Below are 144179 nucleotides of genomic sequence, written 5' to 3' on the forward strand. Positions count from 1 at the left end.
CAAATGTAAAGCTATTTGCTAGCTTGAAGCTGAATGCTTTCTGGTTTGAGGCACTAGTAAGATGTCATGTACTTTGTACACAGCTTGTATGCCTTTTTATGTTCTTTGTATCTTGCTGTAGGGGATAGCACACACAATCCATGACAATTATTCAGAGTTTCACCGTAGCTATTCTACTCTTGTGGCACAGTGCCCACACTTTTAAATTAAAATGCAGAAGATTTGGGGGTGAGAGAGGAGATCATGGAAATCAGCAGTCCCTTTTCTGCTCATTCAGTAAGATTAATAGATGCCACTTTTGGATTCCTTGGAGTTGCATGCATACAGTTTAGTTGTTGCTAAATTCCCCACAGTGTCTGAAGATGCGGGATCTGTTCCCTAATCTATAAAGCCTTCAAATGTTAGCACTTAGTGCCTAGGAATTGTTTTTCAGTACATTTTGGCACACATGGCCACAAGTAGGAACAAGGAAAAATCTTTTCACTTCCTTCCTCTGGCCCCCACAAATCTGTGCAAAAAGAAGATAAATAATTTAAATGATCTCATTTTAATGCTCAGCCAAGCTTAATCAAAGATTCAAATTATCTTGTGGGATATCACTAGTTGCACTGTTGGAATTCAACTTTTTTTGGAATCTGTCAGCCACATAAACATGCCTTTAATCCTATTTTTAAGTACAGCAGCAAGCATCTCAGTGATGTGAATAACTAGGGGAGCATTTGATACAAAATTAAATTAGTTACATGTGCAAAACTTGCAGCCTTAGTCATACAGGACACTTCCAAATAAATCAATGGAACATCAAGTCCCACTTGGCAAGTGCATTATCTGGATACATCTGATACGACTACCAGTAACATGAAAATAACTAACTCAAAGGGAAAGAGACTTCATATTTTACATTAAAAAAAAAAAAAAGGCACAAAGCCTAAACTCTTCCTCCCCTCCCCCACCAGCAAAGATCTTTGGGAATAAAATAGGCATCTAAATACTAAGATGCCTTGAATGCCTGATATTAAGTGAGGATATTTATATAATAGGCACCACAGAAACTTGGTGGAATGATGATAATAAATAGGACATGGTATAAAATATATAGGAATGATAGAGTAAGGTCTTGCTGCTGGGGAGGGGCACCACAGCACTATATGTGAAAGAAAGCATAGAGTCAAATATTTTAAAAATCTTAAATGAATCAGACTGTACTCTAGAATCTCTCTGGATAGACATTCCATGCTTGAATAATACGAGTATAACAGTAGGAATATACTACCAATCACCTGATCAGGATGGTAATGGTGATTGTGTAATGCTCAGGAATATTAGAGAGACTACAAAAACAGACAACCCAATAATGGGGATTTCAACTATTCCCCTATTAACTGGGAACATGTCATCTCCGGATGGGATGCAGAGATAAAATATCTAGACAGCATTAATGACTGCTTCTTGAATCAGCTAGTCCTGCAACTCATGAGAGGAGAGGCAATTCTTGATTTAATTTTAAATGGAGCACAGGATCTGGTCCAAGAGGTGAATATAGTTGAACTAGTCAGTAAGAGTGACTATTGCAGAATTAAATTTAACATCCTTGTAGGATGGAAAATACCAAAGAAACCCACCACAGTAGCATTAACTACACAAAAATGAGGAAGCTAGTTAAATGGAAATTAAAAGGAACAGTCACAACTGTGAAATGCCTGCAAGCTGCATGGAAACTATTTAAAAACACCATTAACAGAGGCTCAAACGAAATGTATATCACAATTAAAAAAAAGAATGTAAGAGGACCAAAAAAACCACCACCACAGCTAAACAACAGAGTAGAAAAAGCAGAGACAAAATGATATCCTTTAAAAATTGGAAGTCAAATCTTACTGGGGCAAATAGGAAGGAAAATAAACTCTGGCAAGTCAAGTGTAAAAGTGTAATAAGGCAGGCCAGAAGAGAATTTGAAGAGCAACTACCAAAAGGCACAAAAATTAGCAGCAAAAAAAAGTTTAAGTACATCCAAAGCATGAAGCATGGAACGATAGAGGTGCAAAAGGAACACTCAAGAAGACCAGCTGTTGGGGAGAAGCTAAATGAATTACTTTCAGAAAACCTTTGAGAGGTCCCACACCAAAGGCTCTTCAGCAAAATAAGCAGTCATGGGATCAGAGTGAAGGTCTGCTCATGGATCAGTAACTGGTTAAATTATAGGAAACAAATGGTTGGAATAAATAGTCAGTTTTCACAGTGGAGAGAGGTAAATAATGGGGTCCCCCAAGGATCAGTACTGGGGCCAGTACTGTTCAACATATGATCTGGAAAAGGGGGTAAAAAGTTAGGTGGCGAACTTTGCAGATGATACAAAATTACTCAAGATAGTTAAGTTCAAAGCAGACTGTGAAGAGCTACAAAGGGACCTCACAAACCTGGGTGACTATGCAACAAAATGGCAGATGAAATTCAGTGTTGATAAATGCAAAGTAATGCACACTGGAAAACACAATCCCAGCTATACATACTAAGTATTGGTGTCTAAAGTCGCTGTTACTCCTCAAAAAAGAATCTTGAAGTCATTGTGGACAGTTCTCTAAAAACGTCCACTCAATGTGCAGCTGTAGTGAGAAAAAGGTAACAGAATGTTAGGCAGCATTGGGAAATGGATAGATAATAATAAACTTTGAAGGGCACCTTGTTGCCTTTTTCCATACTTAATATAATTCTAATATATATATATATATATATATATATATATATATATATATATATTTTTATATGGGTCCCTAAATGGCTATTAGCCAAGACAGTCTTCTTTCTCTCTGTGTCCCATAACCTCTGACTGCCAGAAGCTAGGACTGGATGACTGGGGATGGATCACTTGATAAATTCCCTGTTCTGTTCATTTCCTTTGAAGTATCTGTCACTAGCCATTGCTGGAAGACAGAATACTGGGCTAGCTGGCCCATTGGTCTGACCCAGTATGGCTGTTCTTGTCTTCTTATCCTAATTTCTGAATTAGTCGATATTTGTATAGTGCTATGAATAGGTTGAAGTGACGATTCAGAAACTGTGGTTTTTACACAATTATAGATGTTATTGTCCTAGGTAAAGATGAAACATTCTTTTACCTTACAAGTTCAGAAAACAAATGCATATGCAAAACAGAAACATCCTTTTTTTCCCCTCCATCTACATTAGAAGCAGCATTCATACAGTGATTAACTCAGAGGTCTGGGAGTCAAGCAAGCTTAGTTGTATTCCTGATGCTGCCATTGACTTGCTGTGTGACCCAGTGCAAGTCACAAACACTCCATGCTTTAGTTTCCCCATCAATAAAATGGGGATAAGAATTTTATAAAAGCACATTGAGATCTCTGGAGGAAAAGGTGACTATAGAAGCAAATTTATATGTCACAGGTTAAAAGATTTGTATAATTACAGAGCATATATGTTAGGATTTTGAAATGCTTGAGAATTCTCAGAAAACAAATCACAGGATTTGATATTAATTCCATTGTTTAGGTATTTTAATTTAAGGGGCTCTTATGACAGCATTTAGTTTCATATCATATAAAGGGAGTTAATTTCTCTGAGCCTGGCTAGATTTGTTGCTGCTTATCCTGATTCGGTTTACATGGTAGCCAGTTCATATTGATATCATTCCTATTACATACATTGGAGGATAATCACAGCTGAGAACCAGTGCTTCATGCTTTCATTCAAGCCTCCCAAAGCACTTGGAATGCACTATTGCTGTATCCGGCCAAGTGTGCTCTCCTGTTTGTCACCAGCCATTGTTGGTTGGTGTTAAGTGCAGCCCTGCCTCTCTTGTAATGGTGGCCCTTAGGAGAGTACAAGGAAAATGTTTATAGCCTGGAGGACAGCTCCTTGTCTCCTGTCTCTGAATTACAAACTTGAACCTTTTTGTTGTGGACTGGCTTCAGGCTTGCTTTCATCACTTTTTAAAGATCAACTACTTGCCCCTCTGCAGGAAAGCATGAAGTTGCTTAGCAGTTGTCAGAGACTATGTCACCTTGTTTTGGTTGTTTGCTGTCACAGAAACACTTAGCTGGAAAAATATGTCAATGGTTAGACAGTGGAATCAAAGCACAGTGGGGAAATTAGCTCAGTGCACTTATAACTGATAAAGAGTAAAAAAACATGGCCCTATATTAGGAATACATCTAATTGCCTGCTTCATAGTCTCTGCAAAAAAATAAGATTCATAGTTGGTGTTACTGAACACCAGAGAGAATATCTGATAAGAAATATTAGAGGAGTCTGTCCTTAATGCATAGACTTTTTTCTGTATCATACAGTGTGAAGATATTTTTGGAATGATGCTTAAAAAAGCCTGGTTCTAGCTTTCAAAAGCCTTTCCCTTGCCCCATTCATTAAACTGTATATTCTTTGTCTCCTGGATTCTAGCCTCCATCTCACTTCATTTGCCTCAAAGTGGTTCTTTACTGCTTTCACTATATCCAAGAGGATTATACTGAGAAAATGGTAAAGTATAGCTTGCCCAGCACTTGCAGAGTGGCTCTGTGGAACGGCTAACACTTCATTAGGAGAAGCTTCCCTACTGTGGTATAAAAATAGGAAAATGGAGACTAAAATGTGTTGTTTCTATAGCAAAGTAATTTGTAAGTATGATGTGTAGTTCCCCCGCATATAGCTAATAATTGACTACTAACCTCCAGAATATTGTAATGCAATTTTAAAGCTGCACAATTACAATTTAAAAAGACTAATTCTGAAGTCTCAATTACAGTGAAATTTGGCTTGAGTCAAATTCACCCCTAGTGTCGGTCTCTGGAGGATTATGAATTAAGTGTGGGTTTTGTTTTTTTTAAATGAGGCGTTCACAATTTCCTTCATGCAAATTGTCCAGTAGCAGTTTGAGCACAGCAGTCCTCGGGTCAGGCCAAACAGAGAGACTATGTATTGTGATGTGACAAATGGGGATGAGCTTTATTAGGTATTGCTAAAAATGTCTGGATGTTATTGAGAATGCTCAGAAGTGACTTCAGTCACTTAACTGTATTATCTCTTTTGATACTGTGATGTTTAGGGTGTTTGTTTTAAATAAAACAAAACCTCAAACACAAAGCAGCAACTCCAACAGAATACTTTGGGGACAAGTAACAATGAGTAAGAAGCTGCCTGTGGAAGATATGACAAAGTTTCCCAACATTCCTGCTCAGACTGAAAATCTGACAGCTGTAAAAAGGGATCTAGGTAGCACATATGCGGTGGGGGAGATGTCAATAATAAGTATGGCTGCAGACTACTACTATGTGACTGTGGCAGTGTTGAGAATGAAGTAGTGTCTCCTTTTCTTCCACATACTGGAGCAGTTTACTGCACGAAGACTGTAAACATAGCCTACTAGTGGATGCAACAACAAATTGAACAGATCGGTGATCTTTGATACCAGCCACGCAGCCTTGTTCAGTTAATTGGAAAGTCTCTTGCAGTGTGGGAATTGTGGCCTATGAAAGCAAAGGCAGCTCATTTGCTGAATGCAAATTGGAGTGTCCCTAGCAAAGTTTTTAGATCTACTCTGAATTTAAAGAAGTCTAGAGAGAGAAGTCTGAGAGCAGACTGCTTCCCTTCCACATATCCAGGGCTCACATAGTATGTTGGCAAGACTGTAATAAGTATTGTACAGATCCATTGACAAATCTTATGATGGATGTGAACATGGAGAAGACAACAGTCTGTCTCGTTATTTTGATTAAGAATCTGTGGATGGTCATGATTTGGAGGAGGAGTTTAAATAAAGGTAATAGAAGGGAACTGTGTTGGAAGACATTGGATGTCTGATCCAAAATCCATTGAAGTAAATGGATATCAGATTGTTCAAAGAGTTAATTTGTATACGTAACTCTACCCAAATATAGGGCTGCCTTTCTGTCACTTCTAGGGTGTTGTTACGAATAAAACACTTACTTTTGTAATCATATATGCATCTCTGTGCTCCTTGCTCCTCCTTTCACCGCAATACAACATTACATGTATACATATAGTGTACACACAATATAAATAATGTATAGGAACTGGCACAGAAGAGCTCAATCTCTACTGTGCTATTCAAACATCTCATTGATTTAAGTGCTAGTCTTGGCTGTGCAAAGAATATTTGATTGGGAAATGTATCAGGGGACTTACTGTTTAGATGTAGATATTTCTTCGGAGTAGTCTAGTCTACTCACGGTATGACACTCTGTGCTGCTTTCCAGTATTGCTTAAATTCTAGTTAGGTAGTCCAGTTTCCTCTGAATCACTGTGAAACTACAGTCTGAGAACGTGTGCTTTATATGCAGTTTTATGTTATGGATTTCCTTTAAACATGCTAAGCACAGTTCCCTTGCTTGTCATCGAACGTTGTTTGTATAGAGGGCTAACAGTTGAATGTTTTGAATTTTTTTTTTTCTGTTTTGAATTGTTAATTTGCTAGATAGAAGCTGAATTAAGGAAGAAAAAGGAAGTGGGAGATAGGTACTTGACTTAAATATTTAAAAGATGTATATAAAAATAAATTCCTTATGCTTAGTTCAGGGGACATTTGCTCTAAGAAATTTATTTCTGGTTTTTTTATGTACATGTTACATCACAAGTGATACCACATGTGATTTCATGTAGGGGGAAAGTTGCAAAAAATGTATAAACCCTATCTGAAAAACAAAACTATAGACCAGTGTTGCCCAAACTCTTCCTCTGATGCCCCCCACTTACCATTAATGGAATCTGTCTGTGCCCACCCCACCCCCATTACGGCAAAGCCCTTCCTTAGCAGCGGAGCTTGGGCTTAAGGCAGAGCTGGAGGTGGGGGAAGAAGGGATCTGGGGATGGAGGAAGAGCTGGGACTAAAGACAGAGCTGGCCTGGGGGCAAAGAGGGAATGAGGGCAGAGCTGGCCTGGGGGTGGAGTAGGGCTGGAAGCATGGCACTCCCTTCCCACTCCCTCCCCCCCCTGCCATGGGGGCTGGCCCAGGCTCTGCTGCGCATCCCCCCAAAAAAAAAGTTCCTCCACAACCCCTGGCAGGGCATGCCTCACCGTTTGGGGACCACTGCAGGAGACAATCTCATAGTGAGGTTAAAATCAATAAGACATCAATACAATGTAAAAACACAAATAACGGTTAATCTCCTGTAATTCTCAGTAACTCTGGTTTTCAAAAGAGCCAAAGGGAGTTAGGTCCCCAAATCTCATTGATCTTTGATGGGAATTGGGGTCCTCATTCACTTCAGCATCCTTGAAAAGCCCACCCAGTGACTGAGATATGATTGTTGAAGTCTGTCTTTGGTCTTTGTGTTTATATTTGTATATTTCATAGTATTTATTTTCATTCACTCCTTTTGTATGGCCAGATCTCAAACCCTGTGTCTTCTGGCTAGCAAAACCCTGCAGGGCTGTGTGTCATGTCTAAGTTCTGTAGCCATGGAAGCAATTAGGGGCCTAAGGGAGGGTGATAAACTCCCCTTCTGAGGTGGCTACTTTCTGGTCCCAGATGTTGTGAATCTGCCCTTGAATGCCATATAACTCATTCAAGTTGAATGATAGCCAGAGCTTGAATGATTTGCTGACAGACACAGGAGCAGTCTGACTCCCCTCTTGGCATCACTGTGGGGGGACAGGGATGGGATGACAGGAATTTAGGAACAGTGGAGGACTGTAATTGCATTTTTCCTTTCCTAAGCACCTACATCTAACTTGCTTGGAGAATGGGATCAGGTTCCCTCTGTCCTCCTTATGCTTTGGGTCAGAACATCCTCAGGATCATTCAGACTGGTGAGCAACTGGCATACATAGCCACTTGGGCTAGTGCATCCCTAATATCTATTGGACCGTGGATGCAGAGCCAGCCTATAATCCTGCTGGAGTTAACTCTAAAACACTTTTGTTTTAGAGTATGGTGTTTTAGAGTTGGGTATAATAAGCATGTTTTGAATTTCAACTCATTTTAAGGGCATTCCTACTTATAATGACTGCCAAGGATAGCCCAGCATGGCTATGCAGAATGGTACGGGTAAATTCTCTTGTTTATATTGGTTCTCATATTTGTAGTTTATTTTTCTCTGTGCAAACATAAACAGTTCTTCCATCATTGTAAAGCTTTCCATGCTATCCAAGTAGCTACAGTAATGCCAACAAAGTAAAGAACTTGCCCTTTGCAACTGACCTTGGTATGCCTCTACCTGGTGTAACTGCTTTCATTAAGTCAATGGGAGAAGTTCTTATTTTATTTTTTTCTTCCAAAAGTAGTTTTCATTCAACTTGAGAACATTAAATGAAGTGTTGACCTAGGTAGCTCAACTATAGAATATAGTGTAGTCACCCTTAGAAATATTGTTTACAAATTAACACAGCCTACCTGCTGTCCCCAGTTTTGCAGCTGTTATTTCCCCCAGTTCCTTTCTGTTGCTAATTGAATGTTCTAAGAATGGTTATAAAAAAAGCAACAATGTAGTTTCATGAGACCTTATCTGTAAGTATATTGACCATTGACTTTTTTCTTTTCTCATTTTAAACAGACTACTGAGATTATCTGACCTGAGATTATGGATTTTTAGAATATATGTTTGTTTATACCACACACTGTTAGTGGTTTTAGGTTTTTAAATAATCAGTGTGAGAGACATTACATGTGTAAATGTTGCTATTGTAGAAATGTCTTTATATACAGTATTGTTTTAGGATAATTAAAATAAAGTGGGACACCTCTACTTGGTTTATAGAAATTGCAATAAAACGTAATACGAATGAGCATCATTCTTTTGCTTCCCGTCCCATGACAATTCCTTATTTTACAAAATTAGGTTCTCCTTAGTTTGGGCTTGATCTGATGCCTACTGCAGTCAAATGGGAATCTTTCCACTGACTTCAATGAGCTTTAGACATGACCTGTATGTTACAAATATACTCTCCATAGACTAAATTTATGCACATGCCTACGCAAGGGCCATAATCAACTTAAAAGGGATTGCAAGATGGTTAGCAGAAAAAGGTTCTTTCTACCATCTTCTTTTGAGCTTTATTGCTCCCAAGATACTGCCAGAGTTAAATGTAGGACAGAATGCACCAGATACATAGGCAGTGATATTTATGAGGCAGCTGCGTGGCAATCTTATTTAGAATAGTTTTTTAAAGGGCAGAGTTAAAATATCCCAACAACTGAAGTTGAATAGCAGCATACCCACTACCGTTGCCAATCCCAGGAAGAAGAAATAAACTTTTAAGACCATGGTTAATAAACCTAGATCTCTTATATTGTGAACTAAAATCTAGAGACTCTAAAACAAGCCTGATTTATGCTCAGCTGTTTTAGGAAGTCTGCATTATCAAAGCAGAGCATAAATCCTAGCTAAGATAGGAGACCCTCACATTGTAGATTTGGTGTCAGAAATAGAAAAGAGCACATGGTAATGTTGTTAGGCTTTTTCAGTGGGTTTCTTCTTTAAAACAAGTTTAAACAGAACAGCTGTGTATATAAAAATGCAAAGGTCACAGTGTAACTATTCTATTGTTTTGCTGCTTTTAAAGGCATAGGCAGTTGTAGGCAGACAAATTGTTTCTTGGACGTAAATAGTATGAGGGGTAACAGTTCAAGGCTTATTCTGGAGAACATAACAATTGTGAAAAATTCCCCTCTCTATTTTAACCTTTTGGGTGGTATTGTTTTTGCTGGAAGATTTCAGATGCTGATTTTTTACCAATTGAAAATTTATTGCTTCAGATATTATAAGAAGGTATATCCTTGTGAACTACCTAAAGAGCAGTTCTGTTGTGTCAAATTTTTTAAAAACAGACTTTAGCTTTGGATATAAGGAATGCTTAGTGTGTGTAGCAGGACATTTTAGTGAATGGTAATACAGTTACACTAATATTATTTACTAGTTTGGAATTCCCAAATTAGTTGTGACCCTTTTTACAGCTTTTAAACGTTTTACCCTTTTAAATGCTGCGTTTCAGTTCTGTTTTCTGCAGTTTATTTTAAATCAAGAAGTTAATATTTTATCAATAATTAGATACGAAAATGTGTATTTAGATCATCAGTTGGCATAAACTGGTTTCACTCTATGGACTTCCATGGAGCTATGCCAATTTACACCAGCTGAAGCTCTGGACCTGTATTCAGGGTACCGTTGATCAGAAAGATAAAGTACGCTTGTCAGTAGTTTCCAAAACTTGTTCCTACATACCTCACAGAACTGCTCCTTAGGTAGCTCCATAGGTTTTTTTTTTTTTTTTTTTTTTTTTGTGGTAACCCTAAAGCAGTGGAGACCTAATTATAATATCAGTCTTCATGCCTTTCCTTAGAACATAGTTTCTCAACCTGTGGTACATGTACTCTGGGGGTACGCGACACAAAGGCAGAGGGTGCCTGGGTGGAAAAAAGGAGTGAAGGGGAGGTGGGCGGCAGCTGCTGACTTCTGGGGAAGGCGAGCAGCAGCAGCCCGCTTCCCACCTGGTCCCAGCTGGGAGGTATGTGGCAGCCCCTGGCTTCTGGGGAAGGTGGGCACTTCCCGCCCAGTTACAGCTCTCAACTGGGAGGCAGGCGGCAGCCACCACAGTCCCGGGAAGCCGTCCTGCAGCCGCCTGCTTCCTGTCCAGTCTCAGCTGGGAGGCAGGAGGCAGCCGCCGGCTTTTTGGGAAAGGCACGTGGCAGCCGCTTGCTTCCTGCCAGGTCCCAGCTCCCAGGTGGGAGCCCGGTGGCAGCCTCCTGTGTCTTGTGAACTGGACTTGCAGCTGGGTGGCAGCCACCTGTGCCCCAGCTCCGAGTTGAGGGCCAGCCTCTTGCAGCCTGGCTTGAAGATGGGCAGCAGCCACCTGCCCACATCCCTGGGTCCCAGCCGGTGCAGAAGCCTCCTCTGCCCCAGCTCGGATTGGGTGGCAGTTGCCCACCACCAGGGCTGGCAGCCAGGCAGCAGCCACCTGCAACTTGCCCAGGTGGCAGCCCCCTTCCTGGCTCAAAGCCCAGTGCCCAGAAAACTTGTCAATTTCACTGCTCTCCCTGATCAGTGAAATTGACAACTATGACAACCCCAGACTTCACCAGTTATCCTCTTTTTCTGTCTCTCTCTCTCTCTCTCTCTCTCTCATCCTCCTTCCCTGTCTCTCTCTCACTCCTTCCTCCTCTCAAATCTATGGCAAAAAATTTGGCGAGGCACTTTATATTCCCCAGCATTGGCATGCCGCTCAAAGCCTCCTAGCTTTGGCCAACATCACCTCTACGCCAGGTACATACTTGAGTTGTGCACCCCTGGCGTAAAGATGGTAAACCCTCCCCACACTAGATCTGACATCTTTCATATATATATTCAGCTCTTCTTCCAACATATGGCTCACATTAGTCTGTAAATATAAAATCCCATGGAAAATTGAGTGTTGGGGTACTTATTAAAATTTTCAGAAGTTAGGGGGTACTTTCTACTTAAAAGGTTGAGAAAACCCTGCCTTAGAAGACCGACCTTGATTCAAAAGATGCGAAAACCTCACCTGAAACTGCCCAATTGTGAGCTAAATGTGCCGTGGCATGTCCCTTAAGCCATAGGCACAGGAAGCACTGCTGTCACCATTTTCCAGATTGTAAATCCTACACTTAACACACATGATGGATGCACACACTTGGCTGGTTACATTTTTGCCTGCTCATAAGGTGGCATGTAAAAGATTCATTAGGACACACGTGGCAACAAAATAAGGTTTTAGATGGTCAGTCTTTATAGCATTGCAATGCCAGGGAGAAGCTTCCCTCTTTCCCCCAATGCACACTCCTGACAGTGTCACACTGATGTCACTTTCCCTTTCACAGTGGAGCATATCTGTTGACCCAAAAATACAGTGCTTGAATAGGCAAGCAGCAAGACATGAGGGTTCACGTGTGTTGGGAGAACTTTTTAATAATTCATGGGGTGTCTAAACATATATGATATGCCCACAAGCACTCTGCAATAATGAATTTGTGTGCGGACATAACTAGGGGACACTCTTCAGGACAAAGTGAGTAGAAGAGAGCCCAAAACGCAAATTGCCCACTATCCTGAGAAGTGAACTAACAGCTAAAAACACACCGCTAGGATCTGTTCGAAGTCCTTTTGCATGGGATGATCTCAGGAAAGGCATTTGCCCATGATTCTTAGCTTTTCCAATGCCAAGATTGTCTAATGTACAAAGTAAAAGGTGGAATCAGATATTCCTTAGTCTGTCAGGAAAATGCATAGAAGATGGGTATCAGTTGGGGAGATAAAATGATATGGTACTTCACTCATAATCCATATTTCTATAATATTTTAGAATAGCAGGATAGTTCTGCTACAATGATCAGCTGGGAAATAGTTACCCATGTTTGCATTTAAATTGTCATCACTGGGCTTCAGAGGCAGTAATCCTTTGTTTACAAAGGGGGTAAGTTCTCACCTTTCTCAGAGCTAATAAACCTCACTGTGGTGTCATTTGCAAATACCAAGTAGGTGCATCAAAGTCAGTGGAGTTACCACAGTGTGAAACTGGTGAGAATGAGATCAGAATCAGGTCATCTTTGTGCCTGCTGATTTACAGTCATCACTATATTGGTTCACATTCAGAACATATTCTGTGCATGTATGGAATGTACCTTTTGTTTTTAAATCAGGGATTGCATTTGACTAGCAGAGAAACAATGATATGGTATTTTATGTTAGTCCAACCTTTGTATTGAAGTAGTTTTGCCATGATGGAAGATGTATTTTGACTGATGGCCTAGACAATTCTTGACTCCAATCACGTATTTACAACAAACATTGGATTTTGTTCCTTTAAAAACAATCGACTAGTCACTATTCTCTGAGATGATGCTTGCTATTTTGCTGTTTATCCATGAGCACCTCTTTCTATATGTAGCTATAAGATAATAGGTGTATTAGTCACAATATTCCATACATAGAATCCAAAGACAAAGACAGAAATCTGAGCCTTTAAGCAAGAAAATGAGACGATTCAGTTTCAGAATTAGGATTAGCAGAGCTACAGAACTCCTTGACTTTGTTTAATGTTAGCCATTCCTTGCAACTACACTAAAACATGCTATGGTAATTTGGGATATTCAAGGTGTATCAGGCTCAAGTCTTTTTAACATGTAATTACAATTCATGGTCTTATGACTATAAGGCTACATACTGTATTTCTCTCTTTACTTGGTTATAGGAAGGAATGATAGTTCTTAAAAGCCATGCTTTGAAATGAATCCTAGCTGCAAACATGCCCAGATTTTAGAAAAGTTTAGATCTGAGTCTGAACTTTCAATTTGGCTGCTCTAAGATGAACTGATTGGGAAAAACCTGGGATCTGCATACGTCTTACTTTGGTTCCAAACCTCGAAGCTGTTGCTCATTTCTAGTTTTCAGCAAATATAAAATGGATTTGTCTCCCACTGCCAACGTTGCTTGTACTTCTACAAAACCACAGGGTGAATTTCAACCTATATGTTTAAAGTCAATCTGTCAGTTCACTTATTTCTGTTCTAAGGTACTCTCTGTGGGGTACTGACTGTAGCATCCTTGTGAATGGCTTTTGAGACTCATTGTATTTGTTCCTTTTCAGAAGTTTGAGATTTTCTTTTCAAGATGTTGTTTAATCTGATTCATATAGCCTCCCTCCCGATTAATCAATTTTCACTCATTCTCCCCTACAGAGATTAGCCTTGATGTAAATTCTAGACATCACAGAATATATTTTGACTTTCTATTTTCATATGTTAAAGAATAAAATGTTTATGCTCAAAGGAAGAGACTGAAGCCCAAACATTGCATGGTACCAAGGGAAGCCATATTTAGGGGGAATCACAGAAATTAGGTTAGGAATCAGATGGAGGAGGCTGTGTGGTGTCTTCTTTTTCTTCCTAACGTGTATCTGCCTTTAGTCCATCAACAGCTATTCATGTAATAGGAGGATGTGGCCACGTGGAAGGGGGATGAGTTAAGGAAACCGCTACTACATTTGCATGCCCCCTCAGGACAGTGTAATTTACAGTACACTTTGCATCATATGATGTTGTGTGTTGATCTGATGAGCAATAACTACTCAGAATTTACCCACAATAGAAGGAATATGATAGTTCAGTAAATGGAGGCCTAGCCAATGGCAGCAAGGCACCACCTGTACTAGCCATGTTGCCATAGCTAGGATGCAGCTCAGGACAAACAAAGAAAACAGAGGACTCCATATGAGGTTGTAGATCTACAGCCTGTGCTAATATTTCCAGCCGTCTCCAGCCTACAAGAGAATTTGTTGGCTCTACTGCCTTCTCTGCTTCTAGTCCTAAGATTGTTATCTGGTCCCCTCTGTCTTCTTTTCTCAAGACTAAACCTGTCCAGTTTTTAACCCTTCCTCATAGGTCAGGTTTTTTAAATCTTTGATTGTTTTTTGTTGCTCTCCTCTGGACTTTCCATTTTATCCGCAAGTTCCCTAGTGTGTGGTGCCCAGAGGCCTCACCCATGCTGAGTGGAGCAGGACAATTATCTCCTGTTCTTTACATATGACACTCCTGTTGATACACCCCCAGAATGATATTAGGCAATTTTGCAACTGCATCATGTTGTTGACTTTAATTTGGTTGAAGAATTATCACAGTCCTTGTAAAATGAGTTGGCATAATTCCATTCAAGCTCTAAGATAAGACATTCAAAGTAGTATTTTTCTCCTAAAAATTTGTTTGATGTAGAATGAACGTGATTGCTGAGTTATAGAAAGGGAGTGGAGATGTCACTATCAGCTTACATATCCAAACGATATCTATGAAAAAAGTGACCCTGAAAATGTACTGCTCTCTTTAATATAACACACATTCCCTCCAGGGAAAATTCAAGGCAGTATTTATTTTAAACATTAATGGAAAAAATAGTTTTGTGATTTATTTGTGATTTATTTATTTTTTTAAACAAGGATAAAATATTACATGAATAATACATTGAGCCTGATCAAACTCCCACTGAAGTCAACTGGAGTCTTTCCATTGACTTCAGTGAAACTTGATCAAGCCCTAAATACAAGAATCTATTAATCTCAAAGCTGCACTGCTAAAACCATAATGTCAATTAAAACAAAAGCTGATTTCCTACAGTGAAATTAACTTCGCTCTGTTAGCCTTAAAATAATGGTCTACATTTTTACAACAGAAAACGGTAATATGTTACATTATGCATTTAACCAGAAAAACAGAAAGGGAGAATGCTGCATATGTTCAATATGGCTGCATGAATGGATGCTGTTTTACAACTTTAACTTTGTCAGGTACTAACAAGGCAGTCTCTATAATACCCAATTAGGCAATCCATGGAACAAATTCCCCCTACACATGCAATTTCTATAGAAGAGTGAGAAATTGCAGAGTTCCTTTGTAGTTCTTTGACTATGGGAGGGGGATGAGGACATCGGAAGAATGAGGAATTCGCCCTCAATGGAAAAGAGTGTCTCTGGGTCTTCTGGGTTCTACTAGTCAGGCCTTCTTTACTGCTTCCCAACTATTCTGGCTTCCTGTTGCCTCTATATACCCTGCTCTTGCAACCTCTCTTGGGGAAAACAAAGGTTCCATGCTGAAGCTGGCACTCCCACAGTCAGGAACTGCAGGCTCGGCGTTCCCTGTCCTTGCAGAAACAAAGGAGAGTGTACTTGCAACATTATACTTCTAGCTTTGTATGTAACAAAGTCAAAATATTTTACTCAACCATTAAAAGAGCTGACCTGTACTGTCACTTCTCCTTTGCCACTGAACGTGAATGCCATTTAACACCATTAACTTCAGTCCAGCAGCAGCAACAACAGCAACAAAAAAGTGTGTCGGCATTACATGAGTTTTAAAATGAAGATGTATTTATACATGAAGCTAAAATTAAGCTGTTATGAGATTCTGTTGTCAGTGTTGTCTATAAACTGCCAGATGTATTTAGTAAATCTATATATAACTAAGTGATGTCTTCACAAGTCAGTGGGAATTGCATGAACATATTCAAAGGCACAACTTGGCCCTTTTACACATACATCTGCACATTTAGGGTGGGATTTAAACCAATGCAGAGTCTTGCTGTGAATCCCACTCTAAGTGCTCATATCAGGTACAAGCTGACAGCAGTAAAAATGAACATTCTGTATGCACAGAACAAGTTTGAAACAACTATAAGGCCAAGTTTCCCAAACTGCCTTACCATAGATATTGACTGGGAGTAGATGAGATCTGTCCATTCTGTCTTTGACTTCTGTATTCAGATTAGTCTCCAACAAATGTCAGTTATATTGAGGGTTTTAAAATGTTATCACCTGTTTGTCACCACTATGCAGATAAAACCATCTCGTTTCACATAAGCTATCAACAGATTTATGTTGGCTGTGATTCTGAGACAGATTCACACCAGTAACCTATAGGTTAAAGGTTCTATAGCAAATTAGCATATCCCTGAGATACCCTGGTCCCCAAACTTGTATTTTTAAAGAGCCACGACACACAACTGCATTTTGTGAACTAAGTCTCAAGGCTGGATAATAGTCTATTGTATTTAGTGTATTTCTGTTCCCCGCACCTGCCCCATGTTTGATAATGACAAACTGATGTTTTTCAAACCTCTGAAGACTATTAAGTTTTGGTTGGATGGGATAAAATTGCTGAAGAAATGCTTCATTTGTATAACAAATAACTTGAGCACAATATTCATAGTTATTCACGAGTGACATTATTAACTGAAAAGCTAGGGATGCTATTTTTTTTTTTTAAATACATAATTGATTTTTCCCTAGGTAGTGTTTCTTTTCATTGCCAAAATGCAAAATTAGACCTCGTCTTGAGTTTTTTAAAATAACAAGTCTTGTGTGCTTCCAACAAAACCCTACAAGCTGTACTTGCTTACCTGGGGAGTCAGTATAGGTGAACTAGGAAACCCACAGGACGTCTGTTTACATGCTCATTGTAATTCAGGTAGGCAGAGAGGAAGACCATTTTTGTATGTTTCTGAGGCCTCTCAAGATTACAGAATAAAATTTAGGTTTGATAGTATTAAAAAAAAAAAATTATATTGAAATGCTGAAAATGCAGGATGGTGACAAACCAACATCTCAGTCCTGTGGGAAGTCAAAAGGCATTGATATCAGAGAGTCTATGCTCAGTATCCAGCACTACTCCTAGTAGTAAATGCCTGCATAACGTGGGCCCCATGCAACTATCTAATTAGTAGCTTGGACCCAGGCTGAGGGCCATATCTTCATTTCTGCAAGTAAATTGTAGCATGTAGGAAAACTAGATGGGGGGCTGTGATGATTAGAATCGCCACCCCAATATGGCAAAGGGAATGATGTGAAGAACTTGCACAGCACCCAACCCCTCCCTAGTCAGTCTAGTATCCTTGATTTTTCAAACGTTTAAATGCAATTTTAAATGTTAAAATTTGGAGTTGTTAGCTGTAGGGAACAAGTAGAGTTACACATCCTGGGACATCTGTACTTGAGAGAGGAAGAGCAAAAGCGTAAATAGGTCCACCAGCACTGCTACACCCAGAGACACAAAAATGGAGTTCACAAGGGGTGTGTGTTTGGGAGATGGTGGGAACAGTTCATGATGCTTGTCCTAAAAAGTGCCAGGGACACCAGACAGGCATTAGTGGTGACAGGGGCATGCACAAAGGGGCGGGCAAGCAGTGGCATGAGCTGCCCCAATAATCATCTCTGCCACCACCCCCAGCTTCTGTCCCTCACCACAGGATTCCCCACTCTCCCCAGCCTGTGCCTCCCACCACTAGATGGTGCATGGAGCAGGGAAGCAGCTGGGCTGGCAGTACAGCTCTGCCAGAGGGGTCTGGGGAAGCCTGCTGAATCCCGTCCCTTTCTTGCCCACAGCCTCAAGTAAGTGTTTAGAGCCTGCTTGGGGTACACAGAAGGGAGCTCGGGATAATGTGTGTGTGTGTGTGGGGGGGGGGTGAAGTGGAACCCAGAGGTGCGGGGGGGGGGATGAATGGGGAACCCGGGGTGGCAGTGGGCCCCAGAGGCACTGCGTGGGGAGAGTGATTTTTAAAGAGCCCCTCCAAAAGTAGTCACATTTAAATCCCTGCATACGCCCCTGAGTGGTGGCATAAAATAAACTCAGCCCTTTGGAGTTCCAAACATAGTCACTGCCTGTTACACTTGCACATAGTTTAAACTGCGTTTGGTATCATCTTAGAGTAAGGTCCCATGTCAGCTATCACAGCCACCCTGTTTAACAGATCTCTGAGCTAAAGCATGTTTTTTAAACATGTTTACAACACGATTTAGTTCTGTCCATGCTGGCTGACCAAACCATATGATACCTTGTGTCAGCCTCAGCTGTCTTTAAACCATTCTAGAACAACTTTGTCAAATGCAGTTGCCTTGATGGTGAAAACAGCCTATGTTAAAGAAATGGCTGTGTTTGGGGGAAGCTTTCAGGGAGGGGAATGTATGGCGGGAGATAGACTAAAAACATTTAAAAAAAAGTAATTCTTCCAAATTTGGGGGAGGGGATGTGGGGGACACTATTTTTATTGTACGTCTATGTTCTTCAAGTCTACTAAATATGCCACTCTTCTTGTAAAAATCTTGTTCTTTGCAGCATGTACTCTAGCTTCCTCCTTTTTGCTAATTTCCTTGCAGTATGTGGCATATTGAAGTCAAGGTAGGTTCTCTAATGTATGTTAAATATGAAAAAACTGGATACAAGCATTACTCATGAAAAAATAATTAAAATTTGTCCTGAACTGTACTAAATTACTTCAGTCTTCTAGAAAGCTACACAGTTAAAAATATGCCCTCTTTGAACTCCAGTTGAAAGTAGGTATTACTTGGGACATCTAAAACTAGGCTGGAGAAAGCAGTAGAATCTATACTATAAGGAGCAATCTTGCACTAACAGGACAGGAGATAGAAAAGACTTAGGTTATCTCTAACTTATATGACCATTAGTGTTGAAACCATGATAGGTATGTTTGAAAATGAAAATTTTTGATGGGCTGAGTACAGTAGAGTCTCATTTACCATTTACAAGTCAATATTATTTCATATTATGCTCATAAATCCTAAAACTTTTGAAACTTGAAATATAATGTGGCTAAATGATGCATTTTTATTTCTTAGGGTCAGATTCTGACACCTTTACTCCAGTTTGTAGCACCTTAGTCAACAAGTAGTCAACTTGTTGACTTCATTGTTACCACTTATGGAGTAAGGACCATTGAATATGAAGACTCATAGACTCTAAGGTCAGAAGGGACCAATATGATCATCTAGTCTAACCTCCTGCACAACGCAGGCTACAGAACCTCGCCCATTCACTCCTGTAATAGACCCTTGTGTAGGATGTTGGCTGTCCCTCCCTGTCTGTTTCGGAGGGAGGCCACACCCACTCCCTACCCTGCTCCGGAAGGGGTTGGCCCAGCCCAGGCCAGGGGAACAGTCTCCAGGCTTGGGCCCGGCCGCCCAAAGGCAACAACCCAAGTTCCAACAGGGCAGCACACAGTTCAGAGGCCACCAGGGTGGTCAGGAAAGGAGGGGGGGGGGTGCAGGCCCACCAGACTCCACTGCATCCCAGCCCAGGCCCCTAGTCGTGGCAGAGGGGTATGCCACAGAGTCTGCGGGGTTCCAACTGCAACACGCTGACTCACTGTCTGGTTCTCCAGTCCCCAGACCGGGTGGCCCCTCCCCTGGGCTACTTCCTTCCCCCTTTTCCTTGGGTACCTGGTGTGCCACTGTCCAGGCTACCTCACCGGGGTAGGTGTCCAGGGGCAGGTTGCAGAACCCCTCGATATCGTCGGGTCAGGCAGCTCATTGGGAAGGTTGGCGGGGGCCAGTTCCTCCACCGGCCCTGTCAGGGTCTGTGCCTTGTCATCGTCCTCTGGAGCCTCCAAGGGCAACTCCTCCAAGTCTGGCCCCGATATGTCCACCTCCTCCTTGTCTGCATCTGGCAGCTCCTCCAGGTCTTGGACCTTCTGGATCACCGGGTCCGGTGGGGTGGTTGGATTCGGGGGTACCTCTGGGCCCCAGGCCGCACGCTGCTCATTCGCTGGATACCAGGCCCTGACCCAGGCCCTGGTCTGCTCACCTGGGTACCAGGCAGCTCTGGAGGATGGGGAGGGACGTCCTTCATCTCCGGGAGCTGGCCACCAACTGAGCTCCTGGGCCTCTCTTTTATACCTCCTGTCCTGCCCCCTCGCTTCCGGGAGGGCGGACAGGCAGTCTCTGGCTCTGTCCCCACAGGCCCGGCCTGTTTCTCCATGTCAGTTTCTGAGGGAGACCACACTCACTCACTACATCTGACTTATGACTGAATTATTAAAGACCTCAAATCATGGTTTAAAGACTTTAAGGTACAGAGAATACACTAGCAAGTGAGCCGTGTCCCATGCTACAGAGGAAGGCGAAAAATCCCTAGAGCCTTTGCCAAACTGCCCTGGGGGGAAATTCCTTCCTGATCCCAAATATGGTGATCAGTTAAACCCTGAGCATTTAACAAGACTCACAAGCCAGACATCCATGAAAGAATTCTCTGTAATAACTCAGAACTCACCCCATCTGACATTCCTCCACAGGCCATTGGCATATCTACAACCAATAGTCAAAGATAAGTCAATTGCCAAACTAGGCTGTCCTATCATGCCTTCCATAAATTTATCAAGCTCAGTTTTGAAGCCATCTTGGTTTTTTGCCTCCACTGCTCCCCTTGGTTGTATTCCAGAACTTCATTCCTCTGATGGTTAGAAACCTGCGTCTAATTTCAAGTCTAAACTTCCTGATGGTCAGTTTATATCCATTTGTTCTCATATTCGCATTTGTGCTGGACTTAAATAATTCCTCTCGCTCCCTGGTATTTATCCCTCTGATGTATTTATAGGGAGCAATCATATCTCCCCTCAACCTTCTTTTGGTTAGGCTAAACAAGCCCAGCTCTTTGAGTCTCCTCTCATAAGGCAGGTTTTCCATTCCACGGATCATCCTACTAGTCCTTCTCTGCACCTGTTCCAGTTTGAATTCATCTTTCTTAAACATGGGGGACCAGAACTGCACACAGTATTCCAGATGAGGTCTCACTAGCGCCTTGTATAATGGAACTAACACCTGTCTGTCTCTACTGGATATACCTCGTCTGATGCATCCAAGGACCACATTCGCTTTTTTCATGGCCACATCTATTGGCGGTTCATAGAAGGGCATCAGAATCTGTCCCAAAGTAATTTCCTTCTTAAAACTGAGTTTTGTTTTGTTTTTGTGGAAGGTGTGACCCTTTCCTGTCTTTTTTGCCTTTTTAGTCTATTTCTAATGAATAAGAAAGTGCTTTGAGTTTTTTTAAAACAAGACTTTACAATGGCAAGAAATAGACCTCCCTGTTGAGAGCCCTGAAGGGAAAATGTGTTTTTAAAAAAATATGAATAGTCTCCTTTTATCAGCAAGAAATCTGAGTGCAGATCATATATTATATATATATATTTGGACAGGGCTAAACACAGTACATGTGTATCCAGCTATCTTTGTGACAGAAGTCATGATAACATTTCCAAGCATCTCTTATGGACACACTACATATACCCATGCGTTGTAGGGAATTTCTAGTGATGGCCCTAATTCTGGGTTTATTTCTGTGCATACATGTTTTCAGGATTGGGCTCAAACTTGTGCATTTATATATCTATGGGGAGAAGATTTTTCACAATTTTTAAAAACAAATTTAGAAAATAATTTGTGTGGAAATATTCTGGTGTTGAGCTAATCTAAAATAAAGGGACATTTGTACTGGGCAAATGAACAAGAGTTTTTAAATTTTAAATGACAATATTGTATGCCATTATTCCATAGTATGTGTGGATTATTTACTTTGTGTATTTTGGGGGAAATGCCAGACATTAGATTTGAAGTTTAGAAATTAATTACTCTGAACACCGAGTAAGCAACATTTCAAGCAGGCAGACTTGGTGTACATACATGGCGCCAGTTTGATATGCTTGACTGGCACATCTCCCAGACCTCACTTGTTGAACAGAAATGTGTGGATTTTCACACGCTATAACAATTTTGAATGTGAAAAGCTGATAGGCAAAATGTGTGTGAATATACATACATTTTGCCTAGTGTAAGTTTCATATCTGACATATTTGGAACATACAATTTAGTCAGAAAGTAGGATCTTCAATTTTATTTATCTTCAATTTATTTATTTATCTTCAATTTACACAGTGTAGATCAATTTTATTTTTTATTTAAAGTTCTTTTTTTAATCAGATGGACTTTGTGATTTAATATGTGCCAGATTCTGATCACCTTAATCATATTGACTAGTCCCTTTTTCTGCAGCTGGTCTCGTTGAAATCAGTGGGACCTTTTGTGGAGGAAAGTGCTGCGAAAGTGGAGTAAAGGTATCAAATCTAGCCCTAGATTTGTAAAGCAACAACACTGTGTGTGTATTGTACAAGACACAGGTCCAAGATTCTGCAAGGCAGTATGTTTCAGTTTTGGGACAAATCCTGTCTAGGTGGAAATCAGGCATCTATAAGCCCCATGCTACCTTGTAAGCTGACTGCACTAGGGTCAACTGATCCTCAACAGGTCAGGTCTGGTGGAGAAAGGGACCTGATGCAGCTTTATATCTCCATGAGTGAGAGCTAAGGAAATGTTCATGAAGGAGGGAGATCATCCCCACCATCCAAGTGGGTCTCCACATATCCTGCTCTTCATTCTTCCCCTTGCAGAGGCTGCAACATGCAGTGACTCCTGCAAAGCTGCCATAGGTAAAAGAGAGGAACAGGAGACAGGACCTAGTATTAATTCTGGCCAGATACAAAGTCAGGCAATTATGTTGCAGTGACCTACATTTCTCTGTATAGTTTAAATCCGTGACATTTATTTTCCACTTCCATTACAAGCTGGCCTGCATTCGGCAGTTCTGATCCCTTTGCTTCACCTATTGCTCATGCTTTCTCTTCCTACCTCTCACTAGTTCTGGGTTGCTCCACAGTAGCAGAAAAACCAGTCTACCTCTTCTGTAGTTTCCTTTGCTCCCAGGCTCTTTTTCTAAAATATGTGCCACTGCTTTTCTCTGATCAGAAATTCCTTCCCTTCATTAAGAGGGAGACCATATTCTCTTAATATTTGCTTGCCAGATGTTATGTGCTACCAGGCCATTTCTGTGGATGCTGTTACTTTGTGCATCCTGTTGAAAACCAACCAACCAACACACACTCACTGATATTGAACCAGAGGCATCTGATTAATCTAACTTCTGTAGTTCTTGTGAATGGCCCTAGTAATGCTTAAATTTCCTTGCACCAACACGTGACTGGCAATATTCAAGTGAATACATTTATATTAACTATTCTTGATCCTGGTGCTTTATTAAAGCAAACATGATAGAGGTGCCTTGATTTTTGACTAGTGTGAGGCACAGTGTTTATCTTGCACTATATCCTGTAAGTAGCTTCCCCAACCTCGTAACTGCTTGTCCCAGAGGGTTTAGTTATGGTTTTCAGGGACTCCAGCTGGTAGATGCTTCTCTGTTTTGCTTTTATTTTTCCCCTCATGCTTTCTTATTATCTGGACAACTTTTCCTTAAAGTCATACCTTGGAGAATTTCACTGTCACCAAATCAAATAGCGTTTTCTGAACACTGATGTGGATAATGTAATGGAACCACTGGCAGATGTGCTGGCATTGCTGTTCTATTGTAGTTTTCCAGTAGCCTGAGGTGTACTACAGATGTTTTTCTTTTCTTTTCCCCCCCCAGACTATTTTTTCACTTAAGTTATTTTAATTGAAATTGAGTTCTTGACTACAACTACTGGATATCCTGGAACTGCTGATTTTCTTTTTTGTTGGAAATGTAACAGAAGCACAAATGTCTTCTTTCCACCCTATTTAAGAAATATGAGGGTGGAAGAACCTGTTATACAAAAATGCTTTCTGACTGACATATGAGTTCATATTCTAGGATATAGATTATGGCCATAATTTGTATAATTACAGCAAGAGGAGAAGAGGGCATAAATAGCTTTCTCCCACCACTTGTGTCTGCCTCCTGTCTAGGGGCACCATTCTAGTCCTTGCGGTCAAGACATGCTTGAGGCTATAACAGTAGTTCTAACCTGTCCAAAAGGGTCTTTTGTTCCCTCTGCAGCATCTGGCAAAACTGGCTCATTTGAGAGTGTGGAGGTGCCCCTGTTGCTCCTGTAAAAGGGTTTAACAGGAATGGCACTGGTTTGTGGTACTACAGAGCTCCTGGAGGAATTGTGCTTGTCTCAGGATGCTACTTGTAGGGTTGTACACCTCTGTGCCTGCTCTTGAGCTGTACCCGAAAGGGACAAGCTAGCTCCATGTTCAGCAAAGGAGAGCTCTATGGATTTGCTTATATGGCATCATAACAATCCACTGATGATGCAGCTCCTTACAAATTATAGCCTTGTCGTGTGAGACAAGGAAGGAGTGGTAAATAGACTGCCACATTTGTTTCTTTCCCTAACTTGTGTATGAAGTTCCCTATAGTGTATTCAGCCCAAGATTTTGCCTCTGACTTCCTTCGTTTCCCCCCCATGTACAAATTACATAGTGGTGGCAGTTTTGTTTGTTTGCTCCATGTTACAAACATTCCAACATCAAAGTAATGGGTTTATTCTCTTAGCTCTGATGCGATATTTGCCCTTTCCTCAGACTAAATTGCACTATGAGTGAAGATTACAAACGTCATTTACAAACAAACTCTATGATACAAATTATTGTTTGTTCTTGTTCACATATATTGACACAAAGCACAAGTACCTATCTTCCATTTCTGTATTATGTCTTTACAATTTGGACAGTACAATAAGCTGTAGAATCTAGTATGACAGGGCCCTAATCAGAGATTGGGGCTTATTTGTATTACAATATGCCTAAAATGATACAAAATTGCAAATATGATTTTTGTTACTATCCTTGAATTCAACTAAAAAACCCTGGCCTTCAGTAAAAAACCCTTCATTCTGTAGTGACTTATGAGGAGGGAAGGAAGAACCCAGTTTTTAGACTAGTCCTACTTAATTGCATCGTTGGACTATTATTTTTTTCCAGTGCAACAAAATACGCTTAGTATATATTGCATGTTATGCTTAATGATCCATCTCTCGCTCAGGCAGTGGGCGGCAGACCCATCCTGGCTTATAGACAGCCCCACAACCTGAAGCAAATACTCACCAGCAACCATACACCCTACAGGAAGTCCAATCCAGGAACCTATCCCTGCAACAAACCCCGTTGCCAGCTCTGCACACACATCGACTCTAGTGACAGCATCACTGGTCCTAACCACATCAATCACACCATAAAGGGCTCATTCACCTGCACATCCACTAATGTTATATATGCCATCATGTGCCAGCAATGCCCCTCCGCCATGTACATTGGCCAAACTGGACTATCACTACGCAAAAGGATAAATGGACACAAATCAGACATAAAAAATAATAACATCCTTAAACCAGTCTCAGAACACTTCAATCTCCCAGGACATTCTGTCTCTGACCTGAAAGTTGCTATACTTCTACAAAAAAAACTTCAAAAACAGATTTAAAAGAGAAACTGGTGAATTAAAAATTATCTGCAAACTTGACACATTCAAACTGGGTTTAAACAGGGATTTGGAATAGCTCTCTTATTACAAGAACTAATTTGATCTGATCACCCATTTTCACCTCCTACTCAATGGTTGTCATTAGGTCTCAAGTACCTGGCTTTCATCCACCTACCCCATTGTTGTCTATACCCTTGGATATTTATATGTTGCCTCCTATATATGTTGCCATTATTTGCTGTATTATTTCTACCAACTGCATCTGAGGAAGTGGGCTGAAGCTCACGAAAGCTTATGCCTGCTGAAATTAAATGTGTTAGTCTTTAAAGTGCTATAGAACTCTCGTTGTTTTTGCTGTATACAGACTAACACCGCTACCCCTCTGGAACTCTTCTTAATGGAACTTGTTTCTTAGGGCTGAGAGCTTTATGGTTACCTTAATTCTCTCTCTGAAGAATTTCAGCTTTTCAGGGGCATTTTCTTAAAGGGACACCGTCAACTTGGAAATCACATTTGTATGGCATTTTTTCACCTCATATTTTTATAAGTAGCACCTAAAGTTACAATAGCTGAAATAAGTTTATGAGGAATTTTTCTCTCTGTTCTTCCAGGTTGTTTATTATATATATTTGTGTATAGCCAGTTACATTAGCTGGTTAATTGTCACTTTCACTTCCTTTCTCATATACTAGCATGATTATATTACAATGTAGGCTGCTCTGAGAAGTGTTTGCACGCGGGATCTTCCTTAGGCCCTGTGTTCACCTGTAACAAAGTGGCAAACTAACTGCCATTTTTCTGAATTTGGAAAGTTTGCCATCCAGGTCCTCCCCTGTTTGGAACTGAAACACAACAAGAGACAGGGCAAGGGGGAAACTTCAAGCTAATTAGCATTCAGAGGTGGGCAGGATTTTGGGAACGATCATGGCCCAGGAATGGGTCATAGCAATACTCTTCCCTACCCACATAGTTCAGGCAATGGCATCCATATAAATGCTTTTATTCACATAGCGCCAAACTGAGTGAATAGGCTTTATGGCCATGGCAAAGTGCAGAAGCATTTTGGAGCTGAGGGATGGAATATTCAGTTATGTGATGCAGTAGTCATCCTGCAGTTGGAAAATGGGGTAGAAAGCTTTGCAAAAATTTTAGCTGTGTTTTTGGTCAGTTGTCCTGACATTCCAGTGTGTCGCTGAGATGCATCTGTTATGGCAGAGTATGGAATGTGCAGTGCATGGGTGCAGCTCCCCTTCTCCCACCATGGTGTTTTGACCCACCAGATCCAATTCATGGAGATATTTACTCGCTAGAGATGGCCTACCTGCATTTCTTCTCCCTTCCCCTTGCAATGCTAAATGTAGAGGGCACAATTTTAGATCATAAGCTTTTGTGGGAATTACATGTTTGTACAGTGGGCCTCAATCTAATTAGGTCCTTTAGGTGCTACTACAATAAAAATGTTAAATAATAATAAATTATTTCTCCTGCATGGATTTTCCATTGCCTTGCTCCTCCGTGCAGCAGAAGTACAGCATATAACTCTATGGTTGGGGTGCTGTCTGATTGTGGAGCTATTTTCCCCATAGCACTCATCCCACTATATTGGTGCTATACAAATGTCCAGATGCAGCTGCTCTTAAAACAGAAGTGAATGAGTAAAAGAAAACAAAGAGAAAAAGTGAATAGGAAATTTAAAAAAAATTCAGTATATACCTATTGGTTCTTGTCCCCTCCTTTTCTGTTTGCTTAGCTTTTCTGAGCTTAGCCTTTCTGATTAATATAGAGTATATTAGGCCAAATAGCTGTGGGCTTAGACATAAAGATTTAAAAACAAAACTGCCCCATATGATATTTGTATGCATATTTCATATTTTCATGCATATGGAACATATAAAGTAATTCATGTGGAACTTGGGCCTGATTGCAATGGAATTTAAGAACTGACATTGAGAGATTTTATATTTTTGGAATAATTAGAAAAGGTTTGTTTGGTTTGGTTTTAATCTGTTCCTTTCATTTTGGATTAAGAATGAATTAACAGACAATCTGTTTTATATAAAAAAATAATTTCTCCGCTTTTAACTATTATTGATTTTTCTCACTAATGGAATGGATGTTCTCTCTCTCTCTTCCTGTTCTCTTGAGATTCCTGTGGTCACATGGGTAACTTAATAAAATCAAACACATAGGTTATTTGTTAAATTACACACCATGAATAGAGAATAAGGTTAGAAATGACTCTTTGGCCTTTTAAAAAATACTGCTGACTTTGTTCTTGTTTTGCTTTTTAAACATAATAACATGGTAATGTGGAAAAAGCAATAAGCAATCAGAAGCTGGGGCTAATATGAAATGACCACACCACTTTCTCAGGGGTACATTGGTGGGGGAAAAACTTAAACATAATTTAATTAGCTGTATTGATAGCTTAATCTAAATGCCAAAATGATTTCCCTATCCTTTTTATCCCTCTGATTATGTCCCTTTGTGAAAGGAAGCATTGAGGGTAATATCCCAGTGAGAAAGAAAGGAGCCTAAAGCTTGAATGTGAGCTGTTCTAAAAATATTTTTTAAATAAAAAAATTCATAAAAAAGAGAGTGTGGGAGCATTCTAGCCATGAGGCAGACGACAGGTTTCCTTAGTTATAAGAGCTGTCACACAGCATAGGAGAAAGCTTTATCTTTTTTTTAAATCTTCATAGGCACAAAATTAAATCAATCCTTATTTTTAATAATTTAATACACTTTTTTCAACCTGACTGATTTTTTTCCTTTGAAAATATGCCTGGTATAACATAATTTTTTTAAAATAAAATGTGTCTTTTTAACATGGAATTATCTATTCTCTTCACATAATACATGAACCAGGGATCATCCAATTAAATTAATAGGCAGCAGGTTTAAAATAATTATAAGGAAGTATTTCTTCACACATTGCACAGTCAATCTGTGGAACTCATTGCCAGGAGACATTGTGAAGGCCAAAAGGATAACTCTATTCAAAAGAGAATTAGATACGTTCATGGAGGATAGGTCCATCAGTGGGTATTAGCCAAGATGATCAGGGATGCAACACAATGGTCTGGGTGTCCCTAAACCTCTGACTGCCAGAAGCTGGGACTGGAGGACAGGTGATAGATCACTTGAAAAAGTGCCCTGTCTTGTTCATTCCCTCTGAAGCATCTGGCACTGGCCAGCTGTCAGAAGACAGGATCCTGGGTTAGACTGGCCATTGATCCGACCCTGAGTGGCCATTCTTACGTTCTTATCTTTTTAGTGCCACAAAATGATGTTTGTTTTCCTGAAAGAGTCCCTTTAAAAGAGACTTTCAGTGTAATTCAACATGAACAGAATGTGTCAATCTTAAATTATAGCCCATATTACCTGCCACTCTTACCCTCTTCTTGCCTGCCCTGTCCTCTTTCATCCTCCTTCCATTCAGTGTCTCCTCTCCCTTTTCTTTTCATTTAGTTTTTCCTGACTATCTACCTTTCCCTTCCCACCCCCGCAAAATTTGGAACTATCATGATGTTTGCTGGCATCACACAGTTCACTTTGCTTGTGTGTTATATCCCTTCCCCCCACCCTGTGTCTGTCTTGCCTGTTTAGACTGTAAACTCTTCAGAGCAGGGACTGTCCACTTCTCTCTTTGTACAGCACTTAGCATAATGGGGCCTATTCTTCATTGGTTCCTAGCCACTACTGTAATAAACATTAATAATAATAATTCATTGTTTGTTCTTTTCACAGTTCATTTCTTAGGTGTATACAGAGGCAGTGTGGTAAGTTATGCACAGCATGGAAATATAGGATGCAATCAGTGAATAAGGTCCTTCTTCTGCAAAGACTTAGGCCTTGTCTACTTGAGTAAATATACTTCATTCTGATATTCAAAGAAGCTTTTATCATTGGCTGGGTTACAGAACCAGTTGCATGTGAGTGGAAATAGAACATTCAGTTAGTGAACATCTGCAGGTTGAATATTTAACTGGAATTGACTCATTCTCGCACCTTGTCTACACTACAACTTACTTATGTTGCTCAGGGGCATGAAAAATCCTGAGCAATGTAAATTATATGGACTTAGCCCCTTGTGTAGACAGCACTAGGTCATTGGAAGTATTGTTCCATTGACCTAGCTACTGCCTCTCATGGAGGTGGGTTACCTGCGTGGATGGGAAAACCCATCTGTCAGTGTAGGTAGCGTCTACACTGAAGTGCTACAGCTGCTCAGCTGCAGCCTTTCAAGTGCAGAAAAGCCCTTTTTAAAGTGCCTAGTTTTCTATGCCCTATATCAGGTATGTATTCCAGAAATAATTGTGTGAAAGATCATACACTGGGATGTATAAATTTGACTCTGTACTGTGTAGGATTTGGAGCTATGAATGAAATACTGTGTGGGTGTTGTCTCTAAAAAACAAGCTTTGCCATGTATTTTTTTCATATCATTGTCTTTTATATTCTAAAAATTTAGGTGGTTGCCTACTCCAGGGGCAGTCTGTGGTTGGCATGACCTACTCATGGGCCGCTTTCTTCAGTGTAGTGGGTATAATCTGGCATGTTTCTATACCAGCATCTTACCTTGATAGTCCTTTTTTCCTTTTTAACTATGCAAATATACCCAGTGTGGGCCACATAAGGAAGTTGCCTCTTTCCATTTCTTTTTGTTTCCTTAATAACTCTTTCAAAGTATTGCATAAAAGTGCATTTTTCACTAATTTCCATAATCTATAAAATTCAACGTTGATCTAGTTTAATCTGTGGTGCATAGGTGAGCTTGTGAATCTCCTCCATTGAAATATAAATGTAAATAAGCAAAGGAACAAACAACGCTATCTCTCATAAACATCCAGAAGTACCAACAGGAACTAAAACCCTAACAGTTGAAGTTTTTGTTAATTGAGAGTTGTTTGAGTTCAAATTTCCTAACCCAGTCTAGTCAGTCTTACATGAGGTAATGCAATGCTTGTCCTGTTATTATTTTCAAAAAATTTAATCCCTGTGTTGAAATAGAGAGCCTGAAGAAATTCATTTTTTCAATGAAAAAAATGTAATGTAATTTTTTTTATAGCTCTTAAAAGTAATGACTGAATTAAGCTTCTGGGGATGTACTATGGGATGCTATCCTACACCTGCAATTTTTGACATTGTGAAAAGCCTTGTTTAATGTCATGGTGCTTCACTGCCATTTTAAAAAACTTAGGTAACAACTGCAGTCTTAAAGGGTATTGATTATAGACATTAAAAAAAGCAAGTAAAAGTTAAGACTCCAATTTGGATTTTTTAGGATTTCTCATTCTAATTCATTTTTCTCCTCTTCTTTTCACTGAACTGATGGAGCTCACTCCTCCACTCCCCAATAACCCAGTCATTTGCAAGTGTGGTTATTAGCATTCCTCCCTGAAACAAGATCATGGGGTGACCATGAAAGACTTTTTTAATTTTATCACTAGCAAATGAAACACTCATAAAAATAAATAGTATTTCTGATCTTGTGAAATAGTGTAGACTATCAGTGCTCAACTGTGATAGGAGAAAAATAATTGGCAGGTAGCATAAAGGAACAATTAATTCTATTAAGGACAAATTGATACCTTTTAATTTTGAACTGGATAATGCTATATTATCTCTGCTGTGTCAGTAGCACAGCAGGCTTCTCTTATTGCTCCCAAAAGATTATTGATACAATCTGATATGCCTAAATAACCCTGTGCTTTGAGTTCTTTGACCTTTTGGATGATGTATTGATCAAAGAATGACTTTGTCATGACCTGATCAAAGGAAGTGGAAGAACACAACACAAGAAGAAGTTAAAAATCCCCCAGCCAATCTGTATTATTTGTAAAGACAGCAAAACTTCAATCATACTTTCAGACACACACAAAGAAAAATATTTTTCCACCAGGGATAGAAGGATTGCCAAGTTTAGATTGATATGGGGACTTTAGATAATATTCATGTACAAGAATTTCATTTTAATAACACCATGATAACTCAGGAAAGCAAGGAAATACACTAATTGGAACATAGCATATCCTCAGCAAAACATAGTAAATCAAGGTTTTGAAGTGGAGGTCTATTATGATCCAAGTTTCATTGGGTCTCTGATGTGTGCATGTATCTACGTGCATTGAATTTGAGTAACTGGGAATTGGTTGCAACCCCGCCCTGCTCAAACCCAACCAATGCAGAGCTACTAGTTCTGCTAGTAGTGCTATCTGCCTCCTTTCCCAGATTGTCCCTAGTCATGCAGTTTAATTATAGCTGTCCCTAAGTGGGTGTGCTGAAGGAGGGATGGGAAAAAGGCTCTGTGCACTTTGCTTTCCCAGCATAGCTATGTTGCTGTAATTTGGCCAGATATGTCAATTCACATAATCAAACATTTTAAAATATCAAAAGCAGTCCAAATTTGGCAAAATTGGCTAATTTGGGAGGCGTTTTGTAGAAAATCTGTATTTTAATTTTTGCTGAGAAATGGGGGGCGGGGTGGGGGGATGGAATCATCTGAACCTACTAAATGCATTCAATCTCTTACCTAAGTATGTAGACCATTTTAACTTAGGAACCTAAGTCTACCGACTTTCACTGAGACTTAGGCTCCTAAGACTGCTACCTTGTAACTGCTACCCAATATTTTAAATTTGTCGGTGCTGACACAAAAGCTGCCCTTCCCACTCTGAGAACACACTTGTGCAGTTTCGACCTAGAACAATTTTCTTTCCAGAAGTAAAGACATCTGAATATATGCTATATAATAGGTGCACTGGGGCAACTTACTGTCTAACATTATAAACACAATGTCGCACTCAAAGTCATGAAATTGAATCTCCTCAAATACAACTTGGTCTTATTTATCCTGCCTGTTCTGGGATCACATAACCCTACATAGATGTGCACAGCAGATGTATCAGATAAATGCCTCCAATCAAATGAGTCTTTTCCCTGCAGAAGCTAAATATAAATTATTGCTAACTTTTTTATAGTGTGTGTAACATTAAGTAAATTGAAATTGGACAGAAAGCTTTTTAACCAATTCATCAGTGGAAGTAACTTATTTTTAAGAGCTAGAAATGAGTTCTTGCAGTGATAATAGCTATAGTAGGAGAAAAGTGTAATGATATTCTTCTGCTTCCAAATTATATGTAAAATCAGTTACTGGCTTTCCTCTACTAAATCTAATGTATTCTGCTATAATTTATGCTACATCGTCAAATCAGTGTTGTTGTTGGCAGTCTTTTTTCCCCTCAACACAGACTATTGTGTACGGGTCCCAGGAAAGGGGTTAAAATGTTAATTTAAATCTTGATTTTTTTTTTTTTTAGACTGTAGTGTCTTATGTACAAAACTAGAGTCTACATTGTCTGGCCCTGATGCTGCAATCTGATCCTCATGGGCAGACCCCTGTGCTGTGTGGAGCCACACATAGTTCAGTGGAATTCTGAAAGGGCATAAGGTCCTGTCTGTGTTGATCAGATTGTAGAATCAGGGCCTGAATATGTGTACACACCAGACATGAGTCTCCATTTTCAGAACTAGCATTTAGTATCTATTCTCTTGAACTCTGAACTGAGGAGACTACCTTGTGAATAGCAAGGATCATCTATTTCCAGTGCTCATTCATATTAAAGATTCTTAAATGTACAATCTATCAAATGTGTCCAGTCGTGGTAGTTTGTAATAGATTGGAACCCAGCCAACATTAACAAATCCAAGTAATTTTAGACCTTGTAAACTAATTCAGCTTCTTTACAATTCTAGACTATGCTGCTTCTCAACTAATATCTGTGTGACTGCCTTGAGTTTTATTTTCTTTGGAGGGGAGAGTGTGTAAGGTAGGCATAGTTAACGCTTTAGGGAGCTCTGCTAGCACATCCCTCTCCTGTCTTGCATGACTGCTGTTTTTTTTAGCCCTGGATCTTTCTTGAAAATAGCCTATTTGTTGTTGATTTGTGGTGGTGTTGTAATATCATAATCTCCATTGGAGTAATCTTAGAATTGCATAATCCTTTCATTTGTGTCTTGTGTGAACCTATTGTCCTATGTACCATTTATGAAGATATTCGTTTTCATTCAGTGTGTTGATGTACACTTAATGTTTGCTGTGTGCTTAAAATGGACTCTGTGACATAAGGCTGGCAGCAGGGCCTTGGGTAGAGCATGGAGGCAGAGCTTAGTCATAATGGCACAGGGAAGTGCATTCAGCAAGAACAGTGCTGGGGCAACAGCACAATGATAGCCAGATAAGATGATGATAAGAGGCCTTAGGGTGGGTATCCAGCTGATGAGAGAGAAATCCGTGGTTATAGAGCTGATGTCCAAAGTCTCACCAGGTCTGTCTGTCTAGAAAGTCCAGTAGAGCTGAAAGGAAATGGAAAACAGCTATACCTGTAATGTTGCCTCTTTTTAATGTATATAAAAGGAGAGCAGCTTGTGTATCTAAATGAGCTGCCCCTCAGTACCACAGCCTGTCATGCTCACCAATATTATCTCATTATTTCCTTATGCTCCCCATCTGTCCGTATGAATCTGTTCTCCCTTGTTTTGTATTTGTAAGCTCTTTGGGACAGGGACTGTCTTTTTGTTCAGTGTTTGAACAGTGCGTAGCACAATGAACTCCTGGTCCATGATTAAGGCTCCTAGGTTTTACAGTAATACAAATAATAATTCTTTAAACTTCAGCCTGATATGTAACATACACAGTATGTTAGATTTTAATAATCTGAAATACTTTCTTCTCTTCTGTTACAGAAGTATATGAAGACTCTCTACTATTTACCTATTTTATTTAAACACATTTAAGAACAGTGCTGTGAACACTTACAAATGGTATCAATGTCTTATTGCTTGTTTTTAATGCTGTTATAAACACTTTAGTTATTCATGCCATTTTCTATTACCAAAGCTTAAAAAAATAAGCATTGAAATACTTTGCATATGACAGGGACAAAAGATGTTTCCTTTTTTGTAAGCAGTATAATAGCTATATCTATCTGAGGATGCAATGGCAATAGCAGGGAATGATTTGGCAAGAGAAATGAGTGTAGTAATGGAACATATTGATATTTTCCTATGTTTTCTTTGTCACACTTAGCGGTAGAATGGGCTTGGCAATTTCTGGTTGAATGACAGAGGTGATTGTCTTGCCGCAAAGGCATGTTAAATATGACATGTTTTACTCTATTTTGCTAACTGTGCCATGTGTAGTATTTCTGTTAGTTGTTAAGTTAACTCTTTCTTTTTTTGTCTCGGAGAGGAAATGAAGTATCCTCATCCAAACTTACACGCATAAAAGAAACGGGATGCCTTCAGCAGGAGAGGCAAGCTTTTTGACCTCTACAGCCAACTGAAGAGACTTCTCAGAATGATGGCTTCACTAGCTGAGCAGCATGAACCTCAGTTCGGTTGGAAAAGATACAACTAGTTCTGTGATCCCCAGAGAAGGGCAGGGAGAACATGTAGAAACAGTAGAATGTAGATAACTCTGATCACTCCATCAAAAAGGATCAACTTTCCTTTGGAAGGAAGAGCTTTGCAACCCAAATAACCCATTCTGAAACATTGCAGCATATTGTAAAGACACAAGCATTGGATTCCTGCTTGTTTTTCAAGAAGTAGTTCGTGAATAATGTTGCTTAATTAAGCAAAGTTCGACTGTTAATTCTTCAGAGAAGAAGTAAGAATCCTACACTGAGCCATCAGTCAGTTTGCTGCTTTGGTAGAAAAACTGTCAATCATTGGTCAGGCTATGGCCTTCCTTCTGCAGAGCCTGCCAGCTGAAATGACTTGCAGGGCTATCATGAAAACTATATCCTTCTAAATGAATAAAATTTTATTATGATTAAATCACTAACTTAAACTATGAAAATACCTACTAGAATGGACTGAGTGCAGGAGAAGCCAAACACTTTACCTTATACTTCATGTCTTGTTTGTATACCATCTGATCAATCTAGATATTAAAGGCTTTTTAGACTTTTTGTCCCTTACATAGAGAACAAATAATGAGCTTGATTTCCTGAATGCTTTTATTTTGGGCTAGATATACTTGATCTTTCGGCAGATGGCCAACATGTGCCATAGCTTTCGTGTTGCGTTTGATGGTTTGGGACAGAAAAAGCGCATGGCTCTTTTGTGATTTAGGGGATATGAGGGCATCTTCATGGAAGACAGCTGAATTGGTCATGAAAGCTACTTTGTCAGCCTAAAAAACATTGTACTAGGGCTCGATGGACAGAGCTCCTAATTCCAGTATTCATCATTTCACTGTATCTAATTATGTCCTGATAATTATTTTATATAGTATGTGCATGTCCCTTTCACCTTACTGATGACACAAAAGCAAAGACCCCAGAAGTTTCTTTGATACCATGAACTAAGTGCATCTTCTTAGTTCTGATCTACACTATGCTGTTAGGTCAATGTAAGGCAGTTTACATCAACCTAATTACGTCAGTGTCTACACTACAGCCTTGTCCTGCTGATATAAGTGCCCTACAACACCGACATAATAATTCCACTTCCACGAGACACATAATGTAATTAGGGCGACACAGTGTCTGTATAGACACTGTTACTTACTTTGGCTGTTTTAGCTCTCCTTATGTAGGTTGACTTAGGTTTTTAGTGTAGACATACCCTTCCTGTCTTATAGTTAGTGATCGCTTACTTAAACCGTTTAATTAAAAAACGAGTTCTTATGAACTGTTTGTGTTACCTACTTAATATAATTCGGTGGCAGTGGTAATGTCAAAAAATAACAACTGAATTCCCAATTCATTATATATAGGATACTTGATATCCTAGATGAGTACAAGGTGCTAATTCACTTTAGGGGCTTTGCCATGTCCTTGTATTTCGTGTACAGCAGAACAGCCTACCCAGGGGAATAATCCTTGTATTCACTCAAGGGGCCATATGTTTTTACAGGACATATTTTTAATTTGAACCTTTCAACTTTTTATTTGAAAGCTGTTACTTTGGAATGGAATGGAAACTTTAAAACTGTTATTTTAACATTTTACAATTTCACTCTTTTCTTTAAAAAATATCAAGAAAAAAATGTTGCCTCTCAAAGTCAAGCCAGTGAAAGAACATTATCAATTAGTTATCTTCAACAGTAACCTGAACAGAAATAAAATCAAAAGTAATTTTTTAAATGGTGAATTTAATTCTTGGGAAAGGTGATAGATTATCAGTGCTAGATGTTGAATTCTTTCTAGCCATACAAAAAAAAATGCAGTGACAGCTATGCAGACACCCTCATTTCCTGGTCAGTGTGTTTCATGCTTCTTCAGGAGAATCCATCTTCAGATGCTGATTCAGTCCTTAATCTCTCTGCCAAAACTGCTAACTAGGTAACAAAGGAACAAGTGGTGACCTGTCACTGGCAAGATAAATAAGTCATTTCACAGAGGCTGCTGAACGGCCATCAGCTGATAATAACTTTCTACCACTACTGAGCTGCGTCAGACTTGAACCAGTTACCTAGAGCTGAAGGTCTTTTATCCTATTACCTGCCTCCTGAGCCTTTCTCCTAAAAGCATTTCAGTAATCTTTTTTTTACATACAACTGCCAAGTTATTATGAGAGTTCACCCTTGATTCTGTCTGTGCCATATAATGTTTATGTTTTGCAGTTCTATAGCACTTTGCATCTGAGAATCTTAAAGCTCTTTCCAAATACTGGTAAAGATTGTTTCACGGTATCTTTGGGAAGAAATATTACTATTTTACATTAGGGGAAACTGAGGCACAGAAGTTCAGTTAGGGCCTGGTTTTCACAAGTACTCAGCACCCAGTTCTCCAGGGCCTTGTCCTGAGCAAGATGTAAAGGTGTAATGTTAGCTGGTTGAATTTATGCCTGGGCTTTAACCTGACTGATTTAGCACATGTTAAAAGCAGTGTGCCTTTTCTATACTAGACCATTACAGTGTCTTAGCCAGCATGTGATAACTTACACCTTTAAATCCTACCCTAGGCCAGGCCCAGCTGAAGTCAGTGGCAGCTCTGGATGCTCAGTACTTTTGAAAATCAGGCCCATAGTGACACTCTTCAGGCCCTACAGAGGGTTTGTCTAGATTAGGAAAAGAGTTAGCTAATCCTGCCCCAGTCATTATCTGTTTTCCCAGTCTAGACAGGTTAATCCTTCTTGCTTTTCGATTTAGTTCATTGAGGTAGAACCTAGTGGGAGACCAGGGTCAAGTTTGACTAGCTAAATTGAAATAAAAAGTATTCACCTGCATCTACATTACGGAAAAGCTTGTGATTTGGTTGGAGTTAGCTAATTCAATCTCTTTTCCTGATGTAGGCAAACCCAGAATGAGCTCTTTTGGCCTCCTCTGCAATGGGCAGTGCAAACTACATTCCCTTGCACTACCAGGATATAATGATGCACCCGTGGAGGCAGAGGTTGGGCAAGCAGTTTTAGTACTGCTGCTGTTTCCTAGGGCTTTCACTGTACATTGCCACAGAAATGTTGCCGGAATGTGCTTCAAGAAAGCTTGCTGTGTCCCAATGGGGGAATCCCAGACATAGGATCCATATTTCCAGATAGGAAATTGCCTCTTTTTTAAAAATATCAGATGAGTGATATTTAACACTGTTATAAGAATGTGTGGCTGTAGAGCTGCAGTTAAGTATAACATTAAAGAAAAGATGATCTTTTAAATTTAACTGATGATTTTGATGCTTCATTAATCACTTCAACCTATCTGCCTATCTAAATGACATTTTTTTTAAATGTTCTATGCATTTTGCGTCAGCACATCAAGGTTTTTAACTTCCAGGACTTATTACTTTTACATAATGAAAGACTTAACAGAGGTGAAAAGATTAATGTTCACTGCAAAAAAATTTTTATTAGCAATCATATGATGGAAAAAATTTGTCTTTTTCATAATGTTATCCATACCTAAGGAGTTTAGTTAATCTCAAGTGTCCTCTCCTCTCATTAGGAATTTTTTTGAAATTTAATGTAGAAGTGTGTATTGAGTATAATCATTTGATATTCCTGTGAATGTGCTGTGAAGAAGCATAGCACTTCCATTGTAATTCACCATTAAACATGAGGGCCCTATTCATGAAGGATTTACTACATGCCCTGCGTGCCCTGGAAAGGCATTTTTCCTGTATTAAAATGTCAGCAGCCCTCCTGTAAAACTCTCGCAAGCTTGGGATACTTTCTAGTCACCAGGAAAATTGTTGGAAGACAGGAGGAATATGGAAACTAGAAAGTAGGGTGAAGAATGGGTCCTAGTACCACAATAAAAATCTTAGCAACAAATTCAGATGCCTGAGAAGCCAACTTACTTCGTCCTGGTAAGAGAAGCTTTACACCAGTCTGCCCAATCTGGAGTATGGTGGTGTCTGTGTGCAAGGGGCTGTCTGATTGATTGTTCATTGCCCTATGGTCAGGTCTTACAGAGGCCCAGAGGAGGATAGGAGCTCACCTCTTTTCCCCATTGCAGGGCCACAGGAACTAATCCCTGAAGAAAAATTTCCATGCGGCAGAGAAATGGAACGCTTTTGATACAGGAGACTAAACCAGGGCTACTCTAAACATTAGATGATGTGAGGGGAGAGAGACATATACCCAGGATGAGGTGGCAGACTCGTTAGAATGTGACCTACTGTATGGTGGCTTGGACAAAGAAAATCAGAGTTTCCAATTATGTTTGTATTTCCCGATGTTCCAATGTTCGTATTCTAGGGTGATAAGCGTGTGACAATATTTTTCAAACTCAGATTACATATTGACATTTCCTAGCGAGACTCCTGGGCTCCTCATATCACTTTGATCAGATATCCATGATTACCTTCTACATTTTTTAAATGTTAAAACTGATTACTTTTGTACAAACCTAGAGTGTATCCTTATTACTTTGCCAGATTCTGATAGCTATACCCATATAGAATAGCTCCTTACGCAGTGAGTAGCCTTACTGAAATTATTGCAATAGCTTGAGGAGTAAAGGCCCTTCACATTGTGAGCAAGGGTATCAGAATCAGGCCCTAAATAATCAGTGTGTGTGCAGTGATACCAACAGCAATGGTTATGAGGGCAACACCTTCTAAGGCTGCCTTCCAAAATGATAAGTCATGAGGAGTCTGTACTGAATAGTATATTATGGGAAGTATTTACTCATTTAGGTCCTGTGGCCAATGAGCCAATCCTATTGCCATGGAAATCAGTGGGAATCTTTCCATTAACTTCAGTAGCAGTTGGATCAGGCCCTACGTACTGATGGAAGATACTTCTGTACTGATGTACTATCTAAACTGTTTCCCATCTTTGCTTGAGTTGTGTTCAGTTGTTAAAAAGCTCAGAAGATAAGGGAACATTTGTGGACACAAGATCTTTCAAATCTCTACACAAGTAAATTGAATAACTCTGTTGGAAATATGTTTCTATGTACTTGGGATGAGTTCATTGATTATAAAGTCGCCAATGTGCCAATTTTGCCGTGTGGAAAACTGCACCCATTTAATAAATGAAAGTTGCTAAATGAAACACTTGTGACTAGAGCAGATTCACATTGGTTTTTGTTTGTTTTTATTTTACCCATAGATTTGCCATCCTTTGAAAAGTCCTTTAAACTTTTAAAATAGTTAGTTTTAAATGCTAAAGAAATGTATACCTAGGTTCCTATTACTCTGGTTTTCTTCTTTTGCTAATGGAACACCAGACATTAATGAAATGTCAATGACTACTCCTGCCAGTTCAATTCTCTGGCTCCATCTAATTAGAATTAAATGGTTAGAGTGGTTAGAGAGACTAAATAAAAGGAAAAAAAGAGTTCATTCTTCCAAACTCTGTTCTCGCATTTGCCAAATCAATTTTAATTAGCTTCATAAAGATGTCCTGGGTCTTCTCTGAAGTATAGTATTGAGTCTTTTGCAGCTCAGCAAGAAGCTATGCAATTTTGCTAGGCTTTATTTTATCACTATACAGGAATAGCCAAATGATACCTACTTCTGTAATTAACTACCTCAGATATTTTCAAATACAAAAATAGCCCCTCAATGGATAATTCAGTGGGCAGAAATATGCAGATTTGTTGTTGTGCTGTAAAATGTTTAGATTTTTTTTGGTAGTCCCCTACATTGTAATTAACTGGACTGATTTCAGATTGTTCAATTTTTTTTTCTGGGTCTTGTTAATTGTTATGCAGAATAATTAGTAGTTCTAAAACATTAAAGTTTAAAATGTTTGCATTTTTAAGTTACTGAAGGTTAAAAAGATTGCTGGCTGCTAACCTTAATTAAAAACCCTGGTATTAAAAAGTGGTTTCTTGTTGTCAGTGAACTGAACCCATGAAATGATTAACAGAAAAAGTCAGGAAGATTTAAAGGAGTAGGTTTGTAGTGAGCCTGTGATGGAGTTTCTGTGCAGCCATAGAATTTTGTAACCTATGTATTATTCCAAAAAGCTGCAACAGCAGGGTGTTGGTTGAATTGTTTGAAGGCAGAGCCAGTTTAGGAAGTATTTGGTTAATTTACAGCTCAAGGGATTAAGGTGAAATTGTCTTTTGGGACCTGGAACTCACTGGGTCCTTTATGTCTGACCTACTGGTACATATAGGCTAAACAGCAGCTACCTAGAGCCCCTCACAGAATGGAAGCCTTTTGTGGGAGCTGCAGAGCTGGCTCTTTGCCCCCATTTCATGCAAGAGACCTTGGAGCAGGGGAAATATAGAAGGAGCCTAGGGCATATTTGCAGGAGATGTGGCTGCAGCATCTCTGTCTCTCATGTTGCAAGGTTCATGGGGCCATGGGCAAGTTAAGGCAACATTCAGATTTGTCCTAACCTTCCACATGATTGGGGTGAGGAGTACAAACTTGTCATCCTCCAACATCCTTGAGCTGATACTGGGGTCCGTGCAGGACTGGATTTGTTCCAGAGAGAGCCTCTTGCAGAGGGTGAAGTTCTAAAAACACCATTAAAACCCAGAGATAGTAGAATTGGGAAATTCTCTTTAAAACAAAGACTGGAAGGGAAGGCCTGAGTGAATAATCAGGGCTCAAAGAACCAGGCTTCACTGTGGTACATGGCATTTTGTAAGCATTGAAGAAATGAAGGGAGTGAGTTCACTTCATCCCTGAGTTTTTAGGTAGTGTTAGGGTTCTATGTGTTCATATAACTGTTGCTGATTTTCATGATTCTCCTGTATGTAAGTTCCTCCCTCCCCCCTTTTCTTTTGATAGGCCCAAGCAGCACTAGCCAAAAATATGCCTTACGTCTTATATTTCCAGCCAGCTGCTTCTATGGCTTTCAGAGGTGTCTTGTGATATAGACTTTACAAAAGCTGATGTTTTTTGATTGCCATGTTTCCATGATCTGCAAGGTTCAGTGTCTGTTTCCAACTGTAGGACATAAAACTTCATGAATGGAAAATGACATCATCGATGTCATTAGGTTTGCCTTAGGACATGGTTTCACTCTGACACTGTGGTTGGGCCTTAATCAGAAAAAGATAGGGAATAATGGACTAGCTTCATTACTTCATTTGGACTGAGCAGACTGCTTGGCTCCCCTGCTGCTTCGTTACCTGAATGAATAAAGGCATTTCTTTATTCTTTCATAGATTTCAAGGCCAGAAGAGACTATTGTGATCATCTTGTCTGACTGCCTGTGTAATACAGGCCAAAGAACTCCCTTTCACCCCACAAATTCCTAGCATACACTCTTTAGAAAAACTTCCAGTCTTGATTTAAAAATTGTAAGTGGTGGAGAATCCACCATGACCCTAGGAAATTGTTCCAATGGCTAATTATTCTCACTGTTTAAAAATTTACTCCTTCTTCACCAAGGTCGACTTTCAATATAGTCTGGTGATGCCATCGGATAGGGAAAATTTCAGTCTGTTTTGCCCCTAACCTTTCCTACTTGAACCCCAGTAAGAGGCTATGTTCGGCATTCTAATGGGTCTTTAAAAACATACTCCTTTGCTCAAGTCCCCTGCTGTTTTAGAAAACAGCTGAACATAGATCTCTAGATCTTTGCTAAATGCTACATTGGAATTCCATTAATATGATTTAAGAGGTCTCAAATCCTGTTTCATTTAACCTTGTGACCATAAAGTAATGATGTGGTTGTTTTACTCCAACTGTGGTTCTTGCCAATCTCTTGCTGAATATGATATCTAGGGACATTCAAAAAACTAATCTAATGATTTCTATAGTGGCCTGAGCTTCTGTATTATTTATCCTAGTAGTCTAATTACACAGCAACTACATTTAAAGATAAGCGGTTCCCAACCTTTTTGAGTATGCAGACCCCTTTTCAACTTCCAAACATTTCGTGGACTACCACATGTTACGAGTTGTTTTTTAAACTCCATTTTTTATGGAAATCTAATGTAAAAACAAAGAAATAATATGCACTCAGTAATAATCTGTAATGTACACACCTTAAACTATGTGAAATTCGTATTCATTACCTCAACAAATACATTTGCAGAGCATAGTAGTTAGTGTGAGAGAACATATTTATATTGAATAACTTACTTAATGAGATGGCTGGTGCTGTTTCGCTGACTTCAAAGACAGGATGTCAGATTGGGGCGATGACAGTTTTAGACTTAAATCTGATTCCACATCCAGCCTACTTCGGCACTTTGATTTTAATGCAACAAGCGCAGAAAATCCACTTTCAGAAACATATGTTGTAGCAAAAGGCATCAGGTACTTCACTGCCTTGTCGGACAGTTCTGGGTACTCAGAACCAACATGTAGCCAGAAGTCAGTCAGGTACTTTTGTGTGAAGACCAGGTTTAAAGAGTCGTCACATGAAAGTTCTGTTAGGCTGTCTTGCTCTTTTGATATCAGATTTGTGAGCACGTCATTAGCAGAGTTCACAAAGGGGTTTCTAATCCAGTCGTTTTTTAACTCAGGAACAGGAATGTGCTTGCACAGCTATACTTTGAGGCTTTGCAGGTGTTCCCTGATGTCACATTTTACTTTGTCTGGAAGCTGCATTTCTGATGTGAACCAAAAATCTGAATAATTTAGAAATGAATCGTAGTTTGATCGAACAAATCAGTGGGATCACAGATCTAATTTCTTGATCATAGCTTCTATTTTCTCCGGAACTTGGAATAGAGTCATGGCTTTTCCCTGTAGGTTTAGGTTAATCCCATTTAGATGGCTGAAAACAATTGCCAAGGATGCCAATTTAGCTAACCAAGGAAAATCACTGAAGCAATGTGAAAACTCAAACTTAAAGTCAAGTAGAAAAATCCTCACTTCATCGCACAACTCAAACAGGCATGTGAGTACCTTTTCTTGAGAAAGCCAGCGGACTGCAGTATGCAGAAGTAATTGATGGTGATCACTGCCCATCTCATCACATAGACCTGCAAATATTCTTGAATTCAAAGGATGGGCCTTGATGAAATTGACTGTTTTCATGGATTCCTCCAAAACCATCTTCAGGGCAGCAGGCATTTTCTTTGTATCTAGCACCTCCCTGTAACATGAGTAACAACTCCACTGTGTTGGCCTGTCATAGAACGAGCCCCATCAGTGCTAATTCCAACACATTTTAACCAATCAATGTCATTCTCTTGTATGAAATTATTCAAAAATGGCCCCTGCAGTTGCATGTGTATGCAACAATTTACAAAAGAGGAAGTCCTCCTTCACCTCTCCATTGAATTCAGACTTGATGAATGTGAGAAGGTTTGAAAGGTTTGCAGTGTCTGTGGATTCATCCATTTGTAGAACATAGAAGCAAATTTTGCCTATTCTAGCTATAGCTTTTCCTTTACATTCTGGGCTATTTCTCCAATTCTGCGTTGAACTGTGTTATTTGACAGAGAGATTACATTCATTTGCTTGCAAGCCTTCTCTCCTCGCATGGTACTCACCATTGCCTTTGTTGCTGGTAATAATATCTCTTCTCCAATTGCGTGCAGCTTTCCTGTCTTTGCTATGAGTAAAGCCACCTGATAAGAAGCTTCCACGCTCTTTGCATTATCACTGCCTGTGGCTGTACACTGCGTTATATTCTTGCTTTCCTTTAATTCTCTGAGTTTATTGTAAGTAAGTAAATAAATAAATAAATTAAAAAAAAATTCAACTGGCTTACATACATATTTGCTATGTTTTGTTTCTAAGTGCCGACGAAGATTGGTTGGTTTTAAGCTTTCATTTGATAGCCTTTCGTAATATAGAATGCACAATGGTCGTGGCTCCTTTTCAATACCAGTCCATGTGAATTCCAATTCTAAGTACCTATCACTGTATTTCCACATTTCTCGTTTACTTGGCTTGTGTTGCAAAGTTTCATTTGACATTCCACTGTCACTTTGTTCATTTGCAGTTTCTTTCCTTTTTAGCGTGCCTATTTTAATCCATGGATCCATTTTTAATACTTTCCTCTACCTTCACTACCTTGTACGCCTGAGGGGTGTGTGACGTAAACACATCACACACTGGCACCACAAACCAAAATAAAACAACAATAATTAAAAATAATACTATATAAGCATACTTGTAAAATAAATTACAGTAGTAGGTTTTTAGAAACTATATGAATTTTTTTTTTCAAACTTTATTTGAAATTGTATATTTCCTTGGTGAGGATCTTATTATTTTTCTTTTCTGTGGACCCCCTGTAGTAACCTCATGGACCACCAGCAGTCCGTGGACCCCATGTTGGAACCACTACTCTAGACATTTGCTAAATGCTACATTGGAATTCAATTAACATGATTTAAGAGGCCTCAAATCCTGTTTCATTTCACTCGTGAACATAACGTCATGATGTGGTGGTTTTACTCCAGCTGTGGCTCTTGCCAATCTCTTGCTGAATATAGACACTCAGAAAACAAATCTAATGATTTCTATAGTGGTGTCAGCTTCTGTATTATTTGTCCTAGTAGTCTAATTACACAGTATCTAAATGTAAAGGTAACCCAATTCAATAGCTAATTTTTTTTAATCATCTCTCTGTATTTCACTGAATACCTTAAAAATATACAATAATCTTATCCTATCGCACTCACAAAAATTAATCCATATGATTAATAAATGGAGTGAATGACTCCCAAATTCCCCTATATTGCCTCTTGAATCAAAGCACAAAAAACTTCCAATGGGCATTCCTGTCAGAGAACAATCAGATTTAAAACTGTCGATTCTCCTGTCCCAAATACAAAAGGGGAACTTCCTTACTGATTTATAAATCATCGGAGTGAAAGAATGAAAAATTGCCCCCAGGAGGTTGTATAGCTATGGAAAGGATAAAGAACGCATGCCAGTCGTGCTGGTAATTTGTACTCACCCAATGAGGCCGTTACATATTTTTACGCTGGCTTCTTCATAAAAGTTCCCCCCAAAACAAGATTAAGTGTACCATTGACCTGAGTTGCCATTTCAATGGAATGAAAGCTTATTAGCCATCTAAAGAAGAACCCTTTGCCACCCTTCGTCCCTCCACCAGAAAACTGTTATAACACAGAAAAAGGTCATACAAACACCACAGTGGTATATCTTGGCCTGGATCAAGAGAGAAAACAAGAGAGTGAAACTTAATGGCAAGTCATTTAGGAAAACCACACCTATTGTTTCCAAATCTGAGTTGGTTGAAGTTAATGGTGAAACTTCCATTCACTTCAGCAGGGGCTGAATCAGGCCTATGTAGACATGGCTGCAACTTGCTAACAGATCCTCTGTGCGTTCACCATGTTACTATTGAAATAGAAGAAAAATTCCCATCAGAAGTAATACCTTGGTACAGTGAGAATCATTCAAGTCAAGGATGGGGAGCTAAATAGTATTCTACACTCCTACACTCAAAGGAAAAGAAGTTATTTTAAAAAAAGAAAAAATACCAGAAAAGCTGGTGAAAGAAAACTGCAGTTATTGAGAAGGAATGAATTAAAACTAGAAGTAAAAAATTCAAGGCATTTCTAAACGCTGCGGCATTTTAAAAATCCTCCTCATGGTCATGTCTTTATTAACTCTCCTATGTACAAAGCAGATATATTATAAATAAAGCAACTCGTCAGTTTGCTAACTGAGGGAAGACTTGAATGCCAATTGCTGACATATCAAGCATTGCAATGGAATGTATTGAAAAAAGAAAGAAAGGTGCTGGAGAAAATAAGCCAACACTGTTAAACCCATGTGTATAATTGATTGGGCTATATAAATGAATATCTTCTAAAAACAAAAAATATCCACATTCTTGATAAAATCATCCTGTACATGATAGTGATTTTAATTATTATTTATATTGCAGCCTCCACTTGATGGATTAAAGCACGTCATGGAATAAAGACCTGCATGAAATCTATTTTAAAAACTACTTATCTTAACCAATACACTATACACATTTACAGTGGGCAATAATCTGTGGTAAACAAATCCCTTTTTTATACACGGGTGGATTTATTTTTCCACAATTTCAATATTTTATGGCATTTGACCGGATATGTGAAGTACATCACATCTTGAAAGCCATACCATGCTGGAATATGTATAGTCTGGCCTGGTTGGGATTTGGATTGAAGACTTTTAAGGAAAACCTGCCATAGGAAGTAGTGTTGGTGATTCAGCAGATGGACTCTTGTGACTGGGTCTGTACAGTGCTGCTGAAAATTCTGTCCTTTACATGAGATCAAAAATTAGTGTCTCATTACAGAATTCACAACCCCTTGCACAAGAGTAGAGGAGTTAATCTGATAGTTATAGACACATACAAATGACGTTTATTGAATTCTGCATACCTGGAAAATTCCCCTTTAGGCTTAAATAGTGAAGTCATACTTCACGTCTCAAAAACTGTTGATACTGTTAATGCAGAATTATTGTATTCCCCTGTGGGGTAGATTTACACCCCATCACACTAAGTCTCAGTGTAGACAAGCCTTAATTTACACCAGTAAATTAAAAAGAAACTTTAAAAATGAACCAAACACAAAAACCTTCATCTCCTTGATCTTCCCTCCAAAAATGTAAACAAGATTAATGCAGTATATTGTGATTGAATCTCAAAGATTATAATCTTTCTTTCTTCAGGGCACAGGACAAAGCCCCTGTTCCCCTTACCTTATCCCTCCAGAATTGAGGAAACTTGCTTAGTTACTTCATTTGGGATTTCCTTAGGTGACCAACAGTACCAGAAACTGAACTGGCATCCTTGAAAGCAATAGGTTGCATAATTCTAACCCTCTACTGAGGTCTATCACTTTAACTGAAATAATGCGATTTTGGCTGCTTTTGATTTGTCCCTGTAAAGTTATCACCATCTTTACCACATTTGCAGAATTTTATCATTAAAGTGTTCCGACTATACACATGAGAAGAAACTTGTCACACAGAATGAGAGATGTTAATCTGGATTTCCAGAGACAATGTACCAGTAAAAGTCCTTTATTTAATGTGTGCTAAGTCAGTCTTTTTTTGCTTAATTAACTTTATTAATATTAAAGACAGAGTATAAAACTGGCACTTCCTTAATTCTGGGGATCTTAACTCTAACACTTCTCTTGGGAGCCAGAGGAAATGTGCATTATCATGAATGTCCTGGCCTAAGTGAGGCAAGGGAGCTGAAGTACTTTGTTTATTTCCTCCAAAGTAACTCTTTAGAAAAACAAAATACATTGATCTAAACCACAAACCAAACACAAAAAGAAAATCTGACCTTAGATCTGTTTATTGTGAAATGGAAATGACTAGACAAGAGGGAAAAGAGCTGCATTTAGCTTTGTCTACTTTTTCCCCTGGCCATGTGTGTCATTCCTCCTGAGGACACTGCTGGCTGAGCCAAGGCAGCTGCACTCTTTCCCAAAAGCTCTATTGACTCTGTATCTGACCTCGGATGTGGGGCCGAAGGAGAAGGAGATGCCAATTTGCCAACTTGTGGAAGATATCCTTCTCTACAGTAGTATCCGGCTCACTCCATTGACAGCTGTGCTGCTTCTAGGTTTAGTCATTGGTTAGACTGGATGTCTTGTGCAGTAAAGTACCATTTGGTATAAATCCCTCTTAAAATTAAATGAGAATTCACACACTAAGCAAGGTCTTGTGCTAGTACCACACATTTCTGGGAATCCATGGTTTTACTAGTTTTGGAACCCAAGTTAACTAGATTGAAACTAGCTTAGGTATGCCAACACCTTTTGCAGTCATATTCCATAATTGTTCTGTAGACAGACACTCAGACTCTTCATATTGTTTTAAATGAATATCCATCACAAGATAAAAGAAAGGTCCTATTTTTTTATCATTAGGACTCTAGCCGTCTCTCTAAGACTCTGTTGATTAGGATGTTGAATTAAAATTGCACTTATCCCTTTGTCTTCAGAAATGTTATCAAATCTACTACATTTTTGTTCCAGGGCAGAAGTATAACAAGTTCATCTCATCTAGAAGAAGCTGTAGGAGAATTTTTTGTACCCTTGGTTATGAGCATATATGGATAATATGGCAAACACTTTGCCACTAAGGTTCCTTTTAAAAGCATTTAGGAGACTTCCTTGTCTTTTCATTGCTCTTTTATTTAAACTCCCATCTCTGAAGGGAAAAAGTGTCCCAGCGCCTCTTTTCTTTTCTAATATTTCTTGCAAGAGGATAATATGACATTGCATTTTCTTAATTGCATTTAAGGCCTCTTGTCATTTTACATTATTAACACCCAGCTATAATTGAATTAACTATTCAGTTTTTAAATTGCTATTTGTTTTTAAAAACAATCAAGACATTTACTATATAATATCCATGAATGGGAGACACTGTCTTATTTTGTTGGTGAATGTTACTGAATATAAGAAATCTTACAAGCTATCATTTGTTTTCTTGATGCAACTAGGTTTTTTTTTTTATTATTACTTGCTGTTTTCAATTCTGGTGTATTGCTCAATATCCAGCTTGGTTTAAGATCTGATTCATCTTGATCCAATACAACAGTATGAAAAAAGAAACACCGAATGTTCACCACCTAGCTTCCAAGCAGCATTTTTAAGAGGGGATGTGCTCACCCCAAAGCCGTTCAGTCTGTCAGTGCCACAGGTCATGGAAGGCATTAACCACTACTACGTACACTGAACCCACAGCCATTAAAGGCAGGTCTATTCTCTTTCTGTGGACCAGAGGTGAGGAATTCTACTATTCCCCACAGATACTCTCAATCTCTGTCTAATTAAACCAGTTAACTTCACCTTGCACCCCCATCCCCACACCGTTTTTAGAAGGGTTCTCTCCTGTATGGTTTCCTATTCCCTCCCCTCCCACCCACGCCTTTACCAACATTTAGCTGATTCATGATAGATATCTGTTGTAAACAATTATCCTTTATATTAATAGTTTTCTTGTCCCTTGATTTGAACAACTAAGGTTCATATGATTCATGTTTCTAATCTTGAATTGTACCACTGATTACAGTCAACCCTTTCCTAATCCTCATTCCTTTTAGTGTTTGACAGCGACACTAAAGGTCTTTGCGCTTCTTTTTCTTGGCAGCCTTCCATGTATTTTTCTTTTGCTCCTCCTCTGTATTATCCCACTGACACTCAATTTGTCTTTCCAGAAACAGCCCCAAGGATTTAAAGAACTTTCTTCCTTTATTTCAGAGTGTTATTAATGAAAGTTGTATTGAGGTAAAAGTATATAAATTTAAATGGGAAGCCAAATCTGTATCGTTTTGCTTTTTCTTAGTTTTTAAGTTACCACTCCAATTTTTCTGCACAAGATCAGGGTTGCAACTTTTAAACCCTGAAATACCTGGATTTTATAGCCTTGACAGCAGATATTTGCTCCCTAGCTTTTTTTTATCAACTGATAATGTTGGTATTAATAGTGTGATTTTTAGATATATCCCTGGAGTGATTTTTCTATACCTGGAGGTGTGTGGGTATGTGGATGTGAGTCTGAGAATGAATGAGAATAAATAAGGGCTTTGAAAGTCCTTTCTGCAACTACCTCATCTGCTTTTCTCAGATTTAAAATCACCTTGATGATATTCTGCACTAATAGAGTCAGATTTCCTTTCTCCAAGTTCTCAGAGGGTCATGTTTTTTCTCACCTTTATTCCTGCTTCCACAGTTCTCTATGTCATCAACTTTAGATATCCTGTCTCACTTCTGTTTCTTCACAGAATCACAGAGGCCTGGTTGCCATCTTGTCTTCTTTAAGGAGGTGACATGGATCCCTCTGAGCTGTCAGAATGCCATTTTTCTTTATTTCCTTTTCCTGTCTATGACTTTATTTTATTTTTTCAAAAGTTTTAACATATGCATCCATGCATATTCAAATAAAATAACAGAGAAAACACAGCAGGAGTATGGTTTAACAATAACACTGTATGATATATTAATAGATAAATATTCCTGAGTGTTATAAGATAAATAATTCCCTAACAACCCCTTCTCCTCACCCTCACCCTTCCCAAAAAACAAAAACACGAAATCAATTTTCTTCATAGTAGGAACTTGTGGATAGATTAATGTTAGTTTTTCCATAAAGGCAGTGTTGCTTAGTTTAGTTAGCCAGTCAAGAAAGGTGGGGAGAATAGTAGATTTCCGTTTTTGTAAAATGACTTTTTTGACCACTATAAGTACTGCAGCAATCCATTTCCATTTTTGAACAGGGTAGGTCTTCTAAAATATCTAAAACACAGAGTGTTATTTTGCAGCCTGCCAACAATTCCTCTGCTTCTTGTTTAATTTTGAGTCATAGCTTATTGTAGGAAGAAGCTTGCTCTATTGGTAGTTGGTATTTGTCACAAAGATAGGTGAAGGAGGCTAACATTGTCCATTTAATAATACCTTTTATAGTTACAATGCCCTTGGCTAGTCAAGTGGGTTTGAGTTTCAAGTTATTGGGGGTTATTCCAGATTGGCATGGAAGGAGAGTTTGTGAGATTAGAAATGGTAATGGACTTAATTTTCTGAAGAAAACTCCAAGAAGAGGTAAATATTGCATTTTTTCTTAAAGGTCCAGGTGATCATTTTAAAAATGGAAGTGCAGAGAGAGAACCAAAGAGGAGAGAACCAAACTAATTTTTCTTCAATTTCAAACCAAACTGGTGCTTGGGGAGAGTTGGTGGGACAAATCTATTTCATGACAAATCTTAGTTGAAAAGCCAGGTGATTTAAATACAAATTAGGTACACCAATTCCCCATTTGGCCACGATTTCTTAAGTATCTTATGGAATGCCCATGGTGTCTTTGTATGCCATAAGTATTGTTGTACAACTCTATTCTTCTGAAAATTGAAACTGGAAATTTAAGTGGAATTAAACTAAACATATACAGTAATCTTGGTTCAACATTTATTTTAATAGCTTCAACCTTTCCACATAAAGATCTTGGGAGGGACTGCTCTTTCTCCATGCCTTTTATCACTTCTCTGAGTATGACCCCTATGTTTGCAGATACTGTCTTTATTAAATCAGAGCATATCCTGATGTCAGTGTGAGATGGGAAGGGATCATCCCTTTATCCAGTTCAGTTACAGAAGTTTGGTTACAGACAGGCAGGTATCCTGAGCTTAGCAGTTCTTCCTTTGTGTTACTGGCTAAGAGGAAAATCCCCTCTTCCCTGCCAGCTGGGCTATTTGCATGTTCACTGACACCTTCCATCTGCACCTTTTGGCTCCCTGGACTCAAATCTTTGCATGAATGATTGTATGTATGATGGATTTGGTCTATGAGAAATAACCATCACTTGAGATTGTGATAGAACATGCCCCTGCATTAACACCCTACACACAATTGTAATACTTTTTGTACAAATTATGCCTTGTAACGTATCATTTGAAAATTCATAATTTGCTGATCAGTATCGTCCTGATAAAATGTGTGGAGACATTGTATGTGAAGTTATAAGATTCCATTGTATGGTGTTATTAACACATGTTCCAACTGAGGTTGGCAAACAGTTGGCAAACTATCTTAAATAAAGGAATGCGTGCTCTGCTTAAGTTCCATTTAAGCAGTAAACAGTCATCAGGCAGGAAGGAAAACAAAGGAAGCTCAAACAGGTGAGGAAAAAGCAAGGAACATCCTTCCACATAGACTTTTTTGTTTCCTGGTACCCAGCTGGAAATGTTTTTCAAGAGGGGGACTGAAACTATAAAAAGGAGGGACAAACATCCCAAGTAACCCCTCTTTCTCTCTCTCAGCCCATCAATTCACTGCATCTGCAGGGACAAAGGAAACAGCAGTTGCATTAGGGAAGGAGTCATGACCTAAGAAGTTTGGTTAGTAAGACTTCTTTCTGAAAGCATATGATGAGAAAACTTTGCTTTGAAATTTAACATTTTGTTGTTAGGCTCCTGTAGCATTTTATTTTTATTTTTCTTGTAACCGTTTCTGACTTTTATGCCTCGTTACTTGTATTCACTTATATCTGTATAATTAGTAAACTTGTTGCATTGTTTTATCTAAAACAGTGTGTTTAAATTTAAGTCTCTGGGAAATTCCATTTGGGGTGACAAGTTGTGTGTTTATTATTCCTTTTAAACCTAATATAGCTTGTATTGTGCAGGAGAGAGCTGGACAGTAGAGGACTTATATTCCTGGGGGAAGTTTAGGACTGGGGCTGTCTTGGGGTCACCCTGCAATTTGACCCAGGCCATTGAGAGCCAGAGTATAACCCGAGTGTGGCTGGCAGGCTGCAGTTACACAAAAATACTCAGAGTGTGGCTTGCACACTGAAAGGCTGTTTGTGAGTAGCCTAGATTGGAGCTCCTTCATCAAAGCATTGTAGGACACCCAAGGCTGTAGGGGAGGGGTGACGTGCTCATTAGTCTCAATTGTACCCTAGTGTGTCACAGAGACTTGTTCCAATTTATCCAAAATCCTGTTATCTCACTGAAGATAGTAGTAGTGTAATCAAAGAGAAGGGATTTTTCTTAGAGTGAGCAGAATACCATCTGCATATAGACTAATCTTGTACTCTTTATTCCAGATAATAATTCCTTCAATGGAGGGTGTCTGTCTGATATGCTGCTAACAGTTCCATGGCTATATCAAATAGTTGAGGGGATAGCAGGCACCCCAATGCGTTCTTGATGTAACTGAAAAATGGGGGGAGATAATACCATTTGTGAGAAGAGAGGCAAGAGGTGATTTGTAAATAATATCAATCAAGATAAAAAATTTAGGTCCAATTCCTAATTTTCCCAGGATTGCTTGAAACCATTCCACTCAGTTGAAGGCCTTTTTAGCATCTAATGATGATATTCCAGCTGGAACATCAGTTGTTTGCACCTGACAGATTAGGTGGAATATCTTCTGAGTATTGTCTGCTGATAATCTCCCTGGTCTGTGTGAATGATTGGTGAAGTAATGTTTTTAAGCATTAAACGAGAATCTTTGTCAGAATTTTATAATAGGTATTCAAAAGAAAGATGGGACAGTGATCCCCACAATGAAGACTGTCCTTGTCTTTTTATACAATGAGGGTAATCGTCACTGTCCTCCATGTCCCATGATATTATTTCTTTTGTAACCATTTCATAGACTTCTGACAGTATCGGTGCTAATGGATTGATAAATATCTTATAAAATTCTGCTGGAAATCATCACATCCAAGTGCCAGAGTTTAACCAGCCAATTTCCTGCTTAATTTCTAGTAGAGATATACCTTCCTTCATATAATCAGTTTGAAGTGTCAGCAATATGTTTTGGGATAGTCCCTCCATGAATTGGTCAAATAGATTGGAATTGAACTCACCATGTGATGTGTAAAGGGATTAATAAATCTTTAAATTGCCTGTTAATTTTTTCAGGTTCTTGTACAGAATGACCATTGTCCTGTAGTAAAGAGGATATAGTGTTATTGGATGAAGCCATTTTAATTCTCCTCACTAGGAGTTTGCCCACTTGTCTCCCCCACAATACTGCCATTGTTAAATTGAGTAAGCATGAAAGAATCTGGATGGATGGACGTACATTCATAGTATTTGTATTTTGAGGTAATGAGAGTGCAGCAGTTTATTATTCTGAAGTATTTATGTTCGCTCCTCCTTCCCCCCAAATTTAGCAATCTCCTCAGCCAAAGAATTGTGTAATTTTTTCCTTTCTTCTTGTCAGATGCAAATTTTATATATTCTCCCCTTAGGGTAGCCATATAGTTGTAGAGAGGAGACAGTATTTCTATTTCCCTCAAGAAGTTGGTAATGGATGTTTCAATCATCTGAAGACATTTAGGGTCTCTGAGCAGAAGTGTGTTTAACTTCCATCTTGAGTATCTCGTAGCACTATGACCAGTATCTGTGTGAAGAGAAATTGGAGCATGATCACTCAGATGATGATGATATTACTGACTTCCACCTCTAGACATGCAGGAGCTAGCACCTTAGTTATCCTTTTAGATTTTTTTAATTTTAATCCAGAATAGGAGGCATGAACCATGGAGAAATACAATTATTCCTGCTTCATAGGATTCTTCAGTCTCCAAATATCCATTAGTCTAATATCCTTTGGTCTGGATAATAGATGGTTTGCAAAGGCCTGAGATTTTTGCCTAAAACATTGAGATTTGTCTATTATATTATCCATGACAGTGTTCCAATCTGCTTCTAGTACAACTCGGATATCAGCTCTATTGGAAATAATGTCAGTTATTTCTCTGATACAGGGTACGTTCCCACCACTACGATTATATACATTCCCCAAAATTAATCTGAGTATTGAAAATGCCTTCAATTATTATATATCTGGCTTCTGGATCTAACCACGACTGACTGAATTGAAAAGTTAAGCTCTTGTGGATTCATATTACTACTCTCCTATTTCTGGAGTTGAAAGAGTCATGGTATTCATATCCCACCCATAGTTTTTTAATTTTGTCTGTATCTTCATTCCTTAAATGGGTCTCCTGAAGGAAAGCTATATGATATCTGTTTAATTTTAAGTGCCTCAAAGTCTTGATTCTCTTGGAAGGTTCATTTAACACCCCCTCTCCTCCCCCCACCCCTCCCGGTGACATTTCAGGAACCAAAAAATGGTGTTAATGAAAAATCAGTGTGTTTTCAGCTGCTAATTGACATCCAGTAGATTGACAGCCTCCAAGTGCCTCTCCATTGATTAATTTTCAAACACCTTCCCCTCACCCGCATACACCACCCTGACCCACCTTACCCTTCACATCCTAAACTTCTAGCATGGGCACGTTCCAATCCCAGGTGGTGGATGTCTTCATCCTTTTTCCCCCCACCCATATGAATTAATTAGGAATCTGCCAGAAATATGCCTATATTTTCCAAAATACCTACATATGCCATATAGGGGTGTGTGTGTGTGTGTGTGTGTGTGTGTGTGTTTGTATGTATGTATGTGTATATATACCTAAGGTATATAAATGAATGAAATCTATTGCTTCATAGATATGAATGCATAGTAGTATACTAGAATGCATAGAGTACATAGTAGTATATAAAAAGGTAAACATGAAGTGACATAAAAGATGTGTGCAAATAAATGAATATGAATATATTATTTCCATATACTTAAAGTTTTATATATATATAACTTTAAGTATGGGTAGAAAAGTAAAAATAAATATACAAGTGCACACATATAGTTTATACAGAGAGTTACAAATAACATGCAAGTAAATAGTTATGAGTATAATGTATATAATATATATACTTATAAGTAAAAATAAGGAGAGAAGAGTAATATAGTTGTTATGAATATGAACATGTTGGCTTATCAATATATTGAAAGTATTGATTTATCAAACTAACCTAAATATTTTGTCTAACAGTACTAATTATACCCTATCAGATATATCATATCCTGTAGTGGTTGTCAAGCATCTGATGGGGGTATTGTAGTATTTCAGAGTCTGTCAGCTTCTTTATAAAGATCATAGGATATTTGAGGACGGGTTTAATATCCAATCCCCTTGAGAGTTCATTTGATGCCATAAATGCTGCTCTCTTCTTGCTTAAATTTACAGAGAAGTCTGAAGACAGTTTAAAATCCTTATACTTAAGAATTCCTTTTTGCCTAGCAGCAGACATCAACTTTAACATTAAATCTTGGCAATTGTAAAATGATGGGTCCAGGGTTGTTATTATTCTCTCTCCTTCTGGCCTCTGCTTCTTGATGAGCCCTTTCCATCTCCAGGGGAGGCAAACTGGACCCAACTGCAGTACTGCACAATGTGTGTTCTGGAGAAAGCTAATCATGTTTTTTCCTTCCAGAACTTCAGGGACCCTCAATAACCACAAATTATTTCTGGGTGATCTGTTTTCAAGATCTTTTTATTTCTTCTCAAGAATGATTGCCTTTACGTTAAGGAGTGCGGTTGTAGCACTGTCCCAGGACATTAGAGAGACAATGTGGGTGAGGTAATGTCTTTTATTTAAGGAGGCATTCTCTATTTTAACCTCCTTCATTCTATGGCAGTTTTTCATAGTTCACATTTGTCTTGAGATAAAGGTCAAATATGGTAGTTAAAAAGTCCTTCAGAGCTGCAAAGACCTATGTGAGAGACTTGTGGGTTTCCTCAGCCTCACTTTTCTTTGGAGAGTTGAGCTTGGGTCATTTGGCATTTCTATTTTTCCCAACAGGATCCATAAAAAATACCTAACAGGGTCTCCCTTATGTAATTAATCTATTTTTGACAGAAAGTTTTGGCTTAATTATTCAAGACCCCTTAATTAATGAAAATTAGTGAGTGGGGTTTGAGGAAACCAGAAGTTAGTTGGCCATCTTCTGTACATGTCAGTTCTAATGGTGGTAGATATTGCACCTGCCAACTCAGATATGAGAGGTAAAGTTGCCATCTCATGCAGGTGCTCTCCTAACCAAGTGTTTCTTTTGTATTTTGAGCCTACACATCCCAGATGCACATGTAAATTACGAGCATTTTTCACAGAGGTGCACGAAATTTCTTTTCAGAGGGAGAAGAGAGCCATAAATCCTTACATAATATAAGCACAAAAAAAATCATATATCTCACTTTGTGTGTTTGAGACAGACAGAAAGGGACCCTGCCAACTTCTTCAAGAGTCTAAACAAATAATGGGTTTCACATGGAACAATAATCTCATATTTCATCAAAAATATTAAGGAGAGGTTTGCTTTCTGGAGGGCTAGGATTCCTGTATACGCTTCTGTATTGTGTAGCTCTTTTCCTCCTATACGTCATGATCTGGTTCTTGCCTATGGAGAATAATTATACTTCTTCATGGCTCAGGATAGTTGTACCATATTTTGGTATCCTAAGGGTTTATCTACTTGATTCAGATGCTTTTTATCTGCAAGGAAAACTTCAGCTATGTTGGCTCCGACTTCTCACTCTAATTCACATATTCAGTCAGATTTTCCAAAATCATTCTTAACATTCTTTGGAATAAACTGACATTTTAGAGTGACAGAATGCTTGCAGTCAGCACTGTGAAGAATAAAAGCATCAATAGATTTAAAGTGCAGTGCCACTCTTAAAATGACTCTAAATTGGGGTATATGCAGCTCTGAGTATATTGTTGTCAGTGATTTCCAGAACAAATTTTCTCAATTTACAAGTAAAAAGGTTGTTTTTTGTTTTTTTCTGTCAACCTGACAAGCTCAGCCTGAGATATATGGACATAACACTATATTCTTTCTAGCTCCTTCATCATCACTCATCATTACTATAGTGACAAAGATATTAAAGACTCTGCAAGTCATACTCTGACCTGTTCCATCCTGTTGCCTTCAAATACTCTGCCTTCAATTTACACCTATGCAACTGTATTGTCTTTGGTAGGTTTGAATAGGTATAAATAAGAGCAGAATTTGATCCTGCAATTGGAACTTGGTTGACAAGTCTGTCTGCACAGGAGTCAAAATGGAATCCAGCTCATTCTCCCAGGCTGAGTTGATGCTACAAATCTGATAAAAGGAGTGAAAAATAGTAATTGCAGTAGAACCTCAGAGTTAGGAACCCCAGAGTTAGGAACTGACCAGTCAACTGCACACCTCATTTGGAACTGAAAGTGTACAATCATGCAGCAACAGAGACCAAAAAAAAAAAAAAAAAAAAGGCAAATACAGTATTGTGTTAAACTTAAATGACTTAACAAAATAAAGGGAAAGCGGCATTTTTCTTCTGCATAATACAGCTTTGAAACTGCACTAAGTCCATGTTCAGTTATAAACTTTCTCTACGTTTTGTTCAGATTTACGAACATTTCAGAGTTATGAACAACCTCCTTCCCAAGATGTTCATAACTCTGACGTTCTACTGTAAACTATCTTTGTCACTATAGCATATCAAATATGACTCTAAATATGCCAGGGAGAAGGAAGGTGCACTGTAAACAGTAACTGTTCAGAGTAAAAATGCATTTTAAAGGGTTTTTTGGGATAATAATCAGGCTGTAGGCTTCATTCAGCTAGTCAATAAGAATTAACTTTCTCCTTCAGAGCTCTCCTTCTCCACACAGTATAATTACAACCTTTTATATTCACACAATGCCTGTATTTCTCCACTAAAACATAGCTCAGAAAACCATCTGTCAAGCAATTTACACAGGTTGCACCACTCTTTTAAGTTCTCTCCCCAATCGGTATGAAATCTAACTGAGGGGGAAGGGGAAAGAACTGGAATCATTCTACCCCAGGAGAATGAAGAATCTGTTTGGATGAACAGCAGAAATAACTCTTGCTCACTATCACTTCAGCTCATCCAGAACAAGATTCTTGGCTGGTTCTACTGATCCCCAGAAAGACTGGCAAGAGACTGCTTTGTACACAGTTCATACAAGCATGATGTGTGCTCAGCAACCAGAAACATTTTCACTGGTAGTGTGCCTCTGCCGCAATCTACATCAGCAAATTTTATGGTCTGTCTATCTATCTGTCCACAAAATTATGGCCACTTGGTTTTTCTGATATACTGTAACTATGCTTTTTCCTCCAGTGAAATTTCTCCTAATATTATTAACAGTTATGGAAAGAGTCATTATTAGGAAATAAGTGATCACGATGGATCCTAGTTTTCCATGATAAAGAAACCAAAATTCTCTCATGATAAACATAAAAATCCACTTTTTTCCATGATTAAAAGGAAACGCTGAGTTTCCCTAGCCACAATATATATAGGTATCAGTTGAAAACAATGTTTTATTGATATATTTATTGATAGAACCCCATTTATCTGAGCCTCCATTATCCAGCTCTCCATATTAACCGAACCATCAGCTGCCCAGGTCTGACAGCGTCTGGTGCGTGGGCACTTAATCCTTGGGCAGCAGTTGATTCAGTTAATATGGAGAGCTGGATAATGGAGGCTCGATAAATGAGGTTCTACTGTATACATTTTTATTTTTTTCACAAAATGTAAAAACTCAGGATTCTTTGTAAAAACATAAATTCCCAGTTTTTCTGGGGCAAACAGATTTCTAGGATCCCTGGTGATCACCCATAAGTAATTAACTGTTAGAAAAGTCAGTGAACTTTGTGCTAATGGAGAAATTCCTCCTGATTTGTTAGAAATGGAAGCAAGAAGTAAAACAGTATTAGTAATGGAAAAGTTTCACTGACTGAATTACCTATTTGCTGTATCATTTCTACCTACTGCATCTGAGGAAGTGAGCTGAGGCTCAAGAAAGCTTATGCCTGCTGAAATTAAATTTGTTAGACTTTGAAGTGCCATAAAACTCTCATTGTTTTTGCTGTATACAGACTAACACGGCTACCCCTCTGGAACTCTAAAGCAATTTAGGTTGCTGTAAGCCCTTTGGAGTAGGAGACTGTCTTTTGTTTTGTGTTTGTACCGCATCTAGCACAATAGGGTCTGTGACAAGTGCTTCTAGGTGCTATGGTAATATGAATAACACATAGTATATAGGCATCTGGATAAGTGTCTGGATTTACAGAGGTGCTGACCACCTGTATCTTCCATTGACTGACTATTGATGTATAGCCCTACTTACCACCAGAGTAATTTTGTCTGAATTATTATATAGCTCGTATCTGTAATCCAGTCATTGTGGCTCTTCTGATGCTTTTCTTATTTTTTTCCTTTGTTGTATGTTTAATTTATTATACTCGAAATACACAGAAAAAGCCATTTACGCTACAAGGATGATGGAAACACATGACATTTGGTTCCTTTTCCTCTATTAGAATATATGCCAATAAGATTTTCAAGGATATAAGCAGATATTTTAAATTGTGCTTTACAAATAAGAAAAAACACATTCTAATATTTACAGTTATTATTTTATAAGCTATTTATCCAGACCACATTTGAAATGAGAAAAGGATTTATTAGCCCAAACTAGGATTTAGAAAGCAATAATATTCTTTAAAGATTACTTTTTTTTTTTCATTTTGTTTGATTTTTGTGCCCCAGTGACCATAATATTCAACCTTCATCCAGATGGAGATTTGACAGCTCAGTATTGCATTCTGATGAGAGCCAGACCTTAAATGCACAGGCAACCTGCATGTTTAGTATGAAATATCGATTTTTTTGGAGGGAAGCCTGATTTTGAGTTATCGTATTAGAGATCTGAGCTTTTATCACTGATAAAAATGGCTCTGGTAGATGTATGGGGAATATGTATCTCTTTCTGGTTTTGCCTCAATTCATGATATGCTGACAATGTAGTAAAATAGTAGAATTTAAAATCTTTACTATTGCTTGGAAAACCAGGCAGTTGCTTACAAATTGCAGGCAGCACACTCAGGACATATCATGCTTCTTCATATGAAAAACAAACAACAAAAGCTGGAAAGAGTAATATAACCTACTGATTCTTGTTTTATTTTGTTAGTGTATTTAGGTCTTGAGAAAGGTGGCTGGCTGGCTGCTTTAGAGACAGAATCTTCTGTTTCTCCAGGTTCAGCATGAACAGGGGCTCTGCACCTTTCCCATATTCTCCCATGAAAGGCGTTTCTGGAAGATCACGGAAAGAAGATCCTACTTAGGTAGGGTGGGGAGAGGAGAGGGAAGAAGATCTATGACTTGGATAAAAGGAAAGGAAAGGAAGTAATTGTGGAAAAAAAGTTGACCAGATTTTCATTGTGAGAAAAACAAACACACTACACTGTACATGCAGGATGATGGGCAAGGAGGTGTGTATAGGAGGAATTTGAAAATTGTAGGAGAACAACAAAAAGGGTGCCCACTCCTCCCTTTCACTCTGTTCCTTGTATATTTATTCTCTCTCCATTGTACCCACTGTCAGTTCCTGGTCTGAGTTTACAAACCACACTCAGCAGCATTACTTCCGAGAGCCTTTGCTCCCTTTCTTTACCCTGATCCCATGTCTTGCCAGAAACCAGTGCTTGCCTTTGGTGCAGGAGTGGTTGAGCACAGACACAGGCACCCAGTAGCTGATTGTTGACCTCTCCCTATAGCACATCACTTGAAGCAATGCTATGTGTGAAGTCTTTAAATCATGCTTTGAGGACTTCAGTAACTCAGTCAGAGGTTATGGGTCTATTACAGGAGTGGGTAAGTGAGGTTCTTTGGCTGCATTGTGCAGGAGGTCAGACTAGATGACCACAATGGTCCCTTCTGACTTTAAAGTCTATGAGTCTATGGAGGAGAAAAAAGGGAAAACATCAGCCTATCCATGACTTGAACAGAGGAGGGCAGAAGGAAGGCTGTGGTATTAATGGCAGAAATAGAAACCGGTGCTTGACCTGGGAGGAAGAAGGAAGGCTGTGTGAACCAGGTCCATGACAAAGGGGCTTGAACCTGAGATATGCTAAGCACTTTATTGACTTCAGTGGGAGTTAAAAGTGCTCAGAGCCTTTCCAGTTTGCACCCTAAAGTAATTCTGAACCCGTTATTTAGAAGGCTATAGTGTTTTGGATAGTATATGGCTATATCATCTAATAGATTTGACGTATATTGTAACTGTTACAGGTATCATATATATGTCTTCACATACACTGAAACTATAGACCTATAAAGGGCCTGACTTTTCAGAGGTGCTTAAGCACCTGCAAATTGCACTGAGTCTGTGGGAGCTACAGATGCTCAGCAGCATTGATAATAAGTATAGTAATATTACATTCAGAATGAGGATACTCAAATATCTCTGTGAGTTAAAGAAAGCATGAAGGTAACAAGATAGTATTAAAGTAGCTAATTTTTAAAGCTTATCTTAAAATAATTCTTCGTTTTAAAATAGTTGTATATAAATATAGAAACCACAAATGCTTCACAGCTAATTAAATAAAATAAAGTAATATTGTTCAGTGTACTTTTAAGAACAGAAAGATACTTTCTGATTTCATGAACACAATTCAAAACTCACTGCAGCACACTATTGTGTGCTGAGGAGAAAATGACAACATGAGTAAACACAACTTCCCCATTAATTTATTTACATAAAGTAATGCATATTGGAAAACATAATCCTAACTATACATATAAAATGATGAGGTCTAAATTAGCTGTTACCACCCAAGAAAGAGATCTTGGAGTTATTGTGGATAGTTCTTTGAAAACCTCCTCTCAATGTGCAGTGGCAGTCAAGAAAGCTAACAGAATGTTGGAAATCATTAGGAAACGGATAAGAAAACAGATAATACCATATTGTCTCTATATAAATCCAAGCATGTGAATCCATCTTGCATGCTGTGTGCAGATCTGATTGCCCCATCTCAAAAAAAGTTTATTAGAATTCAAAAAGGTACAGAAAAGGAAAACAAAAATGATTAGGGGTATGGAACAGCATCCATCTGTGGAGAGATTAATAAGACTGGGAGTTTTCAACTTGGAAAAGAGACAACTAAGAGGGGATATGATAGAGGTCTTTAAAACCATGACTGGGTGGAGAAAGTAAATAAGTGTTATTTAGTCATCCTCATAACACAAAAACTAGGGGTCACCAAATGAAATTAATAGGCAACAGATTTAAAATGAACACAGGAATTATTTCTTCACACAATGTAGAGTCCACCTGTGAAACTCTTTGTCAGAGATGTTGTGAAGGCCAAGACTATAACAGTTCAAAAAAGAACTAGATATGTTCATGGAGGATTGGTCCATCAGTGGCTATTAGCCAGTGGGGCAGGGATGCAAAACCATGCTTTGAAGTGTCCCTAGCCTCTGTTTGCTAGAAGCTGGTCATGGGTGCCAGGAGATGGATCACTTAATGATTACCTGTTCTATTCATTCCCTCTGAAGCACCTGGCATTGGTCACTGTCGGAAAACAGAATACTGAGTTAGATGGACCAATGGTCTGATCCGGTATGGCCATTCTTTTGTATCATAATGTGAACAAAAGAGAGGGAAAAGTAGCTAAAAGACATCTGTAAGCCCTAGAAACATGGTGTTTTTCCAACAAGCATTTATTTCATAAGGAGCAACATGAATAGAAAGTCAAGAAACTTCAGCAGAATAATCCCCCCCGCTGTAAAAAACAAAAGAAAACCAAAAAAACCCCCAACAAATAACCCCACAACACTTATTTTCTAGAGTTCTAAATTTCAATAAGGAAAATAATATATAGAAAGAGGGAAATGTTACTTACCTTTTATTCTGCTTGTCTGAAGATATCATCTTGCATGATTCTTACTCTTGGATCCAAGCCTTTTAGTTTAAAACTGTGTTGTAAGGATTTTTGACCTTTGGAGGCAGTGGCAATGAGTTTGTGGGTGAATAAGGCTGCCTGCTGACTACCAGGAGGGCTCCTTGACTGTATATGTAAATAGTTAAGGTGCCAGTAGATGGTGCTCAAGAATATCTGGCATAATTCTTGGTTATGTCAGACCAATAAAATATGTTGTTGTGCACTGCCAATAACTTCCTGTGTGCCCTTCTTCACATGGATCGCCTACTGTTGTGCGCTGCCTCCTGCTGCAGTCTCAGCAGTCCAGTCAGTAACTGTGTGGGATGCAAAGCTCCCAGAAGTAAAAGCCAATTCAAGATGATCAACGTATGCCTGGAAAAAAAAGTGCCTCAGTGAAAAATGAAAAACTAAGCACAGGAAAGAAACCTACGAAAAGGTCGCTTGCAATTTCTGAGAGAAGACGAATGAGTGACAGTTGTGCAAAGTGGTATCTTCAGTAATGAAGAATTTCAAGCAAGTAATTCCCCCCCCCCTTTCCTAAAAATATAATTTGTGCTGCATTCTCACTCTCCAAGAGTAAGACTCTCAAGGGATGTTCCCAAAATAAAATTACTGTCAAGTTGCAAAGACCATCAACAAACTCAGTGCCAAGTGTGAACACTGAGGTTCCAAGACCAAAGAAAGACTCTGAGATAAAAGGAATTGAGTTACCTAACAAATGTTAGTGCCAGACCATCTAGATTTGTGCAGTGGTGTGCTGAGGACAAAGTCGTAAGAATGTTGAAGTTTTAGCCAAAAGAGAAATTGTTGGAGTACCAAAATTTAAGCCAATGGTGCCTGAGCACAGAGGAGTGTGTCCAAACACCAAGAAGAAACAGGTACAAAAACATTGCAACAATGTGTCAAAGTGATTGAGGCAAAGTTCTCAATTATTTAAGAAAAGTGACCAATATAATACAATACTAGATACGATGGGATATAAAATATTTATTGATATGCCTTGAGGCAAACTCGATGGAGTCTGTCTCTGATGCAAACATATGACATGCAAAGAAACGTAGTTACTTCAAACTCAGGGTTCAATCATTTGATTTTTATGTGTTGTTTTTCATGTTTGTCAATCAGACTTTCCTTTAGTTATCCTTCAATATTTTCTGCTAGTTCCATTAATGGTAGGGGCAAAGCAGTGACATCCCATGTTACACAGCAGCATCAGGCTTACAAGGGTGATGACTTGCAAGTCCTGAGTCAGTCTAATGATACTGAAAATGATGTACAGTGAACTTTTATTAAACTTGCACACTAGTTTCATAAACTATTACATGAGCTCCCATAATTCTAAACTTCATTTAGCAGACTGACTTCTTCTCTCTGACATTCATGGCTCTCCTAGCTGCGAACAAATATATCAACTTCCACCACCAAGTTGAAGTCTTGTACAAAACACATACAGCTGTTTTACAAGTTGCTGCTCTTTCATTCAGAGGACATTGATATAACCCATTAGGGTTGCATATTACATTTCTGATGTGTCCATTAAATATTTCTGGAAATGCACTTTTCGATCAAATCATTAGATGGTAAATGCAGCTTTCTGAAAGCTGCACTGTATATTTGATAATCAAATTAAAAAAAAAAAAAAAAAAAAAAAAAAAAGCTTAAGCAACAGACTTTTAAAATTTTAATTCTAAATTTTTGCTCAGAAAAACACTGAGAATAAACTTGGGCAAACAGCAAATCTGTTGTTCTTCATTGTATATATAGAATAGATGGAGAATGATAAAGAGTAACTTGAGGTGAAATTTACATTGCCTACCTGGCATTGGTGGGGATGGAAACTTAGGCCAAGATGGCAAAGCTCAAACAGTCATAGTAGCAGACAGCTGATGTTTGACCCGTGGAAGTAGGGTGACCAACTGACATGAGTCCAATTTCAGGACAGTATGATCTCATTTGCGGGACATCATTGGACACTGCGAAATTAAATAAATCCCATTAGTGTAACCACAAGCACTAATTTCACCCTGTAGCAAATTAGCCTGTTTCAGGAAGCTGTAGACAGTTAAAACAACACATTTAACTAAATTTTACATTCAGTAGCTAGCTGCTAGCTATCGATGCTAGCTTACTAGCAAGGTAAACAACCCTACCCCGCAGTCAGTCTCACCCCTTCGGCCCAAGGCCCCTTTCCTTCCCACCTGGCACTGCCCCTTACATGCCCCCACCCAAAAACTCCCCTAAGCCCTATGCAGAGTAGAGCAGCCCACTGGGCCCTGAATCCTAACCCCGTGCAGAGCAGCTCAGCTGGGCAGCTCAGCCGGGCAGCTCCCCCGACTCCGTATTTTGCAGGACATTGTGTAGTTGTTGCAGGATGCAGGACAAAGGATCCAATTGTGGGACTGTCCTGTGATTTGCAAGATGGTTGGTCACCCTGTGTGAAAGGAACATTTGTAACCAGTAGATGTACATGGTAGGAGGATTCTTGCCACTTGCTCAACTCCACGACATGTGGAGGATTGGAGAAATTCTTCATGGCACCTCCAAGACCTAGTACACAGAGAGAAAGGCTATTCATTATGTTTCGGACCCTGCATGTCTGTGGATGGTGATGGAGAATTTTCCTTAGATGTCAATAAATCAAGGTCACTATATTAAATTTCAAGGCCTAACTGTAAAAATTCCTTGGAAATGTTGGAAGCTACATAACATTTTATTTCTGGTCCAAAATTTGTACATGCAATATACAGCACCCACTAGAGTGCTAAGACTCCAGGCCAAATTCATCCTTGGGGAATTCTTTGGAGTTACAACTTAAAGAATGTGGTTCAGTTTGTCCAGCACTTAGCTTTGTGATTTGCAAGAAAGCAAACCTTATAGTGTTTTCCCAAAGGTATTAATAGGGTGACTAAAGTGTAGCCTGTTTGTATGTGTAATATGTAGCACTGTATGTGTCTGAAAACAGCCAAACAGTTCTCCTTATATCTGATATGAAGTAGTACACCTGACACCAATTAGAGTAATTGAACATGTACCTTAATTAACTCATGATCCTCCTGTTTATTCATAGAAAAAGGTAATTAATCAGCAGGAATTTGAATCTCTTAATTTAAACAGATGTCTGATAAGACCCTTGGTGTCAACGTATGACAGCTCTAGTCCAAGAAATGTACTGCTGTTAACAGTACAGACAGTGATTGGGTGGGCTGTGCTTATTGAGAATGTCATTGAATCATAACAAATTGGTCTCTCTAGCCATCTGGACCCTGACAGAAAAACAGTAGATAAAACAGTAGATAAAGCTAGCTTGACAGAACAGTTGCTGCAAAGAAGTTCTAAAAGTCCTTCATTAATGATAACTTTGTTGCACAAGAAAATACTAATTATTTAGCAATGATAGAAGAAAATTATAGATAATTATTTCTTGACAGGCTGTTTTAACTGTTGTTTATGTTCTATTTTTTTTCCGGAATAGAATTAGAATTATTTTGTTCTATGCATGTCTCTTCAACTCCAAATTAAAATGACTTTATCCTGAAGGCGCTAATAAAAGAAGCCTTGAGGAACTATTTTAAAAATTGAATTTGCAGAAGTGAAATATATGTATGAAATTTATATGAACTGTCATCCTGGCAGAATCCTTATCAAAATGCTGTCTAAATGCTATTGTACTTATTTCACATTATCCTGTTTTCTTTTCACTCTCTGAATAAAATACAACTTTATTTTCCTTCCGGTTGCCCAGCTTGTGCGTGCGTGCATGCGTGCGTGCGTGCATGCGTGCGTGTGTGTGTGTGTGTGTGTGTGTGTGTGTGTGTGTGTGTGTGAGAGAGAGAGAGAGAGAGAAATCATGTTAAAGATGCTATGCTGTAATTATTATTCAGCATAATTTACCAAGTCACAACAATTAGCTTTTCTTCAGATTGCTTCTCCTTCTGACACAACCATGAACCCCTTAATTATGAGCAAATTTGATCATTTTATTCATGCTCACTAGAAGTACTAATAGGTGGATTTCAGCTACTTCTTCTGGATTATATTTGGAACAGAGGATTCAGACCTGTTAATTACCTGCAATATGCACCATGGACTATGTTGTGACTTAGACTACGGAACCATGCAGAGAAGCAAGGGAAGTAAGAATTCCCCATTGTAGCCTTATGAGGATACCCAGATCTTGGGTCCAGGCATGCAGAAAGAAGTTGGGTTGCTTATCTAGTTATACCCTCCCTAAAGTGGTGAACAGGAAGGAATGGGAAATGGGTGGAGCCTTGCTTCTACCCCCATTGCTCATTGGCAAGACCTTCTGAGCCAGGCTGCTCTGTTAATACAGAGCTGCTGTAACTCACTGCCTCCCAAGAGCAAGGAAGAAATGGGAGGAATTGTGGCCCTGAAGTGTCTGATTCCCAATGCCTCTGTGCTCAACTCTTGGGGTGGTGCAGTCTAGTCTCATTAAAGTACCCTGTGGGAAGATGCAGAGTTGCTAATTTGTGCCTGGCAAATGGTGGATGGGTAATAATCCAGGAAGTCATGAGTTGTAAAAGCAGCTGCTGAAGGAATAGGTGGGACTTTGTAACCAGGGCTATGGAAATAGGTTTGAAATAGATCTAGTTGGAATATGTTTGTGATTTTTCTTTTCGCAGAAAATGTCAACAAAAATGTAAAAAACAGTTTTGTTGATGTTTTCCATGAACTAATTAGACTTCTTGGTGCAAAATTAAAAAGTCTTCAGCTAAAATCCAAAACTCTTTTGATTTTGATTTTTTCAATAAAAATTCCAAATTTTCTGTGCAAAGCAACCAGTTTCTGTGAAAATTTTCGTTTAATAAAACACCCAGTTCTCCATACAAATTTTTTTGATAATGTTGGTTGAAAATGTTGATAAAATTTTGATAAATTTTCAACCACACCTTGTTAGAAACCAATGAACATTGTTTGTCACATTTCTGAGATTTTGCAAATTGCTGTTCGTTGTCTAATGTACCTAAAAGTTTCTTTGAGAGACTAGCAGCTGCACCACTCGGGGGCCTATATAAAAGCATGTAGGGTGAAATCTCTTCACCTGCATAAAGCATTATCATTACTATTTATTATTAGGCTTTTATTTGGGTGAAGCTCTCAGGAGGTTTGGGGAGGCACAATTCACCTACGAATATGCAGTTGGAGCATGGATGTTTCACTGTAGCCTTTCTACTACTCTTTCTCTGGCTGATATGAATTGCACTTCAGCCCCAGTGCATCATGGACTCCTTTGAGAGCCCCCATTGTCACCCTCTTTGCTGGTCTATGCAGGACCTCTATGATGCAGGAATATGTCAGTGCCTCTACTGCACCACATAACATTTTCATGGCACATAGGGACCTGATTCTGCAAACACTTATGCACATGCTTAACTTTTATACTGATGAAAAGTCTTATTGAAGTCAATGGGAACACTTGCATGCATAAAGTGGAACACATTCAGAAGTGCATGCAGGATTGAGGCCGTAGTTGTGCCCTGCACTAAAATAAGTTTCAATCATTCTGAGTAATAAATACTATTTCTCAGCAAAATATACTTCATTTTTTTTAGAAGTCCCATCGTGTCCACACTGGAAATTCTGAGTGTCTGGGAAATATAGCAATAGAATCTGTGAGAAGAAATTTGAGAAGAAATTATATCTTGGAATTCTTGGATTTATTACACTGTTGACAAGATAACAACTATTTCATATGTCACAAATGTCAGCGTAGGCAAAAAGCATATTGGAGGGAAAAATGCTACTCCAATATTTTCAGCAAAATGTGAAACACCATTCAAAGTATCCTTCTCCATTTTACTTTTCATTCATGCTTTACAGCTTAACAAGTAAAGTTAAAGTGGCATTATACTATAGAAACACTTATAAACTAAAACCAGCCTTTGAATTGAGACAAAGCAAAAGCTTAAATCAATAAAATATCTGTGCTGTGATAATGTATAGCTATTAAAAAAAAAAATGTTAAGAAAACAATTTAAAATGTATGAATAGTTTAAAAGGCCCTTTAAATAGTGATTCCAACCCCAGACTTATTTAGGAAATTAGTTGCAGTAAATGTCTCACCATCTCTCTGACTATAGGACCAGTCCAATGGGAGATTAGGTGTGGCATCTATTTCTCTGTCCTCTAGATCTTTAGACTGGAGAATATCTTCCCTGCAAAGCAGGAGAAATGTGCCCCACCCCCCTCTGTGAGATAATCTTTGCCTATGTCTCCCAACAAAAAATGAATAGTTTGCCTAGTAGATAAACAAAGAAAACATATGGTCCTTAATTAGAAATCAGACCTGTTTACCCCAGTTAAAGAACGGCTGGAAATGTCCTTTGCCATAAAGAGTGCATAAAGACTTCACTGGCATAGCTGTTTAGGTCATGGATCAGTCAAACATTTCTTGTGTGTGTCATCTGTCTTTTGTCTATCATGTCCTTAAGTGTGGCATCATTAGCCCTATGGGGCAGGGTAGACATGTTATATCTAAATGTGTCTGATAAATTTATTTTTGGGAAAGGTCACCAGAGCGAAATCTTACCTCATAGAAGTTGGATGCTTTTGGATGCAAATGAGAGTTTTAGTCTAGTCTCAGGGGGACTGAATTGAGGTACAGTACATACATACAGTAGAGTACATACATACAGCAGAGTGCACCCAGAGCATACTTACTTCAGTGTCTTCACCCGCAACTGTTTCTAAACCCTCTAAAGGTCTGCTAGGGTCAGAAGAAAATATTTTTAACACTTTAGCTAAGATTCTGATTTTGGGAGACCCTGTGGCCTCTCTATATATCTCTCTGAATTGGAGACAATTCTCCCCCACCATCTCTTCAGCTGACTGATGGATTCATGTTTTTTTCGAGAATTAATTATCTTTCTGAGCTTATTTGTTTGGGGCTGATAGGCTATTTAGGGAGCTTTTGGAAACAGTAATGTTTCTGTAGTGTGCTTTAACAAAATACAGCGCTATGTTAAAATGCACCAGCCCAGTCTACACAGACCAATTAATGTTCAAGATGATAGAGCATTTTAGAAATCAGACTCCTGTCGAGTGTATTAGACAAGCCCTAAGTCTGATTGGGATTTAGTCTCCTTAGTCATTTTGAAAAGAGGACTGAGGTTCCTAAGTCACTGAGGCACTTTGGTAAATTACACCCAAAACTTAAAACCAGAGCTATTGTCTGCTCTGTGGGACACTAGGGATTCTATGATATTTATGTAAGGGTGGGAGTTGCCTGATGACCTTAGCCAAAATTACTCCTTGCTTCCAAATACTGTGCTATGTACTGTATGTAATTGGTTATTGTCCTCCAGAGATAATTGTATTTCAGAAGTGTTGTATGTTTATATTGTTTCTAAAGCACCTTAGGTCTTTTCGGATGAAAAGCTGCTATCTGTGATCTGTTGATATAATTCTTATAATATACTGTTTTATTTACTATATATTGGACTGTCTCAGCGTAATTGTATTTTTAGGATATTGCTTCCTAGTAAACAGCTTGTGTGAAACCAGAAGTATAGATACAGGAGTATTGCAAAAAGAGTATAGTTATCTGAAATTTGGCTGCTGAAAATATTTGCTATAAATCTGGGGATCCAACATCCACACCACCATCATTTGTTGTTATGCCCCTTTCAGAATATGTAGTATACACTGTTAAATATTAAATATTTAAATATTATTAGTTGTATAGTATTAATCTCTGCTTTCCAGAAGTAACAACAAGAATTTTTGCTATAAACTGGGGATGTATCAGTTGGAAGCGGCAGCGGAGGAGAAGAACGTGGGTATATTGGTTAATCACAGGCTGACCACTGTGATACGGCTGTTTAAAAAAGCTAATGCAATCCTAGGATGCAACAGATGAGATGTTTCCAATAGAGATAGGGAAGTGTTATTGCCATTATACAAGGCACTGGTGAGACCTCATCTGGAATACTGTGTGCAGTTCTGGTCTCCCATGTTTAAGGAAAATGAATTCAGACTGGAACAAGTAGAGAAGGGCTACTTGAATGATCAGGGGAATGGAGAACCTACCTTATGAGAGGTTGGTTTAGCCTAACAAAATGAAGGCTGCAGAGAAATATGATTGTTTCTGTAAATACATCAGAGGGATAAACTCCAGGGATGGAGAGCAGTTATTTAAGTTGGGTGCAATGTTGGCACAAGTACAAATGGATATGAACTGGCCATCAATAAGTTTAGGTTTGAAATTAGACAAAGGTTTCTAACCATCCGGAGTGAAGTTCTGGAGCAGCCTTCTAGGGGGAGAAGTGGAGGTAAAAAAATGAACTTGTTTTGAGAATGAGCTTGATAAAATTACAGAGGGGATGGTATGATGATATTGCCTACAATGGCATGTGGCCCATCTACCACTGCTATTAGCAAATATCTCCAATGGCTGGTGATGGGCCATAGATGGGGAAGACTCTGAATTACTATAGGGAATTATTTCGTAGGTGTCTGTCTGGTGGGTATTGCCCACGTGCTCAGATTGCCATATATTTGGGTATATCCAACTGATTGCCATATTTGGGTCGATTGGCAAAGATCCTGGGGGTCTTTTGGCCTTCCTCTGCAGCGTGGTTCATGGGTCACTTGCTCATTTGAACTAGAGTAAATGGTGGATTCTCTATGACTTGAAGTCTTTTTAAATCAAGATTTGAGGGTTTCAGTAACTTAGTCAGAGTTTATGGGCCTACCACAAGAGTGGGCGGGTGACTTTCTGTGGCCTGCAATGTGCAGAAAGTCAGGCTAGATCAGGGGTTGGCAACCTTCAGCAAGGGCCGTGTCAAATCCCCCCCCCCAGTCTGGAGCCTGTTCCCAGGCCTGTTTGTAGCCTGTTCCCAGCGACAGTGGCAGCAGTGGGGGGTGGCCCCGTTCCCAGCGGCAGTGGTGGTGGCGGGTCTGCGGGCCTGTTCCTGCAGTGGCTACACCGCTCCCGGCCAGGGATGCCGCTCGGCCCACATGGAGAAGGGGCAAGCTGCATCTGCGCGAGGGGGAGAGAGGGCGAGCGTGGCGTGGTGCTGCTTGGGGCCAGAAGCAGCGCTCAAAGTTGGTGCCTTTGCCACGCGTGCCGCAGGTTGCTGACCCCTGGGCTAGATAATCATGATGGTCTCTTCTGGCCTTAAAGTCTGAGTCTATGAGTAGTAAAAATCTTCAAATTGAATTTATAATGGAGGAAACAGTAATGTAAAGCGTATATATCATGGATTCATAGATTCTAAGGCCAGACTGGTACTTCTGAGAATGGCACCACTGCTTGTAATGAGAATATTGGAATAATATTCCCAGCTTAGGTGGATTGTTGGAGAAAATATTTCTAGAAACAAATTTTCAGGTTAGAAATTACCCCTTTTTATGACTCTGTCGGTTATTTAAAAAAATGTTTTTCAAGCAATTACCTTTATTTATTTTCTCTCAATTTCTTTGCCATTCAAGCTAACATTTCCCTGGTTCCTAAAATGGCACTTTAGAGAGATGTTGGCCTCTTGACTGAGAGCTATTATTCAGCTGGATCATTATCTGAAAGTAGTTTTGCAGCAATGTGGCGATCAGAATGATTCCTTCTATATAACTGCAGGGTCATTAGTGTGAAACGTGGGAAAATTCCAGTTATGCATCAGCCATGAAGATTTAAATCTTGGTTCAAAGTACTGATTTCGTTTAAAATAAAAAAGTGATATACAGTCAGGAAATGGTGTAAAGTATTGCGGGTGAACCAGAACCAAAACTGAGATCTAGACATAATCTAGGAAAATGATCATTGCAGCAGCATTCTGACTGCATATGAGCAGGAAAAGATTGTATTTATCAAGACCATAGAAAAGGATGCTGCAGTACTAATTGAGATGTGAGATGGTGAGAGCCTGAATGAAAATTTTACCCATGTAGATAGGTAGGAAAGGTTGTATCATGTTATGCAGAAAGAATTTGCAAGACACGTTGAGTAAATTTTAATATGGTGCAAAACAAAAAGCTTTCTTACAGATCTTGTACAGTGCCAGTTTACTTGAGATGAATAATAAGAATATAGCAGTAGGGATATACTACCGACCACCTGACCAGGATGGTGATAGTGACTGTGAAATGCTCAGGGAGATTAGAGAAGCTATAAAAATAAAAAACTCAATAATAATGGGGAGATTTCAACTATCCCCAAATTGACTAGGTGCATGTCACCTCAGGATGGGATGCAGACCATAAAGTTTCTTGACACCTTAAATGACTGTTGCTTGGAGCAGTTAGTCCTGGAACCCACAAGAGGAGAGGCAATTCTTGATTTAGTCCTCAGTGGTGCACAGGATCTGGTTCAAGAGGTGAATATAGCTGAACTGCTTGGGAATATGACATAATAATAAAATTTAACATCCCTGTCAGGGGGAAAAACAACAAAGCAGCCCACCCCAGTAGCATTTAATTTCAGAAAGGGGAACTACACGAAAATGAGGAAGTTAGTTAAACAGAAATTAAAAGGTACGGTGCCAAAAGTGAAATTTCTGCAAGCTTCATGAAAACTTTTTAAAGACACCATAATAGAGGCTCAATTTAAATGTATATCCCAAATTAAAAAACCTAATCAGAGGACCAAAAAAGTATCACTGTGGCTAAACAACAAAGTAAAAGAAGCAATTAGAGGCAAAAAGGTATCCTTTACGTCCTATTGAGGAAAATAGAAAGAAACATAAACTTTGGCAAGTGAGGTGTAAAAAAAAATATAATTAGGAAGGCCAAAAAGGAATTTGAAGAACAACTAGCCAAAGGCTCAAAAAAATAACAGCAAAATATTTTTAAGACCATCAGAAGCAGGAAGCAGCTAAACAACCAGTGGGGCCACTGGACAATCGAGATGCTAAAGGAGCACTCAAGAAAGATAAGGCCACTGCAGAGAAACTAAATGAATTATCTGCATTGGTCTTCATGTCTGAGGCTATGAGGGAGGTTCCCAAACCTGAGCCATTCTTTTTAGGTGACAGATCTGAGGAACTATCCCAGATTGAGGTGTCATTAGAGGAAGTTTTGGAACAAATTGATAAATTAAACAATAATAAGTCACCTGGACCAGATAGTATCCACCCAAGAGTTCTGAAGGAACTCAAAGATGCCTGGAGGATAACTATGTGAAGTCAATTTTTAAAAAAGGCTCGAGAGATGATTCTGGCAATTACAGGCCAGTAAGCCTAACTTCAGTACCAGTCAAATTAGTTGAAACAATGGTAAAGAACAGAATTATCAGACACATAGATGAACACTATTTGTTGGGGAAGAGTCAACATGGTTTTTGTAAAGGGAAATCTGCCTCAGCAATCTACTAGAATACTTTGAGGTGGTTAATAAGCATGTGGACAAGGATGATCCAGTGGATATAGTGTACTAAGATTTTCAGAAAGCCTTTGACAGACAAAGGGTAGGAATAAATGGTCTGTTTTCAGAATGGAGAGAAGTAAATAGTGGTGTCCCCCAGGGGTCTGTTCTGGGACCAGTATTGTTTAACATATTCATAAATGATCTGGGAAAAGGGGTAAACCGTGAGGTGGCAAAAATTTGCAGATGATGCAAAATTACTCAAGTTAGTTAAATCCAAAGCAGACTGCAAAGAGTTACAAAGAGATGTCACAGAACTGAGTGACTGGGCAACAAAATGGCAGATGAAATGCAATGTTGATAAATACAAAGTAATGCACATTGGAAAACATTACTCCAACTCTAAATATAAAATGATGGGGTCTAAATTAGTTGTTACCACTCAAGAAAGAGATCTTGGAATCACTGTGGATAGTTTTCTGAGAACATTCACTCAATGTGCAGTGGCAGTCAAAAAAGCTAACAGAATGTTGGGAATCATTAGGAAAAGGATAGATAACAGATAGAAAATATCATATTGCCTCTTTATAAATCTATGGTAAGCTCACATCTTGAATACTGCATGCAGATCTAGTTGCTCCGTCTCAAAAATGATATATTGGAATTGGAAAAGCTACAGAAAAGAAAACCAAAAATGATTAGGGGTATGGAACAGTTTCTACATGAGGAGAGATTAATAAGACTGGGACTTTTCATCTTGGAAAAGGGATGACTAAGGGGGAATATCATGGTAGATATCTATAAAATCATTACTGGTGCGGAGAAAGTAAATAAGGAAGTGTAATTTACTCCTTATAACACAAGAACTAGGGATCACCAAATGAAATTAATAGGCAGTAAGTTTAAAGTGAACACAAGGAAGTATTTCTTCACACAGTGCACAGTCAACCTGTGTAACACTTTGCCAGAGGATGTTGTGAAGGCCAAGACTATAATAAGGTTCAAAAGAGAACTAGATAAGTTCATGGAGAATAGGTCCATCAATAACTATTAGCCAGTGTGGGCAGAGATGCAAAACCATGCTTTGAAGTATCCCTAGCCTCTGTTTGCCAGAAGCTGGGAATGGGCACCAGGGGATGGATCACTTGATGATTACCTGTTCTGTTCATTCCCTCTGAAGCACTTGGTATTGGCCACTGTCAGAAGACTGGATACTGAGCTAGATGGACCATTGGTCTACCCACTATGGCCATCCTTATGTTCTTTTACCATGTAATCAAAAAAGCCTAAGAACTGTTCATGTCTATAATAGCATTCACCTAGAGTTATAACAAGTTTGTGATCCTGTAAGTCCTCAGTGTGCAGACCTCCCATTGATTTATATGTGAGCCAAAACAAATGGAGAACTCGCAGGATTAGGCCCCTATTCTATAAACTTTTATAGCGATGCCAGGGTAACTACAATCAAGATTTGTCATTTTATTCAGTCGTTTCATACGTTGAAGTGTATGCATGTGCTTATTACTAAATATTTTTATGTTAAAAAGAAAGTCATCTTGTTCCCAGAGTCAGCAGGAGGCTGGGATCATGGCAGAGGTTTCAGTGAATAAATGTGTGAACATTCTGTAGCGGAGGCATTTCTTGTTTTATTTGGTATGAAAGTGTTGAAGCTGAAAGCATGTGCAAATTTTCTTCTAGAATAGATGCCCAACCATTGTTCCTTCTGCTTAACTGACAATAAAAGAACTGTCTAATATGCATTTTGGTGAAGAGAATTGAATTTGTTATTTTAGCCCAGCGTTACATTTTGCATAGTGTAAACTCTAATATTGGACCACACTCATTTTCTCTCCAGAACTAGAACATTTTGAAAGACTGTGAACATTCCAATTCTAACATGGCCAGCCTTGGCCCAGAATATTCTGAAAATGTATTTGAGACCCAAAGAAAATCTGCAAATTGCTCCATGTGAGTGGCTGCCTGTAGGCATTGAAGTCAATGAAGCTCTTCGTGAATACAGGAGTCCGCTCATGTGGCTCCATGTGGAGGATTAGAGCCCTAATCTAGTTAACTCTTTCATTGTGTCTGGTGGACAGAAGGTCAAAATGTAGCATCATGATCTTTCTGTTTAGGACTTCCAGAGAGGGAAAGAAATATACTTGGAGCAACCTCCCGTTCATTCCCTGTTAGCCCATGCGAGAGATCTTGATTTTTAATGAAGAAAAGAAATAAGACTGAAACTATAGCTAAGACAATCCCATACTAATGTATCTGTCCTTCAAGACTAGCCAGAAATGCCTATCTTGTTATATGTATGTTCAGCACAAGCTCCAAATCCCTTCCTCTGATTCAACCCCTGCCTCTGATTTGGCATAGAGAATTTCAAGGCAATCTACCTATGCCTGTGCATTTTGGAATACTTTGAATAAAGGAAGTTCTGCTCAACCTTAACCAAGAAAGTTGCTGTTTTTCCCCAGAATATGGGCCAAATACTCAGATGGTGTGAATCAGTGTAAATATAGCAATTTATACCTGCTTATGATCTGGCCCACAGTTGTCAGGTAGCTAAACTTGTTCATAATATTATTCACAGGGGGCTTCTTCAGCTACCCACTAAGTGGCACAGCCTAGTCTGGTCTCTCAGTTACAAACACACACACACTTCCATCATGTGCACCTTTAATCCTCTGTTTCCAAACAAGACAGAACATAGTGCATATAGCATGAGGAGCCTTTCACACAGCTTCTCTTCTGCACTCTGCTCTTCCTCTGAGCTTTTCACTGCTTTCTGTTCCTCCAAAATATGTATCCTCCCAATTACCGAGCCAGTTACCTCATTAACCCAAGACTTGCCATCAAGTGTTAGTAATTCCCTCTAAAAACAGGTTAACTGTCTCCAGTTAAGTCTTCAGCCTTCTCTAGGCTGCAGCAACCTCACTGACCAGGGTGATACAGCTAGCACTCTGTCACGTACTATTACCGGTCCCCTTTTTCAATTGAGACCTTCTCTGGGCTCCCGGGGCAGCTTTCTTTCCAGTCCGAGCCCTATCTTATTTATGGTTTTGGGGTTCTATTGGGGTTTCTTGTGCCCTTTCCCATTGGCCTTGCATGTATAGGCCACCAATTAGGATCTCCTGCCATCCAGCCACAAAAAGTACACTCAGAGTGTGGATGTTTCCCCCACAGTTCTATCTTGGCCCCTACCTCATCACACCCATCTCATCCCCTGAACTTTTCCTCTTTTGTCTCTGGCTTGTATTTACTCGAGTAAGTGGTCCCTTCAGAGCCTCAATATCAGGATCCCTCTCTTCCGCTGACTTATCTTGCCCTGGGTTTAGAACTATGCGAGTAACTTCACTTATCTTGGCCTCATTATCAGGACCATTCTCTCCCTCCTCAATATGTCTTTCATCCTGGGCTTTACCCATGGTTTGCTCCTCCTGGAAGTTGATGGAGTTTCTGCTTCTCTTCTTTTATAAGTGTCTCTGATCACATAGACTCATAGACTATAGGGTAAGAAGGGATCATTATGATCATCTAGTCTGACCTCCTGAACAATGCAGGCCACAGAACTTCACCCACACACTCCTGTAATAGACCCCTAATCTAAAACTGAATTATTGAAGTCCTCAAATAATGATTTAAAGACTTCAGGGTACAGAGAATCCACCAGCAAGTGACCCATGCCCCATGCTACAGAGGAAGGTGAAAAAACCCCAGGGCCTATGCCAATCTGCCCTGGGGAAAATTCCTTTCCAACCCAAATATGGTGATCAGTTAAACTCTGAGCATGTGGACAAGACTCACCAGCCAGACACTCAGAAAGAATTCTCTGTAGTAACTCAGAACCCACCCTATTTAATGTCACATCACAGGCTATTGGGCATATTTACTGCTAGTCGTCAAAGATCAGTCAATTGCCAAATTAGGGTGTCCCATCATACCTTCTCCTCCATAAACTTATCAAGCTCAGTCTTGAAACCAGCTAGGTTTCTTGACCCCACTGCTCCCCTTGGAAGGCTGTTCCAGAATTTCACTCCCTTGATGAGAAAACGAGAGTTCTGTGGCACTTTAAAGACTAACAAATTTAATGTTTGTAGACATAAGCTTTCAAGAGACTTAGCTCTGTTCTTCAGATGCAGTAATACAGAAAATAGGTAACACAGAGGTATCTTATAGGTATCCAGGTGCATTGAGAACAATGGGGGAGGTGGAGTCCGGTACTTAAGACCTAATGATGACCATTGAGTAGGAGGTGAGAATGGCTGAGCAAAGTAATTTACCTTCAGTAGTGAGATAGCCATTCCAAGTCTCTGTTTAAACCCAGTTTGAATGTGTCAAGTTTGCCGCAGTAGTATTTACTTCATTAAAAACATTGAGGTCTCTATCCATACCCAAATTGGATCCCAGTGGTCTGTAGTACACCCCGAGCATTATCCCAGGGGAAGCTCTAGTAGCTTTCTTCCCCAATGTGATTTTCGCCCAGAAGACTCTGTCTTATCTATTGCATCACTTCTAATTTCTTTACAGTCTACTTCATCATTGATATACAATGCTACTCCACCACCTTTGCCTTTATTTCTGTCTTTCCTAAACAGCACATCCCCATCAATACCTGTACTCCAGTCATGACTACTATTCCACCATTTCATGCCCAGATCCATTGCCACTTTCTCAAATTTTTCTTTCCCTCCCAAGTCCTCCAAAATGTCAGTTCTTTCCAAGATTGTTATAATTTATTAAACACTACCTTGAGAAGGCTACCTGGATGGCTTATCCTTCAGATTTCATTACATGGACCCCACCGTTGTGGTCTCTCTCTGTCCTCTGCACTTTTTACATAAGGGAAATGGAGTCCAATCTGTTCCTATCATCACTACATAGGGCAATGACTTTACCATACCTACCCTCTGCCACTTATTTTCCTCCTGCTTCCAATGGGACGATGGGCATGTGATAGGTATTCTTTTTCCCATGTACAGAGTGGGTTGTTATAGTCACCTCTTTCAGCTGCCACTGCAGTTTAACCAGGGTGCTCCATACAAGAGAATTACATACCCCTTTTGGATCTCCAGCCTATTTGGATGGGAACTGCCTTTATCCCATTTCCTCCTGGTAAGCCTGCCCACCCATAGAATTCTGTGAGCCCTCAGTCTGTGCATGGACAGTCATTCTTTATATGTCGTTTGCTACCACATTGGTAACAAACCACTGAACAGGTGCTTCTTGCATCCCCTTCCAGGGTTTGTTGAAGGCAGTTCCTTAACTTTCCTTCCCTCTGCCTTGGTGTGGGGGGACGGAGCTCTTTCTGTGGAAAGTCCACTTCCACATACTTCTCTGTTAGTTTTTCAGTGGCCTTTAGTGATTCTGGCTGATGCCTCTGGACCCAGTCTTCCGCAGCCTCAAAGAGGCCCAGCAAAATCTGCTGTAGAATAATTGAGTCCATAACATCCTATCTATCTAACCTCAACAACTGAGTGGCCCAATCCTACAGTTTCAGTGCCTATGCCCTGGGACACATCTCATCATTTCATCTGTCTCTTCTAAATCTGTGATGGTATTTCTCTGCTGACAGGCCCAGCCTGTCCAGAAGAGCAGCCTTCAGGGTATCTTAGTCTTTGGCTTGGTGCTCGCTCAAGACCATAGAACCCACTTGAACTGTGCCTGTCAGGTAAGGGGCTAGCTGTAGCAACCTTGTCCCATCTGGCACTGGTAACCTTTAATCCTCTGTTTCCAAAAAGGACAGGTCCTAGTATGGGTCTATAGCAGGAGGTTCCTCCCAAGTACGTATCCTCCCAGTTACTGAGCCAATTACCTCATTAGCACAACAATTACCACAAAGAGTCCCCAATCCCCACTAGAAACAGGTTAATTGGCTCCAAGTAAGCCTGGGACTTTCTCTGTGATGCAGCAACCTCTGAGACCAACACTCTACTGCTAGCCCTCTGTCACAATTCTATTCTAAACCTTAGTAAAGATGCATTTCTGGTTTTGAATGGAGTTAGAGATTTTTGTTAATTCTGCTAGTGAGAAAGGTGAATTCAGTTTCTGGATCTTTATAGCCATGAGAATTTTAAATTAAATATACTACTGAAATATTGGTTAAAGAATTTACAGGGTGTCTGAAAAATTCTGAACAGAAATAATACATGTCTTTCATAAACATGCAACAACGAGCAGATATTTATAACAGAAAATGTATATTTTCCCTATCAGTCAATGCTTCTCATAAGGTTGTATTGGTTCTTCAGTAACATGTATGCTGCGAGAGTAATGAGACTGTAAAATTAGTTCTAAAAATGTGCTGTCATCTTTAAAAAATGACAAGCTTTTAGCTTCCTTAACTCTAATGGCCTCCAAGTTCATATGAATTTCTTATTATAATTAAACAAATACACTTGAAAACAGAGCACTCTCTGTTATGATTGCAGTAAATACAGCTGTTCCCTGGGTTTATAAAACTGAAATACCTATCTGTACAAGTGAGAAATATTTTTCTGAAGCACAGGTACAGTACTGAGAGAGGCTTTTCAACTGATTAGATAAATATAAAAAAATAATTGAATAGATTTATTTTGGATGCTTGTTTAGAAAGAATGTAATCAATTACCTGAAGTTGGAAATTCTAACTTTTTTAATACTGTCAGCCAAAAATAGAAAGTGCCTAAAAGATAAAATTAAGGATCCAAATCTGTTTGTCAGCTTCAAAAGAGCAAAGCTAGTGTACAAGTTTTTTTTAGAAAGGCAAGGTAGATGAGGTAATATCTTTTATTGGACCAACCTCTGTTGGTAAGGGAGACAAGCTTTTGAGCCACAACTGTACTGTATACAAGTGGTTGGCAGAGAAGTATAGAAATCTTCACACTGAAATTAAATTTGTTAGTCTTTAAAGTTCTACAGAACTCTCGTTGTTTTTTGCAGTATGCACACAACTTGTTTGGTGAAACTCAGGATCAGGTCCTTCATAACACCACAGCATTGAAATATAGTTATAATGAAACAATCATAAATTTATTATCAAAGATTAAGATTTAAGATACTGAGTAAGCATGATGGAAATAGACATGGATACAAATAAAACAAAAAGTATAACACACTTCTTAGAGTTTAAATTTAACTTTCACAGGCTAAAATCCTTGTTTGAAATAGTGCCTCACCTAACGTGCATCTGTCTCATGCATCCATCTCATGCATCTGATGTAGTGGATGGCAGCCCATGAAAGCTTATGCCCGCAGGAATTTGTTAGTCTTTAAGGTGCTACAGGACTCTCGTTGTTTTTGCTGTATACAGACTAACACGGCTACCCCTCTGGAATGTCTCACCTAAAGTTTTCTTCCAATATCAGCAACAAACATAGCTGGGATCCAGTACTCACAGATGCAGAGATGCTGTTCTATTTTTCCCCTTAGTGATAGACACCAGGGTACTGTCTCTGTGCCCCGGTTGTGGCCCGATATATCTATAAAGTCCACCCCCAAACAAGGCTCTTTTCCCCCTCCTGTTCCTCTCTGCCTGTTAAATCTTACAGTTCTCCATCTACATTTAGCTCAGACTGGTGATTGCGAATGAGACAATACTCAATTTACATTTCAATAGATAGAGACATCTCTGGTCTGGTTTTACACCTCTGCTGGGGAGTAACTACAAGGACATATTTTCAGGATGTAGATGTAACTTTTAAAATACCATCAGTACGTATATTTCACAACAATATTAATGACCAGCATGATCCTAGCTTTCATTTAAGATCTCACACAATGTTCTTTATAGATAAATACTATGACAGCCATGTGCTAGCTCAATGTAGATGTTCGGGATCAGGCTGGAGCCCACGCCCTGGGACTCTGACAGCCTCAAGCCCAAGCCAAAATAACTATACTGAAATTTTACAGCCCCACAGCCTAGGCCCCAGGAGCCCAAGTCAGCTGACACAGGTCAGTCATGAGTATTTAATTCCTGTGTAGACATAACACAGAGGCCTCGGTTTGTTTAGTAACATGGAAAAAACCAGTACATTTAAAAAAAATATTTTATTAAAGATACAGAAGAGAAGGGAAAAAACAATTAAAGCATCTGAAATGTAAAGTATTAAATAAGACTTTCATTTTAACAACATCCTTTGTTTACTTTGCCTTTAGCTGGAGAGCATCTTTAGAAGGAAAACCCCCTTGTCTGACAGTTTCTTGGATGGTATCAAAGATGGTAATAACTGTCTTTTAGGAGAAAAGAGCTGTCATTGTTGCTGTTGTTGTTAAAGTTCCATCCAGTTTCCTAAGAAGACAAAACAAGACAAACACACCCAATCAGGGAGAGAAAAGAACTGCAAAGATAGACTGCATCTTTGCTGACTTTCACTTGAAACCTCACTGCTGAAGACACACAGGCACAGCACGTGGTCTTAATAGCCACTCCAACACCTGACAAACTTATATCAGCATTAAGTTGTTTAGTACATTGCTTTTATGTGCGCTTCTCTGATCCCAGGCTTCCAGCAACCTTGGCTGGCTAAGTCTGACTCTTTCATTAAACAGAAAGCAAAAGGAAGGAGATAGGAAAGGAAAGAAACAGGATGGGGATAGAAAGGGACGTGTGGGGTGGAGGGGAAAGAAGATAAAGTCTTACATACCAGATGCTGTTCAGGATTTAGCTAGAGGTGGTGATGTTACCTAGGCCCCTCTCTCTGGCCCAGCCTGTTCAGGACATCTTTCAGGATTAGGATGAAGAAGGACCGGAGTCTCAGGAGAAGATGTGGCTGGCAGCCATGATGTTGAAGCTTGCTCCAGTAGCCATTTTTTATCCCAAAGTCTCTTTGTTTTAGGACCCTAAAATAGAATAAGTGGAATAATTTATCCCTTCATTATTTTGTCCACTAATTAAGCCTAATATTCCATATACCAATTTTGATTAATTGATTTCTGGTCCCACATTTTCTTGTTTACCAAGTATGATCTTAACACAGTCTTGGAGTACATCAGTAGGCCTTTTTGTTTCAACTAATTTTATCTTGCTTGTTTTCGCACCTTTTCCCATAAGCATTTATTGTTATAGGTTATTGTTATACTTTATGAACTTTTATCCACTTTCCCACTCTTACCTTACAATTAGGGTAAATTTGTAGGCCCAATTATCACAACAGAGCTTTAACTCTGCTCTTCCTGCCTCCCCTTAAATGCTGGCCAATAGAACTGAGCGAACATGATGGGAGAAGTCAACTGTACTTGTAAGGAGCTGCAGTTATTTTTCCATGTACTCTCCCACCCCAACTCTGGAGCAACCCTGGAACCTAAACAATTATGAATAGTTTATAAAGAGTTAGCTGTGGTTAACTGAATAATTAATCAATTGTTATGGAATCCAACAGGCCAAATAGATTGCTTACACCTATCTATAACACTGTCTACTCACGTACATGTAACCACTTACAATATGTACTACTCATATCTGGAAAATGTTTATAACATCTATTAATCATTTATTAACCATTTATAAATGGAACCTTTATATAAAGTATGTCCATATTTTCTACTGGAAATCCCAACTTTAAAGTTCTGGCACCCCCAAGTATCTCTTTCTTGTGGCCAAGTGTCACACAAAGAGAACCTGGAACCTAGCAGCTGGGTTCATCACGCTCAGAAATGACACAGAAGGAGCTGTAGTCTAAAAGATTTGGTGCCTTCCAGGCTCCTCCCATATTAAACTGGGAAGTGTGGCTAAACCCTAATCTGCTGCTTCTGTGACACAGTGAGCAGCCGTTCACAGCATCCCTGCTTTGAGCAAGAGTATCCAGGCTGCTAACATTGGACCATTGTCGCCAGACCACTTTTCCCTACTATATACCTCATTTACTTCCTCACCAGCAGTGTGTACTCAGGCCATTTCCTGTGTAATGGTGCTGTCTGAATTCTTTACTGCATACAAGGTGTGTTACCCAACAATGGCAGAGGACTAGTCTCCCTTGTTGGAAGTCACTGCTAACCATTGAGGGTCCTTTAGGGATAATGAGTGAAAGGGCTAAAGACGGCCTTTCACAGCACACTGTCTTCATTGCTGGGGTCAGAGACCAATCACATCCCTGCAGAGCATGAAATTATGTCTAGCATGGAAGTGGATAAAGATAGGACCTGTGGAGCACCCAACTTGGCTCTAAGCAACAGGGATTAACCCACACCTATGAACCTACTGGCTCTCCAGTGAAGACCTGATGAATATCACAAGTCACAGTAAGCAAAATACATGATGAGGAAATTTCTGCAATGTTACAATCTTTTCCTGCTTTCCCTAGGTGGAGAAATTCCCTTATACTAATAATATTGCCATTTGCCTGAGCCCAGGATGTTCGTTATCTTGCCAGGAGCTCAGATGTTTGACTCACTGAAACTCCAAATTGATGCTTGTTCTTCGGAGGATGATTACAAAGGGAGCTGGCTAGTGTGAAGAATGTGGGAGATATCTGTATCATTTTTATCAAAATTATGTGTACCTTGGTGGTTATGGTGGTGTGTGCTAAAGGACAACTAAGGTTTAAGTTATTCTTAGGTGGTTTTGGCTGTCTGGAAAAACCAAAATCTATGGCTTTACATAGCCAAATCACCAGCATTCAACTGACAATACAGGTGTTAAGGCCTTTGAAATTTTGTCTCTGGCCAAGTTGGGACAGGGCTGGGACCCTTCAAGTGGGAAACCTTAAAGAATTTGGAAATTATTAGGCATGCAGCAGTTCTCCAAAAAGACCATATTTTTGGAGTTTAATGTACCCACTCTACACACACCTACATCATATATAATTTGAAAGCTTTATTGTATGTATGTTTAGATTAGGAATGATGTGGAGCTGTCAAGTGGTGCCATAAGCCTGTAGGCAAGGTGAAACAATGAGAGAATACCCAAAATGAGAGAATCTCATTTTTTTTTTTTTGAGTTCCAAAAACACCGCAACATGACCATCAGTACCGTTTTTACTGCTTAAGTTAATTTCCACACCTTAATGTAGTGTTTATTGGTCAAAGCTACCAAATCACAATGTATTAAAAGATTTTTATTGGTTTTGCATGGGCAAGTCCTTTTTATCCTGAAATAATGAAGCTGTTTAGTAAATGTTTTCATATCACATTCTTAATTGTCAAATTATCTCAGAAGCGATTAAATTAGTTTTCTATATTTTCAGTTGAAATTTGCTGGCCACCTCAGTTTCACAGTGAAAGCTATGCACCAGTAGCAGTAGATTACATGCCATAGTTCACACTTCATAGTGGGTAGTAATAATGTAAATGAATTCCTAATATAACGCTTCTCCATTTGTAAGCTTTGTACATACAATGTAGCATTTAGTCTGTCTGGTAGAAAGTTTTAATTTGTAATTGCCTATGCATGCAGTACAAGCCTTAGAATATTCTAGAAACTAGCTTTTTAATTCAGTGACAGTATTAGTGTTTGAGATGACAATACCCAGCTTCATATTATGAATATTCAAAAGCTATGAGAGAAAGAAGTGCCTAAAAATAGTAGTGAAGATGAAGTCCACAAACAAGTCTTTGCTTCAGCATTGAAGAGAGATGAAGAACATGTTGCAGCTCTTACCAACCATGTCATTAACAAAATGACAAACCCATTTGACCCTGAATCACATCCAGAGATGCTTATCAACATATCTGTTGGACTGCATGTAACATCAGAGGTACAAGAGTCTCTACTGAAAACAGCAGATTTGTGAGATGTGCACTTGATTCTGATGGGATATATAGCTTCTTTAGTCCACTTAAGAAATCTGACATCAAAATATTTGCTGACATGGCCAAGAAGACCAAATTAATTCAGGCAAGGGAGCAACAATCACAGCAGCTATCAGTCCATAAATTTTCTCAGAGCCCTGTCCTTAGTTAGATGCAGAGATGATGTTTCAATGGCAACTGTTGTAAGTCACCCAATAGGACCAGTGCCTGTGTCCCTCTTCTCAATGGAATTGTGAGGAGAAAAAACAAAGCTGAATTAGGACATCAGTTGGAAGCTCAAGCTGAAAGAATCCATGAGCTAAGAGCATGTAACAAAGAAACCACAGTGTGCATCAGAGATGCCATGGATATCATTCAAATGATAGCTGGAGACAAATTCCACACATTTGATTAATTGGTTGCTGAGTAGTTGGTTCTAAAAGGGTTTGACAAAGTTAATTCTGTAATCAAAGTCTTTGACATATATGAAAACAGTAAGTCTGTGAAAACTGCAGTAAGACATCACCAAACAAGATTTAAGATTGGATCCAAGAATTATCAGAAGATTGGTGTACCCCCTTTACCTCCATGGAAAAAGTTTCTAAACATGGCATTCAACAAGCAGTCACCTGTAAAATTCCTCTGTGAATATATCATTCAAAATGCATCTCAGAGTGTAGAAGTACTCCCAACACAAACACTCACTCTTTGCTGTATGCTTTTCCAATGGTGAAATAGCAAAGTCCATCAGCAGCAGAAGTATTGAAGGAGCCTATGATTTGTGCAGTACTCAAGAGTAGGTGGACACAAGATGTTTCTGCATGCTCTATGTGCCAATATGTCTTTTAGGTCTTGTGGTGTCAAAGGAACCATAGTAATTAGGTCACCTGATAGAGATGTTTTGGTTCTTGATGTTCACTACTTTCCAAAATGGAACACATAGATAACACGTGGGTTGAAACAGGTACCATTACCAGCACAGCTGACAAGTGTTGCTTCATACCTGCACATGCAATTTATGGAGCATATATTCCTGACTTCTGCTACGTATTTCCTGCTGTACACAAAATAACAAGATGTGACTCTGTATCAGGAAGTTGGTGGCAGTGCTGTATGACCAGAGAAGGAAAGAAAAAGAGACCCACAGATACCTGAATTGCTTGCTCCTCAATCTAGCCATCAAAAAGGATGAGTCACTGGTCCAACTCCCACCAAGTGAGGACAGGTTTGAAGAGCATATCAAAAATGCATTTTGACAAACAAATATTTGGATGTCTTCGCACATAGCTAAACCAGATATTGGATCACCAGTGCAACATGGATGAAAAAATGTGGATGCTGAACTACTTCCTGTACTTCAAGGTCTCAGTGGCACCTGAGCTTCTACAAGACTTTATTTGTCCCTATACCAGTAGGGGTCTGTGGTATGACCAATCTTCTCTGAACAGAACTGTGTACATGTCAAGGCAATGAAAATGGTGGGTAACCCAGACACTCGCAACAAAGGTCATAATGATGAACAAGATGATGATGATGTTGACATGAATGTCACCAGCACTATTACATTTCAAAATTACTCGTACAAATTTGTTAGATTTTGTTTTGCTCTTTAGATTGCTGTTGTGATGTTTGAGGTCACAAATAAATCCAATATCAATGTCTTGAAATAATATAGAATAATCAAAACTAACAGAAATGAAAGCAAATATTTCAACATGGTCATTTTAACATGTTGATGGTGTCATTGTTTATCCTGTTTCTATGATAATGGCACTACTTGACAGTTACGCGTCATCTTAAAGTAGACCTAATAAGCACGTGTGTAGAAATCATACATTAAGTTGACCAAATTGGTGGGGTCTGCTGCATGTCTAAAAGCCTTAGCCCTGAAGTTGACAGAGACAGAGTCTGGAGGGAAGCTGACTGGACTCCATTCTTAGATATTTAGATGTCTGGGGTAAGCTGTGCTGACCTGTGCTGTTAAGTGAGACAATATGCATGCCTACTTTTTGTTGTTTTTACTATTTTCTCTCTGATTGCTATTCTCCGATGGGTTAATAAAGAATATTTTGTTTTGAAGAAGCTATTTGGTGTCACTCCATATACCTACTGTTCTCATCTCCTGAAGGGAAGTCTCTGGCAGGCACCAAATCCATTTGGGGCTAAAAGCCCAATGGGTTAGATTAGATGACCCTTACAGTTCCTTCTAACCCTATGATTCTATAAAACAGAGCCTTCAGTTCAGGACTGAAAACAGTAATAGAGAAAATGGAATACAAAGTGTCAGGAACCCATTACTGTGCCACACCCTTTTTAAAGACTATGTACTGGGACAGATTTTCTTTTAAATAAACCAATGTTCAGCAGAGGAGGAATGGGAAATCAGAGAGAGAATGGGAAGAGAGGTACAGATTATGACTTCAGGGCAGCTTCAGGACAAGTCTCCAATGTCAGTTCTAGCAGTGCCAAGGTTGCTATAACTTTGACTATATTCTCTAAGGGACTATGCAGCAGCTGTGACGTTCAAAGCAGCATTCCTGCACTGTGGGAATTCTCATCTTGGCAGTTGTATCTGAAGTCCATCTTCATTGCACTACTCAGGAAACGTAAAGGAACTGGAACACATATGAGGATCTGGCCTTTTCTGTGGGCCATATTGTTGCTTTAAACTATGGCTTGCATTGGAAATGAGATGGAGGAGGTGCAGAGGAGCTGCATTGTGAAAGGAATTCCGTATGATGCTTTAGGGTCAGTTTAGGAATTCCTTATGATGCACAGGCTTGACATCACTCTTTGAAATGGTATTAAGTGTGCTTACTGTGTGGAATTGCCTTCTCATTTCAGAAGGCATCTTTTGTCTTTTCTGTCAGAAAGGTAGGGGGCAGAAGCTGCATTGCAACTCAAAGCATTTCCTTTCCATCCCGCTTTTAGCTACAGTAAACTTGTAGTCTAGAAAAATTGATTAGAACCCAAAAAAGCCATTGCAACATTGACAATAATAGGAGTTAGCTCAGCTCTAACTTGTGACCATATATGTGGGAGAACTGAACTTGAGAATACAAACAAAAAATCAGTCTTTGTTGGCAGAAAGTTAATTGCACAACCTTGGCAAAATACAGGTGACAATGAAGAAGTATTTTTCTATTAGTTTAAAAGACAAAAATATCTTAGAATTACACGATTAACAAGAACTTGCATGGCTTTAAAAAAAGATTGTGGCATTAAGAATATAAATTCAAATTCACAATCCTCTAATGAAAAATTCCAAGACTGAATCAGAGCTAATGGAAGCCTCATTAAAACAGCTGAAGAAAAAATAAAGGCCCTTTTTTCTAAACTAAAACAGTATAATGCTTACAAAAGAAACATATAATACAATTTTCTTCTTTGTACAAGCAATAAACAAAAATCCTCTTTCTGGCCAGAGCTATTATTAATAAGATTATTAGACTAGGAACCAATATCTTCCACTAATTCATTCAGTGGATCTGACAAAGGTCACTAAAGTATTGAAAATGCAAAACATGTCCTGGTAGAGAACTGGTAAATAAAACTACTGCCTAATTTACATGCCTTGATATTGAAAGTTCAGTCTTTCAGCTAAAGCTGAAGTTGCAAAAATACATGGATAACTTTGGGGGCTTGTCTTTTTCTTTTGATGTGGGTAATTTATTTTTTAATACCTGTCAGTGCTCACATTGTCCATGGACACTTAAAAATGAAATTTTAAGATGCATTAAAAATCACACCTCCAGGATGAAGGCTGCAATTCATAATCTCAGCCTTTCAAGATAGGTACCCCAGTGATAAACCCAGAATCCTCAACCCAATTGTTCTTTCTGCTACCATGGGTTGTGAGCAGCAAGCATGTTAAGATTTTACCTACTTACTAGAAGAGCACACACAGTAGGTAGGCATTATGATGTACTTGGGCCTTCTAGAGTTGTTGCAAATGGGTTGTACAAGTGAGGAACTGGGATGTTTTTGTGCTGTGGCCCTTGTTTCTGCGGGCTAAAACCTTGACTTGGCCATATACATACTGCCATTGAATGGTTGCGTAAATTGCAAAATAATGGTGAATTATTTTTAAATTTCCACATAATTGTGCTTCAGAATTTGATTTCATTTTAAAAAAGTTTTTTGCCTTTATAACCCTGTGTGTGCTAAAGAAATTTGGTGAGCTACCACTTTATAAATCTGGAAGACACCTTTCATGCAGACATAGCAATGCTTCCAGCAGTAGATGAGTATTTTAACCATCATTTGGATTAGAATTGCTCGGAGCAAATTCCCAATCAGGGGGTTCTTTTGGATCATTTGCTGCTCCTGTATTCACTTGTGGTAACCAGGAATGCTTATTTTTCCCTCTGCATCTGGCTAGGAGGTTTATAACCTCTCTTCTCGAATGGAGACTGCAGCATATTTGACTATGTCCTCCTACTCTCCAGACTGCTCTACTGCAGTGCGCTATATTTGAAGCTATCATTGAAGGCTACACTAAATCTTCAGCAAGTGCAGCATGTGCTGACCCTCTTACCTAAAAGGTGGTCTTTATATAGCACCTGTAACACACTTGTGTTCCACATGTTGCGCTAGCCATCTCTTTTTGGTTTTGGGTGCAATTCAGTTAGTTGCTTTTAATTTATAAAGCCCTATATATTTTATACCCTGATTACTATGAAGACTTCCTGTTCCTCTGTGCATGCTGGTATTTGAGATCAGCTGGGGCACTCATTACCCTTCACCAGACTTAAAATTTAAAGGGCGGGAGGGGAGGTAGTGGTGTCTCTATGTGAGGAAGAGGTAGGTCTTGGCTATGAAATCACTTTCCCCTTGATGCAACAAAGTTAGATATTATTGAATATCAGCACAAGCAGCAAGATGTGTTTATTTACTTTGGCATCCTGAGTAAATAGTGAGGGAAGTGAGTTTCTCTGGGGAAAATCTACTTTAGAGGTCAACATTTGTCAATTTTTATTATTTGTTTATATGCTTGGAAATGACTAAATGCCCCAGAGTTTATTGATAGATGTGTATTTTATACCTTGTTAAAATCAAGCAAGCATTTTAATAGATTAGCTTAGGTTAAGAACACAGCTTTTCAGCACTGACAGTTCTATGAGGCCCTAGGATTCCCAGTCATTTCTTTACACTTGTCTTTCATGAGATGATAGGGAAGGTAACATATAGACCCAGAAATAATCCTACTACTAGTAATGGGGAAAAACAGGTCAGCTATATCTCAATAGTGATTTCTGGCAATAAATATAAAATATGTCTATTTCCAGATGAGGAAAGCACGTAGAGAAGGATTATCAAAAGTTCCTGATTAAGTTTAAAAAAAAAATCAGTTTTTTTTCCATTGTTACCTAGAATTCATCAAATGAAGGTCAGTAGTGAAACTACATTTAGGACCAAAATAGATACAATCATATTATATAAAGCTACCAGCTAACAAAAGGTGACTTTTTTTTGACAAATTCATTGAAATGACAAAGTGATAGTGCAAATATCCCTTCTACAAGTTCAACTTCTGTATAATTAGGAAGTAATTTAAACTGAAGAATATGGCATCTACAGGGATGTCTTTGTAAAAAGTTCATAATATTTCATTTTTCTTAAAAATAAATAAATAAATAAAGTTTAAATCTTTACAGAATTGGGACCCCGGTGGCGCTGGAGGAATCATGCCTGGCACAAAAGGGCTGTAGCATAGCCATAAATTTGACACTTGTCCATTGGAGACATCCAAAGCTATTATGGAGGCCTTTCAGATTTATAACTTCACTCAAATCCTGTAGTTTGCAGATGGAAAGTGCATTGATCGGGTTCTCAGCACGAATGTGCACATATGCTTCTATACGCATGTAATTCAGCTCCATGCTACTCTCAGCTTCTTGCAAATGTGCCCTAGATACTGCATTTGCTACAGTTAAGGTCTCACATGTCACGTGCCTTAGGCTACGCTGGTGCCTTTGTAATATCAACAGCAATCTCTGGGCCAGATTGTGCCACCATCAGTCATGTTGAGTGGTATCTTACTCCACAATTAGCCCCAGTGTCAGCAGAGATGATAGAATGTGTCTTGTTGTATTCACTGGGTGCTTTAACGAAACACTGTTTAACAATGGCTTCTAAAGGTACTCAATTGTTTATTGGAAACATACTGATGAAGGTTGTCATATTGAAAGACTGCAGCAAGTGCTTCTTTTTCTGTTTTGCGCTTAGTACTTTCCAGTATGAGTGATATCTCTGGAAGCAATGGTAATTGGAGCACCATCCTGCAATAAAACAGCACCCAGTCTCCTTTCTGAGGCATTAATATTCTGCTTAACCAGCATGTTATGATAAAAATAATACAAAAAAGAATTCCTTGAGTTCTCATTTGGTTTAGTGTGTCTCACTTCCACAATTTATTACTCTTTTGCAGTAATTTTCTTAAGTGGCAGATTTATAGTAGACCTGATGTCCGGGATTTTTTTAAAAGTGTGTTACAATGTCTGAGGATCTCTATAATTCCTGTTTGTTTTGAGGTGCTGTTTCAATATGTATTTCAATATTACCTGGTGTACTACCTTTTTCGGGCAATGTGTTTTCTAAAACGGTTAGTGCTAGGATTGCTGTTCAGCATTTTTCATTGTTTGATTTCAAGCCCTATTGCCAAGCCATGCTCAGAACTGTTCTTAGTCTAATATCCCATTCCTCTCCGGTTCTACTCCAGACCAGGATTTAATCAGCATAAGTGGTCGTGATATCTATTCCTCTAACAGCCTCTGCGACTTTCGCACACATGCTCTCACTTTATGGCTTTATTAAGTTCTCTGAAACTTGGGGACAAATTCAAAGCTGTGCTACAGTCCAGGCATGATGCCTTCAGTGCCACAGGAGGGGAACTGGTGCTGCCAGCTGTGTGCCATTTCTGCAGCAGCCCACGGTGTTATGAACATGGGTGGGAGCAAGTGGAGGGGGAATGGGAAAAGGTATGGTTGGGACAGACTTTTGCCTCAACAATTCTACACCTTTGCATGGGCCAATAGGGACCATTGAAGCAGGTTTGCTAATTAAGGCGGCCCGAGTATGCTGTCCCTTGCATAGAAGAGAAGGCTCAAGTTACCTTCCCCTTGTTCTTATACCAGTGCATGTGTCATCATGGGGATATTACTTGACTTTTGTACTATTACATTGGATAAACCCTACATTTGATTTAAGGCCCCATTTTTAAAGTTATTCAGACCCCTAAGGATGCAGACAGGTGCATAATAGGATTTTAAAAAGCACCTTAGACACCTAATTCCCAGGAATATGTCAGAGGCACCTGTTTGCATCTTTATGCACCTAAATCCCTTTACAAATCTGGACTTTACTTACTTTCCTTATAACATGCAGGTTCACTGTGTTTGTTCTCTCAGAGTCCAGTTTCTCAGAGCAAATATAAATTTCCTGGGTGGAGTAAACAGAGTATGGCACACAAAATGTTTGTTTACTGCAGCAGATTTAATCAAGTACATAATTGAATTCTACTAGTATATTATTTTCATTTAAATTCCAGAAAACCTCCATTTTACATAATTTTGATTCTTCTCTGGCTTTAATCCCTACTACAGACTGAGTATATACACGCAGGGTCGTATTAAGTGAACTCACATATAGATACACAAACACACATGCACATCAATATTGATATCCAGTTACTGGTAATGTCTTTCCACTGTATGTAGCTAATTCTATGTAGGTGGGTATTTTTTTCTGTCTCAGTTTTATTCCTAATTTTTTTATACACTCTTTCTGGCAATTCATGGTTTTGCGCTGCATTATCAAGTTTTAACTTTTTGCATTTGGTTCCAAAGTTGATTTCTGTCTGCTGTTTTTCCTAATGTTGACATGAGACTGTGGTGCAAAAAAACCCACCACATCATATAATGCTGCACTTGCATCATTGGTTTCTGTAATAGCATGTACATTACTTGCTATACATGGTTTACGCAGAGTTTCCCAGATGTCATGCCCCATATTTCCAGCTTGATCAGTACCACATCTCTTTTGCAGCTTACCTTCCCAGTTAGCTTACTGTTCCTTGACTCTGCTAATATTTAATGAATGTTGTTCCTTTTAGGAGCTTTTTTTCCTTCATCTGCCACAGCTGTTGTTCAGTTTTGTTCCTATATTGTCAGGGATTTTATTTATTATTTAGTAATTTTAACGTATAACTGTAGGTAGAGTAGGTAAGTCTGGCTCTCTAAACTATTGCTGAACCATCAAACTGAAAATGAACAACAAAAGCCGTTTCTGTCGTTTATCAGAGAATCTAGTCTGCAAAGTGACATTTTATTATAAGCTGTGTTACTACTGATTTATCATCTCAGCTTGTTGCTGGACACAAATGTGGAACTGACGCCTTCCATATTTGATTATTATTTTTATTTCAATACTGTCTAGAGGGAACCATCTGACATCAGAGTCTCCTTGTGCAAGGTGCTATACGTATAGATAGAAAGTGACAGTTGGTACTCCGAAAAACGTAGCCGAAGCTGACAAGACAGACAAAGGGAGTATTATTATCATTTCATTTTATAGATGGGGAACTGAGGCACAGAAAGATTAGGTGATTTGCCTAAGGTCATACAAATCAGCTGTGGCAGAGCTGGGACCTGAATCTAGATCTTCTGAGTCCCAGCCCAGTGACATAACCACAAAACTATCCTGTCCCTCATGTTGTAGTCTTATCTGGTATACAGTAATCACTAAATTCTGTATATCTCCATCCAGATAGTCTTTCAAATGCTTTATCAAAGGGAAACATTATAAACATCCAAAACATCAGATGCAGGAACTGTGTATTTTTTCAACATCTGTGACTTGTCCTATGACTCTGTAGCCATTAAATAAATCAGAAATCATTGTATGAACTTTCTGCAGTGTTGGACAACATATCATGGGAAGTTTTGTTTCAATTTTTAATGCCAGGATGAAATCTCAGTATATTTGTTCCATAGTTAAGATTCAAGCTAATTACCATTATGAACCCGATTTTTAACAATCCTCTCCCGCCTGCCTCCCCCCGCCCCTCCTCCCCCCACACACAACTGCCCCCCAAAGCAGCCAATTTCACAGACACTTTGCATAATACATCTTGTCTCAGGTTAGAGTTTTTCTGAGAAGACTGGGGACAATCAGAAGAGGAGTTTTATAGTTATGGTTTGTTGAAAAAGTTCCTGTTCACTTTTTAAAACCTTCCTTACTTGGTTCTAGCTCATCATATTTGCAAAAGGTTTTAGCCCAAAAACTCCTAATTTAGGCCATGACCCTGCAAAGGCTGAAGTCAATATTACAGGGAATTCTTTCCTAGGCTTCTGGCTGTTGGGTCTTGCTTAAATGCTCAGGGTCCAACTGACTGCCTTATTTGGGATCAGGTAGGAATTTGCCCCTGGGTCAGATTGGCAGAGACCCTTCCTTTTTGCCTTCCTTTGCAGCATGGGGTCTGGGTCACTTACAAGTTTAAACTAGTGTAAATTATGGATTCTCTATAACTTGAAGTCTTTAAATCATGATTTGAGGACTTCAGTAACTCAGTCAGAGGTTATGGATCTATTGCCCCAATGGATAGATGAGGTTCCATGGCCTGCAAAGTGCAGGAGGTCAGACTAGATGTTCATGATGGTTCCTTCGGGCCTTAAAATCCATGAGTTTATGAGATTATTCACAGTATTCCATACTGATGTTTGCAAAAAATGTAGATCAATCCGTTTCTGCCTTCTTTCTTCCTCCCCTCCCCCCTTTTGCCAAAGAGTGGGCCACTTGACAGGTAATTGCCCATCAACTTTGATCACACCAGGCTAGATGCATCAGTTTGTCCTTTGTCTTTGAGAAACAGGTTTATTCACTTCCCAGACTTGTCTGGTAGCCACACTTCAGTCATAATTTCAATTTATGTTCATAACTTTACATATAATGTTGCTACATACATTTAACCATGATATTATTGACCAATGAGTTACTAGTTTTGAAATGATGCCTCACAAGGCATATTTTGTACAAAGCTTATGACAACATATAGGGTGTGAATACATTGGTACATTCGGTAATAGACATGGCCACCATGGATGGGGTTATTCTGAGATATTCAAGATATTCTGAGAGATCCATGACTACAAAGCCCAAAGGGGCATGATTTGGTCATTAATGTTCTTGTGCTTTATAAGCATTATTTTTGACCCTCTGAATTTCTTTATTGACCTAAAACAACGAGAGTTCTGTGGCACTTTAAAGACTAACAAATTTAATATTTGTAGACATAAGCTTTCGAGAGACTTCAGCTCTCTTCTTCAGATGCAGTAATACAGAAAATAGTAACACAGAGGCATCTTATCTATTAGTCTTTAAAGTGCCACAGAACTCTTGTTGTTTTTGCTGTATACAGACTAACACGGCTACCCCTCTGGAACTATTCTTTATTGACCTAGAAGATGAAGGCATACCTTTTGAAAAAGTGACTAGGGATTTTGAGTGCCCAACTTGAGACACTTTAAGGGGGACTGCTTTTCAGAGAGCAGGTGGCAAGCACTTTCTGAAAATCAGGCCTCTATAAGGTTTCTCCAGTTGGGCACCCAAAATCAATAATCCTCTGGAAATTTAGGCCACATTTAATATTCTAATTTATCCTAAGATAGAGTTCAATACTTGCATTTCAATTTTCCAAAGGCTACATGTGCACAAAATTGAATTGCCAACATGCCAGCTGGTAATGTCATTTTGAAGGCATTACAACATGTAAACAAGATTTGAAGGAAAATGGATATGCCATTTAAAATTACCATATTCATATGGAAATTGCATCAAATGCTCCAACACCAGACTTACATCCATGATTTTGTTTTTGAACATTGCAGTAATAGACATGCAGACATGCTTTAGCAGTGCTACATGTGTTTGAGGCACTAAATCTATATTGTAAAGGGCAGTGTGAATGAAAATGAGTTTACTTAATGTCAGGGGTGTGCACAAGGGGGGACAAGCAGGGGCACGGGCCCCCTCAGGAATCCTCTGTCCCCAGTGGCACGGGAGGAGAGCCAGCTCTGCCAGGATGGGGTGGGGGCACAAAACATGCCCCTCCAAAAGGGGTCGAATTTAAATTCTTTCACATGCCCCTGCTTAATGCACATTCCAAACCATGATTTAGTATGTTCATTGTGTTGTGTAAGCAATCACAAAAATGGTCAGATTAGAATGTAGGCTTGTCATGGTCCTTTAAAAAGGCTGTTTGGGCTGAAAAGACATGGTAAGTGAACAAAGTGTAGTGTTTTTTATATTTAACAGTGTTGCCTATTTACTAGGAATAATTTTATCATTTGAAATTAATGAATTTTTTAAAAAGCCACTCTGTCTTTTCTCATATGATGCTAAATAATGGGTGAAGGAGGAGGTTAGCAAATGATGAATCTGCCACATCTGAAGTAGTAGTGTTAAACAATCTCATTCAGTAAGGACATGTTGATTTATATCTATTTATCAGATAAGTTTGCATTGGAAATGTTCTTTTATTGGCCTGTCATATTTTATATGGAATGAATGTGAAAGCAACATTAGAAGTATGCAGAAGTGACTAGAACTTTGGTGCCATACATTGATTCTTTGTACTATAATATCTCAACTCATTTTGTTTATCTGCTACCTGACTTGGAAGGGACATGAATCTAGTTTTGTTTCTTAAATAAAATGAACTCAGTGGTAAAGGAAAGGCTCCACATTGGCAGTGTTGCAAAACAAAGCAGGTTCAGCACCACTGCAGGTTTCTAGAGATTGCTCCTCAAATCTGACTTAGCCTTGTGTTGTAGGGACCACATCTAGGGACAATCGTTTTGTTTTGTGTTTGTACAAGGCCTAGCATGGTGAGGTCCTGTTCCATAACTAGGTGCTATTCAATACAAATAATAACAACAAGGGTGTGAGGTTGGTTGGTTCTCTAGGCTCATTTAGTCTCAAGGCCCATTCAGTCTTGGGCCTGTTTTCTTAGATTGCCATCAGATTGACAGTTGATGCAGTTGTGAAGGTCTTTTTTGTGATGCGGACTGGAATGAGATCACTAAGTGACTTCCCATGAGTCATTCAACAATTGGCAAGAAGTCAAGTGTAATTAGTTGACCAGAGTTGAATTTGAACAAATGATCTAAAGCTTCAAAAGGTTAGTGTTCTTAGGTGCTTCAGGGACTGCTTTTCTCCCCTTCATGTAATACTGCAACACTTGAGATCAGCAGAGTTGCTTAAGGGAGCAGCCCCTTACTTAAACTGGAAGAAGGCTGGGTGTTTTCAGGGAATGGTTTGTGACTCTGGAACTCAGTTGGTCCATCGGAACACAAATTAGTTGAATTTCGGATCATGCCGAGCTCACCTTTTCTGTGGCCGTTGCTGGGAAAGTAGCCTGAGTGGATTATAGCAGGTGGCAGGAGAAACCTAGTTTGGTAGGGCGGGGTATATATGTCATATTGATTGGGGGAGTAGGGAGAGAGAAACAACTGCTAACCAGTATGTGCCCAGGATTTGCATGAATGCATTTATTAAAATAATCTGCTCTTACCAAATTCTCAGGTCTCTGTAATAGCACAAAACTATGGTCTAACATGGTTCACAGCTTTGAATTACTAAATCTTTAATGCAGCTAGGGGCTGGCTCAGCAAAATTTAGACTTCAAATTCAACCCCTGTGGTATGCTAAAATATCATTTAGTCAGGGACCATTCATCACATAACATTTCAAGATTTCCTAGAGACAAAGCTGTAAATGTAGAAGAGCAAGGCAAAGGAAATCTTTGCATGCCTTTGGCGTCTAGGGTATTTTACGGGGAAATCCTATAACTTCTTTAAAAGTATGTTCCAAAGAAAATTGGGCTTTTAAAAATATATCTATTTTGTCTTTATTTTATTTTTTTTTAAATTTAAATGGCTTGGTAGCAATGTGAGGAGTATAGCCATATATTGAGAGGGAGTGCATAAAGTTAGGTTTCAGTGTTCTGCTTCTAGTTGGCATGACTAGATTAGCTATTTCTAGACTAAAGGCAAGAAGGTGACTTCCTTGTACTCTGATATTAATGGCTCTTGTTAAGTTATCTCAGTCAGGCTGACTGTGGAGAAAACACAAATGAAGTAATTATTGGTACTGCTCTGTGTATGTATGGTTGGTAGTTCCCTTGAACAGGCTCTTAAAAGGCAAAATAACCTGAATTCATGGCATTCATTGTAGTTTCTAGTAAATGACATATTAAAGGCCAAATCCTACAAAATTCTGAGTGTCATCAACTGCCACTGAAGTAATTGTGCTCATGCCCAATATAGCTAGCTCTCAGTTGAGGTGGGGGATGGGAGAGAATTCCAGAGGTCCCTTGTACAAAGCTCATTACTCAGGCTATGTACAAGAGATGTGATTTTTCACCCTAATGGAATTGCTGAAAAATGTAACTGGAAAAACTCTTCTGCTGTAGCTGATTAAAAAATTATTTGTGCCACATGAGACAAGAAAAATATAGTTTTAAACAGAGAAGAATAATTGACAAAAACGTTGTAGGAAATGTTTGATGATGGCACATTAACTGGTGTACAGCTTCATTAGAAAATGCCAATTATTTATCATGATGTTAATTCTCCTCTTTTTAATGTAGGGCAAGAGAGCAGTGATTTTTAGTACTTATCTGCTCAAAATACCAAGGGATCAAGGTGTAGAATTAATATAAATGCTACAAAGGCTATGGCTACCACACAAATTGGGTATGGCAGCTGTGCTAATGAGCAAGACATTTTCTAAACTCTAGTACAAGCAGCAGCAGGGGAGTTTGAGGAGGATTTTTTGGGAAAAATCAGAAAACACAGTACTTAAACTCCCCTGTTTTACTGAGCCAGCAAGCTAGGTCATATGCATTTCAAGATGCTTGCTGGAGCGAGGAAAAAAACAAAAAACAACCCTCTGTCGGTATCAGAGATCATGAATACTATTAGGTACCACCAGACTGAGATGCTGACTAGCCGAGAAAGAAAAGGAAGCTTGAGGAAATTACATGATGGAGGAAACGGAATGGATTTTAAGCAACAAAATACAAAATCACATTTCATCTTTAATGGGTAATACATTTCTGAACTGCTTTTGTGAATAAATCTTGCTCCAGCAGTATATTACATTTGACTTGCTTAACATTTCTGCAAAGAGTGACTGATAAAGTAACCATGATAAGTTTTCCCTTTGGCCCAATATCAAGCTTTGATTTTATTTTGTTATCCCTAAGAGACTGTATTTTAGCTATGAAAAATTTTCACCAGCAGTTGTAGACTTGCTTGATGGGTACATTTATACATTACTGCAATATAAAGCTATGGTAAATTAGTCACTACAGACAATTAAAACTATAAAATTGGTTCTTACAGTGATTTGCCATTTAGAAAGGAAGACAGATTACAGTAATTTCCTGTGTGACCTGGAAACAGAGTAAGCACAGGACTCCAAGACAAGTTTAAGATATATGATACGAAATATGCTTCCCAAATGAAAACTTTCTTTCTGGTATTTGGTCTTAACTTTGCATTTTAAGATTTATTGAATATAAAATGTTACTGATCAGAATATCCCATTGACAAATGGGGGACTATGAGTGCCAAAATGTTCATTCACGGTTTTAAGTATAAATTCTTTGGGGCTTCATTGTGTTGTGAACCAACATCTGCTTACTGAGGTTGATTTATTCAAAATAACTACTGGGGAGTAAAATCTATGGGAATTATTTACACCTTAGTTCGATGTAAATGTTATGATCAGCTTTACCACTCTACATCTCAAACCCTAATTTTGCTCTAACACATGACACACCTTTTGCTGTTCTTGGAAATAATCCTGTTGTGTATTTTGTATGTTATTGCCTTGGGACATACAACAGAAAAATAACCATTAATCCTGTTGTTCTGTCTATTTTAAAGTGCCACTTAACAAGATAAAATAGAAACTGCCAACACCTGGCCCCCCAGTGAGTCTGATTAACAGACTCAGCCACGTTTACTAAGGTGGAAAGATGGCCTCAAATGAGAGAGCCGCCTTAGTGTTTCCCAAGTGATATGGTCTGAAGTATCGTTTACCTCATGCTGTGTCTCCCCATGCATACCATGTGACTTTAGTTCTTAAAAGAATTTACCTAATGTGATTGTGGGCATCTCTGTGCCACATTATAATGGTTTCTTTCCCCATAACACTATATGCTTTTCCTTCTTTCTGAAACACTGACTTGTAACATAATTACAGGCTTCCGAGCCACAGAACACAGTCATCAAATATGGAGCCGAATCCTCAGCTAGTATAAATGACTAGTAGAGCTATTTTTGTCATTAACTGAGGATCTGTCCCATAGGCTCTAATTTTTATGCTTGAAATTAGCAAATGGAGTTGGATGGAGGTGTCTATATAAAATACCCTCGCATAAAAAGCTTTGCTGGGGTAAAGTTAAGGTTGATAGCATATATCAGTGATTTGAGTGTTTATTACTTTTCAAGAACACTGCAGTTAAAAGGAAAATAAAATAGAAAGTGGTCCAATTTACAAGAAATCTAAACATTTGAAAATATGGAAATGAGCAGTTAAGTTGCCCAAACTATCGTAGCAGGAGGATCGGGGTACTGGGGCGAAGGAATCAGTCTCCAGAAAGCCTTTCACAAGCTTACTGGACAATGAAGTGTCCACTAACGCTCAGAGGGAGAAGGGGACTGGTGGACTAAAATAATCCAATCTCCGTTGCCCAACTGTGACATGAAGCTCATTGGGCCATATTCAGGTGGGAATGGAGCAGGGATTCTTCACTTCTCAGAGCTTTCTGCATAGGGCCTGTGATACAGAAATATGGGATTGAATATGCTGCCACCCCATCTCATACTTTCTCCACTTTCAACTGCTGCACCAAAACTTCTAAGGTCTTCAAGAGGTATGCAGGAAGAGTTCCCTTCTTGTGCATTTCGAGAGCTGTACGGGATGGAGGACTGGGTAAAAGCATGGGTTTGTGGAGCAACATGCCAAGAAGTCATTCCCACCATCTTTCTTATGTGGCTTCATGCACGAGACTTGGAGAGTAAAGAATCTCTCCCCCAGATGCCTTCTGCTGCTCTCTAGCCTTGTATGTGCAGCTTCTAATGAGCCAAAGCTAACTTGTCAAAGATGCCATGCTGTCCTGATGCTATTCTTTCAAAAGGTACCTGTTGAGATAAGACTTCAAGTAATGTTTGGTGCTCGGCACTAGTTCTTGACAAGGTGAATCCAATATAGTAAGCTTTATTTCCCTTCTTTTCTGTTGTATGTGCTAGAGTTGGGGGTGTTTATATGGTGTTATGAATCAGGAACGCCTTATCAGATTTACTTCAAATTTGATAGACATATTTTATGTTGGCCCAGCCTACAAATTTTGAGTCCAAGATGAGGTTTTAGTAAATGTATATTGGGAGCCAAACTGTCTTTATACAGAAGCTCAGTTGCAGCTTTAGCTATGAAATGGACTATCATTTTCCATAATGCAGAAGTTGGGTCTCCTTTGATCCTGCCTATTGAAAGGAAAACAACTGTCACTGGCTTAAATAAGATTTGTGGAAGTATATGGAACAGATCTTAACAAACAATCAGTGTATCTGGTAGATTAACTAGATTATCTATGATAGCTACAATATATTTTGATCAGAAAGAGCCACTGGGGAATGGGAGGGAATGCACTGTCCTTGTGAATAGAGACAAGATATTTATTCAGCACCAAAGCAAATGAATGCACAATAATAATCAGTGAGAATTAGAAGTGTTACTCTAATTTCTTACTTACAAGAAAATAAAAGGCCCATTCACACACATTTTCATCATTTAGTATTTGGCTGATGCCTGAAATAAGCTAGTTTTCCTGTCAGAGATTCTGTATTGATGAGTTCAGGGCTCACATCTTTGTTATTTTTGATATTAGAATATGGTGCTGTAAAAATACTGGTGTTATGAAGTGTTGTAATACAATGGTTTCAAAAGTCAGACAGTGGATCACAGAGTTACAGGGAAGGATTTTGTTGGACAGAAGTGCTGAAGGTATAAAAGCAACCTATATCCAATATTTTTTTCCAGACTGAAATATTTCACTAGCTAAAAGAAATAGTTATACAGAAGAGTATGATAATGCATCATCAGGTCTTTTATGACTTGTCCAGTATATTACAAGTTTATGTATGTCTCAGAAGGTAGGGAAAGAAAAATGAAATAAGATGACCTTAAGCACAGTATCTTCTTTCCATAATGATGGCTTTGAGAATCTAGCATATCAGAAGTTAAATTTTCACATCTTTCAAAAACGTAAAAGTGTGTCTAATATCTGGTCTACACTTAAAAGTTTTGCCAGCATAGTTTTGTCATTTAAGAGTGTCGGTGGGAGGGGAGAGTGAAATCACGCTCTTAACCAATATAGCTGTGTTGGCAAAAGTACTAGTGTAGATGCAGTTATACCAGTAAATGCATCCTTTTGCTGATATAGTCAGAAAACTAGTATAAGCTATTTTGCCAAAACTCAGTTGCCAGTATAAGCTGTATCTGCCCTCAGAGGGTTTGCCGGTATAGTTATGTTGGCAAAACATCCTAATATAGACAAGGGCTTAAGCTATGCCTGATTCCTGCAAACAAGTACTACTAAATATTGATCTTATTACTGGAAGAAGAAAAAAATGGAATAAAATTGTGCCAGTAGGCAATATCACACTCAGTAGTGAGGACAAATTCAGGGAAGTACTTAAGCACATGCCTAACTTTAAGCAAGTGTAGTTTCTTGAAAACAATGGGACAGCACTCATATTAAAGGTGGACCATGTGCTTCAATACCTAGCTGAACTGGGGACTTTGTGATTGCAGAATTGGACCTTTAGTGTGCCTTAAGTGTACCGGTGAGCTTTAGAAGAGAATTACTGTATTTTTTTAGTAATGTACTTCATTTCAACAATTGTAAATATTTTTATAATGATCAAGACATCTGCTTTCATTCTTCTTGGAAGCATTTATCCCCATATCCATCCATGTAGAAACATAGGTTCAAATCCCACCATTAAAACCATGTTCAATGTTCAAGCATAAAAACAAAGAGAATGAAGACAATGCAACATTGGGGCTTTATTCCTTCTTTTTCTAGATATTGTTCTTTCTCCTCAAGCACTTCCTGAAATCTAAGTGCCTAGATATAAGCATGATATAGTGCCCTCTACATGAAGCTTTTTATTATAACACATTTTCTTTGGAACAAATTCTAAACTTAAATCTGCTTGCAGATTTCCTGTTTACTTAATGAAACCCTTTCTGCAAATCTGAGTGAAGAATTTGGCCTTTTTTTTAATATTAAAAAAAGTTATTTTGAATATCAATCTAGAAATTCCCTTATTTTCTTTTTATTTATTATGTAATAAAATTATACAAGAGAACACCCACCCACACACACATACACACATGCACAGAGAAAAAAAAAGAATAAAGGGAAATAGAATAATGTACCTGATTGCTGTACTTATGTATTGAGGTAGTAGTCGGGTTTAATAGCTTATGTTTAAAAAGTATACAAAGTTGTTACACTTTCAATTAAATACATCATATAATATATGTATTTAACCCATCTTTCAGAGGAAGGAGAGAGCTATTGGGTAAATAGAAAGAAGTCATTTAGGGAGGAATAAAAGATGGTCCCATGATAAGGATGCTAGCCTGGGGTTTAGGAGACCCACATTCAATTCCCTGCTCTACTGTAGACTTCTTGTGTGATCTTGGGCAGATCCCCTAATGTCTCTGTGCTCCAGTTCCCATTATGTAAAATGGGGATTTGTGAGGATAAATACATTAAAGATGGTGATGTGCTCAGAAACTATGATTGCAAAAGCTGTGGAAGTACCATATCTAGATATATATAAAAACATCTTTAGGGTGCTGATGGAGTCTTGCTATGCTTGAGCAGTACACAGCAAGTCTACCTCTTGGTTATTTCTTAATTTTTTTTTTTTGAGTAAAAACAATATGTAAATGCATAGCTTTCGATTTATATCAAAATACCATGTATAGGAAAGAATGACGCTCTTCTAGTCAAAGCACAGAACTGGGAGTCAGCAGGGATTTGAGTTCTGCCACAGACTTCCCATGTAGCCTGAGGAGCTCTGTGCGGGTGCCCATGGTGAGGTAAGTTTATTATAAAGAGCCTTCTTCCCCTTCCATGTCCACAGAGAGGATAGGTACCAAGACAGTCCTTGTAATCAGGGTCTCCTCCAAAGTAGTGCCCTTTCCGGTGCTAGGCGTGTAGGGCTGGACCTGCATTCTAGGGAATGGCTCCTCAAAACTCATAGTGGTATTGTGCCTCAGGCAGTCAGTAGCCCCGTGCTCCTCCACTTCCCTCCCTACAGTGGGATGTAGGTGTGGCATAACCAAGTCTTTGGTCTCTCTCTGTAAAACAGGAATAATGCCAAGTTGGTCCATCCCAGTGGATTAGTGATGCTTAGTTCCTTAATGCCTGGAACGTAATTTGAGAGTCTCTGATGAGAAGGGCTATAGAAGTATAAAGTATTATTCATCATTATTATTCTGAAGAAAGGCAATTAAACTCAGATCTACCAAACAGAGTAATAACACCTAGAGACAGTTATTTTTTGTATGCACAGGTAAGTTGATCTATTGATAGAGAGGAAGTCAGAAAAAAAATAACAGGCCAAGGGCTTTGTTGTAGAAAATCCATTGTATTTCAGATGTTTACATAAAGCTTTAATGAAACTCCTTTGTGAGGCTTTTTAAACCACATTTAAAAAGCTGGTGCATCTTTTGAATTGATTTTGAATGATGGATAGATCATTTGAGTGCTGCAGGGTTATATATTTGATGATTGCTAGCGATTCCCCTGTTAGACTGTTTTGATGCTTTCAATTCAAGTATACATCAAAAAATAATAGCTATTGCCCTTTTGATGCAAAAGATCACAAGGTGCAGCTTATTGGGATGTACAGCATGTCTGGATGGAAGGAAACAATATTGGTCACTAAGAAACCGTTGTTGAGAGATGTCAACAATTATTAAAACAAGTGGGATCTTGCATGTCACTTCTAGGGTATTGTGGATGCTATAAGTCCTAGTGGTTTGTCAGCTAGGGTATTGTTGACAGCTTTCTGTCAACAGCTTGCAGAGAGTACTTGTTGAGCTGAGATCAGTTGTATGAAGATATTTTTTCAAGAAGGCCTACAAAAATAAAATGTATTAAATGGATTCCAGAGGAGAAGGTGGGTGTTTATATTTGGTTGTGTTTTTGTCGAACCTGAGACTTCAGTCATACTGGAATGCAAACCAAAGCTTTTTCAGAAAATGATTAATTATTTTCAAAAGCTGTATTTTATCTGCCACTGTTAAACTACTATTTGGAAGCAACATATGTGAGCCCTGCAAATTGGATAATAAATCTCTTGCATTGAATTTCAAAATGCTCTATTGATTTATGTGGTTTAAAGTGTAAGACCTTGGTTCCCTATCCCACCAGAATGTTAGAATTGCACCTTTGTGCACTGCTGCATAATTCAAGAATGCCATGTCTTTGGGTCAGTGAGTGACCTCCTGGGAGTTGGGACAGACAGTGGTGACCAAAATCACCCTGAAGATTTAAATGATTGAGTGGCCCTAGTACCAAAGGTTATGCGACAGTGAAAAAAGTGAATGTAGAAGGCCTGAAATAAATTGGAAGGCTTTTAAAATTTAGAAATGCAGTTACATAACTCACTACACAGCTGAGCTCCATGCCAAATGCTAGTATCCAAGTTGTTTGTATCTTGGCAGATATAAGCATGATTATTATAGTTTAGAGTCTGGCAGGTTGACATAGGATATAACTATAACTAGAGCTCTTTTTTTTTTTTTTTTTTTTTTGTTCCAAAAAAATGTTGTGCAAAATTATGGCTTTGTAAGACAGGTTCCCTGGATGATGGAGATCAGGGAAGATGTGGGATAACCAGATGGGGTATTTTTGGATGTGGTGGCAAGTTTAGAAGCATGGACTGACTGATTTAGCTCCTGTCCTGAAGTGTTCATAAGTTGCTTAATTCTGTTTTTCTCCAATGCCTGTTGAACCATTTTGGGAAACTGCTTGGTGTAGGACTCCCCAAGTGCTTGTTATGGTTTCAGGAGATGAATACCACATTCCCATCATGTCAAAGGAGAATACCTTATGTACCTTATATACCTCAAGTACAGGTTGCAGTGTCAGGGAGGAAAAATGGAGTTGTTGCACCTTATCTTAAAAAATCGAAAACCAAGAGAACAGAATCTGAATGGTCTCAGGCTTTGGACATTTTAATACGTCAATGAGTGAGATTTATTTAAAAAAAAAAAAAAAAAAAAAAAAAAAAAAAAAAAAAAAAAAAACCACCCCCCCACACCACAGTGGTGAAACTTTAAATGTCTCATTAAACCAGAAAAATCCAAGAGGCAGAAGCTTTGTAAATACTGCAACACTCTGTGTGCATGGGGTTTGAGAATTAGAACCTGCAAGTCTGTCAACAGGTTTTGGAAATGAAGTATAATCTTCTGGTTCATTTGGAAGGATACAAGCCCCCTCCCACCATAAGCACTCTGTTCTGGGGTATGCTGGTACTTTAGAACACTGTTTGGGTCACTGCAGTAATTTATAAACCCTGCCCCAGTGCAGCCCCTGACTAAGACCCTGTCAGACCAAACAATGAGACAATGCCATAAGGATTTGGAATTAAAACCTAGCAGTGGTCCTGAACAAGGATTTTAGAGTTCCCTATGAGAGTGTCTCTTGTAGCTGTGAGTAACTAGGGAAAATTATGTTTAGTACTTGCCCCTGAGTAATTGGATGCAGCTGAGCCTAATTAAGCTGAGAGCCTTAGCAAAATAAAATGTGTGCTGTCTAGGCAACCTGTGAATATGAAGTGGTTCTCCATAGAAGATAAGACCTGGTGGTAAAGCTTTTTGTGGTGCTCTCCAGAGATAAGAGTTCTATTTTAACCTTTGTTTTCACTTGTTTCTATACCTCAGTTTCTGGCCTCAATTTTTTCATGTTAGCCTACAACTAAAAATGAAGCAATTTGGTTTTTGTTCTTAAATTCTGAACAAAAACAATAATTAAGACTTCTGATGTATTATCCAACCCTTTTAGCTAGACTTTATGGAAGTATCTTTTGCTAATTTACTTCACCTCACACACAGAATAAGTAAATCTTCTCTGAGTGCAGTGTGTAAGGATGATTATTTGGGACCCCTCTTGAAGTTATAAAAGTATGTTCATGGTGGGTCTCTTTGCTTCTTGGTATCTGGAACAAATCAGCAGGCTGTTTAAATAGAGGCTGTGATAGTTAAGGGATTCCACTTGTTCTTAAGTCTCTGACAAGCAAGGGAACTTGTGCTGCTGTGATGTGATGTTATGTGAGACAATGCTGAAAGGCTTTTACTTCTGTCATAAGTGTGGAATGGATGTGGAATGACCTTAGAAACCTGTGATGGATAATAAAAGGGGTGACACTAGTGATTAGCCCCTTTGTGCACTGTTTGTTTATGTCATGTTTTATTATATATGTTGCTTACCACATGGGCTATGCACCTAAAATATGTATTTCTAGTTAAAATCAACAGATACTCTCAGCACAGAAATTTGTAACTTTCCTTAAAGGACAGTTTGGTCCTAGTTCTTTGTAATTCGCAGCTGCATTTATTCTCCATTTGAATGGATTGGTTATCTCTGTGATGGCCTCCACTTGCTCAGTCATCACCAAACTTAGGGAGGCCTGCAGTCTGAATCTTTAACCTCACTCATTATAAGTTCCTGGGTAGAACTTGGTGGGAAATGAATTTTTCTGTCCTGTGACAAACCTGAAACTTCCCTTCTCCTCCTCTTTTCCCACCTCTTCTCTCCTTCTTTCCCCCCCCCCACCCCCTCCCCAAAAGAAAAATCAGAATAACCAATAACCCAGCGGTTCGGACACTCACTAGACATGTGGGAGACTTGGGTCACTCCCTGTGCCAAGTCAGGCATAGCAAGAACTCAAACACTAGTCTCCCACATCCTGGGTAAGTGTCCTAGTCACTGGGCTATTAGTTATCCTGGGGTCTGGGTCTTGTTTTGACCAGAAATTTGCTCCTGGACCTGAGAAACTTTTCAGACGGAAGTCTTATTGAAAGGACTAAGGCCTGGCCTAAATTAAAAAGTTAGGTCAATCCAGTTATGTCGTTCAGGGGATATGGAAAAAATCCAACTCCCTGAGTGACATAGTTAAGCTGATGTAACGCCACATGTAGGCAGCACTAGGTTGATGGAAGAATTCTTCCACTGGTAGATCAACCACTTCTTGGGGAGGTAGATTACCTATCCTGATGGGAGAACACCTCCTGTTGGTGTAGGTAGTGACTACATTGAAGAGCTGGAGCAGCACACAGCTGCACTGCTGTGGCATTTCAAGTATAGACAGCCTGCAAATTTAAGGCTGAAGAGACACGGGAGAGAGAGAGAGAGAGAGAGTGAGTGTGTGTGTGTGTGTGTGTGTGTGTGTGTGTGTGTGTGTGTGTGTGAGGTCTCTTCCTGATTCACACACACAATCTGGCTGAGCTTGAATGGGTCACTTAAAAAGGACTGACTGAGGCCAACCTTATATCGATGGAAAACCCAATCAACAGGACCCTGACACAGGACAGTAGCAAGCCACCACCAAGAGGGAGATAAAAGCAGGGAAATCTAAGCACAGAATCTGAGCAGAGATACCAGCGTGAGAGTAAAGGACTGGTGAGATGCAGGATAAAGTGCTGGCTTCCAGAGGGATCTGGGGGCGCTCTCACCTGGGAATTGACTAAGGAGGTGAGACTGAGGGGGAGAAAGCAAACCCCATTTTCAGGCTACAGGTTGGTGGGGCTCTGGGCTAACCAGAATGAACTATGCTTTAGCCTTCATTTCTCGGTGCTAACCCAAGGACTATAAGTTTCTGTGGGCCAGGTGACTAATAAGTGGTTGCCTTGTTCTGAAAAGGCTGCTTGTGCCACTGTAAACGCTCTCCGAGAGCATTTCACCCTGAAGGGACACAAGCCTGGTCTACACTGGCCTAGGATTTCAACAGCAGTTGACGGGAGATACGCAAGTTACTGTACACAGCTTGCGTATTTCCCGTCAACTTCCTAACATCTACTTACCGTGGCGTCTCCACTGTGCTGCGCTGAAGGGAAATGCCCTCCCATCAACGCAGTGCTATGCTACTTGCCTGGGTGGATTTACAGAGTCGACTTCTGGGCTCAGTTAGCGAGTCTTCACTGCCACTCAATTGAACCCGCAAAATCGATCCTGTGCTGCCAGTGGTGTAGACCTAGTCACAGTATGAGCCTCCCACAGGAGTATGGCTTGGCTGCATTCACTACAGGCAGCTCTGGAGAGGGAGAGGCATCCCTGTTGCCCAAGGCCCAATCATGGAGGCCATGTGCCTGCCCCTGTGATTCCGTCAACCGTTGGGGACCTAAAACAGTTAAGTGGTCACTCCCTGGAGATTGGTTACAGGCTGGGGCAGCCTGTGACTCCATGACAGGTATATTGCAGTTATGTGCAGACTAAACTATTTAAACTCTCTCTGTCTTCTAATGCCATTGGGGACTGCTTCTCTTCCTATAATGAGTACCCATGAATAGAGACAAGCATGGCTGAAAAGAATTTCAGAAACAGCACATTTCCCTCCACCTGCCAGAAAAGAAATGCTTGCTATGAGTCATGTCACTTCATGAAGATGCTGTCACCAGCGATGTGTGAACCTATGAACTAGTGATGTGTGAATCCATGAACTCTGACTTATTAAAAGTGGTGTAATTGATTGTTTAGACATGAAGGGAAGCACATTTCATCACACAAACTTTCCAAATGCTGTGCTGAACTAAAGGGAGGCCACTTTCTCTTAAGCAGATTATTTCTGGCGTCTGATATGGCAGAAGAGCAATGTAATCAAAATACACTTTCCATGGTTACAATTGGATTAATCAGTCATGGCGAGCTAATGCTTCAAACCACAATATAATTTTTTAATATGTTGTGTTTTGAAGCACACAAAACAAACAAGCTGAGGGGTGGATTCAATTCTCCTGGTTTATTATCTTTTAGTGAAAAGAAGGCTTTTTAAATTCCCTTTGAGTGTCTTACTAAGACTACGTGTTCACTGATGATGGCAAATTCGCCGCCGCCGTCCAATTGATTTCTCTGGATCGACTGAGCAGTCAGTTGATCCAAAAACTGACATATTAAGACCACCTCCTCAAGTAGCGTAGCGCTGCATCGATGGGAACGTGGTTCCCATCGGCACAGTGCAGTGAAGACAGCGCGCAGAAGAGAAGCAGAGAAATTGACGGGAGTTATGCAAGTTTTTTGCGTAGCTTGCGTAACTCCAGTCGACTGCCACCGAATCTTGGAGGTAAGTGAAGACAAGTCCTAAAACGATGTTTCCTTAGTCTCTCTTTCATTCTCCATTTCCTTATGTATAGGGAGCTTGAAATTATTCAGTTCTCCAATTTTATTTTTGCTTGTCGTGTCTCTTTTGTCTCTGTCTGCCACTAATCCTTTTGTTTTTCTGACAGTGTTCCGGTCACAGACCTTTCTCAACACCAGTGTTGCAATTTAGCCAGCTGGTAGGCAAAGCTCATGAAGTAGTCAGCTCCTCCTAGTCTGTATCTTTCTTGACACATCCAGGCCACGTTACCCATTATCTTGAAATTTCTACTGTCTTTCTCCATCCAGTGAGAGAGTTAAGAAATCTTTTAAACCAAGTTTTTGGGGTTCTAGCTCTATCTTAATGAAAGTGTCTAAAAATAATAGAGAACTAAGATCACAACTGACAACGGGTGGTCGCAACTTTGTCTTCTATAACCAAGACCACTGTAAAATTCTGTATGCATAGTTTTATGGAGCTTCTTAACACCTTAATTACTTTGTAAATGTTTACAAATACAAATGTAATGGGCAAATCTATCTATGCATGGAGGAAGTTGCTCTGATTTGTTTAACTAGGATATAGCGTAGTATACAATTGTGGGATTTAAATGGGCAGATATAAATTCCTACTAAATAAAGAGTGGAAGAGGGTTCACACCCCCCCCCCCCCCCGAATAGGGAATAGCACTAAAATTGGTGATATTCCTCAAAATGGAATAAAGTTTTCCAGTGTAGTTTCAAAAGTAGTTTTGTCTGTCTCAGTTATGATCTGTATACTTAGTTACAATATCTTTGATTGTGGTTTTTAAAAGAAGTTTTTGTATAGTTTTGAAACACATGGGAAAGCTACAGGTTACATTGCCACTTATTACTAAAAATACCTCAGAATGATACCATGCATTGAATAGGTTTATTTTCAATAACTGCTCCTGAAATGCAACTGTTCTTTCTTTTGCTTAGGGAAGCACCTACATTAGTCAAGAGAAAACTTCTCCCCTTCACTCATCCAGGTCATTGCCAAGAACCACCACTTATTTATCTCCAATACATAAAGAGAAGAGAACTCCCATTCTTTCCCAGATGTTCCTTCAGCTAAAATACTTACCCAAAAGTATGGGCATTTCCCAGCTTGACTGCTAAAACTTCCTTGCTCTGGCCTCCATGCTTTCCTGTATTGCTTCTCTCTAGTCCAGATGGAATGTAGCTGATATTATTCCTTTGACTACTTTCAACATGTTGTATCCCTATTTTAATACTTTTGCTGCCACTCTGCCCCTCACCTACCTGAATCAAATGTCAAGTTCTTGACTTGCCTTCAGGACTACTCAGCTTGGCCCCTATCCATACCTCTGGGCACTTCTTACTGTGTATCATCACATCAGATATCCTGCTGAGTCAGTGATGTCAGTTTCACGGTTCCTATTGTTTTTCTCCCAGGTTAGTCTTTGTTCCTTCTTCCCAGACATGGAACACACTTCCTACTCCAGTGTATCAGGCTCTTACTCTCATTATTTTAAAATACTTTCTGAAACATCACTTTTTCTGATGAGGTTTTAATGTGCAATCTCCCTCTGGCGTCCTACTATCACTCCTACCATGCCCTGCCATAAGGAGTACGTTGCTTGAATTTCAGGGTTGATAGCTAATGGGTTTTTCCATTCATGATCTAATTTTTAAAATGTGGATGTCATGTTTGCTTAAACAACAAAACTCAATATCTCAGTTCGCCTCTTCCTTTGGATCTCTCACTTCTTGTCACTGAGTTCCTTGGGGGCAAGGCTCTTGGCTGACTCAGGATTCAGCACTACATAAGACAACGTTAGTGCTTGACCAAAGTAAGACAAACCATATTCAGTTCTAAATGTTGACATTTTCAGAAATAGTATAATTTGTAATACAACTAATCCTGACACCAAAAGATGGAATTTTTGAGAACTTAACTTTGCCAAGTTCATTTGCATGATTTTATTACATAAATCCATAGAATATCTGTGAGCTGGAAAGTAATCAGTGGTATGCAGTAGTTTGTCAAAGTAGAAAATCCATGTCTAAGTTGAAGAGGCAACCTGATAATGACTCTAAGGGAACTTAGAAGATGGGAGTGAGAAATATACACACCTCAACACTCTAAATTGGTTGATATCTATAACCAGCAACAGCACTTTTTCTTGACATCTGTACCTCATATATCCCTATTACAAACTTCTCTGCTATTCAGTAATTTGAATGAACCCAACATGAATGAGTGAATGCGAGAGAAGGAACTTTGCCAGGAAAAGAAACATGTTTTATATTAAGAAGAGGTATCAATATTGCATAGAACTAGTTGTGAAGAGATGATGCATGTATTAAATTAGGTATATCCACTGTTCAAGGCTTCCTATCTGTTAAGATCAGAATCTTGTTGTTGAAGGCACTGGGGAATTACATTGGCAACAGTATGCAGGAAGCCTCTTCTTACGAGCAATTTTACTATCCGTGCTGACTAGATCAGAATAAGAGCCTGTTGCTTGCTTTAAGTAAAGACTAAAAAAAATGAAGGTTGAGCTGTGCCACCTTTGTAGCCACAGATGTAGAAATGGAACTTGAGAATTTATTGTTGCTACAATAAACTGTTAGGAGTGCAGTTTTGTTTTGTTTTGTTTTTGTCCTAACTTCTGTGCAGCAACAGGAATACAATTAGTTTGTATAACTGTTTCAGGTAAATAATTTTACAATAGTTTATGGCTGGTCCAGGATAACACACAAATACAACAATTTGTGGGTTGTGTAAGCTGCACAGTGGATGTACTGTAACTAAATCATAGGTAGGAATAAACACAACTGCCACTTACAGTGCATCATGCATGAGGTAGCCATGGAACCTACGTTTCAGGAACACAAGCCTCTGCTACGTGCAGTAAAGAAAAATTGCCATTAGCTACCAGTGCTAGTAATAATGCTACCTAGCTCAGATGTATCACGTTTCATTAGTAGTTCTCGAAGTGCTTTACAAGGGAGGCATAATTATCCCCATTTTACAGATAAGAGAACTGAGGTCATGTTACCTAGCAGGTATTCTAGCCCCCTAGGCCACTCTGCTTAAGGCTTTTAGCCTCTCTTCCAAAAAAAAAAAAAAAAAAAGAGAGCCAACAACTAGAGGGTGACAGTCTTGCTCATTCACTGAGGAAAATGGTCATCTAGAGGCAAAGACACCAAACATGTGAAACTCTTTGCAGATAGTGTCAGAACTTCTTTGGGAGAGAATAGTTCATTTGAACGCATTGCCTCCCATGTGTTACAGATCCTCACGTTTAGAATCAGCCTTGGGACCCAGTTTTTGAACACTATGAAAAATAGGAATTAAGCTTATCCCCTCTCTCATTTTTGATTACCAAATGAAAGCTAAGCCTCCACTTCTGATTGTAGAGTCTTGCAAAGAAATTATTGTGGAGTTCAGAAAGTCAACAGGAATAATCAGTACCCTTCAGAGGAGGTGGGGAAGTTCTTTTTATTTATTTTAAGAAGAAATGATGTAAGTTGTTGGGTAAACTACATTGTTTTTAGGCAAACCATTGCGCCTTTGTTAAAGTGTGCATGCTTCCTTCAATGTATCCTGAAATTGCTTTGTTTTTCAGATAGCTTTTCCACCTTTGCCATTCAAATTATGCTATCTGGAATGAGTCCCAAGCTTGAGTGTGGGGTAGAGAGGTAAATTTATAGGGAAGGGCTCTGGACCTAACTGGAGAAATAACCACCTCAAAAAGTATATTAGGAGTAAGCAGAGAGCCTACAAGGAACGGAAAAAGGGATAGATCAACCAAGAAAACTGTCTTGCGGTGCCAAGAAGTGGTAGGAAAAAGTAAGAATTGCCGAAAGTCAAGCTGAGTTAGACCTTGCAAAGGAAATTAAAACAAATAGTAAAAGGTTTTGTGGCCATACAAATAAAAAGAGAAGCGGGGCTGCTGTGTAGCAAGGTTGGGGTACAGATTAAGGATACATGGGACTGGTAAGACCACCTCTGAAACACTGTGTACCATTCTGATCATTCATATTCAAGAAAGAGAAATTCAATTTGCGAAAGCTAGGGAGATGGGCTAGTAGGGCTTCCACTCCCTTGGTTATCCTATGTTATGATGAGACAATTAGAACTGGGCTTATTTAGCCTGGCAAAATGAAGGCCGGGGGGATCTGACTGACCTCTATAAATATGGGGGGACCCCAGGAATGGAGGAAAAGCTCTTTAAGCTGAAGGACACCATTGGCCAAACTTGTATAAATTGACCATGAAACAGTTTAGGCTGGAAATTAGAAGAAGGTTTCTAACCAAAAAACAGGTTTCTTTTGTTTGTTGTTTTTAAACTACTGAAGAAAATTGATACAGATAGGTAATGACTATAAAAGAATGGTGTTAAATACACTATAAAAGTGGTGATATAGGCTCTTGTGTCTGTCTTTTAAATGGGCTAAAATTCTGTCAAATATAGGAAACTTAACTTGGCATGCCATATTTCTCACGGGAGTTTCCATCAGAGAAGTATTCTGGAACAGCCTTCCAATGGGAATAGTGCAGGCAAACAACCTAACTAGTCTTAAAAGGGAGCTTGATAGCCTTGTTCATAAGTTTATATCAAGGGGGTTGCTTGTAATAGCCGGAGACTGGACTCCATGATCCAGAAGATCCCTTCCAGCATTTATAATTAAACTTACAAGATTATTATGAGAAGATGCATTTTTGAATCTCATTAAAACAAAGCCAAAAATTGAGAGACAGCTGGAGATGAAAGAATAGAGCTACAAATTTCTACAATAGGGCTACGAGGTGGGCGGCGGGTTATAAAACCCTATAATTACTACCTACATGTGTGTTGCTATAAGTACTTATTATTCTTGCCACTCTTCAGTTTTTAGGCTGTCTTCTTCTTTCATGTTTGGCTTTATTAGACTATACTTTTGATTTGAATTTCTGTCCTTTGTTTAGCAGTGTGCTCAGCAAGACTGTATATGGCTTACCTGACATGATCAACTTCTCTAAATGTAGTTCCTACAGGAACTGGCTGTAAAACTGTTTCCCTCTGAAAGCACTACCACTGGTGGGGATGTCTCCAGGAGTACACAGAGTAGGAGATACATGGGTGCAGACAATTTGGGTAGCGGGGGGTGGGACGGGGGAGGTGGGGGCCTATTCTCCCTTTCCAACGTATTAATAAATAAAGGAAACCTAGATTTTTCGAACAGATGTTCATTTCTCTCCCACTATTAAAAGTGGTCAGATTTAGTTATGGTACCAAACTACACACTGAAGCAATATTTTTTACTTTATTACTAACTCTAACCTCCCCTCCCCCAAATGAAAATTTCCTACACCTTTGGAAGATGTCTGTTCCTTCAGCTCTAAGCTCCAGATGACTTACACACACACACACTGGAAACACCTCTATGATTATTGGAGAATGTTAGACAATGTCTACATGAGAAAATGTGTATTTTTAGCATGTGTTTGGCTGAGATATTCAAATCATAGTGTCCACAAAGCAAGCTGAAGTTTTAACTCGTTAGCTGGTCCAAAAAAACCCTTTTTCCTGGGGAAGGCAAGGCCATGGTGTTTGAGCTGCTTTCTCCCGACCCATTTCTGACACTATGGAGAGTTCTTTGAGCAGTGCACTGGAAAGGTGGCTTTCCATAGTGCATTGGAAGGGGAAACCCCAAGAGTGTTATGTATTCAGAGGAAAGGGGTGCAATCTGGAGATTTAAAAAAATGAGACAACTGAGGTGAGGCAGTGGAAAGGAAGAATTCAGGACTTAAATGAGAGGCAAACTGTGATTAGGGAAAGAAAATGGACTGATGAGATGGAATAGAAAAAGGATAGAATTGTCAGGGAGCGAAGTCAAAATGAAAATACTAAAAGAGAAATGGGGAGGGAAACACTGTCAAGGGAAACCAGAAGACGATAAGGGGGGTAGTGGTGGCAGAGGGGAGAATCTATAACTAGTAGTAAATAACAAATTTAAAAATTCTGAAGAGAGCATTGGGGAAGAAACACATAGTAAGGTGTGTGGTTTTAAAAAAAAAAAAAAGTTGAAAGTAATTGATACAGATGGGTAGTGACTATAAAAGAATGGTGTTAATTACACTATAAAAGTAGTGACAGGCTCTTGTGTCTGTGTTTTTTTTAAATGGACTAAAATTCTGTCAAACACAGGAAACTTAATATGGCATTTCATATCTGTCCCAGGGGAATTCTTGTCCCATCTGAATAATTGCACCTATGCACCAGTTACATTCTTGGGTAATGTTTTAAGCATATTTTGCAGATTTCTGTCTATGCTGAGCTCTTTTATTTTTCTAATTTTTCAAAGAAATTGAGTAATTAGAGGATGACATTCTCATCATTATTCATCTTTTATTCCTTTTTTTTAACTTCAGTATTTAATGGTTCAAACCCCAAAGTATGCTGAAAAGCACATTATCTAAAAGAGCAAGAGAGAGAACGGTTCTTTCATGGTTTAAACAAATCAGTTAGATATTCATATATTTTATTTAATGGAATGGCTGTTTAAAGAATCTAATTGTTGTTCAATAGACTGAGAGTGCACTCTTCTGTACTTCATCTTTTATACAAGATTGTTCTACTTTGGCAAAAAAGACTTCCAGATTATTGAATTGGAAAAAATATCTGTCAGGTTTTAGGTTATTATATAATCTGAATCTAAAGCCTGGTCTTTTTCTAGGCCAGATTTCTTCCTACTTGTCCTAGCTTGCAAAGACTGAAGTGCTTAGCTCTGGAACCTGCACCCTTTTACGGAGAGGTACTCCTTTTCAGGAGGAATTGTGTGGTGCCATTGTTGATATTATGCAGCTGTCTGAGCCTTTTACAAATACAAAGTTACATACATTGCTCGCCTTAATTTATTCTGTGTCTCCTGGGAATGATGTTGTAGAGTTTCAGTATGCCTCTAGTTCTGCCATATTGAAATAGGTCCACCTTGGTGGACAAAAACCTTTTTCAACAAAGGAACATTAAAGGGACCACGTGGTTCAAAAACTGCTCTTTGAACTTCAGACCAATAGAAAGCACCACAGAGAAAAACCTATCTCCTCCTCCTCCATAGAATAGGCAAGTGGGTGAAGGTGCTCACTCCTGCTGGGTAATGGGAATGCAAGATTTGCTTTCCTATAGGTCCAGGTGTTGTGAGAGGTGATCCCAATACATACAGGCAACTTTAATAAATAAATAAAAGTTACCGTTAGTAGTCCTTTTCCTTATAGTTGTCATGCAAGGGATTACCACAGGCCTGAGGCAGGAGTAGCTTCAACAGCCTCCGTGGCACCAAGAGAGGACTATAGGAATTGCCAGACTGGATCAGACCAGCGGTTCATGTAGTCAGATATCCTTTCAGAGTCTGTGGCCAGTATTAGATGCTCACGCGAGAGCATCGCAGTAGGCATATGTGGAATAATAAGTTTCTCCACCCCCACTGTCTCATCCTGATTTCTGATAGAGATTGACTTAGGAACTGAAGCACAAGGTTTATTGTGGTTTCCAATTTTTTGTTAACTATGGTAACTCTGACCAGTCTCAATATTCATATAAATATCAATCTCTTTTTAATCCTGCTAAATCCTGACCTCAATGACTTTCTGTTGTAATGAGTTTCATAGTTTGTTTCAACACCATGTAAAAACAGTGTATTTTTCTCTTAGTGTAATTTTCTCTTATTGTAGTTTGAATTTCCAACTTTTAAAAATTTTACTGGATGTCCGCTTGCTGCTGTTATGAGGCAGAGAGAACAGAAAGTAGTTTGGGAGTTTCTGTATACCATTTGCTATTTCATACTTTTGTTTTCTTTTTAAGGAAAACAAATCTCTATGAATACAGCACACATTAAAGGCATAAACTGATTAACAGGTCTCAAAATGTAATTGTAAGTGGGGACTCATCACAAGTGGGTATGTTTCTAATGGAATTCCCTAGGGATCAGTTCTTGGCTCTGCACTATTTACTACTTTTATCAATGGCCTGGAAGAAAACATAAGATCATTTGCTAATAAAATTTGCAGAGACTGGGAAAGTAGTAAATGAAGAGCATAGGTCACTGATAGTGATCAGGATCACTTGGTAAGCTGGGAGCAAACTTTGTGTTTCAGTACGGACAAATGTAAAGCCGTACATCTAGGAACAAAGAATGTAGGCCATACTTACAAGATGGGAGACTCTATCCTGGAAAGCAGTAATTTTTTAAGTTTCTGTTTTTTCGTTTACACTCTTCGTTGTTTTTTTTGTCAAAGGTTCAATGAAAGTCCATATTTTGGAGAAATTGTTCATGATTTTTCAACCAGCTTTGACTCTGAACAGGCTGGCCTCCTGTGCAGAACCTTACAGACTGTTTAAAAAATGAAGAACAGCTTTAATTTTAAAGAAAAAACAAAGTTAGGTTTACTAAGTGACAGCAGTTGATTGTTTATCTCATCACATGCAACACTCATGAATTTAAAAATAGGGAAGCTTAAGAGGTAAGGATGTCATAAACCTTATAATTTTTTTCCAGGCTATTTCAACAAACCTGCTTCAGTGTAAGCATTTGTCAAACTGGACATATGCTTAGGCTACCTCCACACTACATAGCCTATGTTGGCATAACTACACTGGCATAATCCCTAGTGTAGATGCTGTGTATATCCGCATAAGAAGTTTTTCTGTTTGTTGCAGGAACACCACCTCCCTGAACAATGTTAGCTATGCCAACAGAAGCATTCTTTATTTTATACAGTCTTCTGTTGGCATAGCTGTGTCTATGCTGGGCATTTGCTGGCATATATATGTCATGTAGGGGTGTAGTTTTGTCACATCCCTGACATAGCTATGTTGATATACGGTTTAAGTGTAGACCATCCTTACTTAGGATACAAGAAGCATCACAGCTCTTGCAGTTCCATCTAACAACAAACTGTTGCTTTCATCCAACTTCTCCTTTGTATTTTAATATTCTTGTCAGGTGTACATCTGATATATTGGAATACGCAGGCTTTTGGGAAGAAGACTGCAAATGTTTAAACGGATTTTAAAACTTGAACACATTTATAATGAGTAAATGGTGAAGCATTTTAACTAGCTGGAGATATTGTCCTCAGGCTTTTCACTCAGACCTAATTATGAACTTCAATATCTTCTTGCCTATTCTGCTCTGAAGAATTTGAGTTAAATGGTTTACTTTGAACAAATATGGTAATGTCCTCTTGGTTTGAAACTAAGTCAGGTGTTATGCTACAAATACAAATTTTGATGGATGTAAAACAAATCTTCTCAATCCTAACATTGTCAGTCTACTGAGATCATAGAGACTGACATCACTGGAGATTTGGAAACCTCAAAAATACCAGTAAAATGGATGTGGTCAATAGGTCCTCAAAAGTAAATTCTTCCGCCTCCTCTTATTTCAGATTCACCTGGGCTGGAAGAAGTAAATTATATTGGCTTATACTCCTGTTCACGTCTCAACTTTGCTTTCAATATCTAATCCAATAATATTCCATTTTAGGAGATGAGAAATGATATAGTCTGATTCTTTTGCATCTAGCTCTATTGTATCTAGCATCTTGTGGGTGAACCAAAAAAGGCAGTTTATCTGGGCTTGGTTCTCTTATGAGAATAAATCACTTCACTTCGTTAAATCTGTGGCCAAGGAAATTCACCTAGTGTCAACACTTTTTTTGGCGGGGGGAGACGGGGGGAAGCTCTGTAATCAAAAGTTCATTTGTTTATTTCAGGAACAAAAGATCTCTAAAGAATGTGTATAACAATAAGAGATTTGTCTGGGTTTGCAGCAGAATAATGTAATATCATATTGTCCCAGACAAGCTCCACTTTTAAAATGCTGCTACCTGGCCATAGTGCAAGTAGATCCCCACCAGGTACATGGGTTTACCCCAACTGTCACTAGTTATTGGACCATTAACATTCCAAAGTGTGTGAACTACTTCTCACGTATAGGAAGATGGGTCTCTGGCTCTGATTCCTTATTGTATTGTAAGTAAGTGTTCATGCTTCATTTAAAAAAAACAAAAAATCCCAAAAGATAGTTTGAGTATAAACATGTTCGAATATGCTTGGTTCATGAAACTGTTGAGCATAACATTTTTGTTTAAATATTGCAAGACCTTGAATCAGTGTCTTAAGGAACCCTTTTTATGTCACAAATACATGTCATCCTTTGGCGTGTCACATGACCAATGAGGCATATGAAAGATGGGGTGCAGTGTGAATATCCATGTCTCTGGTGAGGGTCTGGGAACTGGTACAATTGCAAGGTCTAGGCTTGGGCCAGGTTAAAGGCCATATTGCTGCTGGAAGGTGGAGTTGGGCATGTGGGTGGGAAATGAGTGTGGGGCTGGTTGTTGTTGTTGTTATTTTTAATTCGTTTATAAAATACCTTACCTTCTACTTCAAAAGGTCTGGTGTCAAAAAGCTTCACTTTCTTTGCTCATCTGCACCATAGTCTGGTGTACTTAGTACTACGGTGGTGACAAAATTCCAGTGTTACACAGTTTTGTAGAATCTTTAAAGAAATGTGTATTTCTTTATCACCATGATAATACGAAGTATGTTGCATTATGGTGCAGTTGGGAAAAACATGAGGCTTTTTGACATCAGACATTTTTGAAGTGGAAGGTAAGGTATTTTATAGACAAACTTAAGATATCCTTCCTACCCCTCACCCCCATACAAACCTCGAACTAGCCCCTAAAGTTCTGTCTACACTGCATTAAAAAACCCACAGTTGGCCCATGCCATCTGACTCAGGCTCCTGGGGCTCTGGCTAATGGGCTGTTTAATTGCAGGGTAGATGTTCAGGCTCAGGCTGGAGCCTGGGCTGTGGGACTCTCCCAACCTCACGGGCTCCCACAGCCTGGGCTCCAGCCCGAGCCTGAATGACTATCCCACTATTTACATCTCTGTGAGCCCAAGTCAGCTGGGATGGGCCAGCTGCAGTGTACACATACCCTAAGAATAGCTGTGTGGCTGTGGCACTTCTGGCTAGCCGGGGACAGGGTCAGGGGTGACTGTACTCAGGCAGCTAGCCTGAGCTGCCCACTGTGGCCCCGTGCTATTTTTAGGCGCTAGCTTGAGAACTGAGCATGGAAATACACTCTCAGCTGCCATGTAGAGGTAGCCTTAGAGTCACTCAGGAAAACCAGCCCTCCAGTCTCTCTCAGAATCAAGTGTGCATTTGTGGATGCTATCCTGCAAATGCTTATGCCGGTGAGTAGTCCCATTAAGTTGATTCATTTGCTCACAAAGTTCAGAAATTCAGTACAGCTCATGTGTATTACCTGTTCCCTCTGCTCTTACTGAGTTTCTAGCTGCATGGGTCTTAAATCCTCTCCTTCCCTATACTTCGCTTTTGGGGAGACTCAACCCCATTAAACCAACACCGTTCCCTATTGATTACCATAGTTATGCTAAGTGCAAACGGGATAGTCTGTAGCTAAGAAAATAACTGAACTTAAATACTGCCTGACATTTTAAATAAAACTATAACACAAATATAGGAGTAGATACTTAGATTTATTAGCTGCAGTCCTTTTTACTTGAAAAAGCATATTCTTAATTAAACTTAAAAAAAAAAAAATGGCAATTTTGCTATTTAGCTTTATAAGTTACAGTTAGTCTGGTCTCTAATCCACTATCAACAGCTCATTTAACTATGATTAACTAAACTAGCTGTAGCTCAGAACAAGCAAAGCGGTATCAGATGATATGTACAAGTGTAAATAATAAATCAGGGTCTTTTTGTTACATTAGCTAACAAAGTAGTAAAGTCTTCTTTTAAGTAGAAGACACCAAGGGTCTGTTGTAAAGTATTTTGGCACACAGGAAAAGGAGACTAATTATACTAGATTGCCAGGCAGAATGCCAGAACACCCCCGTTGCTCTAGTTTTATAATGGTGACACTCCATGGATTTAAATGGGCCTGTCTGGCATTAATTTGGGCATATGCACAGCAAAGCTTGCCTCTATATCCCTGATTTATAATACCTCTCCCAATCCTTTTGGAGTCCCTCTTGAAGATGAAGTGGACCAAAGCTATTTCCATACCTCATGGGGATGGAGACCGTGAGACTGCAGGTCTAAATTTGACAAATAAACCTCCAAACACAAGCTGGAAAAGCCTGTTTAGAGAAGGCTTTTAGTTAAGATGTAATTGCAGCTTTATAAACAACCTCAAAATATTTATATTTTTGTTTGGCTGACATTCAAATTAAAAGTTGAATGTTTGATCCCTGACCATTTGCTTCTCTCAAATTCTACTCAGAGTAAAGTACAAGATTCAGCTCCCATGTTTTGTTGCATACAACTCTCTATACACTATTTTCCCCCCATGTCCTGTAAATAGCATAGATTCAAGGACAGTTTTTTGTAGTTTACACAAAGTACACTTTCTTTAGAAGGGGTGTCAAACTTAATCAGTGAAGAGGGACAAATTATACTTTTAACTATGGCTGTTGGGCGGGTGCTGCAAAGTTTAGAGTTATGTGCTACCTCAGTTCACACTGAATCTCCCATTGATGACAACGACTGTGGTTAGAATATGGCCTTTATGAAGCAATAAAATCTTAGTTTAGTAAACATCATTTCATTCAGCTTCATTTTACAGAAGGGAAGGGGATTGAATCAAGAAACTTAGAACTCCACCTCAGATATTTCTGTCCTTCATTTATTGGCATTGACAAATGGCTAATGACCTGCTTTGAATGCCCACATTTATGTTGTGCAGTCACATGCCAATGTTTTGAAACGGTCATCTGGCATCTCTGTGTCCAATAACACCCAATTAAGGTGATACTCCCACTTCAGTGGTGTCTCAAGTTGTTTAAAAGGGTGTCAGTGACTCATATTTGGAAGGTTATCTTCACAGCTACAAATGCGAGAAACCTAAGGATTCTTAAATGGAAGCTTGCATTCATGCTTTGAGCAGGCCCCATCCAGCCCACATGTGATGAGTTTTCGAATCAATTTGTCTTGATTTGAGCTGTGTGAAAAAGCTTTCTAAAAAGCAAGAACCTAATATGAAATCATGGTAGGATTGGGATTTGGTTGCAATGCAAGTTTTATGAGGGGTTTGTGGCACATATAAGGAGCATAGATTGCTGCCCCTCTCCCTTGCTCCATGGGGTCCAGTTGTCACTCATCCCCCTGGTCTTCAGTGGATGCATGAGTAGAGATATGTTAGATGACATGATCAATGGAGATCAAGGCTAACAGTAATTAATCACTAGTCAGTTGACATGATGCAGAACATAGGTTGCCCTGATCTTCCCTGGCTGGCCACTCATGGTAAGCATGTTTAACTCCATTCCTCTCAATGATGTTTAATGCTGTTTGTGAGAAGAATAGCTGAGAAAAGTTAGGAAGGCGTTGGGGAATATGCTGTGGGAAAACTGATATAGAAAAGGGTTAGGGAATTTTTTGAGATGTACTAGTTTTACTTGGTCAGCATTGACTAGCTCTGTTCACAGAATGAGTATTTGTAACGTATCAGGGCAGACTGTATTCATAGCCTTTGTTTCAGTAAATGATACTCAACATCTCGTTTGAAAGATCAATTTTATTGTCTTGTTAGCCTTCGAGAGCAAAACTAATTTTTGCTCAGGTCACAGTTGATTCTTACTTGAACAATCAACATTAGTCATTGTTCAGAGTAAGTGTATTTTTCAGAGAGGCAAAGGAAGTCTAAAAAGTTACAAGGCCCCTCTAGTGGGTATAAGTATGGGACAATTGCACCTCAGCGAACTGGAGGCACTCAACTATGCCTGGTACAGTCTCAAACTCCAGGGATGTGATTATTTCACACAGTACCCAACTGAATTTTTGATTGAATTATTGGGTTACTTTTGTTTAGTGAACCACTGCACATGCTTAGATGACAAGAATTACTGTGGTAATCAATCTTGCAGAAGTATAAAAATATAAAGTGCTGGGGTTGAAATGCGCTTTCTGACTAAGATGATATAATGCAGAGACCATTGTCATTTAGCCGATAGCCAGTGAAGTATGCTCCACCCCTCCCTGCACAATCGCCTGGGGAAAGGGCGAATTGCTAACAGCATGTTCTCATTTCAACTTTATCTCTAAAATGGGTTTAATTTTACTTCCACAAATACCATCATCCATTTGGGGAGAGGGGTGAAGGGAGGGTGTGAATGTTACTGATGCAAAAAAAAAACACCCCACACTGGTACTGATTCTATTAACCCTTGGCTACAGGTGCCAACCAAGAGATTTTACTTCTGTTCTTTCTTAGAAGGTCAGATTTTCTCCCCTTGGGAAGAGACAAATTTACAATAGGATGGAAATCCCTGAGATCTTCCCCAGGTCATGGTGGTGGTGTAGTGTGGCCCACCCATGAAACTATTCAAAGGCTTTTGACCTGCCCCCATGCCCCTTTGAGAATCTAGGGCTATTTAAGCAAAAGCCTTCTGCCTCCAACCTGATTTCAAGACCCCTGTCCCCTACTCTGGCTCCTGAAGGGGTGCCTCTGTTGGAGCTATGCTACCAGGAATGACTTCACTTTGTTTTGGTTCCTGGAACTATCTCAGAGGTTCTACCATGTATTAATTCTTCAGCAGATTCCCTGTTGACCAGGGGTGGGGTATACGTTGTGATAGGGAGATAGGCAGTTTGAACTTGCAGAGGGAGGGTGGCCAGCGGTCTTCATGGCACTAAGTACAAATCCTCCTAGGCCCTGAGCGTAGGTACTTGGGTGGCTAGTCCGTGCTGCTACCCCAGCTACACTGCTATTTTTAGCATGCTTGCTCAAGCAGAACTAGTGTGTGTGGTGAAAAGGAAGAAGGATCTAAATGATTTTACATGACTGTGTGTGTTAAAACCTGCTCTTACAGTTGGCTGAGAATTGTAACCTGTGCAATGTGAAGGTATTAATATAAAAGCATTGCATCCCTGTGAAAGGCACTACTTCTCAGCAGGGTGAAACAGTCCCTTGGTTGGTGGGCACCATGCAGTAGCCATTCTTAGAAGCACTGTAGTAATGCATCTTTCTGGAGCTGGTACTTCTGGGCTTGTTTGAATTGTTGTGTGTTCTAACTTCTAAGAAATTAAGTAGTGTCATTGCAAGCTTCCAGTAAGAGTATTTTCTGTTTTTATTTAACTACTTTGCTAAACATGCACATATCGGTCTAGTGTAAAAAGAAAGCAAAATGTTGGCTATTTGTCAATCCAAAATGAAAGGCCAAAAAAATATAGCCAGGTTTCTAAAGTCAACCAGGGCATGTATAATAGGAGGGTAAGGAAACGTGAGCTGAAAAGCAAATTTCTTAATGCAGTGAAAATAACAAACTAGTGACCATTTGTGTTATGTAACGTAAATGTCACATTTCAAAAGGTTTGTACCTCTTCAGTGATTATCACCAGGCTTCTTTATTTCTAAGAAGCAGCTTCTCACATTATTTATAGCTGAAAAATGTCAAATGCATCTAGTGCCCAGTGTGGTCTATGAATGATGGCTCTTTTTTTTTCTTTACTAGAATACAATTTAAATGATGTAATTGAATTTATATACTTCATAAATTTTATTATGCAGCATATAAGTATCCTTCTCCTGGTTGCGCATGCTCTGTCTCCCCTCTTCCCCCCCCCTTTTTTTTTTTTTTTTTTTTTTTAGTGCATTGTAAATCAAGGAAAGTAGCTTTTAGAATGCAACCACTTGGTAAGGGTGCTTTCTCTCCCTTTCTCCCTCCAACCCATGTGCCAGGTTTTCAATAAAATGCATAATGCCATAAAATACATAATGCGTGCACACAATTTCCCCCCCCCCCCCCCCTTTCTGGTAACTCCTATAGGGCTAGATTCTAGTCTGGGGAATGCAAGGCAGAGCAATGCACTAATCTGGGCTAACAACAAAGCCAAAATGTAACCTTTTAAGTGCAAAGTTCAGTAAGTTACAGGTTTGTGTTTTCACTGTTATTACATAAGTGGGTGCTCCTATTTGGGTAAAGCTCATTGGTGGACTCTAATATTTATATTACAGTAGTAGCTAGAAACTCATTGTACTAGGTGCTGTACGTATTTGTAGATATATCTTTTTGGTAAAGTTTTTCACATAATCCCACACAACGTTCTCATAAGCAAACTGAGGAAATGTGGTCTAGATGGAACTACAATTGGAGTGCACAACTGGCTGAAAGATTGTAATCGAAAAGTAGTAGTTAGTGGTTTGCTTTCAAACTGGAAAGATGTATCTAGTGTGGTCCCGCAGGGGTCTGTCCAGGGTCTGATACTAGTCAATATTTTTGTTAATGATTTGGATAATGCAGTGGAGAATACACTTACAAAATTTGCAGATGACACTAAGCAAGAAGGCATTGAAAATATTTTGGAGGACAAGATTAGAGTTCAAAATGGTCTTTGAGAAATTGGTCTGAAATCAAGAAGATGAAATTAAACAAAGACAAGTGCAAAGTACTACACTGGGGGCGGGGGCGGGAATCAAATGCATAAGCACCATAAAGGAAATAACTGTCTAGGCAGTAGTACTGCAGAAAAAGATCTGGGCATCATAGTTTGAACATGAGTTAACAATATGTTAGAATTGTGGGAAAGGAGTATCATATGTAAGACACTAGAAATAATTGTCCTGCTCTACTCAGTACTGGTGAAGCTTCAGCTGAAGTATTGTGTACAGTTTTGGATGCTGCACTTTAGGAAAGCTGTGGACAAACTGGCAAGAGTACGGAGGAGAGCACCAAAATGATGGGGGGGAGAGGAGGAAAGTTCTGAAAAGATGACCTATGAGGAATAGATTTTAAAAATTGAGCATGATTAGTCTTTAGAAAAGAAGACTGAGAGGGAACTTGGTAACTCTTCTAATAAATTAAGGATTATTATAAAGAGGACAGTAATCAATTGTTGTCCACTGAAGGTAGGACAAGAAATAATTGGCTTGCAGCAAAGGAGAGTTAGTTTTTCCTAATATCTAACCTAATAGGCTATAGCTGCTTACGTTCCTAACAATTGGGGTTTCTGTGGAAATAAACTGATTTCCTGTAATCTGGTTGATGGAATAAAATGAATGGTTTCTTTTAAAGAAGACACTTTTTTTTTTTTTTTGACATTATACACAAGCACTTGAGAAACCTGCTAATTTTTCTGACCGCATTAGGTATTTAACTACTCAGTAATTGGTGCCCTAACTTACAGTGACCAGCCAGACCCAGGAAGCAATCCTGAAAAATATTTTTGAGACCATTTATTGGAAAAAGAAACACTATTTAAATCCAAACTTTAGTTAAATTGCTGAGCTCGCACAAAATTTGCAGGACCTACTCTAATGCATCTGTCTTCTCTCTCCCCTTCCAGTCATGCATACAAACTAAGCTGGGTATCATTTCATGCCCCTCTCACTTTTGTTAAGGGAATTGTACCCCTCATGCCTTCATTAATATGACTGGAACCACTACATTGTTTATCTAACCAGTGCTATGATACCAGTATGTGCCAGAATAGAACAGTCCTAGCAATATCTCATTGCTTTGCTGCTAACTCTTCTGCAGCAGATCATAAACTAAACAGGATAAAATGAAGGACTGTTTCACCAGTAATCCTGTTCAAATTACTTTTCTTTGTTGCTCTGTGTCAGAACTTTTCAATCCAGATTTATTAAAAACAAGAAATAAACAGTGTTTGAAGTGCCCTACGGTCCTGATTCTGGTACCTGAAAAGTCCTAATGGAAAACCTCAGGCAAATTCTAGAGACTTTATCTGCTTTTAACAAATCTAACACTTGGAACACAATTCTGCAGGCAATCCTTGTACTTCTGAGGCTGGTGCCTTAGAGAATTAAGGCTTGCACACATATATGAGTAGCAGCATCTAGCCACGAGGATGATATCTTGAATTTAGGAAGAGCTTAAATTTGTCTTTCAGGAATAGAATGAAAAAAATCAATTTATAACAAAATTGGAAATTGCTATTGTCATGTACTGCTTTGACACTGAAGCAGTAAGGCATATTTCAAGAAGACTAATTTCTAATGGAAATATTTTAGGAAAAAATCTCCATTAACTTTCCTAGCTTTCTTTCGCCCTATTTATTGGATTAGTCTCTTATTGTCACCCACCCACTCCACTCTGAGAACATTGCTAGTTTTGATGCCCTGTTGGTCCATTTCTTCCATAACCATCTTCATGCTTGCTTCTATGCCTGGAGCACCTTTCCTAAACTTATCTGGAAATCCATAACCCCCCATTTTGATCGGGTCTAAAGACCCACTTCTGTCACAGCACCACAACTTATTAATTCTATACAACATGTGTTCTGAACTTGTTTTGTGTTGTGCACTAGTCAGAAGCATCACCAATATGTTTAAATCTTTCATCCTCTTCAGGTGGAGGTGCAGGTGCCAGCTCATGCCAAGGCCCAGGGCCTCTCTGAGCACTCACAAATGCATATTTGGAAACTAGCCTGTAAGTTAGTTAAAATGCATCTTAGTGTTTTTATAAAAACACAATTAATGCTAGACTTCATGGAATGCTTGTAGGATGCTGCATGTATTAATCCTGCTTATACTAGCTGCATCCTATGGTATAAAGCAGGGGTGTCCAAACTTTTTTCACCAAGGGCCATATGCGATAAAATATACAAACAGCCGGGCCACTCACTCGAGATGAAGTACGTATTGCCTCACCTGGTTTATTTAAGTAAGTAAACTAAATCAATCAGCCTACAACACTGCTTTTCATGAATGGGATTTTTTTTTTTAGAACAAAAAAGGTTGGCAGTTCATTCTCAAAACAGCTGCCTCTGATTGCTTCTGGATGGTGGTCCTTCTTGACAGACCTGGAGGGGGTGGGGATATAAAATAAATTATATACTATATTTCAAGCTTGTTATGCAAATAAGTTTGGATTGTCAACAGATCAACTAATATTTGTTTTAAAAATGCTATCAACATAAAATGATTACATTTATTAAGTAATAGGGCTTAATAACACATGGAACGTGTAATATATTTGAACTCAGGGGAACACGGTTGCGCTCAGTGGGAACAATGAAGTTGCGCTTTGGCCTGCAGGATTGCTGGCAGGTCCGGAGTCAGTTTTGTGGTTGAGATGCGAAGGACGTCACAGAGATGGTCGTTGGTCATTTTGGTTCTCAATCTGCTTTTGTTCAGCGTCATCAGAGAAAATGTTTGTTCACATATGTATGTTGAGCCGAACAGACTCATCATTCTTTTTGCGTGGCGTCTCATCAGAGGAAACTTGGCTTCTTCCAAGCTCCGGTAGAAGTCAGGTAAGGAGAGAAGCTGATGTTGATTCTTCAGAGAATCATCACACTGCATTTCTATAAGTTCTAATTGCAGACTCTCTTCCACTTCTTCTGCATTTATCATGAAGGGAGTCGCGAACAGCTTGATATCGTTCTCAATGGTAGAAAAATCTTGGAAGCGCTGAGAAAATTCTGTCATGAGAGATGTGATCACAGACACATTTCCCCTTTTTATCAGTGAGATCGGCCTTTGGAAACGCAGATCTGATTTCGGACAATGTGGGGAAGTGCGCGACATTGAAGGTGCGCAACTGTGCCTCAAACAGTCGGAGCTTCACACAGAATGCTTTCATGTGTGCGTGAAGCTGCGGTACGAGTTGGTCTTTGCCTTGTAGGTTTTTGTTGAGTGTGTTGAGGTGTTCAGTGAGATCAACTAAAAACGCCAGGTCTGCCAACCATAGAGGGTCACTCAGCTCGTGAAGAGGTCAGTCCTTTTCTTTCAAAAACTGGTCGATCTCTGATCTCAGAGAATAAAACCGCCGAAGCACGGAGCCGCGACTTAGCCAGCACACTTCTGAATGGTAGAGCAGGTCCCCATATTCAGCATCAACGTCAGTTAAGAAAGTTTGAAATTCTCTGTGGTAGAGTGCTCGTACTCGAATTATGTTTACCGTTTTCACAACAGTGTTCATCACATCGCTAAGCTGTACTATCTTGGCACAGAGTGCTTCTTGGTGGATGATACAGTGCATTTTAACTGCCTCACCTCCGCTCTCCTGCACCTTGGCACACACCATAGAGGCCATTCCTTTGCGCTCGCCTGTCATAGCTGGAGCTCCATCCGTTGTAACTCCACACAACTTGTCCCATTTAAGTCCTATCTTGTCAATTGCATTTGACACAGCTTCAAAAATGTCTTTACCCGTTGTTGTGGTATTTAGACTGCTGAGATCAAGCAGCTCCTCCGTAACGCAAAAGTTATTGTCAACTCCCCGCAAAAAAATTAACTGTGCGGTATCTGTGGCGTCTGTGCTCTTATCACATGCAATGGAGTAGAAATCAAAAGCACACATTTTGTCTGACAGTTGATGTTTTATGTTGGCTGACAAGTCTTCGATTCGCCGCACGACTGTGTTTCTTGATAGGCTAACGCTGTCGAATTCTTGACTTTTTTCTGGGCACATTATTCCTGCGACTTTAGTGAGGCACTGTTTTATGAATTCACCATCTGAAAAAGCCTTCCCATGCTGGGCAATGAGTTGAGCCACCTCATAGCTGGCTATTGTGGCATTTTCTTGAGTTTTTTTGGCACAGGAAAAATACTGTTGTTGAGCTAGCAAGATAGTTGTCATCTGCTTAACCTTCTGTTCTCGTTCCACACCAGTGTAGGACATGTAGGTCTGATGTTTGGTTTCGTAGTGTCGTCTCACATTGTACTCCTTCATCACTGCGACACTCTCATTACAAATCAAACACACACACTTCCCCTTGACTTCCATAAAGAAGTATTCATTTTCCCACCATGTCTGAAATTTTCTACACTCACTTGCTATCTTGCGTTTCTTTGGTGTTGTCATTTTCAGTGCGCTGTGGCAAAATTTTTCTTTCCTTAATTTTGTTTTGTAGAGGAACTGCCTTGATCAACTCAGTAGCTCCACCTAGAGTTAAAACCAAGAAGTGCAATACCGCCAGGTTTCATGTGCGGGCCATATTCTGGTATATTTTTGGAATTTGCTGCGGGCCAATTAAAAATGGATCGCGGGCCGCAGTTGGCTCGCAGGCCGTAGTTTGGACACCCCTGGTATAAAGTGATTAGCACTATAAGCCTCTGTAATGCTGTGACTCCCCAAACAGGAAGAAAAAGCATTACTTAAAGTGCTCAGCCTGCACACAAGATGGTCCATTGATGCTACACAGTGCCTCCTTTGCCTTCAAAGGACAGAGACCTTGTTGATTTGATTGCATTCCTCTCTCCTCCCAGGAAGGGGAGGCCTGTACATGAACTCATCCCATCAGCTTGGATTCTGAGGTGAGGGGGATAAAAATCCCACCTCTATATGTCCTTTATGGTTGACCCAGGCCAAGCAGCATAGGGATCTCTTGCTTATGTTTAGGAATCTTTGCCCTTCAGACTCCAGACAGCATAAAGATCCCAGATTCTCCTTGCCAGGAATTTTTGTCGTCTTCATTCCTGATTAAACTGACTTCAACACGATGTACCTTGATCACATTCTCTCTGAATTTCAGGACCAAATTCTGTCATGACATGTCACCACACCTTTTAAAGTCAGTAAGAGTTACTTGGACTTACACCACAGCCATATTTGGCCCATAGAATTGTAAAATTGGGGAAGATTCTAAAAATCTGAAAAGAAGTGGAAGTACTGTGCTAGTAAACTATTTAGTACATCAATACATGACTGAAACAACCTGAATTCTAAAAGCAACTTTTCAAATTCAAATATTTATCAGTTGTGGGATGGCTAATGATGGCTTCCGTTTGGCTTTTTTTTTTTTTTTTTGGTCTATCATGTTTCTTGATAGTTTGTTCTGAATTTCATGGATAATGTTGCTGCTGCTTGAATCTCTGATGTCCAGTTCTCTGCTGACGGCACAGGTAAGAGGTGTTGAACTGATCGATGAACATACAGGAATATCTCCAGAGCTATGTCAGTCTTTGTTTTCAAAGAAAAACGGTCTGTCATTCTTATATCAGGTGTACGCCTTTTAAAACCCAGACTGCAGTTACAGGACAGTAAAAAGATTTTACAATGTTTGTTTAAATTATTGGGCTCACTTATAATTTTCAGGGGCAATAGCGTTTAACGTAATTTAGTGCTTGGGGTTTTCTGTTTTTCCACAAACTCTCTGGTGGTGATACTCTAGTGTCAGCAAAGCCTGCAATCAATTATAGCCTTCTAGTATGTTGGGGACCCTGTTGTTACTTAGACAGACGTTAGTTTAAATAGATTATTTTTTCTTTTTTTAAAGACCAGAATGGACTATAATAGTGAGAACAATTGGATAGCAAAATAGGAGACTAAGGTGGTGTGATTTGAGACCGTTATCAGTAGTAATAGTAAAGAACTGTAGAGGGAAGGAGATGATAAATAGCGTCTCACAATGCAGGTGATCAGACTAGGTAATGTATACGGTCTTTTATTTGTCTGATTCTATTTCAAACTACTTAATGTGTCTCTAGAATTTGTAAGTTGTAGAACTAGAAGCTATTTCTGTCCTTTTGGCATCTCATCTGGGCTCTGGCTACTACAGCTAATTAAGTGCCATGTTTAATTCTTTTTTTCTTGCTTTAACATTTTTTCAGAAATAAACAAAGTAACCTTTATAAGTAGAGGTAATCTAGAAAATAGATTTGTTTCCATGGAAAACTTCAACAAAAACTCCCTCCCGACAGAAATTTTTAGTGGAAAACCTCAGCTTTTAATCCAAAAACACTCAAGCTTTTTAGGTTTTTCTGATTGGAAAAAATGAGGTAAGCACACACTTTCTGCAGAGTTTGCATTTAGCTGAAAACCAATTTTCTATTAATAAAAAACATAGAAAATGTGACCACCCCTACTTCTGAGCAAGAAATGTTCAATATGGGGCTGGAACCAGGAGCCCTTGCTCACAGAAATAGTCCCAGTGTCTTTTAATTATAGTCTAAAAGACCAGTAGCACATGAAGAAAAGATGCTGCAAAGAAGCAGGTGAATAAACTGCTTGCTCTCCTCATCGTCCCCTCCCACCCACCGTTACCCCCCTCCGATTCCCCCCCCCCCCACACACACATACTGTGACCACTTAAAAGTTCCTTTCCTGAGGAAGGAAACAAGTTGGAGGCTGGGGAGGGCATGGTATATGGCCCATTACAAGCTATCTGAGAGTACAGTGTTTCTGAGGTGGTCATCATGGCTTGGCAGCAGATACTAAATATGGTTCTGAGCACCTCTAATTGCTGTGGGGAAAGAAAATGGAGACCCGCTTCTCTCTATTTCCAGGTGAGAGGGAGCAAATCCTCAGCATGGCACGGCATGGAGCAGGAGAAACAAACAGTCCGTGGGGGGGGGGGATGTGTGTGTGTGTGTGTGTGTGTGAGAACTTTTTTTTCCTTTCATTCTTGAAAGCAGAGCAAAAGGAAATGGCATGAAGGAGAACTTAGTGTTGTCAAAACAACGGAAGTTCTGTGGCACTTTAAAGACTAATAAATTTAATATTTGCAGACATAAGCTTTCGAGAGACTTCAGCTCTCTTCTTCAGATGCAGTAATACAGAAAATAGGTAACTGCATCTGAAGAAGAGAGCTGAAGTCTCTCGAAAGCTTATGTCTGCAAATATTAAATTTATTAGTCTTTAAAGTGCCACAGAACTCTCGTTAGTCTGTATACAGCAAAAACAACACGGCTACCCCTCTGGAATTAGTGTTGTCAGCTGTAGCAGGTATGCTCAAGACTGGTTTAGTGCATGCTGTCAGGAGTGCTTCTGATTCCTAGTTAGTGTGAGTGCTCCCTTTCCTAGTCCTGGTCCCCTCTCGCCAATCCCCTATCCTATGAAATTATGTGGAAGAACAGGAGGTTGTTCTCCCATCTCTGCCCATGTCGTTAGATTCTTTGTAGATGGGGGCAGCAGCCACTTGCTGCTTTCTATCTGCAACATGGTCTTGGTCTGCTGCTGCTATTTGTGGATATACTCTTGCCAATGACAGGGCAACACGAACCAGAGGATAGAGAATGCAGGGCTTCAAGAAATCTTAGAATAGTAAGACCAAGATATAGTTGATTCATCCACCTAAAAAAAAGAGGTCAATGGTTTCATCTCCCCTCTAATGTGTTCGAGAGAAGATACTGGTTTTATCCCAGGGTCTCCACGGAGCTTTGCGTGTGAGGAGGCCAACCCTTAAAAAGTAGGGGGAAGGTAAGACCACAAAGTTCTGTTTAAAAACCGGTTGCACTCTGTTACAGATTTTTTTGAGATGGAGGCAGCAAATGATCCATTTTATTGGAGTAGAATGGGCACTAATAAAGAAATATTAGACTTTTTTTAATCTTTTAGGGCAAAGAAGCTGTGATGTGACCTGACTTGAGGGGAAAGTGCCATCTAATAAGTGAATGCAGAAATATGAATTTGGCAATGGAGTGAGATCTTTGTTGTTAAATGAAAACTCGGGAAGGATGAGCCCATGGTACCACAGTGATGGATGTAACTGAAAAATATTCTAGAATGGAGGAAGACTAGGAGAAGTCATTTATAAAAATATACAGTACTAACTTTTGCACATAGAAGTATCTAACATAAATATGAATGTGATTTATTAGCATATAATCAATTTTTACTTAAACTCCAATACTCCTGTTGTCTTTCCCCCACATTTCTAATCCTCTCTGCTATTAGAATCCAATCACTATTCATTAAACATACAACATGCTTTCATCTGCCAGAAATCTCTCAAAACACCATCCTTCACCCTAGCCTATTGTAGCTGACCAGATACAATCACAATGTGTGTAATGTGAATGCCAAGAACAGGGGGTCCCAAAACCTTTCCCCCCCCCAAGGCAAGGAACACACTTTAGGATTGTCTATAAGAATTGCTATCTCAACTCCCATCTGCAATCTCATGAATTGCTTTTCTTTCTCCCCACAATCATGTAGTAATTTTCCGTCAGCTGGGTATGACAGTGCCAAAGTCACTGGGGACATAAACTGGCACAACTTGATCTTTTTTTTTTTTTTTTAAGAGGATCCTCAAGACACCTGTTGATCTGCTATCTTACATTTGGTCATGCAGCAATGGGACTTTAGTTAATCGTTTTGTGTCGCGTCTGGGTCTGACAAAGTGTGCCTCTTCTTGGTTTAATTTCTGAGTACTCAGCCTGTGTGCATGGAGGGTAGCTGCCTTGTGTTGTGAGCTGCTGTCCGCAGTGCATGGGGACAAGCAATGCTCTTTCATGATGGCTTTTCTCTTTAAGTCTGTGGATCTTTGTGTACAGAAAATCATAACTTTGCATATAAAGGAGGCAGTGTAGCTTAGAGGCCAGGACACAGAGTTGGGAGCCAGGAGACCTGCGTTCTAATCCTAGCCTTGCCACTGATTTGCTATGTGATATTGAGGAAGTCACTTTACTTTCCCTCTATCATTCCTCTGTTTAAACTGTTGGCTCTTTAGAATTTCTCACCATGGTTATATATGGTGCCTAGCGCAATGGGGTCCCAATCTTAGATGGGACCACTAGGTGCTACTGCCATGCAAATAATAAAAAATACAAAGAGCTAAAAATTAGACTAAAATTAGGAACACCTCCTGACATTAACTTTTTACAATTTTTTTTTTTTTTTTTTTTAAATTTAAACAAAAAAAACCCACTGAAGTCTTGAAAAAATTTAGCTAGCTCTCCATAAAAATAGAGGAAAGTGGGAGTGTCCAAATATGATTTGTTTTTGCTAAATCTATGATCAGGTGTTAACCTGACATCCAATGCTTTATAATAATTATAAAGCATTACTACATTAGATTAGATTTCCTCAGCGCTTATACAGAATAAAACTGTTTGCCCTACAGCATTAACTGTTGTGCTGTTATGCAAAATCCCTAATAAAATAATGAGATTTTAGCTTTTCAGGGTAACTGTCTGTGCTCAGCATGAACAGAGATCACTTCAGAAAAAGTGAACTATAGTGAAATGAAGGCTTTTGCTTAGTAGAGGGTCTATTGCCTTCTGTTTAGACTAAACCAATTAGCAAATGATGCCTTTTACTGTAAACTCCTTTTGTATCCAATGTCCATAGTACAGAGTTCCCTAACATAAAAATTGTACATTTTAATGATATATTTCTCACCTATTTCAACAAATGTTAATGGCCGTATTAATCATATTTACCCTTCTTTTTAATTGGATCTTTGGAGGAAAATGTATTCGTTATTCCTCCTGTGTTTTACATCTCACTTTAAACAACCTACTATAACAAGTACAGTCTTGATAAGAACACGTCGAAGATGCTCTGCTTTCTTAAAAATTTGCTGTGCTGCAATAATGAGGTGCTTAATTATCACTGCAGTTACAAGCTAATTACCAAATACAAAATATAGATTACATATAATTATTGGGATCAAACTGCTTTTTTAAATCTTTAAGCCTATGAACTTGAATGTTTTCTAACTCTTTCAGCAACAAAGGAAATAAAGCCATATTTTCTTGGCTTTAATACAATGTTAATCCTTTTGTACATTGGCTAAGATTATTGACCTGACTGAAAACCTGGCTTCTGTAGGTCTGTCTTTGTAGTTCATCTGTGTATGAGTGTTTAGAGACTCCCTCGCTCAGCATCTTTCCACCAGAGGCAAAACCCACAGGAAGGTGTTAAAGGGGAGGAACACAACACAAAAGACCCCTTCCCAACTTTTCTTAGCCTTCCATTGGGTAAAGGATTTGCCCTGGTTTTCCTCCCCCTGGAGAATGAGCCGCTGGCTCTACCTCTGAACCTGGCTAGGCAGCTGGGCCAGTAGGAATTGTGTAAATATTTTTTTTCTTTAATTACATATTAAATAAAATTGTGGGCTTGAAAGATGTTAATTATACCCATTTCATGGATTATACAACCAGAAGGGACTATTGTGATCAACTGGTAAGACCTCCTGTATAGCACAAGCCATAGGACTTCCCTGAAGTAATTCTGTTAGAACCAGCATTTTTTGTTTTTTGTTAAATCAACATTTTGCTGATTTTTTCCATCTCCAGTGATGGAGAATTCACAACACCTGTCGGTAAATTGTTCCAATGATTGATTGCCCTCCAACGGTTGTTTGGGTATTTAAAAAAAAAAAAAAAAAAAAAGTTGTGGCTTGTTTCCAGTCTGAACTTCTCTAGCTTCAATTTCTAGCTGTTGGCTAGTGTTATATCTTTTTGTCTGCTAGATTGACGGGCCCGTAATCAAATATTTGTTCCCTATGTAGGTACTTATAGACTGTGATCAAGTGATCCCTTAACCGTCTCTTTGTTAAGCCAAACAGACTGAGTTCCTGGAGTTTCTCATTAAAGGATTAGAAAACATGCCTTACAATCTGTCTTATAGCTCTTCTCTGAACCCTCTCCAATTTTTATTAACATTCTTCTTCCTTCCCTATTACTAAGCTTGGCCTCACCTCTCTCTGATGCCACCAACTGTTTAGAACCTCTTGTTTTAAATTAGACTGTGATCTCTTTGGGTTAGGGCCTGTCCACTGCCTGTGTGTGAAGTACCAAGCACAATGGGTACCCAAGGGAGTCAAATAATTTACTCCCTCATGTTATTAGGAGTGTCTGCCTGGAGGCACTGTGCCTCAGGAGTCCTGGTGTCCCATGTATCTTTCCTTTGTCCACCCTTTAAAGAAAGCTCCTCATTTGTGGAGGCAGTTCCATAGCATGGATACTACAGCCAGGAGTTGTACTAAGTTTTCTAAGTAATCTCTGGTGTGTGTACTTATCCTATGCTTATCCACCCATTCAGTTCCTGACCATACCTCCACCCCGAACACATCCGAGTCACAACTCCAGGGACTGTCCTAATGGAGAGGGATGGGGAATGTTGTGCAGATGGCTGACCCCGTCTCAACACTAAATGGAAAGATTTCTGTTCAGAAGGTCCCCTCCACGTACATATTATGGAAGCATGATCTTTCCTCTGGTGATTGGGAGAAGGGAGGCAGGGTATATGTGAGATACTTACACTCACATTCCCACACAATCTACAGCCCATTTAATTTGCTAACATTTCCAATGATCGTGTGTGTTTTTGAGGGTGAGAAAGTGATTAATTTCTTTCTCTTTAGCTAGCCTATAATATGCCATCTAAACGTAATTATGACAACTCACTGTTTCATGGACTTCCCAGTTCAGTGTTATGTACCTGTTAAATATATGATGTCCTGGCTTGAATTAAATAGCCCATAGCCTCTAGTGTCATGGACTTGTTCTGAACTTGCAGAAGATACTGACTGATCTGGCTTCCAAGCCTGGGGAATCTATGCTGCAAGTTTGACTGAGCTATATGACTATTTATTTATCTTAAATTCAGAAGCTGCTTCCCATGAGGGGAAAAAGTAGATTTCATGTTTTGTTGCTGTAAGTTCCAGTCATCATAGAGCATATGTTATTACTAGGACACAAACAAGTGCAGAATGGGCAATTATTCTGGCTGGGCTCCAGTCCCTAGATGACACTACTGAGAAGAATTTTTTGGAAGTATGAACCTATTTTCTCCTTTGTCAGTCTCCTTGAGACTGAAGGCAAAAATGCCTTTGATCAGCAGTTTGTCTTCTCTTTACCTTCTCCACCAATAACTTTATAACAGCACCTAGGAAAATCATCAAAATCCGTGAACTCTCCCAAGCGGAAGAGAGCAATTTACACTAGGTTCTAGATGCACACTTTCTATATAATATAGAAATTGCATATATGGTGGTCACCATGTGCTAATTGCATTTATTTTGCCTCTTTGTCTGTTTCTGCTAGCGAATCTCTCCATTGGGACTACTTGCATTCTAGAACTCTAACTGCTTCAAACAGTTGCCAACTTTTTAAAAAACCTACCACAAAAGTATTTTACAAAAATGAGGCATTTCTTCCAGCTGACACAATATGCAGTATTCTAAATATCAGCTTATCAATGAACATCAGACATCCATGTTTTCCATGTGTGGGTGTAGACAAGAGTTTGTAACCTCTTGTGGGCGGGGCGGGGAGGGTTTGAGAAGAGGCTGTGAGGGAAACTGACATTGAGTGGTAGAGGAAACCAGGCATTTTGTCCTTTCTAAACCTTGGATTTGATATGACTACCAGTTTGAATATCTCTGCTTGTACCCCTGAGTTAGCAGCTCTTGATTGCATATGGGTAATTTTCTCTCCTATTGCACTCCACAGCTACTTCTTCAGCTTCAGAGCTGGGGTTATTCTGATGCTGGCTCTTGTGCCCTGCTGCCCCATGTAGTGGGGAAAGTCTGTTGTATTTATGCAGCAACAGATCCATCAGTCCTTTCTCCTCTAAAACTCCAGTGCACAGCAACTGTCTCCCCAAATATAAAAATTAGCATACAGTCTAAAGATACTCCTTGTTTTCTTGTAAAAAGGTGTTTTTTACTGTTCTTTTGTAATTTGTTAGGTCCTGTTTTTCCTGGGGAAGAGCTGATGACACAGGAAACCCATTGGGAAGGCAAGATTAGTGTGTCTTACATAGACTTCAGCAATGATTCTTTTTGTGTAACAGTTATGAATGTTCAGATATTGAATGTTCATAGCTAAACGTTTTCCTTTTGAACAGAACTATTAGCCTGATGAATATGCTTTGTGAAATCCTCCAAAATTGTATGGGACTTTTGTTTAGCATTTCTCTGGTGTTGGACTCTTACTGTGTATCTTAATTATATTTATGGCCACCATTATCCTGTCACAATCCTCATATATTTATACTCACAACACCCTGTGAGTTTAGAGAAGTTCGGTTATCCCCATCTGTACAATGGAGGTCTGAGGTGCAAAGATTAAGGGCTCGATATTTAAAGGTATTTAGGCACCTAAAGATGCAGATTGGAAAATCCTACTAGGTTCCTAAATACCTTTAAAAAAAAAATCTAGCCCCAAATGACTTACCCAGAATAACACTGGGAATCTGTGGTGGAGCAGGAAATTAAATCTGTCTCTCTCAAGTTCCAGGCTAGAGCATTACCCTCTTTGCGATCTTTTCTTTGCTGCTAGTCATATACATTGCTAGTCATATATGTTGCTGGCTTGAGAAGATGCAGTACATATATGCACAAGATTGACTGATTTGTAGTTTTGTAGCATATTGAATTCCCTTCATATATAGAGATGTAATAGTGTGTAAGTACTCAATTCATAAGTAGTTCCAGAACTTCCTAGTTGTTTGTGTATTTCCCCTAAGGCTTATAATGTAATCCTTAAGGGGAAAACGTCTCTGCCTCTTTGTTCTCTCTCAAAATAACTATATTGTTAAAAATATGCAGGAGTCATGTGAAATTGCAGCTATATATTCCAGAGAGCTGTCATTGTACATTGCAATAGTAATGTTTTTAATAGAAAATATTTTATGAATATGCATGATAGGAGAAGCAAATAGAGCAAAATGTTCTCAAATATAAAAATACTCGTTAGTCTATAGAGAATCCAGTTGTTTTTATTTATGGTGCAGTTCTGTTGTTGAAACTTCACTAACTTTAAAATGCAGAAAATCAAAGATTTGGCATTTGGAGGGGTGAGGTGGAGCGGGAGGATGAATTTCCCTACAGATAGTAGTAGTTTCATTGGAAATAATTGAAATAATAAGACACTGAAGTTCCTGATCATCTAAAGACACAGACTAGCTTCCAAGATGACAATCTTAAAATAAAAAAGGGTGTAGTGCCCTGCCCCTGAGGAGTAGTTGTTGTTGTTGTACTAAATCTTGTGTTGTTTTTATAAATTGAATTAAGCTCATTTGCTTGTTAGGACTAACAACAGAATCTCAATAGTTTACCTCAGAAATCAGTGGAAACCTGCAGTCTGTCCGTTCTCCAACAAGCTATCAGCATGTTCTTATTGGAACCCATGTCTGCCTCATTTAAAGGGAATAGCCGATATAGAAACAGATTGGCTAGGTGGAAAAGAGCCGGGAGGAGTAGTCAGTAAATTGCAGCATCTACCTGAGACTGCTGACGGGATTTGGATTCCCCCTATTAGATCTGTCAGACTGTGCAGAAAATCAGTGTAAGGATGTTGCTCAAGAGGTCAGTTGGTTAGCAACTGTGCTTGGGCAAGTGCCCATAGTCCTTCCCATTGCCATGCTGGCTTTCTCAATAAAAACAGGTCGTCTTTGTGTCTACTGTGATATAGCAAGGGCAGAGGGCAATAGAAGGGCAGTATGTAAGCCCCAGAATCATCTGGGCTTTATTCCCTGTAGTCTAGCCAGAGTCAATGGAGGGCAATTAGGAGCAGCGGGGGCCAATTGTGGCCCGGCAAGGTGCCTGACAAAAGGCCTCTGCTCCAGAGAGACAGGGCAGGAGCTGGAGGAGTAGGTGGGCGGGGCGAGGCGAGGCGAAAGCATTTTTACCACTGTCATGACAAACTGCTGTCTTTATACTTGTGGTGTTGGTAGCAAGTGGGCATCTGTGCTGGCCCAAGAGTCATTGACCATGTATATATGAAAGCTGCCCAGGCTAGAAAGTCAGACAAGAACTTGGTTAGCTTTAATGAAATCTACCCTACAATACCTCAATCTAGACATCTGCCCATTTCCTAGTTTAACTCTCTCCTGTGATTTGACATTAGCTGGATACACTCAGGGGGGTGCAGATTTAGGATAGGGCATCTCCTTTATATGAGTTCATATAAAATAGCTTTACCAACTACCCAATACTCTTCTTGCTCATTTTGAACAGACTAC

This window comes from Emydura macquarii, unplaced genomic scaffold (assembly GCF_026122565.2).
Source record: "Emydura macquarii macquarii isolate MOO-44397 ecotype Brisbane River unplaced genomic scaffold, CSIRO-AGI_Emac_v2 contig_499, whole genome shotgun sequence".
Lineage (NCBI taxonomy): Eukaryota > Metazoa > Chordata > Testudines > Chelidae > Emydura > Emydura macquarii.